We start from the raw sequence: 144,179 nt of genomic DNA, 5'->3' as shown, positions 1-144,179 counted from the left end.
GCACATTCTAGCCTTTGTTTGTTTGTTTGTTTCTACCGACAGCAGTAGTTTTCATGCAAGCACATCTGCAAAGTTTGGTCATTAGATTTTTAGGCCTATATGAAAAGCTAAACTTGCCTATGGAATAGATAATAGTGTTGAAATTTAAAGAAAAAAAATAAGTACATGTGATCAACATTGCGTAAATGCCAATTCTTATCATTTCTGGGTGTCAAAAATCACTCTGATATTGGAGACACCAGACTGAGAGCTGAACCCTTTCCTTTTCTAAACACACTTGTGCAGAAAGACATCATTACCTTCCTGGTGTGCATTGTTATCTCTGGACACCTGGCTAAATCCAGGATTTGATTTTCACTTGCTCTGTGGTGCTGGCATTCACTCCAATTTGCAGTTTTATCTTTCAGAATCATTGCTTTTAAATTGCATTTTCCTGCAGTTTAGATCTCTGCCTTCTAGATTAACAAAAAGAAGCACCTATAAAACAATAATGAATAACATGTATAATTTGTGTTATAGTTTACTGAGCCTCTCAGAATATACCTGGCTTCATCTGGGTCTTTCTTACAGGAAGGCTGAGAGATAGGAATAGTTATAACAACCGAGGCACAGAGAGGTTAAGCGATCTGCCCGATGTCACACAGCTAGTAAGTGACAGATCTCAAACACAGTTCTTTTCACTTCAGAGCCTATGCATCCCTACATGCTCATTAACGGTGTCTTAATGCTGAGAGTCACTCAAGTGTTAGATTGTAAATCACTAGAGGACAGAAATCGAATTCTATGGTTCCCTGGGAATGGTGTCTCAGTATCTTTGCTATGTGCTCTCCAGGATAGAGAGAATTCCAGCTGTACTCATCCACCACAAGACATAATAATTCCTACGAATTTTCTAGGAATGGAGATAAAAAATCTCTTCAATTTCAGCACTGTTTCTTTGGTATTTATGCAGTGCCTGCCAAAAACAAGTAATCAGAAACCAGTAGGCCTGAGAATCCTGAGAATCTAAAAAAGCTGTTTTTCTCTTTGTGTTGGGAGGAGGAAAGGGTGTGTTACTGAGATAGTCCTGTTTGGGCAGGTTTATGGTCTCCATGGGCTAGAATGTCACACCAGGCTTTTCCATGTGAGTCTGTAAGTGATCTTGGGCTAGTCATTCCCATCTCTGTGTTTAATAATGCTAGTGGGCAGCAAGAAAGCCTGCCCAATCAGCTAGTGACAAATGGGGCTCATTTAATTTTCTCATTGTTAATAATTTACCAACATTAATTGAATATTAAGCATTGTGCTCAGTAGAAATAAAGCAGAATAAAACATTGTCCCTAGCATTAAAGAGTTTATAGTCTAGAATATTTGCCAGCATATGAACTTCTAAATCCTACCACTGATGGCTCTGAGAATTTAAAAAAGAGAAGCTGAAACCCTGGGAAGTCATTAAAACCTGGCTGTTTCAAATCAGCCAGCCAGCGACAAGCTAGGGAATAGATCTAATGCGTCCACCAGGCCGATCTCCGCCACTTGACTACCTTGTAAAAAAATGATTGCATCATTTCAGGATGAAGAGTAATGCCGATTATTGGCTAATTTTGGTTCTCAGTGCTTCATTATCAAATGCACTTCCTGAGAGCCCTGTATTTCCTGGTGTAAGTGTGGCGCATGACGTACTTGTAACCAAGGAACTCGGCTCAGCCCAAGCGCTTCTCCCTAATAGGGAGCATGCCAAGTAAACAAGCACTTTGCTGTGCTGTGTGTAAGAAAAGGAATGCAAGGATTAATTCACTTGCCCTAATATCTTTAATCCAATAATTCACCAACAAACAACGTCATTTGGATTTCAGTAGCCGTAATGGTATAACCGTTGTTGACTTTTATTAGTATGTAATTAACTCTGTAGTGTGTCAAGATGACAGTTGTGATTTTCTGTTCATTCAGAGATGCTCACAGACCTCAGTCTTGTGGCTAGTTTGTAATAACCTTTTAACACTTTGATGTTGGTCAATGCTAACATTTGTGATCCTGTTGAGGGCGAGCAGTGATGGGTGTATTTATTACACTGCACAAAGTATGTGTGTGTGTATGTGTGTATGTATGTGTCTTCAACTGGTTTCCGGTTCTGAGGCAAAGCTGAGTGTGGGATTTGGGGATGGCTGTCGCGGGGCATGGGGAGTGGAGCTGGGTAGTCCATCAAGTCAGTACTCTCAGATTCAGGACCCTTTCAACTGGCCTCTACTTCAGCCGGCTGACGTTCCAAAGATGATCTGAATCAATCTACCACGCTCCTTAGCCCAGGCCTGTCCCAAATGACCCGGTCACCTCTGTCCATGACAGTTTTTTGCTATTCCAGGGCCGTCGATTCCTGAGCTCATCAGAGCATTGTTGCTGCTATAACTTTTCGACATTGTCGTGGAACGGCCACGTCCCTATGGACACCAGTTCCAGGCCACTCCCTGAACATAGAATTCTGTCTTTGCAGGGCTTATGGCTGTGCATGCCTCCAGCACACAGGGACCTCTCCTCTGGGTCTTCTTCCTCTTCTGGCCTCTGAGCTTTCACAGGTTGAGGGGCCCCACAAGGTACCCTGGGTATCTTGTTCCCTGTTGTATCTCTTCAGTGCAGGGCACAGACCGAGTCTGTGGTACATTTTAATGCCATGCTTAAAGCCCAAGGCCAGTGAAGTGCGGCATAGACCACAGGTCCTGGCTAGGCTGCAAGGAGACACATCTTTTCTCTCTCTCTCTTTGAAAAGCCTCTCCTTTCTGTTGTAGTGGCTTCTTAACGTTCCTTATTACCCGTGTAAGATGAGTTGCCTCTTTTTTGGGTTTCATGCAAAAACAGGGTTAATTGCCAGTCTCTCTGCACCCTGGGCCACACATACTGTTCGTAGGAGGCTAGAGATTTGCTTTTATAAATGGTGGTCTCAGTGTTCACCAATGTGTAATATGCAGTTAGTAGTCCTAGAATAGATTGAAAGTTATTAGCCTTGAGGGCCTTAACTGAACTTGAGACTTTAACCTCATTAGCTTTATGCTCGGAGCACGAGGCAATGGCCTCATATATCAACCTAAAGTTTGTCAAATCCTTGAAAACTTTGGGATCATTTGGTAAAAATGAGCAGAGATAGATGTTTAGATTGTTTTCTGGGTAATAGATCTTGTTTCAAAGCTGTTTTTCCCCCCTAGTGCAGCTTGAGAACCACCTGACAGTAATTAAATTATTCTAACATCTCACTCCCACCTCCCACACACATTTTCCCCTTTTGTTTTGTTACTTGGTGGTGTGTGCAATTATCTTCTTTTAAGAAACAAGCACAGCCACCCACGGCTACACGTGTTAGCTGTAAATTTGAACATGGGGCCGTGAGAAGGAGGCATTCTTTTCCCTTTTTCTCACAGGTTGTAAACTGGTTATTCACATTTTCTTTGATGAGAATTTTAAGCACTGAGTACCATCTTCATGAGCACATGCAGCAGATGGTTAGGAATATCGTGTGATAAGGAATGCTGGCCAATTTCTTTAGCTATTTTCACCTCCTGAACACACTCCAAAGAAATGTAATGGCATATTTTAGGGTTTGTCTTTACAAGACCTCTTTCCTTAAACATGAATATAATTTGCTGATGTGTTCACTTTAAGATAGATTCATTTGGGGGATGTCTCTGCCGTAAGTGATCTTGTAGCATTTTCATATAAAATTAGACTTCTGTTGAAAGCTCTCCTGGGTGTTGCTGCCTAAGAATTAACCCAGCTGTTCCTTCTCTTCACTCAGTCAGACTGTGAGACAGGAGGAAATGAAGCAAGATATTTGGATGACCCCTAATGACCTTCATGCACATTATCTGTGTGATGAGATAATCTGCGTAGAAGAGAAAAGCAATTTCCAGGTCACTCAACACGCCCTGTGAACTAACTCCACCATTTATTAGCCTGCGGGCTCCAGGCCTGTTGCTTAGACTCTGTATCTTTCTGTAAAATGGGGATAACCAGTACTATACTTCCTTGGGTTGTTGTGAGGATCACAAGACATTAGGTAGGTAGAGTTCTTTTTTTTTTGTTTTCATAAAAATGCTCAATAAAAAGTAGTGAAGCTGGTGGACAAATGATAAAGAAATATGAACACATGTCTGGCTGCTATGCCCCGGGCTTTATTCTTCCAGATATATCCCAAAGTTTCCTCCTTTAGGGAAAGTCCTCTGCTAGCCAGCAACTCAGCAACTGAAAACACTCTCTGGACTTTTTCCTTCCTGATATGCTCACTTATTTCCAACTATTGCTTCCAGAGAGCAGGCAGATTCATAAATTGACTCCAAAGTTGTAGTTTCGGGGAGATTAGAGTCACAGAGTTTGGGGTCAAAAGAGAGCTCCTAGTGAAAGTGGTAGAGGTAGCTACAGTAACAGGAAATTTCCAGGGAAACAATGGGATAGACAAGTGACCAGATGACATCACTCATCATTTTGGATTGTTTGAACTACTGGCAAATTCACCAACCAATGGGTAAAGATAGTATGCTATTTTACTATCATCACCATTTTCAGTAACACAACCAGCTTCAGTGTGTGTTTGTGTGTATGCATGTGTGTAAGATATCTGGGCCTCCTCATGTCATGATTTTTATTTATTTTTATATCATTCAGCATAAAGGACTTTCAGAATTCTTTGTTTTGATTTATCCCTTACATATATATACACACAAATGTACATATACATATATATGTGTGTATATATATACATTATATAATGTATATGTATATATGTAAATATATATAAATCTTAAAGGGACAGAGAATAACTTTTTGGAGTGTGACTTAAATTCTTTATATAGATTTGTCCTTGGATTTGTTCTGAATATACAAATAAGGTTTCAGATGACCTCTAGTAAATCACTTTTAATTATTTCATTGGTATAGACATTTCATCTCTCCAGTCCAATGGTTGTACATATAGATTTTTATATTTAAAATGTTTGGATCAATATTCTTTAACTTTGGAAAAGGTAATAATTCATCCATTAAAACATCAATACTAGAAAGAGAGGGTCAGTTGCTTACAAAAAGGCAAGAGTGATTTAGAAGAGTAATAAACCAAATACTTTTTCTGGTGTGGATAGTGATCAATAAGCTGATGCAAATACAAATTCAGAGAGGAAGGAAGTCATGGAGGAAGTTAAAAGTTTTTATTTCCAAATGACAATTCTAGCCTCGCATGTATTTGGAAATAGTTCACTTTTTTTGGTTTGTTTCATGTAAGGTTGCTGTTCCCTACATCCCTGAAGAGCTGAAGGTCTTTAAGAGGCCATTGTTAAAATGCAGATGGCCTTTGCATTGTAAAGCCCAAGTTAATGCCTTGGGTGACTTCAGGCAGGTAGAGAAAGACCTTCGTGGTCCCAGACTAGAAATTCTGAAGAGTGTGAAGCATGAGGCTGGTCTATAATTCCAGGCCTGCAGTATCCGATACAGTAACCACTGGCTAGATGTAACTATTCAAATTTAAATTAATTAAAATTAAATTAAATTTAAAATTCAGTTGTATTAGCTACATTTTCAGTGCTCAGTAGACCTATTTGGCTAGTAGATATCATATTGGACCATGCAGAGATGGCCACAGCTATCACTTTAGGCAGTTCTGTTGGACAGCACTGCTCTAGGGACTGAAATAAGGAGTCATAGAGCATAGATTACTGTGAATCAGGAGACCCTTTAAAAATGTAAGGACAGGTGAGATACAGTATTATTGGCTAATCTAACTAAGGCCAAAGTTTTGGATATTTATCCAAGCAGAAGCAGAGTAAGAAGTCTTCCAGGTGGTCCAGGTGGACAGGTAGCTATCCTAACAAACAACCTGTGAGTATTGCAACCTGTTCATTAGGGTTCTGAGGCATGCTAGGTCCAGCTATCAGAATACCTGAAAGCTAACATAGCATGGTGACCTCATTGTCATTCCCAACCTTGTAATTCTGAAGCCACATTAGCCTGAGGTAGGACTGTACATCCAGAGGCCAAAGCTGGGGTGGACATGTGGCAGATCATTGCTGGAAGAATTCAATGACAAAGCTATGAGCAAAACTGAGGAACTGGATGCTGGGGAAACTTCTAGAGGATGGACTGGTTATCAGACTGGAATGCATAAATATGTGACTCAGATTGGCTCCTGACTTTGCTTACTCCCTAATTTGTGTCTTGGTTCAGGGTAAGACTGAAAAAAAGATTAGATTACTTCTTGAGACCACTAAAGAATGTTTTGGATTAGACTAAATTCTTTGGAACTTTTGGAGACATTTTGCTCTCCCCATATGCTGTCATTCATTCGCTCACTCCTTTACTCATTTAGCAAATATACATTGAGTGCCTATTATATGCCAGGGATAACATATGCAGAAAACAGGCAAAATTCTTGCCTCCTAGTGGAGGGAAACAGACAATAAACTGGAAAAAGAATTGATAGACTGCACAGTGTATCAAAGGGTAGTAAAGCAATATGGAGAAAAAGAAAGCAGGACAGGGGGCCGGGAAAGTTGTGATTTTAAGCAGTTATAGAAGGCACACTGGTCCTTAAAGACCTCAGTGAAGTGAAATTGTGCAGAGCCCTAACACCAGCAAAGAGTCTGTGTAGATACATGAGGGAAATGAGCTCTTACCTGAGGAAAGAGCTGGGTGGGAGTTCACTTCACTTATTCCAGGAACAGCAAGCAGCTGTACAGCTGTGGCAGGTGTGAGGAGGGGTGATGGCAGAACATCAGTAAAGATCACGTCTAATGTTAGTAGGCCAATGAGAACTTCACCTTTTTCCTTAAATGATTTTGAAAGGAAGCCTTTGGAGGATTTTGATCAGAGGAGTGACATGACCTGATTTACATTTAAAAAGAATCCGGATGTGGTTTGGGAATATTATGCAAAGAAACAAGATGGGAGCAGGGAGATCTGTGAGAGGTTAGTACAAAAATTCAGAGAGTGATGATAATGGCTTGGAACAGAGTAGAACAGCAAAGCAGTATTTCTCAAACATTTTGGTTTTAGAGCCTGTTTATACTCACTCCTAAGAATTATTGAAGACCTCAAAAAGTTTTTGTTGATGTGGATTATATCTATCAATACTTACCACATTAGAAACTAAAAGTGAGGCATTTAAAAATGCAGTTATTCATGGGGCACCTGGGTGGCTCAGTTGGGTAAGTGCCGACTCTTGATTTTGGCTCAGGTCATGATCTCAGGGTCCTGAGATCAAGCCCCATGTCGGGCTCTGCACTGAGTGTGGAGCCTGCTTGAGATTCTCTCTCTCTCTCTCCCTCTGTCCTTTCCCCCCACCTCCAGCTCATGTGCTCGCTCTCTCTCGCTCAAAAAATAAATAAAAAATACATTTATTGATTCATGTAAAAAATGACAGTAATAAATCTATAACATACTAACATTATTATGAAAAATAAATGTACTTTCCAAAAGAAAAAGAAATTTGTGGTATTATTGGCATGGCCTTAGAGTTTTGCAAGTCTCTTTAATGTTTGGCTTCATAGAAGACAGCTGGATTCTCATACTTGCTACTGCATTCAATCTATTATGATACATTGTTCTGGTTGAAGTCTGTGAAGAAAATCTATTTTTACAGAGATATGTACTTGGAAAGCAGAAGAGTTTTCAGTTAATAGTGGATATTCTAACAAAATTTGTAAGAGTTCTTCAAGTTTAGCTGTAATATACAATTTAGTTTCACTGAAACGAAATCAATGAAGTTTTTGTAGTCAGTTACCTTAAAACCCATTGGTCTATTTCAGACTGTGAATAAATCTTTACGCATGCCTAATTGGATAACATGAACTGGTCATTTAGAAAATACTGAATATGGAGTTATGCAGATTTTCCAAGTGTTGATGCACTTTTTACTGTACAATATAAAAATCACATTCACTGATAACATCACCAATCTCATCAAAAACATTTTTAAGTATTGGGAAGATTTTAAGACCACAGTGATAGATATGTTTTCAAAAAATGTAATTTCCCTATGAAATCTTCAATTTTACCATTAGTCCCAATTTATGTGGTTTCTTTCCCTTGAAATGACAGGTCTACTTTGTTCATTTTTCAAGAAAATATCTGCAAATAGTCAATGTGAATGATAGTTTGTCTGTCAGGTGATCTTTTAAGTCAAAGTGGTGTTCCGTGAAAAAGGTGGTTAGTTCAGCTTGCAACAAATAATTGCACAAGTGTATTTCAGCATGTAACAAAGTGCTTGGTGTGTATTTTCCATTTTGTCATCCAGCATGTATTTAGAGGTTGATACTTAATAAAATTAAAATTAAAAATTGGTATTGTTCCATTAAGGGCATTCTTAAACGAAACTGACTGCCTCTTCCTTACCTTCCTTTTTCCTGTGAGCGTGTGGCAATGAGGAATACGAAAGCACTAGTACCACTTGGTGCCACTGGTTTTGTTTTTTTTTTTACATATAATGTACTATTTGTTTCAGAGGTACAGATCTGTGATTCAATAGTCTTGCACAATTCACAGCGCTCACCATAGCACATACCCTCCCCAATGTCTATCACCCAGCCACCCCATCCCTCCCACCCCCCACCACTCCAGCAACCCTCAGTTTGTTTCCTGAGATTAAGAATTCCTCCTATCAGTGAGGTCATATGATACATGTCTTTCTCTGATTGTCTATGGCCATACCAGCCTGATGGCAGTGCATCTCATCTGGTCTCAGAAGCTAAGCAGGGTCGGTGCCACTGGTTTGATTTGTGCTAAGGCACCAACAGTTTTGTCCGCCATTGTTTTTGCACCATCACTGCAAGCATCAATGCAGTGAAAAGGCCAAATAATATTTGAGTGTTATGAAAAGTTTTCCCTTGAAATGATGGGCTCACTCTTTTGGACTGTCCCTTTAGTGGACACATTGTGGACACCCTATAAATGTCTTGAGGACTCCCAGGAATTCATGGACCATGGTTTGAGAACCAGTACAGCAGAAGATGAGATATTGTCTGCTGTTGAATACATCTTAAAGGATTTGAAGATGTGGAGTAGGAGAAAAATACAGGAGACAATGAAGATTCCAAGGTTGAAGGCCCAAATGACCGGTGTTATATTTGCTGAGATGGGGGAAGACTGGGAAGGGAGCAGGTGATGGGGTGGAGTCTAGAGAGCAGAGTGGGAGGGAAGTGTTGGGTAGAAAAGATTAAGAGTTAGGTATTGAATTCTCTGTGTTGGGAAACCTTGTGTTCCACTTTCATTTTTTATTTTTTTCATTTGGAAAGTTTAGAGTAGAAGAGGATTTAAGACTTACTCTGGCTTTTAAACAGCTGCAGGATTTCTGATAACTTTTTTGATTTCTGATAACTTAATAGCTATCTTTTATAAGTTTTGGAAGCCACCCAACTATTCTTCATAGTTAATGAGGCTTCTTACTTCTTTCTTTAAGAACCTTTCTTTCATTTGGAAAACTCTTTGCTTAGGACTCTGTAGAGCAGCGGTTTGTAATGTAAGTATTTGGGTCAAAGGGCCCTTTGAAAATTGGACAACAGATATGGATCCTTAGTGTATTGTAGTACAAGTCTGAGATTAACCATCCAGAGTTAGTGTCAGACTCCACAGGGTTAAGGACACCATCCCTACAAAGCTTCCTCACTTCAGATGCCCACTGCAAGTTCAGGGTCCCCAGGCCACCCATACTTCTGACCAACTGCTACAAATCCAGGGATTTTGAGAATTCACTAGACCAGAACAACTCATAGAATTCAGGAAAGTGTTGTAATTACAAGCACAGTTGTATCACAGAGGATACAATGAAAAGCCCAATGAAAAGACTCCTAGGGCAAGATCTGAGAGGATTTCAAACGCAGTTTCCATTGTCTTCTCCCTACAGAGTCAGAGTGAATCACCTCCTCCACATCAATATATCAATGTGTTCAACAACCTGGAAACTCACCTACGTCTTGGTATCCAGGGTTTTTATTGGTGTTTCATTACATGGGCATGATTGATTGAATCATTGGCCATAGGGCTGAACTCAGTCTGTAGCCCTCCTCCTACTCCCAAATGTTGTGCTGGGTCAAGGCCCATAGCCTTCAATCACACGGCTGTTTTCCAGAAGGTAGCAGTCTCCATCCTGAGTGATCTCATTAGTAGAAACTCAGGTGCGATCTAAAGGGCTCATGAATAATAAAGACACTCTTATCACTCAAGAAATTCTGAGTTTTAAAAGCTACATGTTAGGAACCCAAGGCAAAGCGAGACAAATCCTTTATCATCCTTTACTCCAAATTTTGTTTAAAATGTCAGGGGTTAATGGATATCTAGAAAACCCCAGGAGAAAAGCTCCTGGTTATGTAGTCAAAGACAAGCTTTTCAAATACAGAATTAAGACCAGTATCCCAATTCGTTCCTAAACATATAAGTACATGGAAAAAATTCCAAGCTCATGGTCCAAAGACAGCATTCAGAGAGTCATAGGAATGCTTTCATTAATCCAACCAAGGAAAATTTTGTAACATTACTAGTTTTTATGCTGCAATATGTAGGTTAATAAGAAGCAGTAATTTGTAGGACAAAGTTGTTAGAGGGAGCAGAGGTTTTTAGAAATTCTGATTGATCCAAATATTAAGGGTTACAGAGTTTCTGAACACAGAGCTTAAAGTTAGGGTTTTTAAGCAGGATGTGATGCTGAGTTTGACAACCCCCATGTGAGCAGACCCTCCAGCAGTAGATCAGGCTTCCTTCACACAAGGCACTTAGTACATTTTCGCTGATTTATTGCAGAAGGAATTTTTGGCAAATGAGGTGGAAACTATTCTTTCCACTAGCCTGTAGCTGGTGACCGGTCATGTGCATTAGGGAAGGGGTTGCCCCTGACTTGAGAGGACCTTTTCTTGGGGCGATTTGTATTTGAGGTCATGAGTAGCTATTGTACTCCTTAATCTTAGGGGTCTCACGGCACATTTTTGAAAAAGCTCTGGTGTTAATTTAGCTGGACTAACCAAATTCCAGGCAAGCTAATTACATTCCTCCTAACTTAAATTCCATTAATTTTCAAAAACTCCTATGAGGTAGGTATTTTTAATACTTTATAATTTTTAAAATTTTACATCTTGAAAAACAGACACACTACATGTGTGAAGTGAAGCAGAGAATGAAGATTATCTTGGTCAGATAATTGATGTAAAGTTGTTTTAATTTTGCTTCAGTTACAAAGATAATAAGCTTACTTCTTTATTTTACTCTCACTCAAGAAATGGATTCTTTCTCTCTGGAAGTGTAAGATAGATTCTTTAAAAATGTGAGGAAAAATCTCACAGATACTACTCTATTGAGGTAAGAATGGCAGGGTTCAATTAAAGAGAAGGTACTTGTATGATTGTTTCATGGAGTAAGTGTTTTGTTGGGCTAATGTCAGTTCATTAGAAAGTCATATGGAAGCCAGCGTAGCTCTCCATATCTGCTCTATCAATCAGGATTTTAATGATTCTACATAACTTAAATAGAGTAGACCTTTGGGGGGGGATTTATCATCTTCAAAGAAAAAAGGTCATGTATGGCCACAGAATATGTGATTATTTTTCTCTCAATTTCCTGATTTTCAGAAAGATAGTGTGTGTGTGTGTGTGTGTGTGTGTGTGTGTGTGTGTGTGTGTGTGTGTAAGACAAGGCACCTTTGGTAATGGTAACTTCCATCTCTCTTGCCTCACTTCTTTCTCATCTGGTTGTGTCCCTGCCCTTTTAGCCCAAGACTCTATATGCTACTGATGTGGAACGCATAGTTGGGGATCATAAACCTTAGTTGCTGCAGGATCTTTGCTTTTTTTTTTTGTTCCTTCTTTACATTTTTTTTTTCATTTTTAAAGAAACTTATTTTTTTAATGTCATTTTATTAGCATTAGCTGGATATTGGGGATGAATAAAAGACATGATCCTTTACTTACAAGAGCATACATCCTCATGGGGTACAATAGGTTTTTTTATTGTTATGTTAATCACCATACATTACATCATTAGTTTTTGACGTAGTGTTCCATGATTCATTGTTTGTGCATAACATCCAGTGCTCCACGCAGAACGTGCCCTCTTTAATACCCATCACCAGGCTAACCCATCACCCCACGGCCCTCCCCTTTGGAACCCTCAGTTTGTATTTCAGAGTACATCGTCTCTCATGGTTTGTCTCCCCCTCCGATTTACTCCCCTTCATTCTTCCCCTCCTGCTATCTTCTTCTTCTTCATTTTTTTTCTTAACATATATTGCATTATTTGGTTCAGAGGTACAGATCTGTGATTCAACAGTCTTGCACAATTCACAGTGCTCACCATAGCACATACCCTCCCCACTGTCTATCACCCAGCCACCCCAACCTTCCCACCCCCCACCACTCCAGCAACCTTCAGTTTGTTTCCTGATTAAGAATTCCTCATATCAGTGAGGTCATGATACATGTCTTTCTCTGATTGACTTATTTCGCTCAGCATAACACCCTCCAGTTCCATCCACGTCGTTGCAAATGGTAAGATCTCATTCCTTTTGATGGCTGCATAATATTCCATTGTGTATATATACCACTTCTTCTTTATCCATTCATCTGTCAATGGACAACTTGGCTCTTTCCACAGTTTAGCTATTGTGGACATTGCTGCTATAAACATTGGGGTGCACATACCCTTCGGATCCCTACATTTGTATCTTTGTGGTAAATACCCAGTAGTGCAATTGCTAGATTGTATGGTGGCTCTATTTTCAACTTTTTGAGGAACCTCCATACTGTTTCCAGAGTGGTTGCACCAGCTTGCATTCCCACCAACAGTGTAGGAGGGTTCCCCTTTCTCCGCATCCCCGCCAACATCTGTCGTTTCCAGACTTGTTAATTTTAGCCATTCTGACTGGTGTGAGGTGGTATCTCATTGAGGTTTTGATTTGGATTTCCCTGATGCCGAGTGACGTTGAGCACTTTTTCATGTGTCTGTTGGCCATTTGGATGTCTTCTTTGGAAAAATGTCTGTTCATGTCTTCTGCCCATTTCTTGATTGGATTATTTGTTCTTTGGGTGTTGAGTTTGATAAGTTCTTTAAAGATTTTGGATACTAGCCCTTTATCTGATATGTCATTTGCAAATATTTTCTCCCATTCTGTCGGTTGTCTTTTGGTTTTGTGGACTGTTTCTTTTGCTGTGCAAAAGCTTTTTATCTTGATGAAATCCCAATAGTTCATTTTTGCCCTTGCTTCCCTTGCCTTTGGCGATGTTTCTAGGAAGAAGTTGCTGTGGCTGAGGTCAAAGAGGTTGCTGCCTCTGTTCTCCTTTAGGATTTTGATGGACTCCTGTCTCACATTTAGGTCTTTCAACCATTTGGAGTCTATTTTTGTGTGTGGTGTAAGGAAATGGTCCAGTTTCATTCTTCTGCATGTGGCTGTCCAATTTTCCCAACACCATTTGTTGAAGAGACTGTCTTTTTTCCATTGGACATTCTTTCCTGCTTTGTCGAAGATTAATTGACCATAGAGTTGAGGGTCTATTTCTGGACTCTCTATTCTGTTCCATTGATCTATGTGTCTGTTTTTGTGTCAGTACCATACTGTCTTGATGATGACAGCTTCGTAATAGACCTGGAAGTCCAGAATTGTGATGGCGCCAGCTTTGCTTTTCTTTTTCAACATTCCTCTGGCTATTCGGAGTCTCTTCAGGTTCCATACAAATTTTAGGATTATTTGTTCCATTTCTTTGAAAAAAGTGGATGGTATTTTGATAGGGATTGCATTGAATGTGTACATTGCTCTAGGTAGCATTGACATCTTCACAATGATCGTTCTTCCAATCCATGAGCATGGAACGTTTTTCCATTTCTTTGTGTCTTCCTCAATTTCTTTCATGAGTATTTTATAGTTTTCTGAGTACAGATCCTTTGCCTCTTTGGTTAGATTTATTCCTAGGTATCTTATGGTTTTGGGGTGCAATTGTAAATGGCATCAACTTCTTAATTTCTCTCTCTTCTGTCTTGTTGTTAGTGTATAGGAATGCCACTGATTTCCACGCAATGATTTTATATCCTGCCACTTTACTGAATTCCTGTATGAGTTCTAGCAGTTTTGGGGTGGAGTCTTTTGGGTTTTCCACATAAAGTATCATATCATCTACAAAGAGTGAGAGTTTGACTTCCTCTTTGCCAATTTAGATGCCTTTGATTTCTTTTTGTTGTCTGATTGCTGTGGCTAGGACTTCTAACACTATGTTGAATAGCAGTGGTGATAGTGGATATCTCTGCCCCGTTCCTGACCTTAGGGGGAAAGCTCTCAGCTTTTCCCCATTGAGAATGATATTCGCTGTTGGTTTTTCATAGATGGCTTTTATGATATTGAGGTATGTACCCTCTATCCCTATACTCTGAAGAGTTTTGATCAAGAAAGGATGCTGTACTTTGTCAAATGCTTTTTCTTCATCTATTGAGAGGATCATATGGTTCTTGTTCTTTCTTTTCTTAATATATTGTATCACGTTGATTGATTTGAGGATGTTGAACCAACCTTGCAGCCCAGGGATAAATCCCACTTGGTCGTGGTGAATAATCCTTTTAATGTACTGTTGGATCCTACTGGCTAGTATTTTGGTGAGAATTTTTGCATTCCTTTTCATCAGGGATATTGGTCTGTAATTCTCCTTTTTCATGGGGTCTTTGGTTTTGAGATCAAGGTAATGGTGGCCTCATAAAATGAGTTTGGAAATTTTCCTTCCATTTCTATTTTTTGGAACAGTTTCAGGAGAATAGGTATTAATTCTTCTTGAAATGTTTGGTAGAATTCCCTTGGAAGCCATCTGGCCCTGGGCTTTTGTTTGTTGGGAGATCTTTTTTTTAATAAAGATTTTTATTTATTTATTGAGAGAGAGAGAGAATGGTAAAGAGAGAGCATGAGAGGGAAGAAGGTCAGAGGGAGAGGCCGCCTCCCTGCTGAGCAGGGAGCCCGATGCAGGACTCGATCCTGGGACTCCAGGTTCATGACCTGAGCCGAAGGCAGTTGCTTAACCAACTGAGCCACCCAGGCTCCCTGGGAGATTTTTGATGACTGCTTCAATTTCCTTAGGGGTTATAGGTCTGTTCAGGTTTTCTATTTCTTCCTGGTTCAATTTTGTAGTTGATACATCTCTAGGAATGCATGCATTTCTTCCAGGTTATCTAATTTGCTGGCATAGAGTTGCTCATAATATGTTCTTATAATTGTTTGTATTTCTTTGGTGTTGGTTGTGATCTCTCCTCTTTCATTCATGATTTTGTTGATTTGGGTCATTTCTCTTTTCTTTTTGATAAGTCTGGCCAGGGGTTTATCAATCTTGTTAATTCTTTCAAACAAGCAGCTCCTAGTTTCGTTGATCTGTTCTACTGTCTTTTGGTTTCTATTTCATTGATTTCTGCTCTGATCTTTATTATTTCTCTTCTCCTGCTGGGTTTAGGCTTTATTTGCTGTTCTTTCTCCAGCTCCTTTAGGTGTAGAGTTAGGTTGTGTATTTGAGTCCTTTCTTGTTTCTTGAGAAAGGCTTGTATTGCTATATACTTTCCTCTTAGGACTGCCTTTGCTGTATCCCAAAGATTTTGAACAGTTGTGTTTTCATTTTCATTGGTTTCCATGAATTTTTTTAATTCTTCTTTAATTTCCTGGTTGACCCATTCATTCTTTAGTAGGATGCTCTTTAGCTTCCATGTATTTGAGTTCTTTCTGACTTTCCTCTTGTGATTGAGTTCTAGTTTCAAAGCATTCTGGTCTGTAAATATGCAGGGAATAATCCCAGTCTTTTGGTACCAGTTGAGACCTGATTTGTGACCTAGGATGTGATCTATGTTGGGGAATGTTCCATGGGCACTAGAGAAAGAATGTGTATTCCGTTGTTTTGGGATGGAATGTTCTGAATATGTCTGTGAAGTCCATTTGGTCCAGTGTGTCATTTAAAGTCTTTATTTCCTTGTTGATCTTTTGCTTAGATGATCTGTCCATTTCAGTCAGGGGGTTGTTAAAGTCCCCCACTATTACTGTATTGTTGTCAATGTGTTTCTTTGCTTTTGTTATTAATTGCCTTATATAATTGGCTGCTCCCATGTTCGGGGCATAGATATTTACAATTGTTAGATCTTCTTGTTGGATAGACCCTTTAAGTAGCATATAGTGTCCTTCCTCATCTCTTATTACAATCTTTGTTTTAAATTCTCATTTGTCTGATATAAGGATTGCCACCCCAGCTTTCTTTTTGGTGTCCATTAGCATGGTAAATGGTTTTCCACCCCCTCACTTTCAATGTGGGGATGTCTTTGGTTCTAAAATGAGCCTCTTGCAGACAGCATATCGATGGGTCTTGTTTGTTAATCCAGTCTCATAGCCTGTGTCTTTTGATTGGGGCATTTAGCCCATTTACATTCAGGGTAACTGTTGAAAGATATGAATTTAGTGCCATTGTATTGCCTGTAAGGTGACTGTTACTGTATATTGTCTGTGTTCCTTTCTGGTCTAGGTTGCCTTTAGGCTCTCTCTTTGCTTAGAGGACCCCTTTCAATATTTTTTGTAGGGCTGGTTTTGTGTTTGCAAATTCCTTTAGTTTTTGTTTGTCCTGGAAGCTTTTTATCTCTCCTTCTATTTTCAATGACAGCCTAGCTGGATATAGTATTCTTGGCTGCATATTTTTCTCGTTTAGTGCTCTGAAGATACCATGCCAGTCCTTTCTGGCCTGCCAGGTCTCTGTGGATAGGTCTGTTGCCAATCTAATGTTTCTACCATTATAGGTTACATATCTCTTCTCCTGAGCTGCTTTCAAGATTTTCTCTTTGTCTCTGAGACTCATAAGTTTTATATTAGATGTTGGGGTGTTGACCTATTTTTATTGATTTTGAGAGGGGTTCTCTGTGCCTCCTGGATTTTGATGCCCGTTTCCTTCCCCACATTAGGAAAGTTCTCTGCTATAATTTTCTCCAATATACCCTCTGCTTCTCTCTTTCTTCTTCTTCTGGGATCCCAATTATTCTAATGTTGTTTCATCTTATCGTATCTGCTCGAATTCTGCTCTCGTGATCCAGTAGTTGTTTATCTCTCTTTTTCTCAGTTTCTTTATTTTCCATCATTTGGTCTTCTATATCACTAATTCTGTCTTCTGCCTCATTTATCCTAGCAGTTAGTGCCCCCATTTTTGATTGCACCTCATTAATAGCCTTTTTGATTTTGACTTGGTTAGATTTTACTTCTTTTATTTCTCCAGGAAGGGTTTTCTAATAACTTCCATGCTTTTTTCAAGCCCAGCTAGTATCTTTAAAATCATGATTCTGAACTCTAGGTCCGGCATTGTACTAATGTCTGTATTGGGTAGGTCACAGACAGACAGTACTACCTCTTGTTCTTTTTGTTGAGGTGATTTTTTTGTCTTGTCATTTTGTCCAGAGGAGAATAGATGAATGAGAGAACAAAATGCTAACACGTTAACAACGTCCCCAGGAAATATACTCTAAACAAATCAGAAAAGACCTGAAGCCAGGGGAAAAGAAAGGGAAAGAAAGAAGAAAGAGGAAAAAAAAAGTTAAAGATAAAAACAAAGAAAAACAGAACAAAGCAAAACAAAATATGATCAAATATGATCAGGCTAGTACATAGATCAGTGACACACACTAGATTTTTGGGTGTATTTTTGTCTGTTAGAAGAAAGTGCCTCCTAATATTTTAAAGAAAGAAAGACATATCGGTACAAAATAAGGGTTCATACAATGAAGGGATGAAATGTGACTGTAAACATGAAAATTATAAAAAATTTTAAAAGAGGAATTGATAAGGTGCTTGAAAAAAGAAAGAAGAGGATTAAAAAAAACAGAAAGAAAGAAAAAAAAAGGGGGGGAGAGAATGTGATCAGGCAGGGACTAGAACAAAGCCATACACTATACATTTAGGGTATATTTTGATATGTTAGAAGAAACTGTATCTCCAAATTTTAAAGAGAGAACAACTTATATATATACATGCCAAAAATAAGGGCAACTACTATGAAGGGATAGAATATGACTCTCAAAATGAAAAATAGAAATTTTTTTTTAAAAGGGATTGATAAGATGTTGGTTGAAAAAGGGAATAAGAAATATTTAAAAAAAAAACAGTAAAAAAATTAACTTTGAAAGACTAACGAATCATGGTATAAAAGCCATGAATTGAATGTGCAATATTCCCCTAGCGCTGGAGTTCTGCCGTTCTCATTGATCGGTAAACTTGGTCTTGGCTGGCTGTTCTTGTTGATGTTATGGGGGAGGGGCCTGTTACCATGGTTCCCAAATGTGTTTGCTGGAGGCAGAATTGCCTGCCCTTGCCAGGTCCAGGCTAAGTAATCTGCTCGGGTTTGCTCTTGGGAGCTTTTGTTCCCTGCAAGCTTTCTGTACAGCTTTGGATGACCAGAGTGAAAATGGCGGCCTCCCAATCTCTGCCCCAGAGGAGCCAAGAACTCGGGGCCCCACTCCTCAGTGCGCCCCCATGGAAAAGCAGTCAGTCACTCCCGTCTCCCCGTCTCCGGCCACACTCCATGCTCACCTGGCCTGTGACCAAGCGTTTCTATCTCTGGCACCTGACCCCATATGGATTCTCCAAACCCAGCAGATCCCTGCAGTGCGCTCCCTCGCCGCTCCTCCCGGGGGAGGAAGGGGAGTCTCCCTGGCTCTGCCACTTGTTGGGTCCCTGCTGGAGGAGCAGTGGCCCGACTCTCACCGATCACAGTTTATGGCAACTCCGAGCTAAGAGCCCGTGCCTCGGCTCTGTCTCTGCAGCCAGCTTCCCCGCTCCACTACCTGGGAGCTCTGCTACACTCAGGCACCCCTGGTCTTTCTGTGACCCCGAAGGTCCTGAGACCATACTGTCCCACGAGGGTTCCATTCCCCGCTTAGCCACTTGAGTGCTGTCCCTCAGCGAAGCCGACTTCTAAAAGTTCCAGTTTTGTGCCCCACGGCTCTATCACTTGCCAGAAGCGGTGGACAGAGGCCCCCTCCCCCGCCATCTGTCCTCCCGAATATCGCCTCCGATTCACTTCTCCGCACGTCCTACCTTCCTGAAAGTGGTCGCTTTTCTGTTCAGAGAGTTGTTGCTATTCTTTTCTTTGATCTCCTGTTGAGTTCGTAGGTGTTCAGAATGGTTTGATCCCTAGTCAGCTGAATTCCTGAGACCAGATGAAATCCAGGTTCCTACTCCTCCACCATCTTGCTGCGCCCCACTGCAGGATCTTTTCTTGTAGCAACTATACACCAGCTGTATTGTTTATAGGGTGTTGACACACATCCACATGATGTATCTGTCATGACTAGCTCATTTGATCAGAACAGTAAGTTTACACGCCAATGCATGGGTGGCCTCACATTTATCCAGTACAAAATGAGATGTGTATCATTTGTTTTTTTCATGGACAAGCCTTGATTTAGACACTTTTTTCCACTTGTTTATCCTAGTGATGTTGCTGACTCTCTTGGCATTCTGTGTTACTAACAATTGTAATAAAAGAACAATCATAATTTAGCTGATGTGAGCTCATGAGCCTGGTGGTGACAGGTAGCCTGCTGCTCCTGCCAGAAGAGTCAATGAAATGGGAATATTATTTAAGAAAATGTCTTTTCTCTTTTCATGATCCAAATAAGAGTAGAGATATGGAAAAGTTATTTTAAAATCATTGAAGATATATATTTAGTAAAATTTTAGCCATTTATTTTCTTAGGCAAAAAGGGACTGCTTTGCTGAAGATCATTTAGGGGCTCCCCCTCCTTCTTGGGGTTACTTATTTTATTGCAACTAAACTCTAAGCTTTTGAGGGGAGGGATGATAACATATTTTTAATTCTTTCTCTTTAAGATTTTATTTATTTATTTGAGACACACACACACACACAGAGAGAGAGAGAGAGAGAGAGAGAACGCACAAGCAGAGGGGAGGGGCAGAGGGAGAGGGAGAAGCAGACTCCCTGCAGAGCAGGGAGCCCAATATAGGGCTGTTATCTAAAGGCAGATGTTCAACTGACTGAGCCACCAAGGTGCCCCAACATATTTTTACTTCTTATAATGCTTTCAATTTAGCTATAATTTGATGCTTAGGGATTCTTAGCTGATGAAATTGATGACTCTTAAATCAGAGCTTTTGGACTAAATGAGATGAATGATAGTGAATGTTTAGTTATCATAAGAGAAAAAAACTTATCAAGTGATTCTACTCCATACTTTTAAATCACACTGTCAGCTCTGATCACCCTTGAATTAAATACTTGCTCTAAAATCTTGGGCATGCAAGGAAATCTAATGTTCGGATTTTTCCAATCCCTTGAAGACTCACATTATCAAAGACAATAATGGCATCTGATGCAAATTCAATCTTTTTAAAAAAAAGCAAGCAGAGAAGTTATTATTTAAATCTTGTCCTTTTCAAAATGGAATTTGAGGGGTGCCAGACCAGGTTTGAGGGGCATGAAGATAGATTCTTCCTCCTCTGATGGGAGGTTGTACTAAATGTGTAAAATACTTAAAGGCCAATAATTAGGGTCTTCAGCACTAAATAAAGTAAAATACATAGCAGATCCAATAATGTTGATGTTATGTAGAAAAACAAGACAGAGAATGAGGTAGGGAGAGAAGGTGGGTGACATTTGGGAAATCTCTGAAGAAGAAAAGGAGGCAAGCTATAAAATGTTCAGACAAAGCAAGTCAAAGGATCTGAAGTAGAAATGTGGTGGACTTGTCTGAGTAGGAGAAACACCAACATGACTGGAGTATGATAATGCCCTGAAGGCCATTGTAAGAATTCTCACTTCTATGAGGATGCCATTGGCTAGACTTGAACAAAGGAATGCCGTAAGGTGCTTGGGGGCTGCATTAAGAATAGGCTAGAGGAAGGGCCAGGGAAGGAAGGAGAACAGGTGGGAAAGTATTATAATAATCCAGAGGACAGATGATGGTGTTTGACTAGACTGGGAACAATGGAGGTGGTGAGAAACAGTGAGATTCTGAATATATTTGGATGATAGAACTCGTGGCTTAGTCACTCAGTCACTCTTGTATTTATGTTTAGAAATAGAACATAATATGTATAAAAATAAGCCAGTTGATTATTTTTTTCCAAATATAAAGATCCCAAATATTCTAAAAAAACATTTTTTAGGTATATTTTGAGCTGTAAATATACCTAAATCTACATTTTAAGATTTCATTTGTCTCCAAAACATGACATATTATTTTAAATTTGTTAATAAGCATGTTCATCTCATGTAGCAAATTCAAAGTAACTTAAAGTGTGTCACCTGTTTGAAAAACAAAATGAAAAGATTGCTTTTTTTAAAATTAACATATAATGTATTATTTGTTTCAGAGGCGCAGGTCTGTGATTCATCAGTCTTACACAATTCACAGCACTCACCATAGCACATACCCTCCCCAGTGTCCATCACCCAGCCACCCCATCCCTCCCACCCCCTCCCCTCCAGCAACCCTCAGTTTGTTTCCTGAGATTAAGAGTCTCTTATAGTTTGTCTCCCTCTCTGGTTTCGAAAGATTGCTTTTATCTATATGATAAATAGTGATGATTTAAAATACTGTTAAAATCCTACTCTTAATAACCTGTTGATTTATTAAAATTAGCTCTAATTTTTACAGCTTTTTGGAAGTATGGTTAACAATAAACTGCACATATTTAAATTGGGCAATTTGATCAGTTTTGACATATATTTATATCTATCTGTGAAGCTATAACCACAATCAAGATAAAATCATGTCCATCATCCTCAAAAGTTTCCTTGCACTTTTTCGTAATTCCTCCCTCCTCCTCTTCCTTGTCTTCCCTCAATCAACCACTACTGTGTTTCACATGACTAGAAATAAGTTAGATTTTTCTAGGATTTTGTATAAGTGGAATCACGTGATATGTACTCCCTTTTGTCTGACTTCTTTTACCCGGCATAATTATTTTGAGATTCATTTGTGTTGTCTCAGTATATGCAGCTCATTTCTTTTTTTTCCTGAGCAGGAAGTATATCGTTGTATCAAAATTTGCTTATTCTTTCACGTGTTGGTAGACATAGACATTTGGGTTGTTTCTAGTTTGGGGCTGTTGCAAAGAAAACTTTTGTGAATACTTGTATGCAATGTTTGTGTGGATTTATGCTTCCATTTTTCTTTTGTAAATACCTATGTATTGAATGGTTGGATCATGTGTTAGGTATATGTATAACTATTTAAGAAACTACGAAACTGTTTTCCAAAAGTGATTTTAGCATTTTACATCCTACAAGCAGTGTACAAAAGTTCTAGTTTCTCAACATTCTTTCTGATACTTGTATCATCTACTTTTCAATTTTCGAGTAGTTTTATTGCAGTTTTAATTTGCATATCCCTAAAGACTAACGGTGTTGAACATCTTTTTTTTTTAAATTGTTTGGATTTTATTATTAAAGTTTTTTTTTAAAACATCTTTCATGTATTTATTTGCCATCCATACGTCTCCTTTGGAGAAGTGTACAAATTTTTTGCCCATTTTAAATTAGGTTTTGTTTACTTACTGAGTTTGAGAGTTTTAAATATGTATTCCAGATCTGTATTCTGGATACAAGTCCTTTTTCAAGTCTATGAATTTTCAAATACTTTTTTCTAAGACAGTAGTTTGTCTTTATTCTCTTAGCAGTGTCCTTGGAGGAACATACATTATAAATTTTGATAAAATCCAATATATCATCTTTTTCTTTCATAAATAATGGTTATGGTGTCAAATCTAAGACATCCTTGCCAAATCTCAGGTAAGCAAAGATTTTCTCCTGTGTTCTTTTCTAGAAGTTTATAGTTTTACTTCTATGTCTATGATCCATTTTGAGTTAATTTTTGTATATGGTGCTAAGTTTGGATTAATGTTTGAATTTTTGCATGTGGATTTTCAATTGTCCCAGCACCATTTCTTCAAAACTATCTTTCTCCACTGAATTGCCTTTGTTCCTTTGTAAAAAAGTTGTCCATTTCTATGCATATGTCTACTTGTGAATTCTATATTTTTTCATTAACCTGTTGTATATCTTTATCCTGAACCATGCTGTCTCAATAACTTTAGCTTTATGATAAGTATTAAAATCAGGTAGTCTTCCAACTTGTTTCTTCTTTTTCCAAGTTGTTATGGCTGTGTTAGGTTCTAGGCATTTCCATAGAATTTTAGATGATCTCATCAATTTCAGCATAAAATTCTGCTTTGACTTTGATTAGGATTATAGTATATCTTCAGATCATTGTGGGAAGAATTAACCTTTAATAATATTGACACTTTTGACTTATACAGGTGTATCTCTCCATTTATTTAAATCTTCTTTAAATTCCCTCAGCAACATTTTATGGTTTTCAGTGTACAGCTTTACATCTTTTATCAGATTTATCCCTAAGTATATTGTAACTTTTGCTAATATAAATGATACTATTATTTTTGAATTGTAATTTCTGATTGTTGGTAGAATTTAGAAATACAATAATTTTTGTGTATTGATTTTGTATCTTGCAGTGTTTGCTAAACTTGCTGGTTTTAGCAGGATTTTTGGAAATTCCATCTTTTTACATAGATGACCATGATGTCTGTACATAAAGATAATTTTACTTCCACTTTTCAAGTCTTATCTCATTGCACTGGTTTGAACATCTATATATTGTTGAAAAGAAGTTGTGACAACGGATATTGTCTTACTCCTGATTTTAGGGGGAAAGTATTCAGTTTTTACAATTAAGTGTAATGTTATCTAGGTTTTGTATAGTCGTCTTTTACCAAGTTGAAGGAATTCTCTTCTATTCCTTGTTGAGTCTTTTTGTTATGATAGATGTTGGGTTGGACAAATGAATCTATAAATTATATGGTTTTATTTTTTAATGTTGTTATTATGGTGAATTACATGATTGATATTCAAAAGTTAACTACTTGGTTGTGATTGTTAACACATTGTTAGATTCAATTTCTAACTTTTTTTCAATTTTTGCAAATTCAAGAGAAATATTGGTCTGTAGTTTATTTTTCTTTTAACATTTTTGTCCAATTTTGGTGTTAGAATAATATTAGTCTCCTAGATTGATTGGGAGTTATTCTCTCTTCTCTAATTTGTGGAAGAGATTATGTATATTTTGTATTATTTCTTCTTTAAATGTTTGGTAGAATTCACACAGAAGCCATCTAGGCCTGGCTTTGTGAGAAGGTTTTTACCTACAAATTCAATTTGTTTAAAAGACATAGGCAACCTTAGAACTTAAGGAACTAGAAAAAGAAGAATAACTAAACCCAAATCTAGCAGAGTAGAGGAAATAATAAAAAGTAAACAGTGAATAACAAAATAGAGACTAGAAAAACAATAGAGAAACAATGAAAACTTAAGTTGGTTCTTTGAAAAAGTCAACAAAATTTACAAACATTTAGCTAGATGGACTATGAAAAGGAGAGAAGGCTCAAATTACTAAAATCAAAAATGAAAGTGGGGGCATTACTACTGATTCTACAAAAATAAAAAAGAATTGTAAGAAAATACTATGAGATAAATTGGATAACCTAGATATAATAGACAAATTCCTAGAAACACAAAACCTACCAATAGTAAGTCATGTAGAAATAGAAACTCTGAATAGACCAATAAGTAGTAATGAGATCGGATCAATAATCAAAAATCTCCCAACAAAGAGGAGGCTTTAAATTAATGGCTCATTAATGAATTCTATGAAATATTTAAAGAACTAATACCAACTTTTTTCAAACTTTTTCAAAAACATGAAAAGAAACACTTCTTAACTCATTCTGTAAGGCCGGCATTACCTTGATGCCAAAGTTATACAAAGACACTATAAGAAAACTACAGACCAATATACATTATGAACCCTGATGAAAAACCTTTCAATGAAATGCTAATGAACTAAATTCAACAGCACATTAAAAGGCTCATACACCATAACCAAGTGGGATTTGTTTCTAAAATACAATGGTTCAACACATAAAAATCAAATGTAATACACCATGTTAATTGAATAAAGGAAAAAAGCCCACAGGATCATCTCTATTGATGTAGAAAGAGCATTTGACAAAATTCAACTCTCTTTTATAATAAAAGCCCTCAGCAAACTAGGAATAGAAGGAAACTACCTCAACATAATAAAAGCCATATATGTGACTAACTTACAGTAAACATCATATGCAATGGTTAAAGACTGAAAGATTTTCCCCTGAGATCAGGAAAAACACAAGGATACTCACTTTCACCAATCCTGTTTAACGTAGTACAAGAAGTTCCAGCCAGAGCAATTAGGCACAAAAAAGAAATAAAAGTAATCCAAATTGAAAAAGAAGTAAAATGATCTCTATTTATAGATAATATAATCTTATACATAGAAAACCTTAAAAATTACACAAAAACTAGAACTAATAAATGAATTCAGCCAAGTAGCAGGATAGAAAGTCAACACACAAAAATTAGTTGCATTTCTATATACTGACAATAAGCAATCTGAAAAGAAATAACAAAAACAATTTCATTTATAATAGTATTAAAAAGAATAGAATATTAGGAATTAACCAAGGAGATGAAAGACATACAAAGAAAAGTAAAAAAAATTCTGAGAGAAATTAAAGAAGACATATATAAATGGAAACATATTCCATGCTCATGGGTAGAAAGACTTAATAGTGTTAAGATGTTAATACTAACCCAAACCAATGTACAGATTCAATGAAATTCCTATCAAAATTTTAATGACTTTTTTTTTTACAGACATAGAAAAAAATCCATCCTAAAATTCATATAAAATCTCAAGGGGACTCTGAGTAGCCAAAGCAATTTAGACAAAAAAAAAAAAGAACAAAGTTGGAGGACTCACATTTCCTGATCTAAAAATTTACTACAAAGCTACAATAATCAAAACAGTGTAGTGCTGGGGCGCCTGGGTGGCTCAGTTAGTTAAGCGACTGCCTTCGGCTCAGGTCATGATCCTGGAGTCCCGGGATCGAGTCCCGCATCGGGCTCCCTGCTCGGCGGGGAGTCTGCTTCTCCCTCTGGCTCTCTTCCTTCTCGTGCTCTCTATCTCTCATTCTCTCTCTCTCAAATAAATAAATAAAATCTTAAAAAAAAAAAAAAAACAGTGTAGTGCTGGCATAAAGACAGACAAATTAAATCAGTGGACTATAATAAAGTCCAGAAATAAGCCCTTGCATAATAGTCAAATGATTTTTGACAAGTGTGTCAAGACCATTCAAAGGGGAAAGGAGAGTCTTTTCAACAAATGGTTCTGGAAAAACTGGTTATCCATATGCAAAAAAATCAGGTAGGGCTCTTACTTAATACCACATAAAAATGAATTTAAAATGCATCAAAAACTCAAATTTAAGCCCTAAAACTTTAAAACTCTTACAAGAAAATAGAGGCAAGAATTTTATGGATTTCAAGATTCAAGCCTTTGGCAATGGTTTTTTTTGGATGTGACACTAAACGCACAGGCAACAAAAGAAAAAATACACAAATTGGACTTTATGAAAACTAAAAAAAAAAAACTGTCCATCAAAATCAACAGAATAAAAAGGTAATCTACATAAAAGGGGAAAATGTTGGCAAATCATATGGCTGATGCAGGATTAATATCTAGAATGTATACAGAACTCCTAAACTTACTAACAAAAAAGCAAACAACTTAATTCAAAAACAAGGAAAGCACTTGGATAGACATTTCTCCAAAGAAGACATACAAATGGCCAATAAGCACATAAAAAGATAGTCAATGTTACTAATAATTGGGGAAATGCAAGTTAAAACTTCAATGAAATACTACCTCTCACACATTAGTATGACTAACTATCAAAAAACCACAGAAAATGACAAGTGTTGACAAAGATGTACAGAAAGAATATTTATGCACTATTGATGAGAATTAGAGAAAGTACAGCCACTTGAAAACAGTACTGTGTTTCTTCAGAATGTTAAAAATAGAATTAACATATGATCCAGTAATTTCACTTCTGGGTATATACCCAAAATAATCAAAATCAGGGTCTCAAGGAAATATTCATATATCCATATTTGTAGAAGCATTATTCACAATAGGTAAAATGTGGAAGCAACCCAAGAGTCTATTAATGGATGAATGGATAAACAAAATCTGGTATATACATAAATAGAATATTATTTAGCCTGAAAAATGAAGGAAATGCTAATGTATGCTACAACATGGATGAAACTTAAGGACATTATTGTAAGAAAAATAAGCCAATCACAAAAAGACAAATATTGGATGATTCCATCTATGTGAAGTACTTAGAATAGTCAAAATTATGAAGATGGAAAATAGAATGGTGGTTGTCAGGAGCTAGGGAGAAAGGTGAAATGGATATTTGTTATTTAATTAGTACAAAGATTTGGTTTTGCAAGATGTAAAGTGTTCTTGAGATACATGGTAATGATTATTGCACACTATTATGAGTATATTAATACCACTCAACTGTACACTTAAAAATGGTTAATATGGTAAATTTTATGTTACAAGTATTTTACTATAATAAAAAATTGAAAAAAGAAGACAGGACTATTTAGACTATCTATTCTTAAGTGAGCTTTGATATTCTGTGTCTTTCAAAGGCTTTGTCCATTTAATTCAAATTGTTGTTATAATATTTCCTTATTTTAACATCTGTGAAATCAGTAGTGATGTCAATTGTCATATTCTTGACAATGGTAATTTGTGTCTTCTATTCAGTCTGGCTAGAGATTTATTAATTTTATTGGTCTCAAAAACAGAAGTTTTTTCTGTGTTTTATTTCATTGATTACCACTCTGACTTTTATTATTGCCATTCCTCTGCTTACTTTGGGCATCTTTGATTCCTCTAATTTCTTAAGGTAGAAGTTGAAATCATTGACTTGAGATCTTTCTACATTTCTAATATAGAGTTTTCATGCTATTCATTTTTCTTTTTGTGGCAACCCACAAATTCTGATATGTTGTGTTTTCCTTTCCAATCAGTTCAAAATACTCTCAATTTTCCCTTTTGATTTCTTCTTTGACCAATTGGTTATTTAGAAGTGTGTAATTTTCTTTCCAAATATTTGGAATATTCTAGATATATTTCTATTATTGATTTCTAATTTTATTTCATTTTAGCCAGGGGATATACTTTGCATGACTTGGATACTTATGAGTCTACAGATATACTTTGCATGACTTGGATACTTATGAGTCTACAGAGAATTATTTGTTTTAATACTCAGAATATGGTCTATTTTGGCAAAATTTCCATGTGCTGTTGAATGTGTATCCTATTGTTTTTGAATGGTGTGTTCTAAACATGTCAATTATGTCATTTGGTTGAAGATACAATTTTCTATCTCCTTGTTCTCAGTTATTGACAGGGGTATTGAAATACTTGACTATTATTGTGAATTTCTCCATTCCTCCTTGCATTTCTATTAGTTACTCTACTCTGTCCACCCAGGCTATCATTCAGAATAGAAGGAGAGATAAAAATTTCCCAGACAAGTAGAAGTTTAAGGAATTTATCACTACTAAACCAGTCTTATAAGAAATGTTAAAAGGAATTCTTTGAGTGGAAAAAAAAGGCCATAATCAGTAGAAAGAAAATTAGGAAAGGAAAAATTTCCACAGGTTTACACAAACATAATAAAATAGTAGATTAATCACTTATAAAATGAGTATGGAGGTTAAAGCACAGAAGCAGTGAAATCAGTTATATCTATAAAAATCAGTCAAGGGATTCACAAAATATAAAGATGTAAGGTATGACATCATATACATAAAATGTGGAAGGCAATAGTAAAAATTTAGTATTTTTAGAATGGATTCAAACTTAAGCAACCATCATCTTAATATAGATTGCTATATGCATAGCATGTTATATAGAAACCTAATGGTAGCCACAAATCAAAAACCTGTAATAGATGTGCCAAAATAAAGTGAAAGGAATCCAAGCATATCACTAAACGAAGCCATCAAACCACAAGGGAAGAGAGCAAAAGAAGGAAAGAACAGAGAGTAACCAGAAATTCAACTGTCAAGCAAGTAACAAAATGGCAAAAAGTACATGCCTATCAATAATTACTTTGCATGTAAATGGGCTAAATACTTCAATCAAAAGACATAGGGTGACTGGATAAAAAAGCAAGACTCATTTATATGCTGCCTACAAGAGACTCATTTCAGACTTAAGGACACATGTAGATTGAGAGGGAAAGGATGGAAAAAACATTTATCATGCAAACCGAGCAAAAAGAAGTTGGGGTAGTAATACTTATATCAGACAAAATAGACTTTAAAACAGACTCTGATAAGAGACAAAGAATAACACTACATATTCATAAAGGGAACCATTCAACAAGATCTAACAGTTGTAAATATTTATGCAGCCAACACGGGAGCACCCAAATACATAAAGCAACTATTAACAGATATAAAGGAAGACATTGATAGTAATGTATTAATAGTAGGAAACTTTAACACCTCACTTATGATGGATAGATCATCCAGGCAGAAAATTAACAAGGAAACAGTGGCTTTGAATGACACATTGCACCAGATGGATCTAAGAGATATACTCAGAACATTCCATCCTAAAACAGCAGAAAACATTCTTTTCAAGTGCACATGGAACATTCTCCAGAATAAACCATGTTAAGTCACAAAACAAGTCTCAACAAATTCAGAATCATATCATGCATTTTTTTTCTGACTACAATGGTATGAAACTAGAAAGCACAAGAAAAAAAGTCTAGAAAGGACACAAATACATGCAGTTTAAATATCATGCTATTAAACAATGAGTGGGTCAACCAAGAAATCAAATAGGAAATAAAAAAATACATGGAGACAAATGAAAATGAAAATATGACAGTCCAACATTTTGGGATGCAGCAAGAGCTGTTCAAAAAAAGGGAAGATTATAATAATACAGGCCTACCTCAAGAAGCAGGAAAAATCTCAAACAACCTAACTTTACAACTAAAGGAGCTAGACAAAGAAGAACAAATAAAGCACAAAGGTAATAGAAGAAAGGAAATAATGAAGATTAGAGCAGAATAAATGAAATAGAGACTGAAAAACCAACAGATCAATGAAACCAGGTGCTGCTTCTTTGAAAAGATCAAGAAAATTGATAAACTTTCAGCCAGACTCATAAAAATCAGGAATGGAAGAGGAGAGGGGCACCTGGGTGGCTCAGTTGGTTAAGTGTCTGCTTTCAGCTCAGGTCATGGTCCCAGGGTCCTGGGGTAGAGTCCTGCATCAGGCTCCTTGCTCAGCGGGGAGTCTGCTTCTCCCTCTTCCTCTCCCTCCTGGCTTGTGCTCTCTCTCTAGTTCATGCTCTCTCAAATAAATAAATAAATAAATAAAATCTAAAAAAAAGAAAGAAACTGAAGAGGGGAAATAATCAACACCACAGAAATACAAAGGGTTATAAGAGAATATTTTGAAAAATTATATGCCAACAAACTAGAAGAAATTGATACATTCCTAGAAACATATAACCTCCCAGAACTGAATGAGGAGGGAATAGAAAGTTTGAACAGACCAATTACTCACAAGGAAATTGAATCAGTAATCAAAAAACTCTCAACAAGTAAAAGACCAGGGCCAGACTGTTTCACAGGTAAATTCTACCAAACATTTAAAGAGTCAATGCTTCTTCTCAGACTATTCCAAAAAATAGAAGAGGAAAGAAAGCTTCCAAATGTATTCTCTGAAGCCAGCATTGCTCTGATACCAAAACTATATAAAGACACTACAAAAAAGAGAACTATAGGCCAATATCTCTGATGAACATAGATGCAAAAATCCTCAACAAAATATTAGCAAATCAAATTCAAGAATACATTAAAAAAATCATTCACCACAACCAAATGGGATTTATTCCAGGGATGCAAGTGTGGTTCTGTATTTGCAAATCAATGTGATACAACAAATTAACAAGAGATGATAAAAAAAAAACTATATGAGCATCTCATCTCAATAGATGCTGAAAAAGCATTTGACAAAGTACAACATCCACTCATGATAAAAACCCTCAACAAAGTAGGTTTAGAGTGTATATACCTCAACATAATAAAGAAAATATATGAAAAACCCACAGCTAACATTATATTCAATGGTGAAAAACTGAGAGCTTTTTCTCTAAGATTAGGAATAAAATGAGGTTGTCCACTTTCACCACTTTTATTCAACATAGTACTGGAAGTCCTAGCCATAGCAATCAGACAAGAAAAAGAAATAAAGGCATCCAAATTGGTAAAGAAGAAGTAAAACTTTCATTATTTGCAGATGACACAATACTATATGTAGAAAACCCTAAAGACTCCACCAAAAACTGCTATAATTGATAAATGAATTCAGTAAAGTCACAGGACAGAAAACTAATATAAAGAATTCTGTTGCATTTTTATACATTAATAATGAAGTAGCAGAAAGAAAAATTAAGAAAATAATCTCATTTACAATTGCCTAAAAAGAATAAAATAACCTAGGAATAAGCTTAACCAAGGAGGTGAAAAACCTGTACTCTGAAAATTATAGAACATTGATTAAAGAAATTGAAGATGCTACAAACAAATGGCAAGATATTCCATGCTCATGAACTGTTATTGTTAAAATGTCCATACTACCCAAAGCAATATATAGGTTTAATACAATCCCCATAAAAATACCAACAGCATTTTTCACAGAACTAGAACAAATAATCCTAAAATTTGTATGGAACCACAAAAGACTCCAAATAGCCAAAGCAATCTTGAAAAAAAAGAACAAAACTGGAGGTATCACAATTGCAGATTTGAAGATATACTATAAAGCTGTAGTAATCATAACAGTACTGGCACAAAAACAGACACATAGATCAATGGAACAGAATAGAGAGTCCAGAAATAAACCTATGCTTATATGGTCCATTAATCTATGACAAAGGAGGCAAAAGTACACAATGGGAAAAAGACAGTCTCTTCAACAAATGGTGTTAGTGTTGGGAAAACTGGACAGCTACACACAAAAGAATGAAACTGGACCACTTTCTTATACCATATGCAAAAATAAACTCAAAATGTGTTACAGACCTAAATGTGAGACCTGAAACCATAGAAAATATCATCAGTGATTTCTTTGAAATTAACCATAGAAACATTTCTAGATGTGTCTCCTTTGTCAAGGGAAACAAAAGCAAAATTCAACTATTGGGCCTACACCAAAATATAAAGGTTTTGCACAGTGAAGGAAACCATCGACAAAACAAAAAAAGACAACCTACTAAATGGGAGATGAAAGTACACAGGATATATCTGATAAAGGGTTAATATCCAAAATATATAAAGAATTTATACAATCAACATCAAAAAAAAACCCTTAAAAGATCCAATTAAAAATGGGCAGAGGACTTGAATAGACATTTTTCCAAAGAAGATGACCAACAGACACATGAAACGATGCTCAACATCACTTACCATCAGGGAAATACAAGTCCAAACCATGCTGAGATAACACTTGTCAGAAAGGCTAAAATAAAAATCACAAGAAGTAACAAGTGTTGTTGAGGATGTAGAGAAAAAGGAATCCTTGTGCTCCTGTGTTAGAAGTGTAAATTGGTACAGCCACTGTGGAAAACAGTATAGTTTCCTCAAAAAAATTAAAAGTAGAATTGCCACGAAATATCCAGTAATTCCACTACTGGATATTTACCAAAGAAAATGAAAACACTAGTTCAAAAACATATATGCACCCCTGTGTTTATTGCAGCATTACTTTCAATAGGCAAGATATGGAAGCAACCCAAGTGTCCATCCATAGATGAATGGATAAAGAAGATGTGGTGTGTTGTGTACACACACACACACACACACACACACACACACACACACACAGGAATATTACTCAGCCATAAATCTTGCCATTTGCAGCATGGCTGGATATAAAGGGTATAATGCTAAGTGAAATAAGTCAGTCAGAGAAAGACAAATACAGTATGATTTTACTCATTTGTGGAATTAAAGAAACAAAACCAATGAACAAAGAAAAAAGAGGAAAACAAAAAAATAAAACAAATTCTTAAATGTAAGAATGAATTGGTGGTTGCCAGAGGGGAGGTGAGTGGAGGGATGGGTGAAATAGGTGAAGGGGCCTTAAGAGTACACTTATCATTATGAGCCCTGAGTAACGTATACAATTGTTAAATCATCATATTATAAACCTGAAACTAATATAATACGGTAAGTTAATTATACTTGACTAAAAAAAAAAGAAAGAAGAAAAAAGAAAATGGCTATTCAGAGCCCTACTCCTGACACCAATATATAGGAGGTAATTGGAAGATAGTGGGGGAAAGTGGGTAGCCCTGAAATGAGTCAAATGTCAGAAGAATCAGCTCTTAATGAAAAACTTGCTAAAGATAATGTACAAAGTAGATAGTTACAGTCTGAGCACGGAACAGGCAAAACACATATAAAAACCCAACAAACATATATATATATATATATATATAAAGATAAGTAGATAGAATTTCAGTGCTGACTCATATTCATTAGGTGATTCACAATCGTCCCAAGAGCTCTTTTCAGTGGAGTTAAATCAACCAGTTATTCCTGTCATATTTTGCTTCTTTCCACACCCTTCCCACCTCAGTATAAAAAGATACACTGTTCTATGCTTTATTGGATGTTTGGTAACTTCTAGTCGTAAAGTTACACTTAATCAGAAATGCTGGATTCACACTGAAGTAATTGACTGGCTAATTATTCTTCTGGGAATGTGGCCTCATATTAATCATTATAAATAATGGGAAACCAGATAAACTCATTCTTATTTCATAGCTTGCATCCAAAACAAGGAAGAGGAAATAGTATTATTTTTATGGTTTTAGCTTTCCTCACTTTCTAGATGCTGCAGCTGTGTCCTCATTGTATTTTATAGCCAGAAAAAAAAATCACCCCTCAGCAGTTCCTATAATTTCAAATTTATAACTATGTCCAGGGTAATTCACCCGTAAGCCAGCTAGAAATAAAAATAGAGGAGATAAGCCCATCTGTTGGAGTGATTTCTTAACTGCAGAAAACATTTTCCTTTCTTTAAAAGCAAAGCTGTAAAATCTGTATAAATTCCAATTCGTAAACCATGAAACTCTAATTTTTCCACTTCTCTAGTCACTTTGAGTAAATCATTTTGCATATGTGGGATGTCAAAAATCAACAAAATGGTCCAAGGGAGTGTGAGAAATTGATTTTGACTACATGAAAGTCTTTTAAGTGATGGCAAAAGATTCTTCAGGTAAATTAGGGCCAAAAAGAATTCTATGTTGCTTGGTACTGAAAGATCCATATCTTCAGTTAGCACTTTTTTCTGCTATGTAAGTATATTTCAACATTTTATGTCATGGTTTTTAGTTAACTAGTTATCTCTTCAGCAATTTTAATAGTAACCCTCTTTTCCTTAAATCTTTTATATTTATTACAGTAAGGTCTCACTTAATAGTGCTGATCGGGCTATTTAAATAGGCCTGGTAAAGCCATTATTTAAGGGGAGAAACTTCTTATCCTGAATAATTCGGACAAGTGATTGTTTTGTTTGAATATTCTGGCTCTGATTCTATCAAACTCCCTCTTATTCTTCCTGTGTAGAATTAACTCTAGCCGGCAAAAACGGTTCTGTATTTTATGAAGAGTGTGACCTTTATTTCCTCTGGGGTAAATCAGAGGTTAAGGCACATGGAGTAGTTAACCACCTGTGGGTCTGGAAAGTCCTCAGATTGAAACCCACACATGTGTATCTTGTGAAATTAGAGGTTTTACCACAGAGCACCACATAATAGCTATCTTTTCACTTTCCACAAGCCAGTACAAGCAAACACAATGAAGCACCAGGGCTTTCCAAGTAATGTCTTACATCACCACGGAATCATTCCCCATCAGTCTCAAACCTTCTCAGTGTGATGAGCAAGAAGCCTGAAACCCCCAGCAGCTGTGCTATGGGTGCACTCGCTGCCACTGGAAGAGTTAGATTGGAAAGTGCTACTTTTTTTTTATTATGTTATGTCAATCACCATACATCAGTTTTTGATGTAGTGTTCCATGATTCATTGCTTGCGTATAACACCCAGTGCTTCATTCAGTACGTGCCCTCTTTAATACCCATCACCAGGCTAACCCACCCCCACCCCCCCTCCCCTCTAGAACCCTCAGTTTGTTTCTCAGAGTCCATAGTCTCTCATGGTTTGTCTCCCCCTCCGATTCCCCCTCCTTCATTTAATGCAACTGTCATCACTCTTCCTAGGCATTCCGGACTTCATGGTATATCTTACCAAGTGAAGGGTCTGACACAAAGGACCTATAGTTATATTTAAAGCCTGTAGCTGTTGAGCAGTCACGTATGGAGAATGATTTTACTGTAATCAGATTGTTTACTTACCAGGTTGCTTCCACTCATTTTTATGCCCTTTTGATTCTTTGTTCTTTCACTTATTCATTTGTTCATTCTTCGTAGCTTGGAGGACCCAGGCAGTGTCAGTGAAATTCAAGACCATCTGAGGAGGCTTAGTTTCTTTTTTTCCCCAGTTTATCAAAAAGGTAATTGGGTTGAGTTTACATCATGGATTGAATGTTAGAAACTTCACTAAACAATTAACTAATTAATTTTTAAGATATTTATTTATTTATTTAGAGAGCTCGAGCAGGGGGAGGGGCACAGGGAAAGAGAGAATCTCAAGCAGACTCCACACTGAGCACAGAGCCCAATGCGGGGTGCCATCTTATGACCTTGAGATCATGACCTGAGCTGAAATCCAGTGGGATGCTTAACCAACTGAGCTACCCAGGTGCCTCAACACTTAATTTAAACATACGTATATATACAGCAAATTACAGTTGTTGTAAAGATTTGATTATGCATGTAATTTGGATGCTAGTTGCAATCTTCTCTCCCTGGGGCTCAAGTAACTGACAGAGCATGGGGTTTAAGATTGAAAACGTTTGGGAGTAATTCTGCTAACCTCCCAATCAGTGGGAATGCAGGCAAGATTGCAAATAAGGAGAAATTTGTCCTTGGCATATCTGAGATTGCTTGCATCCTTTCCTCCTTTCATGATGGATTCCTCCAAGTTCTTAGAGTCAGCTGTGCAACAGAGCAAATTTTCTCAGGAAAGAGTTGATATCAGTTAATACTAGATATTTTTTACTTTTGTGTGAATTTAGATCTGACATTACCTCTTCCAGAACTATTTGCATTTTAACAGGAGTTTAGAAATGAAAACCCTCTTTTATTGAAGGAAAATCAAGAATAAATAACTGTATGAGGAAGCCATTATGGGGATGAGGATCCATAACCAACACTAGAAATTGACTTCTCTATATAGGCTTAAGATTAGTCCTACCCACAGCAGTCATAAATGGCTAACTGGTATAATGGGATTAATTTCATTTCTATTTGAAGTGAAGCCAACCCTTGGGATCACACAACTATTTGTGTCTTCTTTAAAATAGTATTTGATGAGAGCTACTCAGTGAAAGACATTTCTGAATTAGTACAGAATATATGATTTGTCATAGATCTAAAAATAATGGCAGAGATGTGTTACATGAATGACTTCAAGGAGAAAATGATTGATTGTAATTAGAAAACAAACCACATACCAAGCACTCAGTCATCAGAAATCTTATAGAAAAGGAAACCTCTACTAGGACATAATTACACACCACACTTAGGCACCTGGCATTCCATTTATAGAATCCTTTTTCTTCGAAAGAATGACTGGAGAGATACAGAAAAAAAATATGTATATTCACACAGGAGACAATGGGAAATAGTAGCTCTTTAGCTCGTCCTGACTTCCCACCCTAGGAAGACTACATCTTTCCTACATCAACAAAATTAGGGCCATTGAGACATAGCCTATCAAGACCTGATGTGACAAATGGATGCTATAGTTAATTTCTAAGTTCCCTTTCATCTCGCTAATAGAGTTTCCTGACCTCTTTTGGTTTGGATTCTTTATCTTCTCTCTCTCTTTTTGTTTATATTAGTTCATTGTAAACTTTTGTTTTGAAAATTTAAGTTTTCCAAATGTAAATCACTTTGTATTTAATCAAATCTCTTCATTCTTTGCTTTCAAGTAACATTTGATAACTCATTGTATGAATGTGATTTTTACTTATCTCAGTGGTAGGACTACCAAAGTGTTAAGTGAATAATAATAACTGAAACACTGTGCCAAATACTTGTGTCAAGGTGAAATGCGGCACTGAATATTTTAACAAAGAGCTGATGGTTTCTAAAAAATATATCCATCCTTTGGTCGCACAATCTTCCTTAGCCTTGGAAAGCCTCAGCTCTTAAATCGATTATTTGAGGCCTGGAATTTTAGATTGCTGTGAAATGAAGCTTGGAGAGGTGTTTACCTTTCTGTAAAGGTAAATTTCTGAGCAATGATTTATTATATGTTTAGGGTCAACATTCTACATCAGCTGCTACGCTCAGCTTCCTCTATTTTAAGAGAATGAACTTGCAAGTGTTATCTTTTGCTGTTTTGCTGGAGATTATTTCTGTATTAGTCAGACACTCAACAGGTATTTATTTATTAACCATCTACTCTTCTATCTCTCACATGTATTTTCATTTGGTGTGGTGGGAAAGCTACATAAGGGCCTGCCAGGCTTTCCGTTACTCACAATCTTGCCATCTTTTGAGCTAAGACCTATATGGTGACATAATCAGGGAACAATTAATGTAAAATTATGTGGTACTTATTGCACACTTGGAATTCAGGGGAGAAAATGATGACACTTGAAGTAAACATATGCTTTGTGTGAGCATGGATTTAAGCTAAGAACTGGAAGAGTTTTGATAAGCAGAAGGAAGGAAAATAGGCATTATATATGGGGAGATCAACAGTGGGAATATGACTGGCAATGAGCAGAAGGCATAGGGTGAAGAATGTACTACCTGGGGGAAAGTTGCCTGTCGGGAGCCATGGAAAAATATTTCAATTGGCAAAGTTGTGATCTGATTATGGAGCCTTAGAATCCAAACTGAAGAACTCAGGATTGATGGGGCAGCAAAAAGGGGACACCACAGGCTATAAGTAGAGAGGTAGCATGATGGAAACCGTGTCAAAGGGAGACCAAAGTGGCAGATGCAATGGTGGCTAGAAATCAAGTACAAAGCTCTATTAACAACCAAGGTACTGTGTGTAATAAATAACCAAATACACCATGCTGTGCACCAACTATGTCCTTTGATTTCACAATGATTTATTTATTATACGACCATCCTCATTTATCTAAAGCAGAACACTACAATTTCATATACCATCTGTGAGCTCCAAATGGTCATAATTAATAATCGCAAATGTTCTAAAAAGGTGATATGCTAAAAATAGCCTTATCGTGCTTGTCAGCAGGCTGCTTCTGTGAGCACTATAACATTCGATGAAAGAGTGACTACATTTTGTTACACCTTCACCAGATTATATTTCTCACACAGATTATGAAACTATGAAAGTATGCCTCTCTAATTAAACATATTGAGGTTTAATATTTTGACTAATGGTGAGTTAGGGTGAAAAAAGCAAGACCATACCAAAAGTTAAGTTTGCTTCAGATGAGAGCTGGCTAGTGTCATATCTAGAGTATAGTATAAAATGCTTATTGAATGCTGGAAAAACATCAATTATTTTGGTGTGTTTGTGGCAAATGTAAAGGGCTATTTCATTATTTTGTCACCAAATATTCCCATTTTTTAAGGAGAACCCTATAAGGAGACCATGGTTTGGTGCTGAAGGAGATCAGTCGCCCTGCGGAGTGTGTATACACAATTCCTGAAGAAGCCAGATGGTCTCAGCAAAGTTAGGATTTAGAGTTTGGAGTTTACTTTTCACCACCGAAAATGGCCATACTTAGTATACGTACTTGAGGTTTTCTAACTTGCTACAACTAACCAGAAAAACAAGGAGCCAAAAAGTGCATTATATTTCATTGAATTGAAGATGCCACTGATTCAAAGAAAGATAAAACATCTTAGGTTAAACCATGGCACAATGCTTCTGATTTTTAAAAATTTATTTTATACCTAAAGGTATTGAAACTTCTAGACTTACTTAACATAGTTTTTAAAAAAAATCATGTATCACTCTTTGCTTTATGAAGGAAAAGAAAATGAAATGGATTGGTTAAAGTATTCCTACAACTCTTCCCATTCAGGGTCTGACTCCTCCAAACAACTTTTGACTCAGAACTCTTTACAATGTCATTCTCTATGCCCTCAAGAGCCTTGACGATGCATCGTTTCTTAAAGAATTCTCCTCCATTCTCTCTGGGATTTTCTTCCAATCTACCAACAAATTTGATGCTATCATTCTGTCCTTGCTATAATTGTTTACACACATGTCAAAAACATCTAGAACTAACACACTTGATGGGTTACATAGTGCTTCTGGTCCTGCCTGATGGAGTTTAGTCTCCTGTCCTCCATCTGCTCAGCTGTTGTGCATCTTTTTTGAAAGGAATTAATTTTGGGGGGGGGATATTTCTTATTCTTTGATTTTTGTGGTTTATAATTAAATATGGAGTCAAATTGTTGGCCATTGGTAATCTTGTACAGTGTTACAGTGATAAGCTACCTTTTGTTCCTCAAATTCACTATTTTGATTGCTTGATTTCATGGCATTGATAATGTAATTTCAAAGCACGCTGGGTTTCATTAGAGTTTTCTATTTGATTAAGTTCCATTTCACGTTTTTCTCAATTAAATCACTTGTATTGGAAGTTAAGTAGTTCCCATTCAAAGTCAGAAGGAAGTGTCTGACAAAATAGTATTTGATGCTTTAACGCTAATCCCGCCGGATGTATGAATCATACAGTGGCTTCTCATTGCTTTAAAATTTTCTTCATCCATTCTAATGGTTTTGGCCATTTTTCCTGACTTCACATGCATTGCTTGGGTATGACTGTCAGTTCTTTTCCACATATATCAGTAACAAAGTTTAAGGTAGATTCATTTATTTGCGGATGTCTTTCTTTCTGAGTTCCTACAAAGCACTTTGTTATTGTTTTTGCAAGATAATATGAATTTCAGTCATTCGCCAAATACAAATTTTTGCTTTACAAAGATCAAATTTATGTCCCATTGTTTTTTATGTTCCTTTCTTTGGACACAATAGCATTCCATATCAAAACCGAATCATAGTGTAATCTTCCTGAAGATGTTCTAAATGGCAATTCAACTCAATATGCTTATATAGCAGTGCACACCATTTAACCAAAGTGACAAAATATGAACAGCTCTGACCCAGATTCTAAGGCATAGCTACATCATAATTGACCAAGAGCTACTATAAGACACAATCAGTGTAGGACTTAGATTGGGGCTGAGTAGCTTCCTGGAGAAAAATAAAATTTGAACCACATCCATTTTAGACAGATTGGGTGGGCCCAAGGGAGCTGGGGGATGAGCATGGGAGCTGACCAGCAGTAGAAGTCACATTGCAGGAAGGAATGATGAAATCCCTGTGGGAGAGCTCCCCCATAATATCCGGCCAATATAACCAGACTCAGGCTCAGTAACAAGGCATCTGGGTCAATGGAGATAGCCCAGCAACCTTGCTATATGGACCCCTCCACCTTACATAAGTATAACATAGAGGAAAAGAGGCTTCTCTTCATTTTGTATTGGCTGGTGTGGTAATAAAGATGGGCCACAGCTATGGCTTTGACAGGTAGGTGCTTGCAGAGAAAAACGCTAGTGAGAGCATCTTACTCAGGACAAAAGAGGTTACTGGCTGACTGGACTAATTCAAGGATGTAAGACACCTCATGGGGGCTGTCCAAACAAGTATTTATTGAGTGATTCTTGTATGCCAGGTGTTTTGCTTTTTAAAGTACTGAAATTCTTGCTAAATTCCTTCATGGATCTAACAAGGGTATAAATGTAATGTGGCCTCCTTTATAGCCACGAAATGGTGATGCTTGAAAAGAATTGGATTACCCCTTTCAGTATTAATTTACAAAGAGACAGCACAGGAATGGATTTTTCTCTTCCTTCATTTTCTCCTCATAAGTAGATTTTGCAATTAAATTCTGAATTTGAATGCTGCCCTTATATATAGAGGACTTATCCATGAATGTATAGAGAAAGGACAAGAAAGCTTCAGACTCCAACGTATCTCTCTACTGTTGTGTTGTTAATATTTAAAATTTCTCCATCAGAGATTCCTTCCCACCCCTTTTTCTGATGTTTCTATTAATAAAAAAATGATTCTGAGAGAGATTAACACAATACATGCTAGCCATTGGAATTCAGTCATTAACGCCATAGTGTGAATTATTTTTATGGATGACTATCTTCTAGGATGAAGGGATGGGCAGATATAAGGGCACAGTTTGCTTTAATTAAGGTAAGAGGAATAGAAGGGCATATGAAAGCAGGGTTGATGACAACTGAGATAAAGCTTAATTTTAAACTGGCTGTAACCAAGAGACCCTCAAAATACAGTGGTTCAAGAAATAGGTTTGTTTCTCTTTCACATAAGATTTCAAGGTGAATGTCCAGGTTTATGGGGCATTTGGTTCCATGGAGATTTTTTTTTTTAAGATTTTATTTATTTATTTGTCAGAGAGAGAGAGAGCACAAGCAGGGGGAGTGTGAGAGGGAGAAACAGGCTCCCCGCCAAGCAGACCACGATGCAGGGCTCAATCCCAGGACCCTGGGATCATGACCTGAGCCGAAGACAGATGCTTAAAGGACTGAGCCACCCAGGCGTCCCGGTTCCATGGAGATTTATTCAGGAACAAGGTTCCTTTCATCATGTAACAGCTTTTGTCACCATATATAATGATCTATCCTTTTCAAAACCCTGTCCAAGTCATATGTACCAGAAAACTAGAGCAATGTTGCTCAGTAGAACTTCCTGTAATGATGGCAGTGTTCTCTATCTGCACTGCCCAAAAAGTAGCCACTAGCCACATTTGGCTATTTAGCACTTCAGCTATGATTAGTGTGACTGACAAACTGAATTTTAAATTTTGTTTAAATTTCAGTAACTCCATTTGGCTGATCTACCATATTGGATGCAGAGCTGGGTAATAGGCAAATATATTAAACTGTAAGCTCAGGAGGGTGGGGTTTACAGGTATCCTCCTGTATTCTAGTGTCTTTCACAGTGCCTGGGCCTTGAGAGAGGATTCGTTCACAATTTAGTCTTTCTCATTTTTTTTAAAGATTTTATTTATTTATTTGACAGAGAGAGACACAGAGAGAAAGAGAACACAAGCAGGGGGAGCTTCAGAGGCAGAAGGAGAACAGGCTTCCCGCTGAGCAGGGAGCCTGATGTGGGGCTCGATCCCAGGACCCTGGGATCATGACCTGAGCTGAAGGCAGATGCTTAATGACTGAGCCACCCAGGTGCCCTAATCTTTCTTTTGGATACAAACTCAGACATGGTCACAAGGCCTTGATTTGCTGGGGGGCAAGGATTTTTGGTAGAGTGTGTTGGATAGTACTTGAAATTCTTCCAACTTAGCTACCCTGTCAGCAGGTGTGAGTTCTAATGTGGAAGATGGCTAGATCTAGCCATGTTTTTTTTTTTTTTTTCTGATTTCCAATCTTCATCCCTTGCAGTGTCTCTGAAAATAACCTTTAAGATGACTTTATTAAATCATTGTTTTCTTCATACTAGTCTTATTGACATGGCAAATTGAAGCTCTGCCTTGTGTTTTAGTCTGTTAGAATCACTTGTGTTTTATTTTAAAGTAGTTTTTACCAGAAGAAAAATTTTTAACGTGTTTTATTTTCAGAAAACCTGCACAGTCCCTGAAAGAATTAATTCACACTAGTTTGGTGACATCATAGTGACATATAAATTGATAGTTGAAATTCACCTCCTATGACAAATATGGTTTACCACATGATAGAATACACAGGTTTTATTTTTCTTTTATTACCAAAAACAGTTACAGTTTTGTGTCAGGGTTACAAATTAACAGTTCTTGGAACTATTAAAGCAAACTCATGTATTAGGAAAATTCTTTTCTCTTGTGAGCAAACAGGCTGACACAGAAATTCATCTTTATAATAACAAGTTAAATAATATGCATACGTTTATTTTAAATTTTAGGATAACAAGTGTGTAAAATTTCACTAACATTTTCCTTGTTGAATAAGACATAATGGCTAGCTAAGCATTTTCCTTCTCAAAGAACCAATTTGAACCATATTTCATTGTTTCAAGATTTTGTTAAAACTCTGAAGTTTCGGGCTTCAGTTATACATTTTAAATCAATGCTATATAATATCTGGGAGAAGCACCAAGGTAACTAGGGAAGGGTACAAATAAAGTGAGAGGCCAAGTACCCTCAACAAGTGCAAACAAAATAAGAGCGGGAATGACAATACACATTTCTAGAAAGTAGAATTCAAATTTCAAAGAATGAAATGAGATATAGAAAGTGATAATATCATGATAAAGAATATAATCTACAAAGGCAAGATGTTACCACTATTTTAAGCTTTTATGTAATAAACAATATAGCAAAACACACATAAACAATATAGCAAAAAACACAAGAACTTAATAAAGCAAACAGAGTGAGTATACAAACGTATATATCAAATTAAGAAGACAGGAAAATACAAAGACATACAATATTTAAAATTTTAATTTTTAATTTCAAATAAAATATAATATGTTTACTGTACAATAAGTTTAAATGATATTGAAGTGTAAAGCAAGAAAAGAGAACTCCTCCATCACCCTTTCCCAATTCTACAACTTGCCCAGAATGACTTCTGTGTTCTATATATCCTTCCACAACTTTTTTCTTAGCATTCATAGATCTTATCAATTCCTAAAGATAAACTTCCTTGATCCGTAAGTAGGAGTTTACCAAATTTTTAAAATTATTCCCCTGGTGATAGATTTTAAATTATTCTAAAAGTTTGTTATTATAAGCAATATGCTCCAATGAACATCTTTGTACAGATATCTATGTGCTTATGTGACAAAGAACAAGGGAGTGGAATATTGGAGCCAAACATATGATGTGGGGCAAAGCCAAATTTTACAAGAAATTGTCATGAGATGAAATCAATAAACTTATGTTCTTGTAAAATACTGAGATTTGGGGTCTTTTCTGTTACTTCAGCACAACCCGGGGTACACAGCATTTATTTTATTCTTGAAATTAGTAACAACCCTTCTAATGTTTCACTCTGTTGTTTGTTGAAGTCTTCTGCTTGTCATCTACTATCAAATTACCTTTTGTGATTAAGGAAAGTCAAATTCATTTAAAAGTATTATTGAATTCATTTATGGTGTCTTATCCTGTATTTGCTCAATCAATTAGTATTAAAATATATTTCCTCCATCATGAAAGTGAGGTGAAATGTATTAAATGATTTTTTATTATCTTTCAAAATCACCTATGAGTTTTTTCCTTTAATCTGTTCATGTAGATTTTTTTAATAAAACATCCTTGGGATGCCTGGGTGGCTCAGTCATTTAAACGTCTGCCTTCAGTTTGTGTCATAATCCCAGGGTCCTGGGATCAAGTCCCTCATCAAGCTCTTTGCTCGGTGAGGAGCCTGCTTCTCCCTCTGCCTGACACTCCCCCTGCTTGTGCGCTCTCTCTCTTTCTGGCAAATAAATAAATAAAATAGAAAAATAAATAAAACATCCTAGAATGTGCCCTATTTAGCCATTATATTATTATTTAATGGAAGGGTGAAATTAATTTATTATTGTTTAAAGTGCTGTGTATTTGCACTGTTTTTGTAAATCATATTAGCCCATGATTTTCTTAAATATTTTTTGTTCTTGTCCCAGTTTGTGTATTTACGTTATGCTAATCTTGAAAAATTACTTGGCAAATTGTATTTTTCAATTCTCTGGAACAGTTTAAATTTGATAGGAATTATCTGTTTTTTGAAGGGAGAGCTCTGTTGGAATGTGGCTGTTTATCATCTTTTTCAGTACTGTTTATGTTTAAAGAACATTCAGTTTTTCTATTTCTTTTAAAATCAATTTTGATAACTTTCTGTTTTCTATTTCACTTAAAATCAAGAGTCTCTTCCAGGAATTACAGACTATCAAAATTGATTTTAAGTTTAGAAGTTTTAATATGTAACTTCCTTGCTCATTTTTATAAAATGTTTATTTGATTTTTTTCTTTAATAGAAATAATACTCAGGAGAATATTTTCAGTTTTCCATGGTGTACCTGGGCTGCTCCATTCTCCCTGCCTCCCTCCTCCTTTTGTTTAATGCACTGTGGTCAAGGAATGGAGCCTCCAACACTTACTGACACAGCAGTTCCTAACTTTTTAAGTATGAGAATCTCATTTTCACAATTAAAAAGATTGTACACTTCTAAATATGGAAGAATTCTTTTAATACTTATTAATTGAGAAAATAGATGATACTATGAATGAACTTAATAATACTTTTAAATAAATGGGAATTTACTTAATTACAATAGAAGCAGTACATTTGGAATCAGTAGTCTTACTGATGTGTAGAAGTACTATTTGGTCTATCTGCCAGGAGCCTGCTACTCAGCTAGATGTACAAACCTCTTACAGTAGTGCTGTAGTTGCTGGTCCCTGGCTCGCAGGCCTTGGATGGCTATTCTGATCTTTTACTCTTCTGTGAAGACTGATTACTGTCCCCTGCTGTTTATGTCACCCTCGCCCCTCCCCCCCTGAGGAATATTTCTAGGCTCAGTAGTAAAGAAACATGATTGACACATAACACTGTTAACTTGAAGGTGTCCCAGGTGTTAATTCAATACACATATATTGCAAGATGATCACCACAGTAGCATTACTTAACACCTTTATGTCACAAAATTACCATTTCTTTTTTGTGGTGAGAACTTTTAAGGTTTACTCTCTTAGCAACTTTCAAGTATCTAAAAGAGTACTATTGATTATAATCACTGTGCTGTACATTAGATCCCTGAAACTTATTCATCTTATAACTGGAGGTTTGTACCTTTTGACAAATATCTCCCAATATCTCCTACCTCTCAGCCCCCATTTATCACCATTATAGTCTCTGTTTCTATGATTTTGGCTTTTGTGGATTCTACATATAAGTGAGACTATACAATATTTGTCATTCTTTTGTCTGCCTTATTGTATTTAACCCCAAGTCCCATCCATGTTGTCACAAAGGTCAGGATTTCCTTCTTTCTCATGGCTGAATAATATTCCATTGTGTGTGTATCATACATCATATATATGTATATGTACATGTATATATATATATGTATATATAATGGATATGTCATATCTTTATCCATTTGTCCATTATCAAAACCACAATGAGATATCACCTCACCTCAGATAGACCGTCTATAGTCAAAAAAACCAAGAGATAACAGATGTTGGCAAAGATAGGGAGAAAGGGGGACTCTTGTGCCCTGTTGGTGGGAACGTAAATTGGTGTAGCCTCTATGGAAAACAGTATAGAGGTTTCTCAAAAAATTAAAACAGAGCCACCATCTGATCCAGCAATCCTAGTGATGGGTATATATACAACGGAAGTGAAATCAAGATCTTGAAGAGCTATCCACTCTCTCTCTCTCTCTAGTAAATAAATAAATCTTAAAAGAAATATATTTACTCTCAGACCCTTTACAGAAAATATTTGTCATTCTTCTTTCATCATAGCACAAAGGTTTGTGGGTTTTGTTTTTGTTTTTGTTTTTGTTTTACAGACACTGCATAACTTGCTTACCATACTGTTTGTTGAAATAAAAAAACTTTTTTTGAAGATGGTCTTCTTAGCAGAGTCTAATTGAGACCAAGAAAATTTAGGGTCACTTCCACTTTTTTGAGGGCTCTTATATATTTAAAAAATTGGCAGATATATGACACTATACACTTGTCAAAACCCATAACACAAAGCGAGAACCCTAATGCAAACTTGGACTTTAGTTAGTAATAGTGTATCAATATTGATTCATCAGTTGTAACAAATGAACCACGGTAATGTTTATAATAAGGGAAATTGAGTGCACGTGCAGGTGTGCACACACACGTGTGTGTGTGTGTGTGTTGGGGGAAAGCGTATATTGGACCTTTGTACTTTCTGTTCAATTTTTCTGTAAACCTAACACTGCTCGAAAAATTAAAGCCTATTATAAAAAGTGAATAAGTACTAAGTTGGATTATTTATATAACATTTTTCTTACTAGTAGAATGATAATTCTGTTGGCATGGCACTATACTTAGTTTAAAAAAATGACATTGCCTAGATTCTGTTGTAGACCAGGTGTACTAGAGGGAGAGGACTGCTCAATGAGATATGCGTGAAAATCATCTGGAAGAAATTTGGGCACAGTTCTTAAAGGGAGAGCAAACCCAGTTGGCATCTGCCCTTTGACCCTTCTCTCATTCCCATTCTTCTTGCCTAATAGGTTGCATGAAGGTCTTAGCAAGCTCATGAGGGAAGGCTAGGCATCCCTGGAGCCCTCATCCCGAAGTCCTTTGAGCTGGTACCCTGGCCAGCCTTAAGGGATGCCAACCTTACAGTATTTTAATTTCATGAGAAAAAAATTAATTCCTATATTATTTAAGCTACTGTTATTTAAGTTTTCTGTGAAGGAAGCTCAAATCATCAAAAAATTTTCAAAGTTTGACCTCATCAGTGCATCTCTGTGACCCCGTGCAGAACTTGTTTTAGGGGAGGAATTGGAGCTCCTTTGTGAACGAGAGGCCAAAGCCAGAGGAACACTCTTCCTGCCCCACCTGGGAGTGGCCTGCCCGCACTGAGTCCTAAAACGTCCTGGAAGCACCAAGGTCAGTGGATTTCTAGGTGTGCTGTATGGCTGGTATGAAGGATTTACATTTCTTTTTATTGAACTCCTGGGTTAGTTCCATTGTATTGTGGAGACAAAGTCTTTCTAGGACTTTTTATTTTTTTGGTGGAACACATCTTGGAGTATTTTTGTACAGCAGGTAAGCTTTTTTATTGCATACATGTGTATGTACACACACACACACATATACACATATATATGCATTTTATTTTATCTTCTCACTTGAGTGATATAGAATTTTAATTTCAAAATTTTTTTCCTCAAATAATGTTGAAGATCTTGTTTACCTACTAGGCAGTGGTATTTACTTGTACCATTGGTACTCAAATTCAGTATTTCTTTTTTTTTAAATTTTTTTATTATGTTATGTTAATCACCATACATTACATCATTAGTTTTTGATGTAGTGTTCCATGATTCATTGTTTACATATAACACCCAGTGCTCCATGCAGTACATGCCCTCTTTAATACCCATCACCAGGCTAACCCATCCCCCTACCCCTGACCTCTAGAACCCTCAGTTTGTTTCTCAGAGTCCATAGTATTTCTGATGAGAATTATGATGCCAATCTGATTATTATTCCTTTGAAGAAATTTGTTTTTCCTTTATAGAAGCTTTGAAGTTATTGTCTTATCCTTGGCATTCTGAAATTTCATGAGGATAAGTCTCTTTCCCCATATACAAATACATACATACATTACATTATATATATTATATTTTCATATATGTATGTGTGTGTGTGTATATATATATATATATTCCCCCTTTTCATCCTGCCCACACCCTCCATCTGAAGATGCCTGGGTTTTCTTCTAGCTCTAAGCATAGATCTTGCCTATTGGCTTCAGGACCAGGCAGTACCTTCAGTTTGAGAAAAAGTGGGCTGACATGTATTGCCAAAGGGAGAAGTTGCTAGAGATTTACATTTGCTTTGTGATCAAGAGAGAGTTTTTAGAGGGTATGAACGAGAGCTACCAGAGAGAAGTTGGGAACTCTTTTTAGAGTTTGACAGCACTGAGATTTAGGGGATGTCTGCTGGAGAGCCATTAAAATTGAGTTCTGGGCCTATTCCTACTTAATAGTCTGCAGAAGATTTCACTTTGTGTCTACAAGATGGGGAAGTGGAACCATGATGGTGCTGAAGGTCCTTGCCAGGGATCTAAAGTTTTACTCAGTGGTTCTTCACAGGGGGATGCCACTGCCATTAGGGAGTGTTTGGAAACATAGGAGGTATTTTTGGGTTGTCATAATGACTGGAGGCCAATTTTGGTATTTAGTATGCAAGCACCAGAAATGACCAATATTTTAGAATAAATGGTAAAGTCTTACCAAAGAAACAATTGTCCAGAAAAAAAAAAAAGTCAGTAGCGTCCTACTGAGAAACACCATGAGACCCAGGACCACCACCTATGAGGTGATATCTCCTACTTCCTGGAGTCTCCTATCCTGGCCCTTCCTGGGGAGAGAGGGGACATGACAGGATTCCCCTAGCCAGTTGACAGAGAGTCTAACCTTGTTGCTTCCTGGTCTCACAGATGGCTTGAATGGAGCCATTCCATCTCTCTGACTCCAAGCTCAGCCAGCTGTCTTTGTGTAACCATCAAAAACTATGCTGCATTACAAGACTGCATGTTTTGGGGTCCTTTTTCTTTCTATCTAGATAAGTTTATTCCAATATTCTCACTTTCCTCAAACCAGACTATCAAGCCCGGATGTCATTCCCCACGAATGAAGTAGAGGAGACATGGTGGAAGAGGCAGGCTCTTTCTACTCAGAGCCCAGGGAATATCAACAGAGGTTTAGATTAAGGAGGTCTCTAAGCAGGACAAGGTCTTTGGTTATAAGGATTTTACATGTGCTCAGCATACTTGAGGGAAAGAACTTTAGATCCATGAGGTAAAGTGCAGAAGATTAAGAGCTACTACTTGGGTCTCATCTTTGCTGCGCTTTCATTAGCTTTGCAGGTTGTATTGACTTAAAAGGAATTTGAAGATTCACCATTTCATCTTAAATATGTGTTTTGTATGTCGAAGGCGCCTCCTGGCTTGGTTCAAATCCTCCTTAGAGACCCATTTTAACAGAAACAGGCCATTCCAACAGAAATCTAATTATTCAGGAATAAACTCACACAATTCTGTAGATAGCACAAACTGAAGACTGGGGAGGGGCGGGAAAGCTGCCACTCACACATGCACTACCTCTGTGTGTCCTCTGGCTTGGGCCTCGCCCACAAGGCCTCAGGCGTCTGGGCCCATCTACCAGTAGATTTACTTCCTTTAAACCCTTTCCCCTCTGCTCCCTTCTAGTTCAGCTACACTGAACCACCGCATTTTCACAAATGAATTTCATGTTTCAAAAGTTTGGTCAATTCTGTTTTTCCATGGGAATGGTTCTCTCTCCCTTCCCACTCTTCCTCCTTAGGAAATCCAGTGGGTCCTTTAATCCCCAGTGTAGGAATCACCTTCCAAGGATGTCCTCCTTTCTGTTCCTGGACTTAGCCCCATTAAAACCCCTCTCTAGGTGTGGCCTGAATTACCCCAGGAAGACTGGGTCAAAGTACAGATTCCTGGTTTATAACTCAGACTTACTGAATCTGAGCTCTGGGGTGGGCCCCAGAAATCCACGTTTTTCATAAGCTACTCAGAACATGGGAGAGGGGTTTTGAGTGTAGGTCTCTGTTTCTTATACTAAATCATAAACATTTTTAAAAAGCATTTTCTTTATTTGAGAGAGAGAGCGAGCGAGCAGGGGTGGGGGAGGGCAGAGGGAGACAGAGAATCTCAAGCAGACTCCATGCTCAGTGCAGAGCCCAATGTGGGGCTCGATCTCATAACCCTGAGATCATGACCTGAGCCAAAATCAAGAGTTCAGCCACTTAACTGACTGAGCCACCCAAGCACCCTGAAACTGTAAACATTTTGATAGAGTCATGTTATAACATTTAGATTTATCTCCAGAGTACCTAAATACTCTGACACACAGTTGGTATTGAACATCTTTTTGTTGAAATAATGGTCAAACTATACCAAAAGTATGATTTAAGACCTGAGTTTGTGTCCTGGCTCTACCACTTGCTAGATATATGCTTGGGACAAGTTATCAGAACTTTTTCTCAGTTTAATTTATAAATGAGAGATGATAATACCACCTGCCAGTGCTTTGTGATAAAAATGAGACATATATCATTATTAGCCTGATAGATTTTTAGGTGGTTTTAAATCTCCAATACTAAAAAGCTAAGAGGAAACTCTTAGCTTTTTCCTGAATGGAGGAATTTCCTTTTTTTCTTTTCAAAGATTTTATTTATTTTATTTATTTTTTGAGAGAGAGAGAGAGCACAGGCAGAGGGATAGGGAGAAGCAGGCTCCCCGTGGAGCCGGGGGCCCGATGCAGGGCTCCATCCTGGGACTCTCGATCATGACCTGAGCCTAAGGCAGACGCTTAACTGACTGAGCCACCCAGGCGCCCCTGAATGGAGGAATTTCTATGGCATGACTTTTCAAAACACTGTAAGAATTCAAAATTTTAGCAAATTAGACCCAAAGCTAGAAAGACTGAACTGCTGGATGATTCCAAATCTCTTGTGGTGGTCTGCTGGGCTGGTGTTTTTCTAGGTATCTTCTAGTTCAACATTTCTGGTATTCATAGTCTTTCCAGACAGATAAATGATGGTGAACAGGTTGAATAGAAGGCTTGTGTCTATATCAACTGAGCTATTTGCCAGTGGACACCGACTTTTCTTTTATTTCAACAATGCATTCATGTGTCCATCCAATCAGCATCAACTGAGCACCTACATGCATAAAGTAGCAGTAATTACCATTTTTTTGAGCACTGATTATGTGCCAGCCCCTGTGCCAAGAACTTTATGTGCTCTCTCTCAATTTCCACAACACACTTATGAGATAGTGTTGTTAGGTATCCCCATTCTACAGAAGAGGATCTTGAATGTACAGTTTTCTGAAATCTTATAGAAAGAAATGGTAGAACCAGCATTTAAACTTAAACCATCTTACTCTAGAGATCGCTCTGCTTCCACTGGTGTAGACCTCATCATATGCATTGAGGAGGAAATACACAGTGCAGGAAGGAACATGACAGGAAGAAATAAAACAGTGACCAAAACAAAAAGCAAAATCATTCTTTCTTGATTTTAAAAATCCCCTTTCTCACTCATTTTCCAGGGATTAACAAAGTCAGCTTCTTGTTCAATTTGTGCTGCTGATCTTCACACCATTGCACAACTTTCTTCCAGCATGGCACACTCTTGTTTTTGGTGAAGGGTTGAAAATGGTGATTGTTCATAAGGGACATGCACTGTCTAGAAGAGACATGGATATTTTGGAAGGCATAGCTGATCTTGATGTTTATAAGGTCAGCAGTAGCTACAGGAAGCTCTCAGGAGGTCCAGTTTTAGTATGTGTCAGAAAGGGCCTCTTCTGAGATTGGAAATAGGCTTATACTTATTTTGACTTTAAGAGTATTTCAGACTGTTTCATCACAACCTCAGAGAATGGTAGAGATCATTATGTTGGCTTTTCTTTTTTGTTTTTAATTTAATTTAATTTATTTTAAGATTTTATTTATTTATTTGACAGAGAGAGACACAGAGAGAGAGGGAACACAAGCAGGGGGAGTGGGAGAGGTTGAAGCAAGCTCCCTGCTGAGCAGGGAGCCTGATGCGGGGCTTGATCCCAGGACCCTGGTATCATGACCTGAGCTGAAGGCAGATGCTTAACAACTGAGCCACCCAGGCACCCCTATGTTGGCTTTTCAATTTTAAACTCTACAGCCTTTTAGTGCTCTGGCTCTGTTCATCAAAGTACTCCTGAATGGGATGCCTCTGAAATATTGTGCCAATTTCAATTTGCTCACCAAGCCCAGTTATTTCCCCACTGCTGTGGTCAAAAAAAGTTCCCTAAAGTTTCACCAGAAGTGGTCTGTCTAGTCTCGGTAAGCCTGGGTGCATGGTGATTTTTCCTTACGTGCCTTGTCCAGTTGGCCAAGTAGAAAATGTTGTAACTTATTGCGGATTTCTGAAATGTCATAGGGATGATTAACATCTTGTTTTCTGAAATCTGTATATCGAAAATGTCTTTAAAATTTGGAACAATTACTCAGGTGTCTAATGTTGCGTTTCCCTAATAGATTATTTTAAGCATTTTTACTCCCATGACAGAATGGGAAGGGTGAGGTTATCTTATAAATCTTTAGTACAGATTGAAGTAATAAATTAAAACACCGTAGTGAGAAGCTTCCATACTCATTTAAAAAATAATTAAATGGTTGTAGGCAGAATGAACTGTTCCACAGGTCAACATGTCGGCTTCGGAACAACGGGGACATTCAATTCTAAAGCTTATTTTCAAAAGAAGAGAAAACAGTTGGTTTTCCACAAAAGTGTTTTTTAAGTATATGAAGCTGTGAGGAATTAAATAAACTTGTTTATAATCTTTTTTTCAAGTGAGTAATAAAGAATAAATGAAAACTATTAGGTGCTAATATATACTGAGGAGGAGAAAAGCTATTATCAATGAGTATTTATTGAATACTAATGAATTCTTAGCTCTGTGATGTAATAGGGCATTAATTACTTATCATCACATCTCCAAACTTGTAGATTGGAGGGGAAGTGCTTAATCCTCAAAGTTTCCAAATAAAAAATGGTCACATTAGAAATTGTTCTAATAAGGCTATAATAAAATTTGATTTTTACTTTTGTGTTGTTTTCATGTTAGAGAACATTCCACTGAGATGTATTTGATATTTATAAAGGCACAATCCGTACCATAGGATGATCTATTAATATTAATGATAGCAAAATTAATGAGATTTTAGGATTTATTTTATTCTTATAAAAAATAGTCCAGTGGCACTGGCTATGAATATTCTTGATTTTTACTGTAGATTTCTTAGCATGCAAACAAATACTTTTCTAGAATAAATAAGACTATGCTCTTCATCCTTAGAAGAACAAGTCAGAAAGAATGAATTCTGACATGGCCTATCTGAAGGCTTTCCATCAAAGTCAGTGCCATAAATAGGATGAGGGTACTAACTAGCAGGGCAGATACTGCCATGGATGATGCTATAAAGAGATCTTTATGGTTTCAAAAGAAATCAACTCCAGTTCATAAATCAGAAAACATGTTATGACATGGAGGGTGTGGGAAAAGGTAAACAAAGAGATTTATTAAGAGTTAGTTGTGATGAGCATGCAATTTGCAGAAAGAAATTGATTTTTCACATAAATCAGTGTGTTAAAAATGGTAGTCTAATAAGATATTCTGTCTGGTATTTCCACACCATACATTAAAACTGTGTATGTGTGTGTGGGGGGGATCTTTCATATTTGAATAAAGGTCTGCTTTCCCAAGGATTGGCAGTGAATTTCTGTTATGCAATTAGCTTTGTTGCTAGGCAGCCCCAATACCAGTTTTGATGTGTAATTTGCTTGAAACTATTAAAAGGATTTTGCTGAAGTTTTGAAACCATCTGAATTAGCCTCAGAGAGCATTAGGTGTTGCTATTTTAATGAACTGAAGCTTTGCATTTGGGATTAAGTTTAGTGAAACCAAAACAATATAGCACTTTGGGAAAACAAAAAAAAGTGTTGAACAGGGTTGAAGAAAATGCGATATTCACTCTGTCTGTTTGGGCTTCCTGAACTTTATCCAGTAGTGCTCACCCCATACCTTAATTTGGGGACATTTTCTCTTAAAGTGCATGCTGTGAAGCTTCTGCCTAGAGGGCCTTCCTCTGTTTAAATCTGCTCTGTCTTTGCTTCCTTTCTTCCACAAAGTGAAATTATAGGCACTAAGAAGAGTCAAGTCAGGGAGTTTCAGTTTTTCCTCCAACACACCTTCCCTGCTCCTGTCTCGGTGCTTGTAGGGCCATCCAATGGTCCTGTACAGTTTTCACCTCTATGCCTAAGCCTTTGGTCAGACGCTTGATTTAGACTCAAAATTCTGACTTTCCTAGGAAGTTGTTTTTGATCTCCTTTATGTTCCTGTTTTGAGGACTCTGACTCACCCACTCACCCTTGGGCTCAGCTCCCAGAATCCCAGCACAGGTATGACTGGGCTTTGCATATTCCAGGGGTAAAATTGGACAGCCTTCTTTCACTTCAGTCTAGAAGGGGATTTCCGGATAACCCCTGGCCTTGGGTGACCTATAAGAACTCTGCTAGTATAACTTCTGATCTGAGAGGTACTTGGAGAACTCTGCTTTCTAAGTCAAAAGATGTTTTTTACTCCATTAGTTTCTTCTTGAGTGTATTTATTACATTTTTTCTTAGCAGCATTGCTTGAATTACAGACTATCTGCTTGCTGCTCATCTGGGGTTTTGCTGTTTAAAGGATGAAATCTTACCACACACAAAGGTTATACTTAGTTGAGGCATATAAATATATACTTAGTTAAGGATGTGAATATATTAAGGTATTTCTTTAAAGGTTGCCTTATCAGAGCCCTGAGTTTTCTTGTGAAAACGAAAAACAGAAAACATAAATATGGTTCAGGACGTTAAAAAAATATAACTAATTTCCCCATGATTGCCATAATTTCTGATTGTAGTAGTTTCACATAAAGTAATCATTTTGTTTCTGTTATTGTGAATTCTATATCACAAATGTTTAGGTTAAAAACTGTAAATGATTTTCTTCTGAATGCACGTGGCTTGGACCAGTGTATCATCTGGATAGAGTTGATGAATGCCTCAGTATTTTGCTGTACACAAATCAGGGCAGAATATTTAGATTTAAAGATAAAACTCATATACTGCTTGCTAATCTATAATTAGTAATTCATCATAGTGCATTAGGGCTTTTATTTCTAAGTGACCTGTCAGTATGCAAATCCTCTAGTATGATGATGTCTTAGACAGCCAGCCATTAATATTTTAGGGTTTCACCTACCAGATTGTTTTCCAGTATAAGCGTTGGTTGAGACGGACTAGTACACACAAGCGGAAAGCTTTGAAAGAGCTTAAAAGGTTGACCAGTAGCCTCACGTTTTATACTTACCCTTTTATTTAAAAAATGTACTGAAAATAGCTCTTTATTCATATTTGGAGTTTCCTACAATATGCCTTTTCTTCTGTAAAAGATTGAAAATCCTTTAATGCTAACAGCCAGAAATGGACATAAATCAGGCTTTTGGTTTTATGCAGCCAGATTTTTGAACTTCTCAGTTTCAGCAGGGTTCAACTTCGTTTTTAGGAATTTAACACTTTGTTATAATTATGTATTTACTTATCTGTCTGCTTACTATACTGTGAGCTTCTGTGAGCCCCTGGTTGGTAGGGAATCTGCAACATCTAACATAGCACATAGCCTACAGCAGATGTTTAGTAGAAAGGTGTGTATGAGGACACACTCTCTGTCACCGGGTGCCTGAGCAGAGGCGCATTTGCCGTGATATCTATTTCTGCTTGTGTGAATAGAGAGCATCAGATGCAGGTGCTGTTGTATGGGGTAAGTAGTTGAGGTTATGATGCCCATCAGTTAAAATATTCTTTTTGGGCTGGGAAATCCTATCCTTGACTCACTGCTATAGTGAATAATGATGTCCTTGACAAGTATTCTCTTAAACCAAATGATCAAATCTTGACTGAAGACAAACACTAGGAACTGTTTGATGAACTTTTAAAAATATTCAGTTGAATATGGTGCTGGTGGCTCTACCCAGAATTCAATTAAAGTGGCTCAGATTATTGAAGAAGCAAATACTGGGCAGCAAATATCAGTCTGGTAGAGCTATTCTAATGGAATGACTGTTAGATGCTGTGACCTGTAGATCTACAATAGGATAGGATCTATGATAGCAATTCAGTCATCATTCAAGTATTCATAGTCCACTTAATTCTATAGATTTTTCATTGCTATGTACCTTGAGTGATATGTTTTCTGTATCTCTGCTTTATTTAATATGTATTTAAAAATATTCAATTCTTCTGAAAAGAAGAACAGGATGGATAAAATTTGTAAATAGACAAAATGGTAGCTAATAAGATAGAGGCAAAATTCATAGGATATTTTAAATATAGATAGTAAACAAGAAAGTAGGTTGGGAAACAGGCAAACTTGCAAAGATGCACTAAATATAAATATTAAGTTTGTAACCTGTTAGACAGCAAAGGATAGGAAAACAAGTAACGTGTGTGTGTGTGTGTGTGTGTGTGTGTGTGTGTGTGTGTGTGTGTGTAAACAAACAGGACTTAATTCCCCTGATAAACATCTTAGTATGTCTGGGCCTTTCTTTTTTTTTTTTTAATTTAATTTAATTTAATTTTTTAAGATTTTATTTATTTATTCATGAGAGACAGAGAGAGACAGAGAGAGAGGCAGAGGGAGAAGCAGGCTCCCAAGGAGCAGGGACCCCGATGCAGGACTCGATCCCAGGACCCTGGGATCATGACCTGAGCCGAAGACAGATGCTTAACCATCTGAGCCACCCAGGCGCCCTGTCTGGGCCTTTCTGACCAGGAACTGAGCCGGGAGTAGGGTCTGGTTTCTGTTTCTCTTGCCACGGGCTCTGTACCTGGGTATAGTGGGAGAAAGACCCAAGACCAGCAGGGACTCTTCCTGAGTAGATACCAACGCCTTGGACAGGTGGGTTTCACTGGAGCTTAAACTTATGCACAAGAGGTGGAGGGACCATTCCTTTTTCCTGTTCTTCTGGCAATAGCCACACCACCTGCCACTTTCCATTCTGGAGATCTGGCCCAGAAAACCCAGCCATGAGAGCCGGAAGAGACAGGGAGGCTCTGAGAAAGGGAACCTCGGGCTTTGCAAGCAGAAAGAAAGGTGAGCTGACCTCTGGTCTTTGACTTTGACTTGAGAGGTATTTGGAACCACCTCCAAAAGAAAGGGGGAAAGACCCTGAGAAAAAAATGATACGCTGGTGGCAGCCAGCCTGTCCGTCTTCCCCATTCCTGAGTAAGGCTGAGCCTGGCCCATGGTAGAGTCCAGGGGAAGATGCTGGCCTAAAAGAATGTATGAAAAAGTTAAACAACATTGAGTGTACCCCAATGTTTATAGCAGCAATGTCCAAAATAGCCAAAATATGGAAAGAGCCCAGATGTCCATCGACAGATGAATGCGTAAAGAAGATGTGATGTGTGTATATATATATATATATATATATATACATACACAATGGAATATATTACTCAGCCATCAAAAAGAATAAAATCTGGGTGCCCGGGTGGCTCAGATGGTTAAGCATCTGTCTTCGGCTCAGGTCATGATCCCAGGGTCCTGGGATCGAGTCCCACATCGGGGTCCCTGCTCCTTGGGAGCCTGCTTCTCCCTCTGCCTCTCTCTCTCTCTCTCTCTCTCTCTCTGTCTCTCATGAATAAATAAATAAAATCTTTAAAAAAAAGAATAAAATCTTGCCATTGGCAATGATGTAGATGGGACCAGAGGGTGTTATGCTAAGTGAAATAAGTCAGAGAAAGACAAACACCATATGATTTCACTCATATGTGGAATTTAAGAAACAAAACAGATGAACAAAGAGGAAGGGAAAGAAAAATAAAATAAGACGAAAACAGAGAGGGAGGCAAATTGTAAGACTCTTAACTATAGGAAACAAACTGAATGTTGCTGGAGGGAAAGTGGGTAGGGAGAAGGGGTAACTGGGTGATGGGCATTAAGGCGGGCACTTGAAGTAATAATGAGCACTGGGTGTTGCATGTAACTGATGAATCACTGAACTCTACCTCTGAAACTAATAATACAGTATATGTTAATTAAATTGAATTTAAATTAAATTTTTTTTTAAAAAGTTAAGTAACATTGAGTCCAAGTAATCATACTATTGAGTTTCTTTTCCACTGAAAATGTCCTCAGTGGCAAACAAATACATTAGCTTCTAAAATCTTATTCCAAATCTCTACCCAGAACAAGACAGCCTCATCTTTAAGTTGGTAGCTTAGACATTCTTCAAGAAAACAGCTTTATGATATCATATAAATACAGGCAGAACTTGGTTGTCCAGCCTTTCAAAATGTGATAGATTGCCTCTTCCCTTAAGAGGTGAATAAATCATCACAACCTCATAAATCTTAGTAATCAGTTTTCCTCCTAGTTTTAAGAATTTCCATGAATAGCTCACAGGGGATCCATTAAACAAAAATGGGAGAAGAGAAATAGGGAAAAATAAAAAGTGAGAGCCAGAGTTAAAGTAAAAAATGAGCAAAGTATGGGTGAGTCTTTGTGTGTACATGGTCTCTGAGCTATCTTTATCAAGTGGAATTTGGAAACAGGCCCCAGAGGGAAGGAACTTAACTGGTGTTAGGTAGAATGCTGGTTACCAGAAAAGTGTTTGGCTCTGTTTATTGCAGAACTCTGGCTAAGTGACTTTAGGCTAGTTTCCACCTTCATCCTGGGAGGAAAACTGTAGGAAGATTGGGGCCTAAAATCCACCTGATGGATGAATCACCCAAATCCCAAAGCATATTTCTACGTTAATACTCAACTTTGTTGTCCCGTAGACTTGGGTAAAGAAAAGTATTGCCACGTGGTGTCATGTAATTGATATTCAAAGAAATATTTTTTTTTTTTGGACATCCTTTTTATCTGTGTGATTTCTGCTGCAAGGCTTATCTCTCAGAAGGAGGAAAGAATGGGAGATCTAAAGTGCATTTTCTCTAACTGTATTCCTCATACTTTTTTTTTTCTTTTTGCTTTGATGTAGCACCCAAGTCCACATGACACCAAAGATGTCTGAATTTTTGTTATAAGGGAACACTTAGGTGTTTTCAGTGGTCATTGGCTTATTTAACAATAACAGAATTTAACTAAAGAAAAGCATTTTTAATTGAAGATATGAGATTTTATTATATGCCGTTAGATGCTATAGTGATATGCTTTTGTCACTCAACAATATTCATTGAACAAATACTTATGAAGAGCCTATCATGTGTCAAACCTAGTGCTAGGCTTTGGAGATTGAGGTGCAAAAAGGAAAGGTTGTATTTCTGCCATCTTGGAACTTCAAGTCCTGTGGAAAGTCACAAACAAGTAGTAGGCAGTCCAAACAATTGAATCAGTTTTGTTTAGTGCTTTCCTCCCATCCTTTCGATAGAGACTGATGTATGTTTGGTGTTCCGGAGATGTTTAAACGAAGACTAGCAATGAAGTGAGTGCTATGGCGAGGGAAGTAAAGGTGCCATGGGAAATCCAGAAAGTCTTTTCCCCCTCAGCTTTAGTGAGGGATAATTGACAAATAACATTGTAATATACTTAAAGTATACAACGTGATGATTTAGCTCATAAATTTTCGTGTTACTAATTAGCGTCCTTTCTTTTCTGCTTGAAGAACCCCTTTCAGCATTTCTTATAGGGAAGATCTAGTGGTGATTAATTCCCTCAGCTTGCATTTGTTCTGGAAAGTCTTTAATCTCTCCTTCGTTTCTGAAGGACAGCTTTTCTGGATGAAGTATTCTTGACGGCGGTTTTTTTCTTTCAACACGTTGAATATGTCATTCCACTCTTTCCTGGCCTGGCCACTCTCTCCTGGCTCTGCTGAGAAACCCATTAATAGTTTTATTAGGGTTCCTTTGTATGTGATGATTTTTTTTTTACTCTTGCTGCTTTAAACATCTCACTTTATCTTTGATTTTAGACAGTTTTATTATAGTGTATTTTGTAGAAGATGGTTTGAGGTTGAAATTTTGGAGGGACTTAAGAGCTTTATGGACTTGGCTGTCCAAATCTCTCCTCAGATTTGGGAAATTCATACCCATTATTTCTTTAAATAAGCTCTCTGTTCCTTTCACCCTCATTTCTTCTGGGACTCCAGTGATGGGTAGATTGTTTTCTTATTGGAATCCTGTAGTTCTTGTAGGCTTTCCTTACTCAATTTCAGTCTTTTTTTTTTTTTCTTCCTCTGACTGGATAATTTCAATTGACCTGTCTTCTGCTTCACAGATTATTTCCTTTGCTTGATCCAGTCTGATGATGCTGCTGTTTGGTGCATTTTTCATTTTATTCACTGTATTCTTGAGCTCCAGAATTTAGATTTGGTTCTTTTTTATGACTTTGATCTCTCTGATAAACTTTTCATTTTGTTCATATATTGTTTTCCTGATTTTGTTGAACTGTTTTCCCATGCTTTCTTGTGGTTCACTGAGCTTCCTTAAAACAACTGTTTTGAATTCTTTATTTCTGTGGGGTTGGTTACTGGAAAATTACTGTGTTCCTCTGGTGGTGTCACATTTTCCTGATTTTTCATGATCCTTGAAGCCTTGCATTGCTGTCTTAGCATTTATAAAAGTAATCACCTCCTTCAGTCTTTACTGACTGGCTTCGGGAATCTTCCATGTTAGGGATTCTGATGCTTTCTCAGACCTTTTCAATGGCAACCAGCTTCACACTTCTTAACTCCACTTGGAGGGGAATTCTTAAGATTATTTGCCTTCTCTCAATCATGCAAAGCCAGGCTGGGCCCTGAAGCCTCTTATGTGATTTCCCCAGGGTGATGCTGAATGCTCAAGTTTGTGCTTTCTACCAACTCTGCAGATTTGGGCCAACTCTCTGCACATGCTCACTAGTTGTCTCCAAAGGCTCTCTCTTATTACCCTTGCCATCAGGAACATGCATAGAGAGCTGGTTAAAGGGTGGGGGGCGTGAAGGTGAGGTACTCAGAGCATTGGGGTGCCCATAAGCCAGTTGGGGGGGTCAGCAGGTGAGGCATGGCTAGTGGCTTCTGGGTAGGCTTCCTGAGGGAGTCTGTAAGGTGGTAAGTATGATATGTGTCCTTTTGATATGTTCCATGCTGAGCCCTGGCTGCTATCTTCCCAGCTGCTCCCTGCCCCCAACTCATACAGTTTGCCACTCAGTATTCTGGGTGGGGTGGGAAAGAAATGGGCCTCTTTGGCAGTGTCTTGCACAGCTGGGAAAGCCAGAGGCTCATGCACACCCCTTCATTTCCCCCTGAGGTAGAAAGCATGGGCCAGAAGCTCTCTCTTGCATTGAGCTCTGTTGCCTTGGAGGAGGGATTAAAACAGGTACAGTGAGAGTGTTGCTCTTACATTCTTCGGTGTGCCCGATCTTAGATTTCAGTTAGCTCCAGTGATGTTCTGGAAATTCTCCACTGGACTCCCAGACTTCCACAAAGGCATCCTTGTCTGTGAGTGATGGTCAAAATCCATGTTCTTTGGGGGGAAGATGGTGGAAAATTACAACACTGTCACTGTAATGATGTTACTCTGGGAAGAGATTTTCTTCATGTGATTTTAAATATGATGTGGGAGCCATGTAGGGGAGTAGGTAAGGGTTTCTGCAGGAAAGCTACCTGACATTTATCCCTAAGTGCCCTTTTTAGCTGGGTGACCTTACCTACACTTACTGGGACTTCGTTTCCATGTCTGCTAAATGAAGATGCTAATAGCACACCAAAGGGTTTTTAAGAACTTTAACTGAGCTAATAAATGCAAAGCACTTAGAACAATGCTTCTTGCACAGGAAATAATAAATGTTGGCTAATAGATTTACATAGCAGATGACTAAAAGCTTAGGGACAAATTGAATATATCTAAACTGCTATTCTAATGTAATCCCGATTCTTACTCCTAATTCGTGTATGTTTTATTCAGGCTCTCAAGTCTTTAAATAAAACCTTAGGTCCAGATATTCTCATAAATTGCCTCACTTTAGTTCAGGTCAGGTTTTTCCCATCCAACTAGTTATTGGTAGAACCTTTGGTTTCCACAGCATTTGGGAACCTGGAATTGCAGATAAAAACTGGAGACATGTGTTTTGTGTTTGTCATGGGTTTACTGTTATCCTGTGTGTATTCAAACACAAGAACATGATATGTATAGGCCATAATACCAGAAAGAAAGTACAATCTTTTTCCTCTTAAATAACCCCAAGGGTAATATCATGGTTACGGTAGAGATATTGGTGATCAGCGAATATCCATGTTTCCCTGGATTTCTCAGACTCCTTTGCATTTGGTTTCGGCCAATGGACTGTGAGCAGAAAAGATGAAAATCACTTCCTGATAAGGCAGTTAAGAAACGTGTGCTTCTCCATCACTCTCTTCTCTTTAGTTCTAATAATAGAGATAAAATCGTGTCTAGATTTTCTTCCTCATTGAGAAACATATAAAGGTGCAAGTTGGTTGGATCGGGGTAAACACCCATCACCCCTCTCACCTCCAGCTCCCGCTTTCGGCTTCTGGATTCTATTAGTAGGTTCCTTGCCCACATCCTTGGAGGCAAGGTCAACTGACCAACTCTCTTTCTCTGTTTCTATTACAAGGACAAATTATACAGCCCTTACTCCTCCTATAATGTCCTTGTATGCTACATAGTGACAGGAGGTGAAAGTACATATATCCTCACATAAAGATATAAACAAATTCCACGAGTTTAAGAAAGAACATGGCTTTTTTTTTGTGGACAAAGTACATGTAAGGCAGTGAACGGCAATGGGCGAACCTTCAAAACATTAAACTCTGTGAAATAAGCCAGATACAAAAAAGACATCTATTATGTAATTCCACTTAGATGAAGTACCTGGAAGAGTCAAATTCATATAGACAGGGAGTAGGGTTGTGGTCACCAGGGTTTGGGGAGAGGGGCAAGGGGGAGTTATTGTTTAATAGGCATGGAGTTTCACTTTGAGATGGTGAAAAAGTTCTGGAACTGGATGGTGGTTATGGCTGCACAACAGCATGAATGCACTTAATGCCACTGAACTGTATACTTCAAAATGGTTAAAATGGTTAATTTAATATTATGTGTATTTCATCCCCACACAAAAACAGTGAAAAGCAGAACTAATCAGATTTAAAATATGGTGAATACCCTGGAGTTGGAACAAGTCACTTCCCCTAAGGCACCGAGGTCTATGCTATGAGACTGCAGGTGGGTGTTACATCACATCTCCTGTGGCATCTGGTGCTGAGTATAGAAGGGCCCCATGTACCCTAAAAAGGGAGGGATCAATGGAGAGGCTTCTGAGCACTCATCTCACCATTAAACATCTGTTTCAAAGAGGAAAAAATTTCAACATAAGTATACCATTTTCCTTTATTTTGTATCTAAATAAATTAGGGGGCTAAATGAAATAAGAAATATTTCACTGATAAAGTATTAATCATTAGCTAAAAGATAGCATAAAAACAGTTCATTGACATTCATTAATGTTTTCTTAATCCCATTTTTGGCAAGATTTTTTTATTTGAAAAATAATGGTCTCTTTTAGCATCTGGTAATATATTGCTGTGCTGCAAAAAAAGCACAGGGAGCATTAATTACAGTGAGTATAGTTTTCCTTGTTTAGTGTTACAGGTACTCTCGCTGTTGGTGCTTATGAGCTCAGAGGTATCTTCCACACTTCTGTCTGTAATGTGATGTTCCATGAGATTCAGTGGATCACAGTTTCCAGTGTCGAAGAGTTACCAATCAGATGCCTAGGAAGGAAAACTCAGTATTATCTTCTCTTGAAAAATTTATTTGGCCCCAAAAGTGGAAGGCTGTCAGAGGAAAACTTAGGTGGTCTTCCTAGCTTCTCTAGCATGTCTTGTAGATCATTGTCTCCCCTCCTTGGTCCGACTACTTCCCTTACCTGGAATGTTTTCCCAGCTTTTGCTTTCCTGTTTAAATTCTAACCACACCTCAAGGCTCGGTGGAGGCTCATCATCATTAAGACTCCTTCCTGATTAGCCCAGTCCTCCTGCAATGTTCTCACATAGCTTTTATTTTTTGAATCACTCACTCACTCACTCACTCACTCACCCATTCATTTATTCATTCAATCACTCATGAAAACTTAAAATTTTCCGCAAGTGGCAACTATTCTAAACAGTGCTCTCTGAGGAAAGTGACACTACTAATTTTATTTCAGTCTGAGTGAAACCAATGGAAGAAAATAATTTGATCATGGACCTAAAACTTAGCAGAAGCTGAGGCAAGACCTTGATTTAGAATAGAATCCATTAAGTCAGTGTTTCTAAAATCATTTCATTCCATGAGTTCCCTAGAAGTCCCATGATGGCCTCTTCTGCTGCCGAGTCCTCGGCTCTTTTGCAGGCTCTGCTCTCCCTAACCTGCCCTGTAGAATTCTAGCAACCGAGTCGACCCCAGCAATGTCACACAACAGACTGAAAAATGCTTGACTCTGACCCATTGCATCCATCATTTCAGTTTCTGGTGTTGGCCCTGTAGTTTCAGATAAAGATAACATATCAAGCCTGTTATAAAAGGAGGAAGGAAAGGAAACATACCAGCATCTAGAAATGTTACAAACTAAAAACTGAAGAGTACTCTCTCTGCCTATTTATCTTCAATCGCTGTGCACCAAGGTGCTTTGGCAAAAGTGATATTTTGGGACAGACAGTAACTGATATGAGGAACACGTGGTGATTTGCTGCATCTATGAGATATAACTAATAACAGATGGATGTTATTTATAAACGCTTACATGTTTATCCTAGTTCTTTTGAACTCTTTCTATTCTGGGTCTATCAGCTGTTGCCGTTTGGATAATTAATTACACAACCAAACTTAGTTTTAAATTTTGAAATGTACATTCTCTATATGATCTGCACGCTGAATTCTGTTGTTCATGCTGTCCAATGTTTTATATGCCACTGAGTGCCTGACGCACACACACACACGCAGGCATGCATAATGCGCTGATGAGTTTTTAAAACTTCGTGTGAAGTTTTTGTTCTATAGTCTTTTTTTTTTTTTAACTTCCCCACACTCCCTGGCCATATCTTTATCAACCTAAAACAGAAGCAGTAATAAACGTGGCTTGAATTATCATACACTGTTTTTAAATGTATTTGTTTCTTAAAAATCATTATTAAATAAATTTTGATAATATGGCTTATAATAAGAAAACTGTTGAATCAATTAGGCTCGGCTGAATCCAAGATAGCATTCTACTTTTAGTTTCTCTCTCCAAATAGGAATAGAACATTTTTATAACCAGAAAGCAAATTGATCACTAGAACACAATACTGAACTGCTCAGATGATCAAAGGAGAGAAGGAGGAAGGGCTAGAAGGATGGTGAGAGAGAGAGAGAGAGAGAGACAAAGAGAGAAAGGCAGAGAGAGACACACAGAGAGAGACACAGAGAGAGACAAAGAGAGAGAGGAGAGGGAGAAAGAGGGAGGGGGGGAGGAGAGAGGGAGAGGGAGAAGGAGAGGGGGGAGAGGGAGAGGGGGGAGGAGAAAGGGGGAGGAGAGAGGTAGGGGGGAGGAGAAAGGGGGAGGAGATAGGGAGAGGGGGGAGGAGAGAGGGAGAGGGAGAGAGTTCTTGTTTTTACAACTACATGTACATAGTAATACAATCGGTACAATGAAGCACAAACTCTGAAGTGAAGTCTCTATCCGGTTAGGACAAAGTGAGTGAGGTTGGGAGAAGAGTATTCAAATGTCGTAGAAGGTCAGGAAGGGTTTAACCAGGTCTGACTGGCACTTTTTTTTTTAGTTGAAAAGCGCTCAGATTCCAAATTTCTTCCTTTATGAAATTATCAAAGAATATCAAAGGAATTACTTCTAAGTTCATCTTTCTATCCAACTGTCTGTGAAAGAACTTAAGTGAAAACATTACCAATGGAAATGAAGTTTTATTCAGCAAGAGTTCAGAGCCCTACATCATTAGGTTTGGCGAATGGGTAAATAAATAGCCATATAGAGGAAAACAAAGTGTAATATATTAATTATATCTTTAAGAATAGGGGCGCCTGGGTTGCTCAGTTGGTTAAGTGTCCAACTCTTGGTTTTGGTTGGGGTCATGATCTCATGGGTCCCGAGGTCGGACTCCATGCTCAGTGGGGAGTCTGCTTCAAGATTCTCTCCCTATGCCCCTCCCCCAACTCACTTGCACGCTCCCTCTCTCTCTCTCTCTAAAATATATAAATCTTAAAAGAGAGAATAATTTCAGTTGTAATCTTAAAAAAAATCTGTATTTGTAAAATTCATTGCTGAAGAAGCAGTTCCTAGTTTTGTCTCAATAGCATTATCTTTTTTTTTTCTTAATAAAAAGTTAAGCAGCTTTATAACTGGTCAGAATTAAGAGTACACAGGAGATGAATGGATGTTGAAAAATTGGCCAATTGCCTCACCTCTAGTTTTGAGACAGGTAGTGCAGAAATTATTCCTATTGAGCCCCAATCCTTGCTTTGTAATGTGGAAGTAGCCTGAAGCTCAACATAGGTTCAAATATTCTCTCTGTTCATAGTCCACTTGCCTTTCTGCTTACATTGTAACCACATTTCTTTATAATTCTAAGATTCTGGGATTCTCTCAGGCTATAATTACTTTTTGTTCTTTAATACCTTCATAAAATTAATCTATATTTGTTCTATTAAGTTTGTTTCTTACAACATATCGTTACTTAATGTATCTACTCCTTAATATTTATGGCTACAATATTTATATACATTTGTGTTATGAAGATGATCTTATTGTATGTGATTAGCCTTGGCTTGTACTCTGCAGCCAGGAAACAGGGCCTTTCTGTGAGGTGTTTCCTTAGGAGGCTTCCAGAGAGACGGTATTTAAGAGGGTGAGAGCACAGCTTTGAGAATGAGCAATGCTGAGAGAAGTAATTGAAGGGAGGGGCAAAGAACCGGGATTCTGGAGTCAGACCGTCTGGGTTCAACCAAATTCAATCTCCACCAGTATGTGTGATCTTGTGTATTTCACTCAATCTATTTGTGCCTCAGTTTCCTTAAATAAAATTGGGAAATTAGAGTATCTACCTTACAAAATTGCCGTGAGAAAGAAATGACCCACATAGGTATTTAGAGCGATGTCTTGATCCACTTACAATAGTAATCAATTGCTGTTTATTATTGTAATTATGGTTATTAAAAAGTTCAAATTCCAGCTTTATTACATGTATCAGGACGATCTTGCACAGTGTCTTAACCCTTCTGTTTGTCCATCTCTAAAAGGAAGATTAGAAGACCTGCCTCACAGGGTTGTGGGGGGCAGTAATGGCATATTGTGAAAAGTATCCAACATGGAGTATGTAAGTGTTCAGGAAGGGTATAAACTCCCTTTCTGTAACTTCTTCAGTGGCTCCTACCAGTGAACATGTGGCTTAACCTACTTCTTGGAGTCCAGTGAGGTTTGAGAATAAGATCGAATTTGAGTTTTATAAGGGGCAGTGTTCTGATGCATCAACATCGAGAAACTAGGAGGCAGTTTTACCAGAGTTGAGGACACTCAGGGGAACACCCCTGCCCCCCAGCCAACCCACCCCGACCTGGCACAGAAGTCAGAATGCTAGTGAGAAAGATGGCTGGTGAGTGGACCACCGAGAAAGTAAATTTCTTTCTCGTCTTCCCGAAATTTCACAAGGGAAGTCAACACGTTCTGGGACAGTTGTTTAATTGTCAGCTGTGCTTCTTATCCTTGAGACCCTTTTAGGGGTCTGTGAGGTCAAAACTATTTTTATAGTAATATTAAGAGCTGATTTTCCTTTTTCACTCTCAATCATGAGTACACAGTGGAATTTTCCAGAGTCCCCATGATGTGTAACGATGTCATCTGTCTGACAGCTAGTAGAATGTATGTTTATGTATTTTGCATTTTAAAATGTTCTCATTTTTAATTCCTACTGTGATAAATACCTGCAGATATAGCTCATATAAAGAAAAATCTTGCTGGGATCCTCAATAATTTTTAAAGGTTTTTAAAGGTTTAAAGTTTCCATCCATTTATTTGAGAGAGAGCACAAGTGGGGGGGAGGGGGACGGGCAGAAGGAGAGGGACAAGCAGACTCTCCGATGAGCAGGGAGCCCGATGTGGGGTTAGATCCCAGGACCCTGAGATCATGACCTGAGCTGAACCCAGACCATTAACTGACTGAGCCACCCAGGTGCTGCAATAATTTTTAAAGGTTTAAAGGGGTCCTGCAACCAAAATGTTTGAGGATCACTAATCCAGGACAAAGGGTCCATTTTATTTCTGGAAGGGACCATCCTCTAGCTTCTGACTGAAGCTATTTTATGCTACAAACTGCCTAGAATCCTCACCTGATTCCCTGAATATTTGCTCCCCCTTTTCCAGACTCTTGTGAAGACCATCCCAGCTCCTTGACACATTTTCCTCCTACAAATTACAGTACAATTGATTAGATGCAGTTTCCTTTGGCCACAATCATCTTCAGGCCTTAATCTACCTACCCTAATCAGTCTGATTGGATTGCAGCCACATTCTGGTATTTCTGTTTGGATTTTGGATACAACCTATTTTTCGAATCATCACATTCATAGTCCACCTCTCAGGGTGGGCCATTTGGTTCCTATTTCCCAAACTTAGTCCCAGAGAGCATCCTGGGCTTTCAAATTTTAGGCCTTTTTAATGGAACCTCCATCACTGCATTTATTGTCCCAAATGCATAAATAATAAGATCTTAAGAGGAAAAGTGAGTGTGGAATTTGTTAAAAGTGTTTCAAGTTAAATTTGGTGTTTGTTCTTCGCTATTCTGAACTGATGTAATCATAAAAGTCTGGTAGAATTATTCAGACCCATGAAATGACATCTGGAAAACAAAGCTGTGTTACTATTCATTTGAAGTGCTCATGGAAAGCTGTTAAAGTGAATAATTTGAGGAGCTTGGAAATATATTAATACTATATGAGGCAATCATGCAAATTAATAGGAACCCATTGGTCCTGGATCAAATTGGATAAGGCCCAAAAGAAATTTGATTTTGAACAAGTGAGAATTTTAATTAATTTAAAAAAATATTATCTATATTTATTGGCCATAGAAGCTTAGTTTGTTACCTATTTCTTTGCTTCTCACTGTAAATTAGAAAAACTAGTAAAATATAAAATTTTTATGAATTTTTATTTTCTATACTATGAAAATTAACAATTATACATGATCGCATCTTATATTAACTTTTATTTTTAGTCTTTTTTGAGTGTACTGGGCTAAGGTTCGAAGGCTTTCTAATTTCAGCTCTCGTTAATAGCTGTACAAAAATCAGTATTTTAAATTTATAAAATAGAAATAATAATTCATTTTCCTTCACCAGATTGTTGTGGGAATCAAATTATTCATAAATAATAAAGTGTCCTAAAATTTAAAGATCCCGTTACAACCTCCCTGGGAGAGTATAGGCTTGGTTTTGGGCTCAGACACCCGGGATTTGAGTTTTACCTCTCACTGGCATATTGGTTGTGTGATTTTAGTTATGCTATTTAAACTCTCTGAGCCTCAGTTACTTCACTGGTGAAATGAAAATAAAAATACCCCTGGTAACACATAAATTCTTTCTTGAATTTCCCCCCAATAGTTCTAGGGGCGATTGCAAAGTTGCCAAGGGTACCCCATGCAATTTTACTCTTACCTACCTAAGGGCTCCCCATTTCCCTCCAGTATTCCTCCGCCTCAATGTGGCAATGTCTCCTACGGCTGGAGCAGCCACTGCTATGTTATTATCTGTTGCTGAACCAAAATTTACCTCAATATTTTGTGGATTAAACAATAAACCTCTGTTATCTGACAGAGCCTATGGGTCAGGAATTCAGAGGTGACTCAGCTGGGTGCTTCTGGCTCAGGGTCTTTTATGCTGTTAGCTGGGGCTATGGTAATCAGAAGACTTGACTGGGGCTGGAGGGACTCCTTCCATGATGTTCACTTACAGGGCTGTTGACAGGAGGTTCCAGTTCAATGGGGGGTACTAAAGCTGCTTCAGATCTGCTTTTAAGAGCTAATTGTTAAATTTTAGGAATTTTGCAAGCCAATGATTAAATACAACCATTATTAGAAATTAAATTATGTAAATGTAAATAAATTACATTAAATCTAAGGGTAATAAATACTCAAAACTCATGACTTCCTAATTGTTTTACTACACTTTTCCTTTATTTGATGCTCTTGTGGTTATTTATGTCTTTTGTATCTGTATGGCAGAAATATTATGTGGTCGTGTCCTATTGCACATCTTAATCTCATCCTATCTCTGCATTCAGTGATATTATTTTGGTGGCTTGAAATCAGTCAGGTGGGAGTATTTATACTTGGATAGCAGCAAACACTACAAATCAGAACTTGATTTATTGTTTTATTGATTGTTTAGACTTTAGAAAATGTAAATTGTGTTCTACACATCCTTTATAATGGTAAAATTACACACGCACACACACACACACACACACACACACACGATTGTTTTTGGAACGCCAGATGTTTATCAGCACATGAGCACACTACTGCCTTTCTCATCCACATGTCCTCCCTGTAAGGCTACTTGAATGTCCTCATAGTATGGAAGCTGACTTCCTCTAAGGCAGTGCTCCAAGAGAAAGGGTAAGAGTAGAAACTTCAAGGTCTTTATGTTCCAGCTCTGGAAGTCACACACTGTCATTTCTGCAATATCTTAGTGGCTACATAGGTAAGCCCTATTCAGTATGAGGGGGGCAGATTTCATAGGATGCAAATTCCAGGAGTCAGGGAATATTGGGGACCATTTTGGAGAGAGATTTCTATAGTCTACCTCCTGGGCCCCAGTGTTTCATGACTCTCTCACATGCAAAATATATTCATGCTGCACTCCCCCCAGCAAAGTCTCATTCTATTACCACCTCAGCTTGAAATCCAGAATCCCATCATATAAATCATGCTCAGACACAGATGCAGCTTCTCAGGTACAGTTTCTTAAATACAGCTACTTGAATGAACAGTTGCTCTTGATCTGAACACCTGTGAACCTAAAGATGCAAGTTATTTCCCCATAATACCCCTAAGAGACAGTGGTGGGATAAGTGTAAGGTAACTGCGCTAGCCATTTCTGTTTACAAATGTAGAAAACAGGAAGTGCACGAGTGTGGGTGGTCTCAAATCGAACTGGGTATATTCTGGAAGTGGCTTGATTAGGATGCAGTCCTACTTCTCTGTGGTTCTTTGATCTGCCCTCTGGTTCTTGGTTCTGCTCTCTGAGTCACTCATCCTTTCCCAAGAAAGCCAGGTTTGTAGCTGGGTAATGTTCAAGTCTGCTTGCTGAAAGTTGAATTTTGGGAGTCTGAAGTCCTTGTTTTCATTTTGTGCTGTTTGTATTCCTTTCAGTCCAAGCTAGTGGTGTTTCTGCCAATATAGTTGTCTTAAAAACTCTGCGGTTCCCTTCTTAGACAAAAGCCACGTCTACAAATCTTTTTGAGCTAAGTCCTCTAACTTGGGCTTCTGCTAAGATTGTTGAAGAAATTCATCCTTAAGTTTCTTAGAAACCCTATTGTTTGAGCAGTTCTCTGAGGCACCATGTTAGATCTAGATGAGGTTTTAACAAAGGTATTTATGGCCACACCCTTGACTTATCACAAGACCATATTTTTCTAGTAATGTCTTGCACTCCATTTTTGCCTGGAAGCTATTCTGAATGTTAGCATTGTTAGTCATCTTGAGAGGCTGAGAATCTTTAAAACCAGAGAGTCCTTGGGGTTTTTTTTGTTGTTGTTGTTTAAAAGTCATTCTTTTAAGCTTATGTCTCTCTGCTTGCATTTTGCTATAAGAAGCAAGATGCACCCAAGCAGCACCTTCAACACTGCTTTGGAATCTCCTTCGTTAGGTCATCCCTTTCACGTGGTATGCTTTCTCCTTCCCACATAATTGCAAAAAATCATGTCACTAAACTTCCTAACATTATATAACAAGCATCTATCTCCTTTAATTCCCTACTCATCCCCTCCTCAAAGGCAGTCTGGCTTCACCAGCAGGCTGTTCACCACACTTGAGGCTGTCACTGGTACTCTCCCTAGAGTCTTTGCAGCTTCTGCCCACTGCCTTTTCCAAAGCCACGTCCATATTTTTAGTTGCTTCTTACCTCATTTTCAAGTATGAAAGTACCAAAATCGATATTGGTTATCTATTGCTGTGTAACGAGTTGTTCCAAAACTTAGTAGCTTAAATTAATAAACGTTTATTATTTCACTTTTTTTGTTGGTCAGGAATCCAGAGTAGCTAGGCTGGATGGCTTTGGCTTGAGATCACTAATGAGGCTGAAGTTAAATTTTTGGCTTGGGATGAAGTCAACTGAAGCCTCGACTGGGGCTGGAAGATCTGCTTCCCAGATGGCTCACTTAAAAGGTGGTTGGCAGGAAGCCTCAATTTGTCACTGGCTTTTTGGCAGGAGCTCTCTGTTCCTCACTATGTATCCTATCTATAGGGCTGTTTGAGTGTTCATGACAGCTGACTTTTCACTGAACAAGTGATCCAAGAGAGGGGAAAAATGTATAGCTGCGATGTCTTTTATGACCTATCCTGAGAAGTCAAACACTGACATTACCATAATATTCTACTGGTTTCACGGGTCAGTCCTATTCAACATGGAAGTGGATTATACGAGGTCATAAATACCAGGAAGGAGAGATCACTGGGGGCTCTCTTGGAGGCTGGATAGTACAGATACCAAATTCAGCATCTAAGCATAGATTTTCACCTGAAGGTGCCTTGCTACTGGGGCTTTTCATATATGACCAGAGCCATGTGTAGATGCTGTGCTTGGTGCCTGCGCTAAAGCTGAGAATTCTTGAAGTTGAGATTGCTGATATCTCTTAGATAAACACAGTGCACATAAAGCATTAGCTCACCGCCTAAAGCCACATAAGTGCAGGAGAAATAATATTTTTTCTCATCATTCTTATTTTACAGAAGATTTTTGATCAATTTCTGGCCCAGAAATGCAAGTGGCAGCTTCTGCCCTCTTCATGCCAATTTAAACTGTAGAAAAAAAAATCTGGACCCTTGGTTTTCATTAGTTCTCTGTCATAGTCCTTTGGCTGAGCCCCTGGAAAATTGAGCTTGTGGACTATCACACTGTGCTTCCCTCCAGTCCAATGACTGGCCTCTTGCCTTGGAATTAAGTTTCTGCCCCTCCCAACTTGTCTCCATTTCCCCCAAATATTAATTTTGTTGCTCCTTATCTCCAGGTCTCTGCAAACCTTCATGCAAGTAATCCCTGACGGCACCTCTCTAACCCCAGACTTGCTGGTGCATGTCTGAATCATATTTATACTTGAGCTGGGACTTTCTCTGCTACCAATAAGACAAGCAACTAAAAACACGAGGGTCAAAGTGAAAGCTAAGGTTCAGATCTAAAACTCCTAACTGACTGAACAAGCCATGTTTGTTGTCAGCCTAGGAGGCTGGTTCTTTCTTTTCTCAATGGCTCACCTCTATGGAATCATCATCAACTCCAAAACATAAATGATACATTTGTTGGATATTATTTTCTGATCATATCTGTATGAGGCAACAGATATTGCCTTGAAATAGACTCTCCTGTTTGATTTCTGGGTGAAAATTAGAACCAGAATCAAGGAAATGTAGAATTGTTTGAAGAATTTGATGCTTGACATTTAAAAAACTTTTTCTCAAAGCACACTTGTTCAATCAAAGGGAAGAATGCTGCTCAATGCATTTCTTACAAGACAGTTCAGGTGCAGCTTTTTGAAATTGTCTTGTCATATGTCTGTCTCTGCCACTGAATGCTCCGTGATTCTATTTTCTGAACACTCTGTGGAACCCCCCCCCCCACAGGCTCACCCACAGGATAGGTCTCCTGTGGGGCCATGCTATAGGAAAAGATGGACAACAGCATTCTTAAAAGTGGAGATAAAATAGCAACCACAGAGACTATGGATTTTATAAAGATAAATGCTACTGTTATTTTTAAATACTCAAATAATAAATTATTTCATACAAGCAACCTAAAATAGTTTAAAATGGGGTAATATGAGAGGCTCGTTAGGAATAAATTTGTTAGGAATAAAATGGACACTGACAGGGACTGTGATTTATGACTTGACTTATTTTAGGTTAATTTGAATCACGTAAACCAAGGGTTTACCGACTCTTCAGACAGTCCCTTTGGAGGTGTTATGTGAGGTGGACTGGGGCAGGTTCAGGGGAAGGAGCCACAGGCATTGGAGAAGTAGGGGGAGGAGGGTGTGGAAGAATTTCAGGAAAAGTCGGGGAGAAACCACAGGCCTGAAACACAAGAGGTCCTGGGGTTTTACTGTGAAGACACAGAGGAAAAGAAAATCTGGCCTGAAGCGGGTGTAGAGAAGCTAAACCCCAGGCATGTAGAAATGGTAAGTGGTGGGTGATTGCGCTGCTTGGCTCATTGACTTAAGTCGATTCATTTGTTCGTTCATTCTTAACAAACTTTTTTGGACAGCTACTCTCTGCAGAGGCTGTGCCAACTCTGCAGAACCAATCCCACTATGTTAGGCTCTAGGTTTTAGCTCCACCCTGACATCTGTCAAGTGTAGTTCAAGGCGTTGCCCATTCTTACAATCAATGCCTTAAGTACCAAACACAATGCCCACAGCCATCCCCCAACAGCCAAGTGTGTCTGCCTTTAAATTTCAAGTCACAGTAGAAAGAGAAAGAACTTCAGATCCATTCCTTCAAAACAAGGCTTCAGGAAGTCCAGTGTATTCCATATCTCAAAGGCAAGAAGTATGTATGAAGTCAAATAAAAAGAGGTTAGAGCTCTGAAAACATTACTTGGGGGGTTACGTTAAACCAGCTGTAGCAGAAGAAGCGATGCTGATCTTTGCTCTTGAGAGGTCAAAGCTGATTTGCAGCCTGTGCCTCCGAAATGATTTGCACTGCTGACAAGGTTGCAAGTTCTCTGTCAAAGGCAGATGGCTCCCTGGCATATATTTCATTTTCTACATCTCTGGCTCGCTAGCATTAGCAATCCTGTGGGTGTGCCTCCTACTCTTGTTTTTCTCACCCTAGAGGTGTACAGTAACAGGTGCTCCACAACACAGGCTGCTTGCTTTCCTTGGCTTGGGGTTTGCAATATATGACTTTATTAAAGAGCATATGAAAAAGCAATAGGGAGGCAGAACCAAAGTCCTAATTTTGCATAGCCATTAAGCTAAAGCCGTCATTAATCCTGCTGACGTATTTTCCAAAAATAAAAGGAAATAAGAGTACAAGGCAAGCCGTCCAGGTCCCGAGTCTCTTTAGGAGGGGAGCTGCAGCCTGAGAACAGAGGAAGCCTGCAAGCAGAAGCATCCCTGAGGTCCCACACCGACGACGACGACGACGACGACGCTCTGTGAGAATGTGTGTTGCAGTCCTTGGAGGTGATCACTGTTACAAAATGACAGCATGGAAATAAAAAAAAAAAAAATTAAATGCGTTGCAGCTAATATTCGTTGGGTTTGTGCTTTTGTGCTTTCGTATTACTCTATGGTTGAAGTGTATAAATTTTCCCTACTTTGAGTGTGAGTTTTGCTATGAAGCTAATTTTCCATTACTGACACCTTAATTATATTCGACAAGCCTTAAAGGACTGTCCAGGTTGGGCAAAGGATAGCTTGTAACTACTCTGCACTTCTGATTATCTACCCACCCACACAGTATAACCCTAGTCTTTGTTTAATCATACTTTTCAATTTCGGAAAGCTGCTTAATTTGAACTCAAGCAGCTAAAACAGTTTCATTATTTTAGACAAAGCTTGCTTTATTGCCTTTTGTTTTTAACTACCTTGTTGAACATTATGCAAGTCAGTGTATCAGAAATGATATCAGTCTGTATGTATTTAAGAAAAAGTGATTATCTCTAAACTTGAAAGAATCGAGCAATTAATTGAGAGTCATTGCTGTGCATTTAATTATATTTCATATTAATGAGTAAAATAAACTGTGGACGTTTCTATAAAAATCTCACATTAATTATTCAATAAGGTCAGAGGAAAGCTTGACCCATCTGAGAATTTGAATCAAATGTCTGCCCCGAGTGATTATACTAAAACGCAGGGGGAACAAAAATCCCAACATTTTGGCACATAAGTTTCGGAGGACTTCAAGGTTGCTTAATTTTGCTCTTTTTCGCAGATAGAAATGTACCTTAGGCAAAGACAATTTGTTTTTGGTAATTTTTCTGCATTGGTTTTCTATGATTAAGTGTTATTCTCCGGCTATTTCAACTAATTATCATTGTCTCCCCAAAGGCTGATGAAACAAGGAGTCTGGACAGAATTAGGCTAATTTTGCTCCATGGCTTATTAGGCATCCACATGCATGTGCTACTGTGCTAAGTACTGTATCAGCAAGTTAAACTGCTATTATCCCTGCCTTCCACACAGGTACTCCCCAAAATGCACCACAACAACCTGCATAAACATGGAAGAGGGTCAGCAGCTACATGACCCACCTCCATGCAGCCCAGGGAGGAAAAATGAAGGTAAGAAGAGAAAGTAGCTCACAGAGAATGAGGAGATACAAGGGGGGCCTGGGTGGCTCAGTTGGTAAAACGTCTGCCTTTGGCTCAGATCATGATCCCAGGGTCCTGAGATCGAGCCCCACCCTGGGCTCCAGGGAACCTGCTTCTCCCACTCCACCCTGCTTGTGCTCTCCCTTGCTATCACTGTCTCTCTCTGTCTCAAATAAATAAATAAAATCTTAAAAAAAAAAAAAGAATGAGGAGACATGGGCTTTATTCCTCCCTCTGAATAAGCTCTTTTTTTGAGTCATCTCAGTTCTTTGTGTGGAAGCGTGAGTTGGCACATGGGATGTTTGGAAGGTCAGATGGGGGAAGTGGACCAGGAGAATTGTCGGGTTTTTTTTTGTCATTTTACTTGCAATAGGACTCCACATTTCAGCCTGTCGTGTCCACCTTTCTGAGCTCTGATGTTTATTTTTGGTCGCATGCCTTCTCCATTCTCTGCACACGCTGTCTTTTCTGTGTATTCAGAAATGATGAAAATCCTGGTTGGAGGAAATAACTAACTTTGCTTTCTTTCTTTCTTTCTTTCTTTTTTTTCTAAGATTTTATTTACTTATTTGACAGAGAGAGACACAGCGAGAGAGGGAACACAAGCAGGGGGAGTGGGAGAGGGAGAAGCAGGCTTCCCACTGAGCAGGGAGCCCGATGCGGGGCTCGATCCCAGAATCCTGGGATCATGACCTGAGCTGAAGGCAGACGCTTAAAGACTGAGCCACCCAGGCGCCCCTCTAACTTTGCTTTCTTAATTGTGCTTGGCGCCCTGTTGCAGTGTTGTGGGTGGTTAAGCCATCTAAAATGCTTTCCTCAGAGCAGAGTTTAGAATATGGAGAAATGAATAGAAAGCCTATATTTTGATTAATCACTTTTCGAAGTGTCTACATCAGTACATTTAATTATCTTCCCAGCCAAAAATAGAGTAATTATGGAGATCAACTTCCTGAAGAGAAAGAGCTCAACAAAGACCCAGGGAAAAATGGAAAAAGTGACCCATGGCTCTTCCAGTAGATCAGTGGGTCCTTCCCTCAGAGATCAGGTTTAACCGGCTTGGGGTGGGGTCCAGACATCATTAGATTTTGGTGACTCTAACACACAGCCAGGTTGAGAACTCCTGTCAGTAGACTAACTAGGTCAGACTTTCAGTATATGGAGGAGACTCAGGACCGGTGAATACCTTTTCTGTTAACACTGATTAGCAGGAGAAGCCTGAGAAAGATTTGACAAACTAATTTGACTGAAAAAATGACGATTAAATTACTATATAACAAACTCGTGACTATACGGATTGATGTAAATGTGATTTAATTTTATTACACCAAAAATATTGTAGCAACACGAACAGAATTCCAGATTAAAATTAGTTTTGTAATTACATCACCTAAAGAAGTCAAATACTTGTCCTTTACTGCTGGTCCCCTTACATAGTTGCCATAGAGGAACTACACATATGCATTCACTTTGCTGCTTAAATCAAAAGATAAACATTTTATTTTTTCCTCTCGGTGCATTTACTGCATTGCATTGTAATTGTTTATTTTTTTTATTTTTTGTCATTGTTTCTTTAGTTATCCATATTTTCAGACAGGCTTTTCAAAGCTCCATGAGACTAAAGATAACATATTCTTGATCACTCTTATATTCCCAGTGCCTAGCATAGTCGTGGTGTGTAGCAGATAATATTTGTTAAATGAACTATTGTTCATACATATTATCCATATTAAATAAGTTAACTAAAGTGCTCAAATAGGGCCTACCACACCAAAAGTACACAATAAATGTTAGCTATTATTTATATTAATGGATTATAACATCTGCATAATATTCTATAAAGTATCATTTCTTGAACATTTTTTTGTTTTTATATATTTGGGCTCTTTCCAACTTTTCCAACATTGTAAATCAGATTAGATGAATATTTTCATGCATGTAGCTTATTTCCTTTTTTGACTTTTCTAGAATAAGTTTTTCAGAAGAGGAATTATAAACTCAATGAATAGATGCTTTTTATAATTTCTGAAAATGATTTTGAAAATACTTATCATGGAAATTTTCAAACATACATAATGTAAACAGAATAGTATAATGAACCCCCATCTCTCGTATTATCCAGCTTCAACAATACGCAGCCACACAACGCCAGTGGTGTTTCATCTCTGCTCCACTCCCTTCCCCCATTGTGTGGCTGCACACCAATGTGTTCATCCAGCTCCCTACTTCTGGACATTTGAAATATTTCCAGTTTGGCTGCTGTACTTTTTCATATAAAAATGTTTTTTTTTAATGATAGGTGTTCATTTTTCTGGGATAAAAACCTACTTGTGCACTTTTTGAGTTGTATGGTTAAGTGTAGGTTTAGGTTTGTAAGAAACTATCAAATCTTGTCCCAAAATGCTTGGGCTATTTTATATTATCACCAGCAATGCCTGAGAATTCCAGTTGCTCCATATCTTCATCAGCACTTGGAAATGTTAGGCATTCTCTCTCTCTCTCTTTTTTTTAAAGATTTATTTATTTACTTTAGAGAGAGTGTGTGCGAGCAAGTGGAGGAAGGGGCAGAGGGAGAGAGAGAGAATCCTGAAGTAGGCTCCCCACATATTGGGACTCTATCCCAGGACCCTAAGATCACGACCAGAGCCAAGACCAAGAGTCAGCCACTTACCTGACTACGCCACCGAGGGGCCCCTAGGCACTTTCAATATCAGTCATTCTAGCCGTTATATTGGTATTTCGTGGTCTAATTTGCATTTCTCTGATGACAATGATGTTGAATATCTTTTCATGTTCTTATTGGACATTCAAGTATCTTTCTTTTTGTGAAGTATTTGTTCAAGTCATTTGCCTATGATTTTATTTGGCCTTCATATCATGAAGTTTGTTATATATTCTGGATACTTGTCCTCTGTTAGAAATATGTACTGAGAATATTTTTTCCTGGTCTTGGGCTTCCTTGTCATTTTGTTAACAGTGTCTTTTGAAGAGCAGAAGGTTTTTATTTTGGTAAGATTCAATTTATCAAAATTTTTTATGGTTCATGTTTTTGTGTTCTAAGAAATTTTGTGATGCAGAAGTTGCATAAATTTTCTCCTGTATTTTATTCTAGAAGTTTTATAGTGTGAGGATTTATATTTAGGTCTGAGAACCATTTAGAAATAATTCTTGTAGGATGTCAGTAAGGGTTGTTGTTTATTTTTTTATATGGGTATCTATTTTTTCCATTACTACTTATTGAAAACCTTATTCACTCCCCTTGGCACCTTTGTAGAAAATCAATTCACCATATATGGATTTATACATATGCATGTACATGTATAAGCCGAATAGTATTATGAGCCAGAACCACCCATCACCCAGCTCAGTAACTATCAACATTCTTGCCAGTCTTCATCTATGCTTCCTTCCTTCCCCTCACTGATTATTATCTTAATAGGCTTTTTAGATAGTATTTTCATAAATTTTTTCTAAGTGTTTTATAGTTTTTAACTTAATGTTTGGGTCTATTATCCAACTCAAATTAATTTTTGTGTATGGTGTGAGATAACGTTTAAGGTCCACTTTTTCCCCATATGGCTATTCAGTTGTTCTAGTACATTTTTTGATAAGATTTTTCTTTCCCTACTGAATTGCTCTGATGCTGCTGTTAAAATTCAATTGGTTACAGGAGTGTGGATCTATTTCTAGTCCCCTGATTTGGTCCCATTGATCTATTTGTGCCATGTTACATTTTAGTGCCAGTTTTATTGTCATCAACAATGAAAATTTAAGAGTATGAGGTAGTTTCTTTGTAGGCTTCCTTAGAGGAGAGGTTTGAGATGAGGATTTTTATGTAAACGGAATTATCAAGGGTGTGCTCTCAGGAGTAACCTGGAAGAAACTGAGGGAAACAGGATAGAGCAGAAAAAGAAGCTAGGCAAAAACATGACTCCGGGAGGAGTCTAGCCTCAGCCTAATTCCACAGGGGGCTCTGGAGCATGAATTGTACCACAGACATAGGTTTGCTTCAGAAGCAAGGGTACTGGACTGTTATACCTCAGGTCAGTTGTGATGGGCTATGGACCACCTCTTCAGGGAGGATGTCATCTCCAAGAAATCTCCAGGTCAGTTGGCTTCCCTCCAGTGAAGGGCAGACTCTGGAGCAAAATGAGGTGTGAGCCATGAGTAGCCACCACCCACACAGCTGGGAAATGAGTGGAGCTCACCAAAGAAGCACATCTGGGTGGGCACCAATAGCATTTGTGAGAGAAGTATTTTTGAGGATAGCTTTAACAAAGATAGTCCCTGGGCTTTCTACAAAATTTCCACCACATTCCTGTCAGAACATCATTTGTGACTCTGGAGACTGGGCTGTCACTTTTCACCACTGATTTCTTTAAATCAGCAGTTTATCTTATGTGACACCTTTCTTGTGATTATAGGGAGAGTTGAAATTCTATAGCATTTAGTAGGTTAATATTTGCCTTTTTAGTGTAATACATAAGCAAATAAATGGTGATCTCTTTTATCATAAAAGTGTTTATTTAAGATACACTTTTTTGTATTTTTTAATTCTTTTTAATTCAAGTATAATTAACATACAGTGTTCTATTAGTTTCTGACGTACAATGTAATGATTCAACAATTCTATACATTACTCAGTGCTCATCGTGATAAGTGTACTCTTTAATCTTCTTTACTTATTTCACCCATCCCCCCACTCATTTCCCCTCTGGCAATTACCAGTTTATTTTCTATTTTAAGGGTCTGTTTTTTTTGTCTCTCTTTTTTTCTTTTTTTCTTTGTTTTGTTTTTTAATTTCCACATGAGTGAAATCACATGATATTTGTCTTTCTCTTACTGACATTTCACTTAGCATTATACCCTCTAGATCCATCCATATTGTTGCAAATGGCAAGATTTCATTCTTTTTAATGGCTGAGAAATAGTCTATTGTATGTATATATACTACATCTTTTTTATCCATTCATTTATGGATAGACACTTGGGGTGTCTCCAAATCTCAGCTACTATAAATAATGCTGCAACAAACATAAGGGTTCATCTTTTCAAATTACTGTGTTTTTGTTTTCTTTGGGTAAATACCCAGTAATGTAGTTACTGGATCATATGGTAATTCTATTTTAATTTTTTTTAGGAACCTCCACACTGTTATATTGTTTTCCTTCATACAATGGCTGCACCAGCTTGCATTCCCACCAACAGTGCATGAGGGATCCTTTTTCTTCACATAAGATAAGTTCCTCTCCATGAGTGGAGAGGTAAGTGATTCTAAGTGATGGTTTGCAATGGCTCTAGAAATCCAAAGTTGAATATAGAACTTCAAAATTTATAAGGATCTGCTGTACTTGAAGCTAACTAGATATTTATGGAATCATTAGCTTCTACTTGGTGTAGAGACTTGACCTAGCAGCTTTCATCATGAACTCAACTTTTCTAGTAGTAACAGGAAGCACTTCTGATTGCTCAAATCTCTATTTGCATTTCTGAGTTCACTTTGAATGAGACCAAAAATAGAATTCCGTGTTGCTTTGAATAAACAAGGCAATTGTAGCACTTCACTGTTCCGCAGCAATAACTGTTTATTAAGGAGACCGTCATGTTGAGCATTCAGCTAGAGTGGCTCCATATTTTTATCTTTTTAGACTCATTCAGATTTCTAAGGTGTGGAAACTGAAGTGGAAAACATTTCTTGATCTACTTACTTATATTTTAAAATTTTTGAAACACCTGAAATAACATCTAAAACACGTGAAGTTAGTTTGTAAATAGCAATGTCCTATACAAATTTTAATTGTTATTAATGTTACCACCTCAAATTAATCTATAGGCAGTGATTATAGCTGAAGATAAAATACACCTATTTCATTTCATAAATGAAACAATTTGACTTCAAGTTACTAGGAATGAAAGATTTGGTCAAAACATGATCCTAAATAAATCACTCCAAAATTGATACTTGAGATACATATATTTATCATATTAATGAATATAATTAAAGAGAGGAATTTTTAAATAGGCTTAACCAAAATATGATATCACTAGAGAAGGTATGAAAGGTTGTCCAGGAATAATACCTGTCTATTCATATGAGTTAGCTTAGTGAGTAAAGGAAGGGAGTAGTTTAAGAACCCAATTTAGAAGAATAATCTATACATTGTTTGAAATGACACAGAAATTAGTAATAGAAATGGTTCCAGGAGAACCGACCTCAGAAAGGGGGGGGTCTCTGAAATGGTTCTGGGTTATCTGAAATTGATTAGCTTTAAAGGCAATGATGGCCTTGTTTCCATTGGTCAAGAGAGGAAGCATTAAAAGCCCATGGCATGCACAGCAAAATAATGACTTAAATTCTCACCTGTTCCCTCTCGTAATCAAGTGCCTGTAGAAAGAAGGTAAATCTTTGAGTGACCACACGTTTGTTGCCATAGAATATTTTATTATGAATAAAGAGTATAATAGTTTGACTGGTTGCTTCTGAGTTCACTCACTGGTGAACTTGACTCTTTCTCTGGGAAAAACAAAAAAACAAAAACAAAAACAAAACTCAGACATTTAAATTCAAGTTGCAGACTAGTTACCAGAAATCTATGATTTCCTTAGAAGAAATCCTATGTCCCATAGGATTAGAAATTTTATGTGCCACAGATTTCTGAAAACCAGATCCAGAATCTAAAGTGGTGGATGACTGAATTACAATGTATCTCTAGGTGGTGAGGGGCAATGGCATGACGGGTGACCAGAGTGGAACGTTTTATATGTCATACAGGTCCCCACCAAAAGGAAACACTGATAATTCTCACTAGTGTAGCTAGTGGGACACTATTTGCAGGATTTGTATGTAGTTTTTAACCGTGATGTTTGACGATAAGATTTTGAGACCATTTTATCTGCAATAAACCTTGAAAATATTTGCATTCATAAATTACTGAAAAGATAAATCCTGAGGTCAAGGGAAAAGGATGTGCCATCAAAGGACCTTGGCAGGATGACAAACAGCTCAGTTTGCTGTGTTGAAGATATAACCAACCAACACAGGACAGCCTTGGACACAAAATGTGAAAACATAAGTGACAAACCAAGTGAATATAATAAATGGATTTTGATGATAAATTTCAATTTAAGGCCCATATTGAAGACATTTAATGGCTCTAAGTGGTATAAAAAATGAGCAAGATAAGGGGTGGTGTGCCATAATGGAAAAGAGATAGGAAGTGTTTGAGCCCGACTGACCTTGTTTTGGCTCTTTGTTCTAACATTTATTAGCTGTGTAATCTTTAACAAGGTACTTAGTTTATCCCCTATAAAAATGGTAATAAACTACCTTGCAGTGTTTTTATGAAGATTAAATGAGGTAAAGTCTAAAGTTGCACATGGTAGGTGCCATTAACTTTTTTTCCTCCCAAAACTTTATTTTCTTCCTAAGTATTATTTTGGGCATTTAGGGAAGAAATTTACACTTTTGGGCCAATAAACTATATCACTGCTACTTAAAGCTTAACATGCATTTGATTTACCTGGGATCTTGTTAAAGTGTGGATTGGGCTTCAGGGTGAGGTCTGAGATTCTGCTTTTTGAGCACACTCCCAGACAATGTCCACACTGCATTCCACAGACCTCCACTGAGTAACAAAGGTCCAGATCCTAGTAACTGCTTTTGTCACACTGTGGGAGTGTCATTGGGTAAGAACCCATGCTGCAGGAATGGGCTGATTTTCAAGTCAATTCACATCTTGGAGTGGTCTGCTTGATACAATATCCTGTGGTTGGTGTGAAATGATGAGTACTTAACTGAATGAATCAGGAATCCACCCAAAATATAAACAATTATTGATGTGTAAACATAATCTCAATTCTCCTTAAAAAATTGAAATAAAGAGGGCAGCTGGGTGACTCAGTCGGTTAAGCATCTGCCCTCTGCTCAAGTCATGATCTCAGGGTCCTAGGATCCAGCCCCACAACAGGCTCTCTGCTCAGCAGGGAGCCTGCTTCTCCCTCCCTTATGCACCTCCCCCCTGCTCATTCTCTCTCTTTCTCAAATAAATAAATAAAAGAATCTTTAAAAAAACTGAAACAAAGAGACTTAAGTTTATAATGTTCTCTGTCACTAAAATCCACTTTATCTGGCTTAGAAGTTTGCTTATTTTTATAAAATAATCATGTATGTGGGTGGAATTACTTTGTGTTTTGTTTTACATTTTGATAGTGTAACCGATGCAATCAAGGCCTTTAAAAAGTCCAAGAGCTCAGTTTTAGTTGAGACACTTTTCAGTAATTTTGAATTACAATCTTTTTATTTTTTTTTCCAGTCCTGAGTTGCAGAACATTGGTTATACCAACTAATTTCATGGTTCATGATTGAACATAAGGCTTTAATTCAATTGTGGACATTTAAAAGATACTTTAAACAGCAAGCACAGTGCAAATTCTTAATATTCAGCCCAAAATGAGGCATTATTTTTAATAGCAGCAGAAAGATTTGCAATCACATAGTCATTAGGTTTTTTAAAAAGTCCCTCACACTGGAGAAGACTTAATCCATTCAATGTAGGAAGAAAAAGATTACTGTGAATTGAATTTTAGAGGACAGAGATTACTGAGAGAAAACCACCACCCTTGCTGTGAAATAATCATTCAAAAATACTAGAGACACACGAATTGTATAAATACAAATGGATTGATGATTCCATGAATCTTTATGATTTTTATTTATAATCTTTTGAGCCTCCATCTTATAGCTAAATTCTAGCTACATTTTATTCTGGAAGGAAAAAATTTACAAAGTGAAAAATGAGATTGGGAAAGATGGCTAAGAATCACTTCCCAAATGTGTTCAGCAAAAGAGAAATATTTAACATTAAACCTTCTAGCTCTGGGCCTCCAGCTGTCTAACAAAACATACACATCTCCAACTGTGTGAACTATAGTCACATGGCTTTACCTCGGTCTACTTGATATCAAGCATCCAGGTGGAAGCAGAAACATTCCATCAATCAGCTTTTTCTAAATAATAGATATAAAGCTTCTTGCAGGCAATAAACTTTGGAAAGCCAAAATTTTTTCAGTTTTTTTTTTTGGAGGTCGTAATGCCAATTTAACTTTCAATTGCCTTAAAAAGCCCCAACTTTTTTTTTTTTAAGATTTATTTATTTATGTTAGAGAGATTGAGAAGGAGAGAGAGAGAGAGAGAGAGCAGGAGCAGGGGGAGGAGCAGAGGGAGAGGGAGAAGCAGATGCCCAGCTGAGCAGGGAGCCTGACGTGGGGCTTGATCCCACCACCCTGAGATCACAACCTGACTGGAAACCAAGAGTCAGTTGCTCAACTGACCGTGTCACCTAGGCACCCCAAAAAGTCCCAACTTTAAATAAGAAAGAATGTGAAAGCTTTGGGGGCTTCAAAGGAGGGCTTCAAATAGCCTACCACAAGAAAAGTGTTTAGTTTTTGTAATTAAAAAGTTAGGCTAACAAAAATGGAGCTTTAATCCTTTCATTAATAAAGATTATAGGTTTCATGATTTCAGTTTTGAATTCCTAATGCAGTTTTTCTTTCTATGTGCTGCTATACTATATAAGAACCAGGCAATATTTGGTTCTTTTAGTTCTTAGCCCTTCTGTCATGGACAGAGTGGATGCACATCTGAATATCTGATTCTAGTCCTAGCTTGACCACTTACTTGTTATATGACTCTGGATATGTCACTGTGTCTCTCAGGACCATAGCTTCCTTATACATGAAACAATAATGTTGATGATAACAAAAGCCATATAGCTAGTAAGTAGTAAAGTAAGAAGGAAGTAGTGAAACTAGGATTAAACAGTTCTCTTAGACTCCAAGTCTGGACTCTTCACCACTGTGTTGTCCTCACTCAGGTAGGTGGACTCGCTGATACTTGCAACTCTAAAATTCTGTGAGACCCTATGAGACCATCTCCCACATTTACCCAAACTATTGAGCAAGATGGTTTTTCAACTAATTTTTAAAATTTCTAGGGATAACATTAAAAAAAATGTATTAAGGAAGTCTTTGTAGAGTCACCATTATGGTAAAAAATATTTCTTTGTGTTGTTTAAGGATATTCTTCTGATACAATTCTAGCACATCTCTTCAAATATGCCTCCTTATAATTGTGATAATGTGTGACATATGTGAAAATAGGCTAGCTTATAGCCTGTCTTTCCTAGGATAGATATTCTGAACATTCTCCTCTCCTGTCTTCACAAATCCCCCATCTTTTCTCATACATGTGTTGCTTTCCCTGTTACTCCCCCCCACTTTCCCCTCATTCCTCTTAATCTGTTTGGTCAAAATGTATACATTCACTTATTCAACACACATTTAAGAGCAACTACATATCAGGCACTGTCTTAGATGCTGGGAATATCACAAGGAACAATTTCCCAAGAAATTTATAGTCTATTTATCAAGACAGACAAGTAACCGATTGTTATAATATTAAACATGATGATTTTCTGTGGGAAGTGCTAAACAAATATCAAAATGAAGTAGCTCATTCACTGGAGAGTAAAGGAAAGTTCACTAGAGGAGGGGATGCTTGTGATGAAAGGAAGAGGAAGAAGGGCACTCAAAATAGCAGGGGCATCATTTGTAGGCAAGGGAGGCTCGAAAGAGCAGTGTGATTGGGAAATCCAGAGTTGGGAATGACAGCCTTGAAGAGCATGGGTTAAGAATGGTAAGAAATGAAGCTCAAGAAGTCATAAAGGGCCTTCGTATTTAAGAAGGGAATTTAAAGTTGACTCCCTAAACTTTGGAGAACAAGTGAAAGATTTGAAGTAGGGGAGTGACATCATCGGATAACCAATGACTTTTCCAGTAATCTTGAGAAAGTGCTAGGAAATATCCAAGATGGTATACAGATGAGATTTCCTTTTTAAAAATATATTAATAACTATAGCCAAAGCCAATTCCTGACATCAGCAGGGAAATTTGATTCAGAGTATACTCTCTGAGTGAAAGTGATTATTTCTCAGAATTAATCACTTTTCCCCTAGCTTTACTGAGATATAATTGACAGACAACATTGTGTAGGATTAAGGTGAACAGTGTGATGATTTGATACACAATGATTGCCGTGATAAGGCTAGTTAACATCCATCACCTCACACAGTTCTCTTGTGTGTGTGGTCAGAAATTTAAAGGTTCGTTTCCACAGCAACTTTCAAGTATACAATAGTACAAAAATTTCTGTGTGCAAGTGGAGGGTTGGACCAAATTAGTGGAGAGACCATACAATTTATCAACTAAACTAAACTTTTGAAAGTGAAATGGGATGGAAAAATATTCCATGCTCGTGGATTGGAAGAATAAACATTGTTAAAATGTCTATGCTACCCAGAACAATCTATACCTTCAATACCATCCTGATCAAAATTCCAATGACATTTTTCAAAGTGCTGGAACAAACAATCCTAAAATTTGTATGGCATCAGAAATGACCCAGAATCACCAAGGAAATTTTGAAAAAGAAAAGCAAAGCTGGGGGGGGCATCACGTTGCCTGATTTCAAGCTATATTACAAAGCTGTGATCACCAAGACAGCATGGTACTGGCACAAAAACAGACATATAGGCCAATGGAACAGAATAGAGAACCCAGATATGGACCCTCAACTCTATGGTCAAATAAATCTCTGACAAAGCAGGAAAAAACATGCAATGGAAAAAAGACAATCTCTTCAGTAAATGGTGCTGGGAAAATTGGACAGCCACATGCAGAAGAATGAAACTCGACCATTCTCTAACACCATTCACAAAGATAAACTCAAAGTGGATGAAAGAACTCAATGTGAGACAGGATCCATCAAAATCCTAGAGGAGAACATAGGCAGTAGCCTCTTTGACATCAACCACAGCAACTTCTTTCAAGATACATCTCCAAAAGCTAGTGAAACAAAAACAAAAGTGAACTTCTGGGACTTCATCAAGATAAAAGGCTTCTGCACAGCAAAGGAAACAGTCAACAAAACAAAGAGGCAACCCACAGAATGGGAGAAGATATTTGCAAATGACACTACAGATAAAGGGCTGGTATCCAAGATCTATAAAGAACTTCTCAAACTCAACACCCAAAAAACAAATAATCAAGTCAAAAAGTGGGCAGAAGATATGAAAACACACTTCTCCAAAGAAGACATACAAGTGGCTAACAGACACATGAAAAAATGTTCATCATCATTAGCCATCAGGGAAATTCAAATCAAAACCGCATTGAGATACAACCTTACACCAGTTAGAATGGCAAAAACGGACAGGGCAAGAAACAACAAATGTTGGAGAGGTTGTGGAGAAAGGGGAACCCTCTTACACTGTTGGTAGGAATGCAAGTTGGTACAGCCACTTTGGAAAACAGTGTGGAGGTGCCTCAAAAATTTAAAAATAGAGCTACCCTATGACCCAGCAATTGCACTCCTGGGTATTTACCCCAAAGACACAGATGTAGTGAAAAGAAGGGCCATATGCACCCCACTGTTCATAGCAGCAATGTCCGCAATAGCCAACCTGTGGAAAGAGCCGAGATGCCCTTCAACAGACGAATGGATAAAGAAGATGTGGTCCATATATACAATGGAATATTACTCAGCCATCAGAAAGGATGAAGACCCAACTTTTACATCAACATGGATGGGACTGGAGGAGATTATGCTAAGTGAAAGAAGTCAAGCAGAGAAAGTCAATTATCATATGGTTTCACTTATTTGTGTAACATAAGGAATAGCATGGAGGACACTAGGAGAAGGAAGGGAAAAATGAGGGGCGGGGAATTGGAGGGAGAGATGAACCATGAGAGACTATGGACTCCGAGAGACAAACAGGGTTTTAGAGGGGAGGGGGGTGGGGGGATGGGTTACCCCAGTGATCGGTATTAAGGAGGGCACGTACTGCATGGAGCATTGGGTGTTATACGAAAACAATGGATCGTGGATCACCACATCAAAAACTAATGATGTATTGTATGGTGACTAACATAACATAATAAAATTAAAAAAGAAAAAAAAAAGAAAGTGAAATGGGACATTATTAATAATTATGCCAGGACATGGGCGTTAAGTGTGACTATCCCACACGAGCTGTGACATATGCCATGCTTGTCATAGTCCTCTACAAGAATGACAAGAGCCCCAGATTTTCTCTTTAGAGAAACGCACGCATGTAGCCTACATTTCACATATGATTTGAGTGGTCCATTAGCCCAGTTCCCAGTTACTCTATGGAAATTTGGGGATCGACTTTCTTAGATTAAGAAAGAAGTCCTGGACAAAATTACCCCAAGTTCCTTCTTCATTAAAATATTATAAATCCATCAGTCTGGTGTACTGATAATCATGAGTCATTAGCGCAATTCTGGGCAGTTCCCGCTCTAAGTGCTCAAGCCTGGGCTGCAGATCAGAACCTGGTGTCTCTTTACACTTAAGGGACTTTATTGCTTTACGTTCAGGGTGCAGGCTCCTTCCATAGCCACCCGTGAAAAAAAGAGAGATGTGACCAGCCACTGCAAGAAGCTTCCTTCCAGTCCCACAGCAGGTAAGAGCAGGGGCCAGTGCTGCCTGGAACTCTGCCTACTTACATAACGAAGCTGGCTGAGGACTCCATGGAAGCCTCGGACGAGCTGTGCCCCGACTCCACCATTCCCAATTGCCCTGCACCCCAGACCATAGTCCTCTTAGAATCCACCCACCAGACTAACTCACAGACAAGGTGGCTGGGAATGGTTGTGTGTGCGGGGGGAATATGGCGCTCAGTCCCAATACTTATTGAAATGCGAATGCAAATGTCTATTTTCCAATTGCATATAAAATCATGAGCTTGATTTTCCATTTGAATAGAATAGCTAATAAATACTGGCAGTTTGAGAGGTATTTAGGAAATGGAAATCAGGATGACAAAGGAAGGGGTAACTTTAAATTCATAAAGAGAAAAAAAATAGGAAGGAGAATATACCTGAATGAAATCCAATAAATAACGTGGAATTGGGATGGCTATGATTTGAAAAGGTTTGAGCCCACTTTTCTATTACCAAGGCAACCATCACATTATGCAATTGCAAAACAACAAAGAGAAAGCAACAAAAGTCAGAACACGGAAACTCCAAATGAGAAGGACAATTTGTGTACAGATGTGAATGTAATAAAGAAGAAGATGGAAAGCTGCTTTGTTCAAGCTCACTTTTGCTGGGACGCAAAAGAAAATGTATTTGGAAAAATTAACACTCTCTTCTGCATTTTCAGAAAATATCAGAGAAAATATAGACATGCCATTCAAACTATATATTAAATCGTGCTGAATTGATAGGCAGTTTTGTTGGCCCTTTCTCTCAAACATGTGGGTGTTTCATATACAGTGATATTTAATATTTATTTAAAACTCGCAGTGTGATGAGCATTGTATTAGGATACTTCTTTTCTCCAGAAGTTTGAATTTTAATTTACAGAAGCAGACAGATTGAACAATTTTACATATCTTTTTTTTTCTTTTTTGTATTTGTAGGAGGCACTTAATCAAAGAGGTTGGTGTTAGCATTCAAGATAAATTATGCATGAGAATGTTGACTGGGAAATTTCATAAGGAATATGGTAAGAAGCTAATGGGATGTTAAAGGTAATGGTCATCACCTGGTTTTTACCAAAAGCTAAATAGGAACCATGTATGTATATTCACGCAAAATTTACATCAGGCTATGTAGACAGCACAGACTTTTTTTCCAGTTATTTTCCAAAAAACTCTTGTTTTTCTTTTCTTTCTTTCTATCCATTCCAACCTTGACCCTCAACTTAAGTGTGTGTGTGTGCGTGTATATACAACACACATATGTCTACAATAGTGCCGGAAGAGGTGATAGAGGGTCAACTATTAACATGAAAGATTTTAGTGCCCTTGGGCCAATTTGAAGAAAGATTCTGTAATTTTGTATTATTGGATAAATATCAGGGACTGCCTGATGTCTTTTATCCTTTCAGTGGTAGCTTTAGGGATGTGTTAGGCCAAACATGTTGTCTTTGTCCATTTGGGATGCTGTAACAGAAATACCATAGACTGGGTGGCTTATAAGCAACAGAAATTTATTTTGCACAGTTCTGGAGGTGGAAGTCCAAGGTCAGGGCACAGTGTGGTCGAGCTCTGGTGAGACCCCTCTTCCACACTCACAGACTATTGACCCCTCCCCGTGTCCTCACGTGGCAGAGAATAGAGAGGAAGCAAGCTCTCATGACTTTTTAAGGTGAGCTCATCTAATCCTAATTACGTCCCAAAGCTCCACCTCTTAATACCATCCCACTGGGGATTAGGGTGTCAATGTAAGATTTTTTTTTTTTTTTTGGTGGGGGTACAAATGTGCGGTCCATAACCCATGTTTTGTGTAGCATCCTTACTCCCATGTCAAAGCCTTCTTAGCATCTGACCGCATTGAGGAAAACATAATGACAATAAAAATTTTTATTTAAAAAATTTTTAAAAAAATAAAAAAACAACAACAACATAATGACAAGGCCGTCTGCAGTTCTGATGACCAGGAGCCCATGATTGCAAGTGATGGGACTGTTGCAGTAGGAATATCTGGAAACCCAGGCAAGACACGGAAGATGGAGATACTCTCCTGAGGAGAGCAGCTGCCTCTATGGCTGGACTAGTAAAATCCAGCCGAGATGGCAGACAGTTGCTATAAAATAATTGTCAGTCCTGCCCAGCAACTGCTTCCACTAGTTCATATCTGTGCTACATGAGGACACCCTTGGTTTCTGACCCAGTTTCTCTCCGACACTGAGAAACTGCCCGTTCTGGCAGTCACCTCGTCACGAGGACCATTGCTGTCAAAGCATCCGCTTAACTCCCACGCTTGTTTCATAAAAAGTCAGCACAGAAACTCTTTGATCCTGACATTGGACAACCCTTTCTTTTTTGAAATATCCCTGGTTCCCTTACAGCCAACCAAAGACCATCACATGTGCCTGAAGACCAATTAGAAAATCTCCCCACTTCCAAAAATCCCACCTTAAAAGAACGCTTCCCAATCGGACATGCTCTCAGTATTTGATATTTTCACTTGATAAACTGACTCTCCTTCAGACGCCCTTGAACCCTTACTGAGACAAAAAAATGAGGACAGAGCTGGTTCCCCTGCAATAAACTTATGAATAAATGGCCTTTGTTCACTGGGTCTCAGACTTCATTAGGCTGTTGACAGCATCAATTCTGTGCTTGTCATTATGTCTGTTTTCATTTTAGGCCTGTGGAATGGCTCTCCTGTGCCTCACCTCGGGCTCATATGCTGTCGCTGTCCTGCTCCTCTGGGTATGAGAGCCACCCTGGCTTGGGATCACAACACTGAGCGCAGCCAAAAGGAATCAGGGCCCACATTAGCAGGCTGTATAAGGGGGATTGGGTGCGGAGGGCTGCTTCTCCAATACCCTCATTGCTATTTTCATGATGATTCATTCGTATGCAAGAAAGGGTCTCTATTTTCTATCTGTAGCTCTTCCAAGCTTGGTTTTCTGGTCTCCCCAGTCCTGTGGTGTGTTTTGATTAAATCTCCTTTCTCTCTACATTAGCCCGAGTTGGGTTGTTTCACTTGCCAAAAACCTCCTGATAGAGGTTTGAAATGAGAAGGAGCCCAACATCCACTTCTCTTGGCCTTACCAGGCCTGCTGCTTCCTGAAAGGGCTGACCTCATTCCCAGAGAAATAGATAAGCATTCATTCATATGATGGGATTTCAAGGAGGGTTGACACAGAGCACTGTGAAGGGTAGATCAGAGCACAGAAGGGGCATCCAAGGGCTTCAGAGACTTCCCTGAAGGCCTGTCTTGCTTCCAAGAAATGCAATCATGGGAGCAGATAGATGTGGAGGAGTCTGAAAGCTCAGAATTGCATTAAGTGACTTTCCCATATGTGAGTTATTTGTCTATTGGAAATAAATCTATCTGAATGTTGTATTGATCTTTTTGCCAGGCTGGCAAAAATCCCAGGGAGAGAATTTACCACTGAGGAAGGCTGTGGGTCATTGCCTTCATAATGATATCCAATTTTAGAATCTCCCTTGAAAGTTTGAAAATGTTCGGATAGGACTACTGTTTTCTGGATCTCCACAGCAGCGATATTCTATTTTGGCTTTGGGCATCAGAACTCTGGTTAATTAATGCCTTTCCTTCAGGCTGAGAACGCGAATATTATAATACCTGAGGCCATATTCAGCTCCAGATTAGCATATATTACACCCAGTGATAACTGAAAGTGCTCTGAAAATGTGTGGTGACAGATTCAAACCAAATCCTGTTTATGAGTGCTCTGCTATAGGTGAATTATTCAGAATGTAGAAAGAAAAGCAACCAAAGATAAATGACCCCAATTTTATTATTCTGCATTTAGTATCAGAATATCTTAATTACTTCTCTTGAAGTATGTGTTTTTGATAACAACTGATTAAATATTCAATTTTTCTTTTGGTTTGTTTTTGGAGAGGATCTTGATTTAAGGAGGGAAGAAGTTGGAGGAAATCATGCTGGAAAACTTAATGTTAATGAAATTATGTGTCTTGTCTCCAAAGATTCACTTGGAGGAATAGCAAGATGAGGAATTTCCATTCGATTTTTAGCTTGTTTGGGTTTTGTTATGAGCTTATTGGGAAGACATGTTCTCTAAATTGGCGCGTTTACTTTCTGATTATAAAATACCTGAGTTGTGATGTTACCTTTCTGATCAAATCTTGTAAAAACCACCGATTGAGAGATCTGGAAAACAGGAAGGGCCGGGCATTCTTGGGAAATGACAGTGGTATCCTTCAGCACTATTTATTTCCAATAAAGATTTCTGAATACTTTATCAGGGCAATGCTATGCATTAAGCAGCACAGGAATTAAGCAAATATATTGTCAATTTTACATGAAACCATAGATAACAAAGATTTTAAATTAATGTATTTATGGAGGGTGGGGTTATAGAATATTGATCACTGTATATCAGGCACCTCTCTGGGATATAGCATATGCTCTGACCTGTGTCGGCACCCAGCAAATACTTGAATAAATGAACAAGATAATGATGTTTGAGGATTTGTAGCATAGATTGGGTTTTTCACTCTGTCTTATAGCCTTTCTTTTCTTTCTGTTTCTTTTTAGTAGTTCATTCAGCAAAAGTGGCTTGAGGGAACACTTTGTATCAGGGACCTCATAGGTGGCACTGAATCAAGCAAGAGTCCTTGCCTTGTGCCATCTCACACTGCAGTGGCCACTTGGAAGGGGACATCTCTCTCAGTATTGTCAATTGTCTTTGAACAATCAGGTCTGTCATTGATCAGTTTCCACTGGAGATGTTGGAAGGTGTTGGAAAGATGATAGCTATGGCTGGTGGTGGGGGTGGGAGGCAGTGGGAAGGGTCTTGATTGCTTGGGTGTCAGCTAAACAGGGAGCTGATACACTTGAATGTGAACACCTTTTGAAACAAAAGTACCAAGATATGCAGCACCTGGGTGGCTCAGTCTGTTAAGCGTCTGCCTTCGGCTCAGGTCATGATCCCAGGGTCCTGGGATTGAGCCCCATGTCAGGCTCCCTGCTCAGTGGGGAGCCTGCTTTCCCTCTCCTGCTCCCCCTGCTTGTGCTCTCTTTCTTTGTCAAATAAATAAATAAAATCTTAAAAAAAATGCATACCAAGATAAAGAATACAATGAAATGAGAAGAGAAATGTGCTGTGAACCATTTTGGACTAATTAACCAGGAAAGAGAGATGCTAGGTGATCCCAAAGCCTTGATGAGCAGTCAGTCTTTCCTTTTGTGAAATCAGAGCATATTTCTTTGATTAAAATCTCTTGAAAAGAGTGGGCGTCCTCTTTTTATAAAGACTTTATTAATCAATAATGGGGCATGTTAGTAAGGACCTTTGTTAAATTCGTTTATTTTAATTAACTAATAGAGCTCAAGCAGAGCAGAGAGCAAAATCTGGTCTTTTTTCTTAAAAAAATGACATCTGTTATTACTGCTTATATTGAACAGAACTCTTCCATATACCTGTGACCATCTGAAAACTGCCTCTCAAGCATAACTTGTAGATTTGAAGTAGAATGCTTATTTGTTTACCTAATGAAATAACTTAATTGAGGATTGGCATATCCTTTTATTAATCCTTCTTGGGTTCTCTCTCTTGTTTGAAGGCATATTTTCTTTTGGTTCCTTCTGATTTGTTTTTCCTACTTTTTCTCTGTTTTCAGTCTGCTGAAGTTTACTAGTCTGAAACCCACACTCATTCTTTACCCTCCCTGTGCTCCATCCTCCAACCTTGCTATTTCCTTACTTCCTTAGTCCTTAAAAGATCTATAATCTTCCATCTATAATCTTCTAGGCTCAAAAGTCCTTTGGAAACCTTTTTTTTTTTTTTAATTCCTTATATCCAATCAGACTTCAAGAACTTCATATTATACATTCAGATTATTTTTGCCCCTGTTCTTTTCCATCTACATTCCCAACATCTTGCAACCTCATTTCCTCTTCTCTGAACTATTACAGGTTGCTGACCTGGTCTCTCGGTTTCTAGGAGCTTCCCTCTTAGTTTCATTTTGCATATTAAAATTGGATTAATCCTGATAAAGCAAAGATGTGATCATGTAGCTTCCTGCCCTCCAATTTTCCATGATACTTTACTCATATTGAAACAAATACAAATTCCATATATTAGCACACTGGTTTCCACATTCTGGTCTTAACCTCTGTTAGCTTTATTTCTTACTGTCTTCTGAAACATACCCTGTGTTCCACCAAATTGGATTTCTTGTGTCTATAGAACTGCACTGTCCAATGTAGTAGCCACTAGCCACTAGCAATGAGAGAGTAAATATACAGGTAATGGGTGGACCATTTATAAAAATAGAATCTAGCCCACAATGTGCAGCAAACAGTCTAGAAAGCCAAGCCATGATCTACAGTCACCAGTCCAAGAAGCCAGCCTGCTAACTATAAGTGAAACTTCTAGGAAGTCAGACCACTATCTCTGGCAACACTACAGGAAGTCAGACAATAAGGCCTGTAACAACCTCCCCAAATAGCCAGGACTTGACTCATGGCTGACAGCTTCTCTGAGTTTTGCCCCGACTTCTAACTCAGGGACCAATCAGAGAAAGCCAAATATTGGCTAACCAATCACAAAGGATGTCACACTTCTAATTAGCTTTCCTACAACTTTTCTGTGCTAATAGCCTCCAGTCAGGGCATACTTGGAGCCTTCCCTTTCTTTGACTGTAAATCTTCCCTACTCCTCTGCCTGCCTTTGAATCTCTGCTAAAGCAATTGATAGTGGTTGACTCCCTTGCTAGAGCAGACGCTAAGTAAATAGCCTTAGACTGTTTTCATTTGGTTGGTCTTCGCTTATTCCCACAGTGGCTATTTAAACTTCAGATAATTAAAATTATATAAAATTAAAAGTTCAGTCCTTCAGTTGCACTAGACAAATTTCAAGTGCTCCGTGGCCTCATGTAGCCAGTGGCTACCATACCAGACAGTGTGGATATGGAAAGTTTCCATTATCTCAGAAAGTTTTATTGGACAACTCTACACATGCCTTGGGTTTTCCCACTGCATGCTACCCCCTCTGCTCAAATCATCTTCCCCTTACATTTTCACCTGCCAGCTTCCTACCCAACCATCATGATCTTGCTTGCTACTTCCTTTAGGAGATCTTCACTGATTCCTCTATTTAGATATCATCCCTCATTTCTTAGATTATACTTTTCTTACGGTACTTCTCATAGTCTCTCTTCTAGTTCCATGATCTCTTCCATCCTGCTGTGTTGTAGACTCTTTGATCTTGTACTTCCTGCAAAATAGCCCCTAATTAACTTTTTTCTCCTTTCTTTCTTCCCTTCCTTCTTTCTTTCTTTCCTTCTTCCTTCCTTCCTTTCTCTCTCTCACTTTCTCTCTTTCTTTCTTTCTTTCTTTTCTTTCTTTTTCTTTCTTTCTTTTTTCTTTCAATTTAAATGTGGTTTGGAGAAAGAAAAAGGATCAGATTGAATTACTCACTTAAAGAAGCCATGGAATGACAGATGGAATTGGATTTTATGTTTTTCATCTGGGACATAGAATGCAGAAAGAGTGTTGCACATGGCTTTGTTCTTTTCTTCCTGACTCTGCATCTGTTATCCTCTAGATAGCTTTAACACTACGAAGGTGTTTACAAAGTTAGCTGCATATCATCTCGCATCTCCTATTGCTATTTCTCAAAAGTAGTGTAGGCCTTCAGAAGTCTTTTAATAGAGCAGTGACTGGGGGAGAAACAACAGGTCTAAGATTCACCCGAACACTTTAAAATGACTAACTTTTAATAGTATCTTTAACACACCAGGCAGATTCACTCCTCTGTGCCTTGCTCATATTTTCCCCTTGCCTGAAATAGGACCTCAAGTTTTTCTACCCTTACACCACCTCTGTTCCTGGTGACCTTTCTTCAAATGTCGTTAAATATCACATTGTCTATGAAGTCTTTCTTGATCTCACCAAATGGAGTCACTCTTTTCTTGGGCTGTTTATCAATATCTGATTGTATATCAGATTGTACATCTCTATTTTCACAGTGTGGTGGATGAAGAGAAGCACTAACTCTTAAAGTAATGTTAGTAGGAAAACTACACACTGCCAATAGAAGGAAATTAACCCACTGTATTTCTTTTTCTGAGCACTGTTGTTATCTCTTATATATGGATACTTTAGGATAAGGAAACTTTACGGTTTTTCTTCCTTCATCACCTACCTAAATCCAAAGGTCATGAGCTCATGATTTCCAAGAGTGAGTGGAGCTAGCAAACCATTTCTTCACTTGTATACCAGCAGAAATTATGTCTGGGAGAAAGCCTTTGCTATTTAGTGGGTGCCTAAGATTGTGATATCTGCCAGAAACAGAAATTGACCAGAGTCTTGGAACTTATTTATTTGTCAGAATGTATGGGATACCCTGGGGTAAGGGGTGAGACTGTAACTCTAGGTCATTAGTTAGGGATGCAACTTTAAGGGTGAAGACAGCAGGAAGAAACAGAGTTGCAAAAGAGAATGAACCAGCCATGCATGGCATCTTTGAATGGATTAGGCCAAGGAGCCACTTCCTTTTGGGAGTTCAAGAGAGTGAGGTGGCCAGTGGTGTAGTAATTGATCCCATCCATCACCATCACACCCCTACTCCGTCAGGTTTTGGAAACATTTCCTGAACCTTTTAACAAAGAACTACCTAAATCTTTACTATTGTTTAGTCCTTTTGGGGCAAGAAAGCATCTGGAATGGGTAGGGGTACCCTGCTCTGATATTCATCAAACATTGGCCCACACACTCACTATTGGCAATTGGGTGCCAAGATACAAACACCCAGCCAGAGAAATGCCAAGAATGTCTTCCTTTGCATTACCAACCTTAGAGGATGCTGATAAGAGGAGAGAATCTTCCTCTTAGGATAATTATTACAGAGTTACAATAATTATTCATTCATTTATTTAACAATATTTGGAATAGATTTTGGAAAAATTGTTGGCTTGAGCTAAACTGAGTAACTTGAGAACAGATGTATCTGATCTCTCTTTGCATCTTGAATGCACCCACGGTTTCTGATATGTGGTGGTGCTTTAAAAAAATTTACAGAGTAAATTACTGAATCTGTTGCTTTATGAGGCTCAATTATTGGGCTAGAGCTGAATGCACTAGCTATTCTGTTGGGGGATAATTTGAGAATTACCTTTTCAAATTCATGGACTTTCTTTTTCAGGATGGAGGAAGAGATGTGGATTTAACTTGAACAGCTATGGTCAGAATCCTCTTGTGAAGACAAATTATAGAATTATGAGATCTCAGAGCTGAGAGAATCTTAAAACCCACTTATTTTCTTTCTTTTACTCTGTGGATGAAGATACCAAGATTCAAATAGTTTCCACACAGCTTCTATAATGTGAAAATATTCTTTTATTCTTGCCAACTGCCAGGTTAATTTAAAGGTTTGGGCTTTGTAGTTCAAGTTCCCATTTAATTCCTCAAAGTTCATGAACCCTTCCCACTTGGATCCAGGTCTGGGGGCGGTGCTCATTGTTTCCCATCCTTTCATCCTGCTTCTTTCAACCCACTTACTGAGAACTCAGCTCACTCCCACCTTTGCCTCCTCCTCTCCTGCGGACTCTGGAAGAAACCTGCATTCAGCCCAAAGACTCCTTTTAGTTTTTACATCCACCCTTTACCATCCCCTAGCTCTGAACGTCCCCCAACACGCTGAGGACTTTGGGGGAGAAAGTGGCATTTATCATGAAAACATATTTCCCCACCCATATCGGAACATTTTCTTTCATAATAGGAACAGTTTGACAAAGGAGGGTTTTTTTTTTAAAGATTTTATTTATTTATTTGAGAGAGAGAGCATGAAAGGGGGAAAGAGCAGAGGGAGAGGGAAAAGCAGACTCCCCGCTGAGCAGGGATCCCAACACGGGGCTCGATCCCAGGTCCCCAGGATCATGACCTGAGCTGAAGGCAGCCAGGTGCCCCTAGATAAAGGAGTTTTTCTCAAACCATGGCAGTGTTTTAAAAAAAATCTCTTGTTCATTTTATCAGATCAATCCAGGGCTGCTATGGGTTGTTCGAGGAACAAGCGTGAGAAGCTAACCTGCATTAGTTCATGGAGTGAAATATGTAAGAGTTGAAACATAGATCAGAGCAGATGCAGCTGTGCTTTCTTGTGTAATTCTTTCTGGGTCCAAGTCAGAACTGTGACTTTTCCTGTTACATTGGTTGGAGATGGGTGCAGTTATCTTGTGTCCTGGCTCAAAAGAATGAGCAGGGTGAATTGATAGCTCTCCTTTCTGCTTTAAGTTGCTGAAAATCCAACTAATAGTGACTTAAACAAATTGGAGTTTTTCTCTTATAATAGGAAATCTCACTAGTGAGGGGTAGCAAGGTCAGTTCTGCGGCTTGGTTATGTTGGAGGTCTGTCATGAAAACTTTTCCTCTACCAACCAAGGTCCGAGTGGTGGTGGTCAGGGCCTGGGAATTAATGGACAATCTGAAATTTTAATCAAGTTTAATTTTACTAGACAGGAGAAAATTGTATTACACATACATGCAGCAGCCTTCCAGAAAGACTAGCTCTCCAAGCAGCCAGGGATAAAACTTTATATATCAACATAATGACCGGGTGTTGGTAGTTAGAGCTTCAGTGGGGAAGTATGGGAGGTTCTGATAAGACTCTGTACACATTTACACATTTTCTCACCCAGGTACTGGTGCTGAGGGTCATTCTCCTTCCTGGCTGGAAGCTCCCTGGAGGGGGATTTATGCCCGCAGATTCCTCACATTTTCTAGGTGCTAGGGATTAGGCTTCTTACTCCCTGGAGGATGAATTTTCAGAAAACTCTGTTGAAAAGAGGGAAGTTTAGAGATTTCTTTCTCAGCTGTTTGTGCAGATGTTTTCATTTTGAAGTAGTCTTTATGCCATTTTGGTGGGTTTTGTTGGTCCCTCTCACGTCTCTGTGTCTCATGGTGACAGGGACCCTGTGTGCATTCAGACTGGTAGGTAGGCAGTGTGGGGCAGAGCATTTCTCCCCCGGGTACTCTCCCAGGGTGGGGGAAATTCTGTCACTGAATGCGGGCATCAGAAGCCCTCCCCACTCCCAGGGAGCTTTATAATACTATAGATTCACAAAAGCTTGTCCTGGAAATCTGGTTCTGTGGGTCTCGGTGTGTTTGGGGATTTGGGAGAAAGGGTCTGTGAGCTGCACTTATAAAAATACCTGTAGGTCTGGGGCCACTCCAGGAGGGAAGAAGCACTGCCTCTTTGAACACTCTTTGCACACAGATGCCTGAATCTATTGGCACTGCCGTGGCTCCCTGAGGTTTTGGACATTAGGGGATTTGTCCACTCAGACTCAAAATTTATTAGGTCGTCCTGATGCTTCTCCAGTTTTCTCAAAGTTTGCATGTAATGTATGTACTTGCATCTGTATGTAAGCTCCTGGTTGGTTGGTCCCACAGTTAAAAGTAAGGTTGTAAAATCACTTCTATCTCCAACAAAGGCCATTATATTATCAAGATGATCATTTGGGAAGCAAAGGATACTTTGTGCTCAGTTTGCGGTGATATTTTAATATGACTGAGAAGGGCTCCTTGGGCAAACGTCTATTTTGTGGATTTTGAGAGGGAAAAACGATTGATCTAAGGTGCTAGCTATTGAGAATATTGAACAGAAAATGTATGGCTATGGTTGTGAGGATGCTCATCAGAAACAGACTCTTATCTGGGAGGCCAGAAAGTGGATGCACAGTTCTGAGTTCAGCAGGTCCTTGCTATGTCCCTATGGTCACCATGGCCACTGAGTGTCAACTTTCTCATCTCTAAAATGATAATCATACTCTTTACTTTAAATGAAATACTGTTGGGGCACCTGGGTGGCTCAGTTGGTTCAGCGTCTGCCTTCGGCTCAGGTCATGATCCCAAGGTCCTGGGGTCAAGTCCCATATCGTTCTCCCTGCTCGGAGGGAGCCTGCTTCTCCTTCTGCCTGCCGCTCCCTCTGCTTGTGCTCTCCTTCTCTCTCTGACAAATAAATAGATAAAATCTTTAAAAAAAAGTTAATGAAATAATGTGTGGTGTGCTTGGGTGGCTCAGTCATTTAAGCACCTGACTCTTGATTTTCGCTCAGGTCACGATCTCAGGGTAGGGAGATCGAGCCCTGTGTCAGGCTCTGCCCTGGGTGTCCACATCCAGTGGACTGCTTAAGATTCTCTCTCTTCCTCTCCCTCTGCCCCTCCCCACTGCACTCTCTTTCTCAAATAAATAAATAAATCTTTAAAAAAATAAAATAAAGGAAATAATGTGTGCAAATGTGCTGAATAAACTGTGAAAAGACATCCTTCATGATTTCCAAATACAGGGATGGGCAGAAGAGAGGTCAAGTAAGTTTGTTCAGTCCCTGCATGGAGGTCCTCACTGCTGTTCTGTCTGTCTTTCAAAAAATAAATGTAATTCCACCTGTGCCCTCATGGGCTCAACCTGCAGGACAGGGAGAATCGGTCCTCACCAGTGGGTAGCTTTCTATTATATTTGACACAGTCTCTCCTTGAACAAACTTCGGTCAGGTTCCTTTGGATCTGAATCTTCTTCCCAACTAGGCTCCTTTTGGGCTTCTGTGTTTGTCTTTAACAAGAATCTTGCTAAGTTGGTTTAGTTAGAATTCCCCATCCTTAAGATTGGATCACACTTAATATCTAATTGGGTTCCTCCCCCAAACGACCCCCCACATAATATCTGAGCACCCTGCCCTACCTTTAGCGAGTATCCTGTTAGGTCAGGTTAGCAAGATTTTTTTAAAAATTTTTTATTGTTATGTTAATCACCATATATTATATCATTAGTTTTTGATGTAGTGTTCCATGATTCATTGTTTGTGCATAACACCCAGTGCTCCATGCAGAATGTGCCCTCTTTAATACCCATCACCAGGCTAACCCATCCCCCCAACCCCCTCCCCTCTAGAACCCTCAGTTTGTTTTTCAGAGTCCATCATCTCTCATGGTTCATCTCCCTGTCCGACATACTCCCCTTCATTCTTCCCCTCCTGCTATCTTCTTCTTTTTCTTTTTTCTTAACATATGTTGCATTATTTGTTTCAGAAGTACAGATCTGTGATTCAACAGTCTTGCACAATTCACAGTGCTCACCATAGCACATACCCTACCCAATGTCTATCACCCAGCCACCCCATCCCTCCCACCCCCCACCACTCCAGCAACACTCGGTTTCTTTCCTGAGATTAAGAATTCCTCATATCAGTGAGGTCATATGATACATGTCTTTCTCTGATTGACTTATTTCGCTCAGCATAACACCCTCCAGTTCCATCCATGTCGTTGCAAATGGCAAGATCTCATTCCTTTTGATGGCTGCATAATATTCCATTGTGTATATATACCACTTGTTCTTTATCCATTCATCTGTCAATGGACATCTTGGCTCTTTCCACAGTTTGGCTATTGTGGACATTGCTGCTATAAACATTGGGGTGCACGTACCCCTTCGGATCCCTACATTTGTATCTTTGTGGTAAATACCCAGTAGTGCAATTGCTGGATCGTATGCTAGCTCTATTTTCAACTGTTTGAGGAACCTCCATACTGTTTTCCAGAGTGGCTGCACCAGCTTGCATTCCCACCAACAGTGTAGGAGGGTTCCCCTTTCTCCACATCCCCGCCAACATCTGTCGTTTCCTGACTTGTTAATTTTAGCCATTCTGACTGGTGTGAGGTGGTATCTCATTGAGGTTATGATTTGGATTTCCCTGATGCCGAGCAATGTTGAGCACTTTTTCGTGTGTCTGTTGGCCATTTGGATGTCTTCTTTGGAGAAATGTCTGTTCATGTCTTCTGCCCATTTCTTGATTGGATTATTTGTTCTCTGGGTGTTGAGTTTGATAAGTTCTTTAGAGATTTTGGATACTAGCCCTTTATCTGATATGTCATTTGCAAATATTTTCTCCCATTCTGTGGGTTGTCTTTTGGTTTTGTGGACTGTTTCTTTTGCTGTGCAAAAGCTTTTTATCTTGATGAAATCTCAATAGTTCATTTTTGCCCTTGCTTCCCTTGCCTTTGGCAATGTTTCTAGGAAGAAGTTGCTGCGGCTGAGGTCAAAGAGGTGGCTACCTGTGTTCTCCTTTAGGATTTTGATGGACTCCTGTCTCATGTTTAGGTCTTTCAACCATTTGGAGTCTATTTCTATGTGTGGTGTAAGGAAATGGTCCAGTTTCATTCTTCTGCATGTGGCTGTCCAATTTTCCCAACACCATTTGTTGAAGAGACTGTCTTTTTGCCATTGGACATTCTTTCCTGCTTTGTCAAAGATAAGTTGACCATAGCGTTGAGGGTCCATTTCTGGGCTCTCGATTCTGTTCCATTGATCTATGTGTCTATTTTTGTGCCAGTACCATACTGTCTTGATGATGACAGCTTTGTAATAGAGCTGGAAGTCCGGAATTGTGATGCCGCCAGCTTTGCTTTTCTTTTTCAATATTCCTCTGGCTATTCGGGGTCTCTTCTGGTTCCATACAAATGTTAGGATTATTTGTTCCATTTTTTTGAAAAAAGTGGATGGTATTTTGATGGGGATTGCAGTGAATGTGTAGATTGCTCTAGGTAGCATTGACATCATCACAATGTTTGTTCTTCCAATCCATGAGCATGGAACGTTTTTCCATTTCTTTGTGTCTTCTTCAATTTCTTTCATGAGTATTTTATAGTTTTCTGAGTACAGATCCTTTACCTCTTTGGTTAGATTTATTCCTAGGTATCTTATGGTTTTGGGTGCAATTGTAAATGGGATCGACTCCTTGATTTGTCTCTCCTCTGTCTTGTTGTTGGTGTATAGGAATGCCACTGATTTCTGTGCATTGATTTTCTATCCTGCCACTTTACTGAATTCCTGTATGAGTTCTAGCAGTTTTGGGGTGGAGTCTTTTGGGTTTTCCACATAAAGTATCATATCATCTGCAAACAGTGAGAGTTTGACTTCCTCTTTGCCGATTTGGATGCCTTTGATTTCTTTTTGTTGTCTGATTGCTGTGGCTAGGACTTCTAATACTATGTTGAATAGCAGTGGGGTGATAGTGGACATCCCTGCCACGTTCCTGACCTTAGGGGAAAAGCTCTCAGCTTTTCCCCATTGAGAATGATATTCGCTGTAGGTTTTTCATAGATGGCTTTTATGATATTGAGGTATGTACCCTCTATCCCTATACTCTGAAGAGTTTTGATCAAGAAAGGATGCTGTACTTTGTCAAATGCTTTTTCTGCATCTATTGAGAGGATCATAGGATTCTTGTTCTTTCTTTTGTTAATGTATTGTATCACATTGATTGATTTGTGGATGTTGAACCAACCTTGCAGCCCAGGGATAAATCCCACTTGGTCATGGTGAATAATCCTTTTAATGTACCATTGGATCCTATTGGCTAGTATTTTGGTGAGAATTTTTGCATCCCTGTTCATCAAGGATATTGGTCTGTAATTCTCCTTTTTGATGGGGTCTTTGTCTGGTGTTGGGATCAAGGCAATGCTGGCCTCATAAAATGAGTTTGGAAGTTTTCCTTCCATTTCTATTTTTTGGAACAGTTTCAGGAGAATAGGTATTAATTCTTCTTTGAATGTCTGGTAGAATTCCCCTGGGAAGCCATCTGGCCCTGGGCTTTTGTTTGTTGGGAGATTTTTGATGACTGCTTCAATTTCCTTAGTAGTTATCAGTCTGTTCAGGTTTTCTATTTCTTCCTGGTTCAATTTTGGTAGTTGATACATCTCTAGGAATGCACCCATTTCTTCCAGGTTATCTAATTTGCTGGCATAGAGTTGCTCATAATATGTTCTTATAATTGTTTGTATTTCTTTGGTGTTGGTTGTGATCTCTCCTGTTTCATTCATGATTTTGTTGATTTGGGTCATTTCTCTTTTCTTTTTGATCAGTCTGGCCAGGGGTTTATCAATCTTGTTAATTCTTTCAAAGAACCAGCTCCTAGTTTCGTTGATCTGTTCTACTGTTCTTTTGGTTTCTATATTTCATTGATTTCTGCTCTGATCTTTATTATTTCTCTTCTCCTGCTGGGTTTAGGCTTTATTTGCTGTTCTTTCTCCAGCTTCTTTAGGTGTAGGGTTAGGTTGTGTATTTGAGACCTTTCTTGTTTCTTGAGAAAGGCTTGTATTGCTATATACTTTCCTCTTAGGACTGCCTTTGCTGTATCCCAAAGATTTTGAACAGTTGTGTTTTCATTTTCATTGGTTTCCATGAATTTTTTAAATTCTTCTTTAATTTCCTGGTTGACCCATTCATTCTTTAGTAAGATGCTCTTTAGCCTCCATGTATTTGAGTTCTTTCTGATTTTCCTCTTGTGATTGAGTTCTAGTTTCAAAGCGTTGTGGTCTGAAAATATGCAGGGAATGATCCCAATCTTTTGGTACCGGTTGAGACCTGGTTTGTGACCTAGGATGTGATCAATTCTGGAGAATGTTCCATGGGCACTAGAGAAGAATGTGTATTCCGTTATTTTGGGAGGGAATGTTCTGAATATGTCTGTGAAGTCCATTTGGTCCAGTGTGTCATTTAAAGTTTTTATTTCCTTGTTGATCTTTTGCTTAGATGATCTGTCCATTTCAGTCAGGGGGGTGTTAAAGTCCCCCACTATTGTTGTATTGTTGTCAATGTGTTTCTTTGCTTTTGTTATTAATTGCCTTATTTAATTGGCTGCTCCCATGTTAGGGACATAGATATTTACAATTGTTAGATCTTCTTGTTGGATAGACCCTTAAGTAGGATATAGTGTCCTTCTTCATCTCTTATTATATTTTTTCTTTTACCATCTAATTTGGATGATATAAGGATTGCCACCCCAGCTTTCCTTTGTTGTCCATTAGCATGGTAAATGGTTTTCCACCCCCTCTCTTTCAATCTGGGGGTGTCTTTAGGTCTAAAATGAGTCTCTTGCAGAGAGCATATTGATGGGTCTTGTTTTTTAATCCAATCTGATAGCCTGTGTCTTTTGATTGGGGCATTTAGCCCATTTACATTCAGGGTAACTATTGAAAGGTATGAATTTAGTGCCATTGTATTGCCTGTAAGGTGACTGTTACTGCATATTGTCTGTGTTCCTTTCTGGTCTAGGTTGCTTTTAGGCTCTGTCTTTGCTTAGAGGACCCCTTTCAATATTTCTTGGAGGGTTGGTTTTGTGTTTGCAAATTCCTTTAGTTTTTGTTTGTCCTGGAAGCTTTTTATCTCTCCTTCTATTTTCAATGACAGCCTAGCTGGATATAGTATTCTTGGCTGCATATTTTTCTCGTTTAGTGCTCTGAAGATATCTTGCCAGTCCTTTCTGGCCTGCCAGGTCTCTGTGGATAGGTCTGTTCCCAATCTAATATTTCTACCATTGTAGGTTACATATGTCTTCTCCCGAGCTGCTTTCAGGATTTTCTCTTTGTCTCTGAGACTCATAAGTTTTACTATTAGATGTCGGGGTGTTGACCTATTATTATTGTTTTTGAGAGGGGTTCTCTGTGCCTCCTGGATTTTGATGCCTGTTTCCTTCCTCACATTAGGGATGTTCTCTGCTATTATTTGTTCCAATATACCTTCTGCCCCTCTCTCTCTTTCTTCTTCTTCTGGGATCCCAATTATTCTAATGTTGTTTCATCTTATCATATCACTTATCTCTTGAATTCTGCCCTCGTGATCCTGTAGTTGTTTCTCTCTCTTTTTCTCAGCCTCTTTATTTTCCATCATTTGGTCTTCTATATCACTGATTCTCTCTTCTGCCTCATTTATACTAGCAGTTAGTGCCCCCATTTTTGATTGCACCTCATTAATAGCCTTTTTGATTTTGACTTGGTTAAATTTTAGTTCTTTCATTTCTCCAGAAAGGCTTTCTCTAATAACTTCCATGCTTTTTTCAAGCCCAGCTAGTATCTTTAAAGTCATGATTCTGAACTCTAGGTCCGACATCGTACTAATGTCTGTATTGAGTAGGTCCCTGGCTGACAGTACTACCTCTTGTTCTTTTAGCTGAGGTGATTTTTTTCGTCTTGCCATTTTGTCCAGAGGAGAACAGATGAATGAGAGAACAAAATGCTAACAGGTTAACAACATCCCCAGCAAATATACTGTATACATATCAGAAAAGACCTGAAACCAGGGGAAAAGAAAGGGAAAGAAAGAAAAAAGAAAGAGAAAAAAAAAGTAAAAGAAAGGAAAAAACAAAAACAGAACAATACAAAAAAAGCAGAATATGATCAAATATGATCAGGCTAGTGCATAGATCAGTGCCACACACTAGATTTTGGGCATATTTTGGTCTGTTAGAAAAAAGTGCCTCCTAAAATTTTAAAGGAAGAAAGACATATATGTACAAAATAAGGGTTGATACAATGAAGGGATGGAAGATGACTGTAAAGATGAAAATTATAAAAGATTTTGTAAAAGGAATTGATAAGATAAGAAGTTGTTTGAAATAAGAAAGAAGAAGATTTAAAAAAAAAGAAAAAAAGGGAGAGAATGTGATCAGGCAGGAGACTAGAACAGAGCCATACACTAGTGATTTAGGGTATATTTTGATCTGTTAGAAGAAACTGTATCTCAAAATTTTAAAGAGAGAACAACTTATATATATATGCCAAAAATAAGGGTAACTAGTATGAAGGGATAAAATATGACTCTAAAAATGAAAAATAAAAAATGTTTTTTTTAAAAAGGGATTGATAAGATGTTGGTTGAAAAAGGGAAAAAGAAAAATTAAAAAAAAAACAGTTAAAAAAATTAACTTTGATGAACTAATGAATCATGGTAAAAAAAAGCCATGAATTCTATGTGCAGTATTCCCCTAGCGCTGGAGTTCTCCCATTCTCCTTGATCGGTAAACTTGGTCTTGGCTTGCTGGCTGTTCGTGCTGATCTTCTGGGGGAGGCGCCTGTTGCCGTGGTTCCCAAATGTCTTTGCTGGAGGCTGAATTGCCCTGCTCTTGTCGGTCCAGGCTAAGCAAGCTGCTCGGGTTTGCTCTCAGGAGCTTTTGTTCCCTGCAAGCTCTCGGTACAGCTTTGGAGGTCCAGGGCGAAAATGGTGGCCTCCATTTTCTCCACCCGGAGGAGCTGAGAACTTGGGGCCCCGCTCCTCAGTGCGCCCCCAGAGAAAAGCAGTCACTCCCGTCTCCCTGGTCTCCGGCCGCACTCCGTGCTCACCCGGCCTGTGACCGAGCGTTGCTATCTCTGGCACCTGACCCTGTGTGGAGTCTCCAAACCCAGCAGATCCCTGTGGTGCGCTCCCGTGCTGCTCCACCCTGGGGAGGAAGGGGAGTCTCCCCGGCTCTGCCGCTTGTTGGGTCCCTGCTGGAGGAGCAGTGGCCGGACTGGGCCGTGGATCACAGTTTATGGCAACCCCGAGCTGAGAGCCCGCACCTCGGCTCTGTCTCTGCAGCTGGCTTCCCCGCTCCGACACCTGGGAGCTCTGCCGCACTCAGGCACCCCCGGTCTTTCTGTGACCCCAAGGGTCCTGAGACCATACTGTCCCGGGAGGATTACACCCCCTGCTTAGCCACTGGAGGACGTCCCTCATCGGAGCTGACTTCTAAGAGGTCCGATTTTGTGCTCCGAGGCTCTATCACTTGCCAGAAGCGGCCGGCAGAGGTCCCCACCCCCGCCGTCTATCCTCCTGAATATCGCCTCGGGTTCACTTCTCCGCACGTCCTACCTCCCAGTAAGTGGTCGCTTCTCTGTTCAGAGAGTTGTTGCTACTCTCCTCTTCGATCTCCTGTTGAGTTCGTAGGTGTTCAGTATGGTTTGATCCCTATTCAGCTGAATTCCTGAGACCAGACGAAATCCAGGTCTCCTACTCCTCCGCCATCTTGCTCCGCCCCTCTCAGGTTAGCAAGATTTACCCTACCCTCTTAGTAATTTTTCATCCACTGACCCCCCCCCATCTAGCTCCTTGGCTATAAAATTTCTACTTTTCCTTGTTGTATTGTGACTTGATCCCAAGCACACTCTCTTACTACAAAATCCATTTCAGTGATCCCTGCACCTATTGCAAGGGTCTTGAGTAAAGTTTGTCTTAACATTCTTTAACAAGTGTCATGAATAATTTTTCCTTTAGCATATTCTATGCTTTTTTCAGAGACAGCAGTGTTGTATCTTATTTCATGGACCAGTTCGTTATATGTAATGTTTTCCTCCACTTCTTAAAAAAATGTATATATGTGTAGTGAAATAAACTTTTATAACTATTTCCAGAGAGGAAAATAATTCAGGCTATTTGTCCCTATATTTGATACAGCTGGTAAAGGAACTAGGTGATAGAAATACAAAATTAGGCTATTCTTGGGACACTAAAAGTCTGTAAGAAGGAACATAGAGATGTCTATTCAAGTCTGCCCGTGGGAAAACATAGATCAAGATAGAATGGTCGAACGTGAATTTGCTTCATCTAAAAATGATACAACCATTTTAGTATAATATGGGCTGGCATCTTTGTTTTTTAAGCCTGGGTTTAGGAATATTTACAACCCAGTGGTTCCAGAGTCTTGAGGGATTTTACTTCTCTTCTATTCCACAGTTGTTGGTTTTTCTAACATTGATTTCTGTAGCTATCCCCAGCTTTGCTCAGAACAGTGGTATGACCATCATTTCACAAGTGTTAGATGGAGAATATGTTTCTAGTTTTTATTTTATTTCTGTTACGACGAGCCACTTCCAACACATCTCAACCTAACGAAAGAGCTGATGTCCCTGAGATCTGCAGAGTACATTGATATCAGGAGAAGCAAGAGGGATTAACCACATTTTGTTTGTTTGTTTGTTTCTAAACCTCACCTTGCCCGGGAAGTACCAGGAGGACCTGAAAATCCTCAGTTCAGTGGAGAAAACAGAGGGGCATCATTGTCACTGGGCTGTGTGATGTTCACAAATCCTCACATTAAAAAACTCTCAAAGAAATAACTCTTTACATAAAATAGATGGAATTCCTCTAATGGCAGGTGGAAGTGAGTGAAGCCCACTAACTTTGTTTTTTAACTTGACCATGTAAGTCAATGTCCTTTCAAATTGCTGTGTTTGTTTATGGTTCCAAAGTTAATCATATGGGGGTTAAACCTATTCTACTTCCGTAGCTGCTATTGCTTCCCTCCAAGCTGGAAATCCTAAGTACTACAGGGAAGCTCTCCTAGTAAACATGAGGCTCGGGAAAAATCATGTTGAAAGAGGACCCCTTTCAATAATTTTTGGAACATGAAATTTGAAGGATGGAGCAAGCTTCTTTCTTTATGTACTTTGGTGTTTGCCTAACAGATATTAAATCAGAGAGCCTGCCTTCAAAACTATCACATCCTTCCACTAAAGTAACAGGGCTCTCAAGAATTTCTGTATGTCTGTGGATTACATAGGAGGCTAATCAGTGTCACACTTCCAGGTCCCCTAATTATAGGTTCGACAAGGAAAAGGGAATCTAATGGTGCAGTTATTTTTAGAGGCATATTTAGGTGACAGGGATTCTATTCTATTCAAGTGTGTCCATTATATTTAAAGGTAACCATAGGGAGGGCGTGTGTTTTAATTATTCTCTGCAGTAGAACTGGCCTCGCATGGGTGCAGTCAAGCTTTCTCACCTGGCTCCATTGTGATCAGCAGAACGCCAAGAGACAGAGTGATGCTCGGCAGGCTGTGACAGCAGATCCAATCCATGACCTTCACCTCATTAGTAGCCTCACCCAACCAATCAGAGAACAGCCTCTCTTTGATTCTGGTAGCATAGATGTGGCTGTGACAGGGACAGCAATGGCCTCTTTGGTGTGGCTCCAAGATGAAGCCATGGCTGTGTTCAAAATGCTTCGTCAATGCAGACACAGCAACTTAAGATGTCTTTCACTCTCTGTCTTTCTGCTTCTTTGTATCTTGTTTTCTCTTTAATTAAACTGACAATATGTTCAAGTCACCCACTGATCTAAAGTAAATGCAAGCAACTTTGTGATCTTTATTTCCTTTTTTTCAGAAATGCATTAAGTGCTCCCAAATAGGCATTGAAATCCAGTATCTAGATCTTTAGAATTTTTTATTTAAAAATTTTTAACTGTCTATTTGAAATACTTCCAGACTTACAAAGTAAGTAGCAAAATAGTACAAAAAAATCCAATATACCCTTCACCTGGCTTCCCCAAATGTTAACATCTCACGTAAGCTTAGTATAACGATCCAAACCAGGAAATTAACATAGGATACTATAACCCATCTATAGATCTTATTAAAATTTTTCCAATTTTCTCACTAATATCTATTTTTCTGATCTAGAATACAATCCAAAGTCTTGTATTGCATTTAGTTGTCCTGACTTCTTTGTCTCCTCTAATTTGGGCCAACTTCCCAGTTTTTCTGTATCTCTTATGACCTTAACACTTGTGAAGAATACCAGTCAGTTGTGTAAAATCTCCCTCAATTTGAGATTATCTGTTTTCTTCATATCAAATTCAGATTATACATTTTTGGCAAAAATATCACAATAGTGATATTGTGTCCTTTTCAGTGCATCATACTGGGAAGAACACAATATTGATACATCTCACTCTTGGTGATGTTAGTTTTGATCACTTGGTTAAGGTAGTGTCTGCCACTGTAAATAGACTGTTATTCCCTCTGAAATTAAAAAGCGTGTTGTGGAGAGATACTTCAAGATAAGATAAACATACTGGTTTTCATCATACCTACTTGTTATCTTTGAATTTTTTTCATAGTTGCTTAGTAGCAGTTTTACTTTAATATATTCAAAAATTCTATTTTGGTAAGAAATCCCCATTATGTCTTTATGAATTAAGAGTTAATAAATACAAAATGAAATGTCAAGAATTAGTGAAGGGGATCACAAGGTACAAACTTCCATTTATAAAATACGTAAGTCATAGGCATGTGATGCACAGCATGGTGACTATAGCCAATAGTACTGTATCTTGGGGCGCCTGGGTGGCTCATTTGGTTGAGTGCCTGCCTTCAGCTCAGGTCATGATTCCAGGGCCCTGGAATCGAGCCCCACATTGGGCTTCCTGCTCGGTGGGAAGTCTACTTCTCCCTCTCCCCCCGCTCATGCTCTCTCTCAGTATCTCTCTCTCTCAAATAAATAAATAAAATCTTTAGAAAAATAATACTGTATGGTATATTTGAAAGTTGCTAAAAGAGTAGTCTTAAAAGTTCTCATCACAAGAAAAAAATTAGAACTATGTATTCTTGACAGATGTTAACTAGAGCTATGGTGGAGATCATTTTACAATACACACAAATATCAAATCGTTATATTGTACACCTGAAAGCAATACAATGTTAAATGTCAATTATACTGCAATTAAAAAAATAGTAGTAACACTGTTTGTTGAGGATGCTTTTATTTCAAAAAGAAAAATATGACAATATCTTTGGATTTTTACAACTAAAAATATTAGTAGATGAATGAAATCAAAGAACTAAATAAATGGAGAGATATTCCATGTTCATGGATAGGAAGGTTCAATATTGTTAAGACATTAGTTCTTTCCAATTTGTTCTAGAGAATCACTGTAATCCCAGTCAAAATCCCAGCAACTTACTTTGTGAATATTGACAATCTGATAGAATGGCACAAGACCCAGAATAGCCAACACAATGTTGAAGGAGAAGAACAAAGTTGAGGGACTGATGCTACCCAACTTTAAGACCTACTATAAAGCTACAGGAATTTAGACAGTGTGCTATTGGAGAAAGAACTGACAAATAAATCAATGGAACAAAATGGAGAGCCTGGACATAGACCCACATAAATGTGGATAACTGACCTTTGACAAAGAAGCAAAGTAATCCAATGAAGCAAAGATAGACTTTTCAACAAATGCTGCTGGAGCAACTGGGCATCCACATGCAAAAAACTGAGTCTAGACATTGACATTACAACCTTCACAAAAATTAACTCAAAAGGGATCACAGAATTAAATGTAAAATGAAAAACTATAAAAATCTTAGAAGATAACATAGGAAAAAACCTAGATGACTTTGAGTATAGAGGTGACTTTTTAGATAAAACACCAAAGGCACAATTCATCAAAGAAATCATTGATAAACTGAACCTCATTAAAATTAAAAATTGCTCTACAAAGATAATGCCAAGAGAGTAATAAGACAAGCCACAAACTGAGAGAAAATATTTTCAAAAGACACAACTGATACATGTCCAAATATATAAAGAACTCTTAGAATTCAACAATAAGAAAACAAACAACTCTATTAAAAAAAATGGGCCAGAGATAGCAGACATCTCTGAAGATATACAGATGACAAATAAGGATATAAGCAGATGCTCCACACCATATGTCATCAGGGAAATGTAAATGAAATAACAATGAGATACCACTATCTACCTATGAGAATGGCCAAAATTCAGAAAACTGAAAACACCACATCCTGGCCGGAATGTAGAGCAACAGGGACTCTCATTCATTGCTGGTGGGAATGCAAAATGGTAGGGCCACTTTGAAAGAGAGTCTGGCAATTTCTTAGAAAACTAAACGTACTCTTACTATGTGATCCAGCAATCATGCTTCTTGGTATTTACCCAAGGAGTTGAAAAGTTATGTCCACTTAAACAGACAACTGCACCCAGGTGTTTATAGCAGCTTCATTCATAATTACTAAAACTTGGAAGCAGCCAAGATGTCCATCAGTCAGTGAATGGATAAGTAAACCATGGTGTATCCAGACAATGCTAAAAAGAAATGAACTATCAAGCCATGAGAAGACAGTAAGGAAACTTAAAAGTATATTACTCAGTGAAAGAAATCAATTTGAAAAGGCTGCATACTGTATGACTCCAACTATATACCATTCTGGAAAAGGCACAACTATGGAGACAGTAAAATAATCAGAGGTTTCTTGGTGTTAGAGGATGGAAAGGGATGAATAGTCTGAGCACAGACTTTTAGGGAGTGAAGCTATTTTGTATGATACCATAAGGATGAATACATGTCATTTCACATTTGTCTAAACCCACAGAACGCACAATGCCAAGAATGAACCCTAATGTACATTGTGGACTTTGGGTGATTGCGATGTGTGTACCACTCTACAGGAGGAGGGTGATAATAGGGGGGCTGTGCATGTGTGGGGTAGGAAGTGCATGGGTAATCTCTGTACGTTCCTCTCAATTTTGCTCTGAACTTACAACTTCTCTAAAAAAAAATCAATTCATGATGAAAAAAAGTAATATGTAATATTCTTTTAAAGATATGTCAAAAATTAAGAATATAAGGTTGAGAATAAAGAGCTTTGCGGTCTAGATCCCATTTTGTCATTGTTACTATTGGTCTTTGTTCTACTGACATCAGTGCTATAGTCTATGGTCTTTGGCACTTTCTTAGAATCTTTTCTTGGGTGAAAAAAGAATCCAACATATGATACATGAACAAGGATGCTATTTCAAAAATTCATTGAATGAAGCACATTTACTTATATATGGTTAGAGCCAGTCTCTTTTCTCCCTTCTTTCATAACACTTATTGAAGCTTACTGTATGCCAGGCACAGATATAAAAAAGTGAATAAAACATAGTCCTGATCTCAAGAGAGGCTATGTTAGGTATAACAGGATGGCATATATTTAGATCGGGTCCTGGGAGTGTTTGTTGGTTGGGTTTGGGCTAAGACCCCTTTATCCTGAAACCACCAGGTGAAAATCAAGGTGCAGTGTTGTGTTACAAAGGATTGAGGAGAAATCAGTATGAAGATTGAAATTTGACAGAAACAATGCTTAATGAAGGGGGCTCAGATTCATCTATCTTGCCTTTCTAGGTTTTGCTGCTGTGTGATTCAGAATAAGAGCTAATAGCTACCAGTTTTTACAAAGGAAAATTTCAGATGCACTGAACGTGAATGTGATGGAGTGGGTGACCTTTGAGAGACACTGAAAAATCCCCAGCATGGCTGCTTGCTGAGAACCAGTGCCAAGGCGAGAAGCCAGAAGATGACCCTCTTTTAAGTCTGACCATGATTGGAGGTTTGCTCTTCTCTACTTAATCCTGAATCATTTGGGAAAGGGCAAGCCTTCAACATACCTTATGCCTTTAAAAAGGCGCATGAGAGGGTCTCATAACCTGTAAACTTTATGACATTATTAAAGCATGCCAACTTTTAACCAATAAATGATGGATCTTTTTACCATTTGTGATTTAAATAATTCTCCAAATCCCTCATTTCCCAGAATTTCTAAAAAGAATTTTAGGCATCTCTTCACGCCTTTTTAGAGCATCATTAAAAAATTCTTTGTATTGTGGTAAAATATATAAGCGCATCACTTTTACAACAACTGAAGAGGTCAATTCATCCCATAAAATGATGAATAATGAAAAAGCTGAAATAATGCTTTCATTAGATAGATGTGCAGTAATATTTCTAACAGGGAACTCTTCATGGAGAAAAAGTTTATAGAAACAGGAAAAAAATAAGTAAGGATAGCTGTAAAAAATCGAATGGAATAATAAGTATTTGTTTTGAAAATGGAGATTCTATATTTCCTGGATTTCTTCTGACTACATAAGAGAATGGAAAAAGGAAATATACCACTCGTTTTACTCTACTGAGCTACACATCCGTTAGGTCATTTATGGGGATAATAATGCATATTCTTGGCCATTTCAGCTTCCTCTGCCTCTTTATTCTGATTCGATCATCCCCTTCAGCTGTTTTTATTAGAAGGTTGAATAGACCTGGATTGGAGATCAATAAAAATAATGATGGCCAGTTCAATGACTCACACGGATTTCACTGCCAAGTCTTCATGAAAAAAGCTCTGACTTCCTGTGAATCCCATTATCCCCAGCTCTCTGAGTCCCCTTTGAGAAGCACGTTCTTCTTCACAAGGCAGCTCGGGGCACCCCACTTGCTGTTGAGCAGGTTAGCAGTTGCTGGATGGGGAAGAGCTGCCCTTTCCCCCCACTGTTTCACCGTGCTATATGCTTAGTATCCCATGAAAAAGACAGCAAGTAGGCCAATCATCAGACATTGCGAATTTAGTTCCTTCCAAGTCTCTGGGTAGATAATCATACTGTTAGCTATTGGAAATCTGATACTCCTTATAAGCATTTATTAATAGCAGGGCGGTCTTGCTTGCTCAAAAACAGTAAAAAGCTCTTTATAACATGTTTCAATTTAATACAAACCAACACTTATAGGAAAGTTAGATGTAATTCAACTCCATTAGTAAAATGACATGCTATTTACAAGTAAAATACTCAAATCAACTGAGGTCTAATAATTCTCCCAATCCTTCCTCATCCATTCTCCTTGTAATGTCTTTTTTGAACACTATTCAAAAAATATGACTAATTGGTCTGATTCTAACAATGTTAAATCTTTCCATCTTGTTTCCTTAAGAAACATTTGGCTATACTTTAAAAATTTAATCTGAAGCCGCAAGAAAAATGATTATTGGTTACCAAGTAGGATTTTACAGGGTAAATGCTCACGTTTGCTACATGGTCAGTGGCAACACTAGAAAGAAATAGCCCAGGTAGAAATATGAATGTGTTCACCAGATCATTAACAACCATAAGAAGCCCCCAACTCCATCCTCCACATTTTGTCTGTGAGCCAAGGAAGTGGGTGTGGCTAAGCAGAGTTGATGCCCTTGAGTGAAGAAAGGAGCAAAGAAGTAGAGAGAAGATACTTTTTTTGGTGGTAGGAATGAGCCTTCTGTGGGGCACGTGAGAACAGTTTCTGTCCCCCTCGGGCTTACCACAGGTGCTTCCAAAGTTGCTTATAATAACTGGGGTGAGGAGGCTGGGTCTTGTGAGGGCAGTGGCCACTTCCTTAAGCTGCCACAGGAGGGGAGCTGTGGCAGGGTGGCTCTTCTCGCTACAGTAGACAATGACCTTGACTTCCTGCTAGTGTCCAGCGTCAGCTGCATCCACATTGTTTTAATACATACCTGTTCTAGAAGTGGATTTGAGTGCTCTTATTTTGGGAAGTTTATTTACCAGCCAGATATGGTGAAGGCTTCTAATTTAATCTAGAGATTGTGATGAATAAGAAGCCCAGAAAGACTACATGAAAGAAAGTATTCACAGCAGGAAAAAATGGTGAGTGAAGGAAAGGGTGTACTATTGTAAAGCATGGCCCTGTTGAAGGCCTTTTTGGGGTAGAGCTAGCCTGACATTCTGTTTTTGTTTTTGTTTTTTTTAAGATTTTGTTTATTTGAGAGAGAGAGAGAGAACAAGCAGGGAGTCCGATGCAGGGCTCGATCTCAGGACCCTGAGATCATGACCTGAGCCGAAGGCAGATGCTTAACTGACTGAGCCACCCAGGCGCCCCCTATTCTGACGTTCTTAAATAAAAGTGCAAAGTGAGAAAAGAATGCAGAAATTGCGCACACTGTAATCATGACTCCAGAAAATAAATTTGTGCATATTACTATGACTGGGAAGAAACACAATAGAATGTTAAAAATGTCATTTCTGCATGGTAGGGAATATGGATGAATTTGTCTTCCTTTCGCTTTTTCTTATTTCCAACACTTTCTATAATAAGCTTGAATATCTTTCCATAATGAAACATAATGAATAAACTAAGACACACACACACACACACACACACACACACACACATGCTGAAAATATATTTTAAAGAGGATTTTAAACCATCCTAACTGCTGAGTTTATGTGGAGCCTGCAATTCCCACTATAATCCCATTTTTGGTTGAAAGCAACCTTCAGGAGGTTCTCATTTTAAAATATGAAAGACTACACAGTAGAGGGTAACATTAATCCATTAATACCTCAGAATGAGAAATGCATCTGATTTTCTAGCCCTGAGGACGGCAGAGAGCATGAACTTACAGGCATGGAGGAACACAAGCGGGTCTTGATGAAGAAAAGTCCGGGTCTTGGAAATTCTGGTCCTGTGGAGGGCACAGATCCTGAGGTAAATGTCTGAGAGGAAGTGGCACTGAAGGCTTTTTGCAAGGAGGGAAAGCTGGTCTGGCCCATGGGGAGGGTTAAGGAGACTGAGGTGGGGGAAATGGCAACAACAAACTTGCTTTACGTTTTGCCCATGCCTCATGGTGCAACAAACACGCTTGTTCATTAATCTCTGTGCAGGTGTCTGTTTTCTTTGGGATAAATCCCTGGAAGTAAAAATACCGTTATCAAAGGGTAAGGATAATCTAAGACTTCTGATAGCCCGTTTTGAGTCCATTCTAGATGAAAAGCATTGTTGACCATGTGCCAGATTGGGAGCACCTGGTCCTGAAGAATTTCCAGGAGACCTCACACAAAAAGGAAAAGCCAGGCTCGCTGCCTAGGACCTCTTTGCTGACTTTTCTGAAAGGAAAAGCTAAATTCCTTTTTGGGTGAATGTTAGGACTTTCAGGGGGACTTAAACAGGTGGACAGGAAGCGATTTGGAAGGCACTTGTTCCGAGGAGCCGCTGAAGCCACCTCGACGTGACAGCGAGACACACCATGGCCAGGGCTCAAGCCATCAGCTCGGGCTCTCAGTGGCCGTGTCTGTTCTAGCAGACCTCTTTGTTTACAGCAGTCAAATAGACTGTCTACCAGGGATCAAATTAACTGAAAATAAGCTCTGGAAGGCTGACAGCTTTAATTGTCATTTAATAGACCCATTTCCTAAACTCCCTAATATCTTGTGTTGATTGTGATTGTCGAGGGTCCCGTGAGTAAATCTAATTTAAATTGATGCTTAATTTGGCCAGGATTGAAGAACGACTGGGTGGCAATTGTGGAACAAAACTGGGTAGAATTTCCTTTCATCTGTTGGTGGTTAAAGCATTTGAACTTTAATACTTAAAGTACAGCCCATCTGGAATCCTTAAATGAAAGTTTAATTCTCCAAGAAAGGATTTGAAGGTCTCTTTGTCTTGCACTGAAGGTTTTAAAAGGCAGTCCGTAATTAATAAATGAGATCATCGGCAAAATAAAATTCTTTTTAAACCGGACTTTAATAGGCTCTTATCTCAACCTTGGCTTAGTAGTGTTTAGGATGAAAGGATGCTGGTTGTTTGTATGACCTCTGGGAGACCTATGATGATTGGGCGGGAAAAGAAATTATAATCCTTCAGCCATTCATGCCTGGAAGATTACTTTCAATAGGCACATAAATTATCCATGTCATGCTTTCCTTTGGGGGAATGTTTGGAGGCTATTACAATAACCAGAAAGTATATAATGGATCAATATTTGCTGCACTAGTCTTTTGTGGTTGTTGTTCCTTTTTTCCCCTCATTCTCTATTAGGGTCATCCTTGTCAGTGAAAAAAAAAAAGTCTGGATATATGTTCTTCACATAAGGCATTTCTCTGCTTTTCCCTGAACCATCTTTTATAACAGATGCCAGACACACTTTATACCATGTGAGGTTCTCCTTAAACCTTCACATGAGATTGGGTCCTGCCACATAAATTAGTAGAGCTTCTCTGACACCTACTTAAGGATTATGTCCTGTTTATTGCCAGCAATCCAAAAGCAGGTTCATTGCAAATATGAGTCAGACAGGAGACACCACAGTATACTCCCACTGATAGCCTTCAGGTTATTTCTCCGAACTTTGAGAAAAGGAAGTACTTTGGCTATACCAGAAGGTGAGAAATATTGTCTCTTGGTCCCTAACACATATTTATACCTCCAAAATTCTTAGATATAATAGTTACATAGAAAAAGTCACTGTCAGTAGAAAATTTTTTTGAAGACTGATGAAGTGGTACAGTCTCCAAAACCTGGAGTTAATAAACTATCCTGTGTTATAAGACAAGGACGATATAGTAGGAAAAAGAAGTCAATAGGTGGTATCTGATATGAAAGATAAAATGAGTTTCTAGGTAATAGCTCAGATTTTGGGTAAATGCTTGCCTTTTTTTTTTTTTCTAATTCTGTCTGGACTTTACCATAAGCTCTTTCACAAAGTGGCAGTTGTGATTTAAATATAAAACCAACAGAATTTGCTGTAATGAAATTTCTCGCCCTCGTATTTGCTGATTGAATAAGAGGCTAATATATAAAAGAACATGTTTCATTTTTTCTTATGTAAATAGAGGATGTAGAAAATAATGTGAATCTGAAATAATTAAAACACATTTAGACTTCTGAAAAAAAAACAAACCCTTAATATAGACCTATAGTTGGGAAAGATATCCGAGTTTCTTTTTCCAAGATTCAAAAGCAAGGCCATGAGCTGGAGATATTTGCTCATTTGAAGTAAATTGCCTTGACAGGGCATAAGAGAGAGAAGAGCACTGAGATAATTGGGTTCAAAACAAGTGTTTGCAGAATGGAGACGGGAAGTTTTTGCACAGATTAAGGGATGTGTAAATGAATGATTGCGTTAAAGGTTGTACCCCAGAAAAGGGACAAGGAGGGATCATAATTCAATAGAACATAAAAGAGGAGAGAGCATTCGGATACCTATTCGCTGAACACAACTACCTACGGTGTGCATAGCTGAGCATTTGGGGTGATTCGGGGGCATGTTGCAGCGGGCACCATCGTGGGAGCCCCGTCTACAACCCCTCAGCTTCTCGGAAGGCCACCTGCAGCTTTGGGGGGCACTTCCCAACCACACCAAGGACTTTCTCCCTCAAGCATCTGGGTCTTTCTGCCAGAGGATGTTCTCTGGCTATCCTGCTTGTGTACCTTCCAGGCCAGAAGTTCTGGGGAGTTCAGAAAATCTCAGACATAAGCCTCAAACAGTGTGGGATAGGAGTTGGTGGATAACTGTTCCTTGGTGGGACAATTCGGGGATGGATGTGAAATGCAGTATTTCAGGAAGTCCCCAGCTGGAGTGAGGCACATTTGCCCACGATGGTAATGCGCTTGCTTAAAGTCCCTTCATGTGCCTTTTTCTTTTCCTCACCTCGCTTCCCCAGAGCTATACTCTGCTTCTTTGGATCACTTCCTGAATAAACTACTTGTACCCGGATTTTTCCTTAAGCTCTGCACTGGAGAGAATCCAAACTAAGATATATGCCAAATAGAGGTTTGGCAAAGAAAAATAGGGGGACAGTGTTATTTAAAAATACTGGGGTTTTTTTGAAAAGTATAGAATTATTGAATCATTATGTTGTACACCTGAAACTAATATAATACAATGTTAACTATACTGGAGAAAAAAATTGATTTTTTTAAAAATTTGCATTTTGAAGCACAGAGTCTAGTGGGAATTGAGGATATTTTGATGGAAGGAAGTGAGGGAAGGTTCCAAGGAGGAACATTTGAGGGAAGTAGCAAGATTTACTCCCAGACTAGTTATGATATGTCGTTGAGTGGGAGGTTGGGGTGGAATGTGGCTGTCAGCTTTGGGGATGGTCACAATGTTTGTTTCATCTGCAATGATTGACAAGGGAACTAGGAAGAAAAGATTTTGGGGAAAACCCCATAAGGAATAAATGTGTTTAGCATGTGAAGTCCTTAGGATTCCAGGTGTTTGCCCTCAGCTTGTCATTCTTCCATACAGGAGTGGGAAACACAGTCATGTTCATCCACAGCTACATTTTTTTCTTTCTCTTTAGAAAAAGACAAAGGTGGGGAAATGAAGGCAAAGAGATGCTAATGTACTCAGGGCTAAATGACCCCAGAGTGTGCCGTGTGTGTGTGTGTGTGTGTGTGTGTGTGTGTGTGTGTGTGTGTTGTCTGCTTGCTTCAAACATCTCAAGAAACAAACAAAAAAATGCCTTAATACAGAATAACACCTGCTCTATAGCTCAAGTTGACAAGGATACATTAGAGCTGTTTATTCTTATAAGCATCTTAATGTAGTTGGATCCTCTTGGCATCCAATGATATCCATTAACCTAGGCTGTTTTTGAAACTGATGATACAGTCCTGTTTCATATTTTAAAACTCATATCATATTTTAAAACTCTTTCCCCCCTCAAGATTTTGATAAATTTATATAGTTCTAGTTTGGATTAATAGGAAGTTTACCTTTCTGGAGTTTGTAACCCACAGAGCTGAGGTCTGCTCTCAAGGTTATGAGTTGAGTTATGAGATGACAGAATGACAACAGTAAAATGGAAGTGATTTTCCCAACCAGCCTCTCTCACCATCTGATGTGTGGAATTTTTTCCAGCTTTCGCAGCTGAGGCATTGCTAATTGTTGAATTTGCATTAAGATTGTAAGCTCTGGCAAGCCTGAAATTCATTTTGGCTCATTTCCTCAGCCTCATTCCACGAATAGTATCTCCAGCCCCAAAAGCTAAGGCCAAGGGAGAAAGATCCTGAGTAGTGTAAGGCGTAACTCTGGTCTTTTTCTTATTGTAGAAAGATGCTTTTGATAGCAGTGAGAAAGAATTCTAAAAATTAGAACATGTTCCCTTAGCAATACCTTTTATGTGTCATTGTAGACCAAAGTCCTTCATATTCTGTGGAGGAGGGACTGCGTTTTTCCATAGCAGGGCATTTTGGGTGGAGGGAGGATTAGTTCTTTTGGGGGAATTTTGATCATTTCTTTCTAGCTTCTTTCCGTTCTAGCAACACCTCAGAGATGGTGGCTATGTGGGAGGTCGATCTATGTTTAAATCAACACTGATTCAACAATATATTTAAGACTTTCTTCAGAATTCATCATGTGGTGACAGCAGAAACAATTTCAAGGATAAATGAACATTTTTTGAGGATGGGGATTTTTTTTGATGCTAAAAATACTACATTAAATTATTGTGCTTCTCTTGAGTTATAAAGAGCTAATGTAGACAGGTTTAAATGGCATGATGTTTTCCTTCCCATGAGTTCAGTTGATTTTACTAAAAGTGGGGTCAGGATGTCATAGGGAGGAGTAACACTGCAAACCCACTCCCAGTTCTTCTTACTAAACATTACAGTCATTTTCTTAACAGCAATTAGGATAAGTAACAATTTTTCCATCTTAAAGTTAGCTTTTACGAGCATTTATCTCTATTCAGAGATTTGATAAACACATCCAAGCTCAACTACCGTCATCGATCATAATATAAAATTTGATCTTTTCTCCTTTGCATTTTTCCTAGACTGATGAACCATTATTATTTTATTTTCTTAGTGAATGAAGTGTCTTTAGCTATCAAATTGGCAAATAATCCTATTTAATAGCCAAGATAAGAACAAAGGAAAAGATAAAAACAAGACAAACCATGCGCTCTTCCAAATGAGAAACTCAATAAAATATGGTTGGTTAAATGGATTCTGGGAGAAGAGAAATTTGAGACAAATAAACCACTGATTTATTACGTGTTTTGAATTTCGAATTGCTTTGGGATAATATGGATGCAAATATAAACAACTGGGACAGCTCAGTGCTTATAATATTTGTATATAAACAGGAAGAGAAATGGCCATACTAGGGTTATTTATTTCTGGATGAAGAGAGCAGAAAATGACACTAAGACCTTGTGATCAGCTTGTGCGGATGCTTCAGTTTTTAGTATATTTATATTGAAGGAAAAAGATTGAATGTGTAGACGGAGCTTGAAGAATTCAGATTGGAAGCAGAACTGAAGAGTGGAGGTAGAAAATAATAAAAGATGATGTTACAGATTATTCATTGTTTTGAGAGGAATCACCCCACAACATAGTGACTTCAACAACAATTGTTTTATGTATCATCTCTCATAACTTGTGTGGGTTGGAAATTCAGGAAGGACTCGGCTGGGTGCTGCTGGCTTGGGATCTCTCATGTGATTACAGCCAACAGTGGTTGGAGCTGAAACAATGATGGAAACAGGGCTGGAGTAGCTTGAGCCATGGCTGGACATCTCTCATGATGCAGTTGCAGTTCTTCTCCATAGGATCTGTTGCCATGGGCTGGTTTGGGCTGGTGTACCCCTCGAAGTTTCAAAGCAGTTAAGCAGCTTATGTGGTGGCTTAGGGGTTCTAAGGCCAGTGCCCTAGTGAGCAAGCAAAAAATGTCAATGTTTATGACTTAGTCTCAGAGATCTCTGTCAGTTCTCCCACATTCTACTAGTTACCAGTAAGTCCCAAACTTGCCCACACTTCAAGGAAGAAGAAATAGAATCCATCTCTTGATGGAGTGTCAAACTTCTAGGAGAACACTGGAACAGGAGATACTCTTCTATCTACCTTTGGGAAGTAAAGTCTGGCACAAATGGCCAGGTAAAGGCAAAAAAAAAAAAAAAATTGTGGCATGCTCTTTGTGTGTCACATCCCTTCCACTCAGCCTCCATTCTTTTTTTTTTATTTATTTATTTTTTATATCAGCCTCCATTCTTGACCTCTTCTGCCCCTATCCCTTTTGATCCCAACCTGCTTTGAGTTGTTTGCATTTTCCCAGTTATGAAGTTGTGGATCCAAATCTGGAAGCTGTGGCTCCTGGCTCTTCCTGGATTTGTGTCCTTCCTAAGTTGGGTATCAGCTCCCTGTATGGGGTCCGCTTCTGCCACCTTTTGTCTGCGTGTTTTGTGTGAGCACTTGCTGTCTTAGCCCCTGTTGCCAATGGATCTCATCCGTTTTCCCACACTGCTGGGTCAGTCCCTGTGCCTCAGTGAACACCATGGGAAATTCACAAGAATGGGAGGACAGTATTGACTTAGGACTGGAGAAAGACATTGTAGTTTTTGCATCTTGTACCAGCTACATCTTTAAGGAGTTAGTGAAGACAAAGCTAAAAAAACAGCCAAAGTTGTTGGGGCTATAAGTACCTTAAAGATCATATCTTCCAGCCTACATTTTACAAGCGAGGGAATTGAAGTCCAGCGAGATCTACTGATTTTCTCACGAACACTACTAAGCACTTGAATTAAGGTCTCCTGACTTCTGTGTAGGGACCCATAGAAAAAGTTTTACGTGCACCAAACACAGTCATTAGCACACACATTTAATTTTGCTTTTTACTGTTGTTGTTTTTGAAAGTAACTGTCAATAAGCATTCAAATACCTTTGTTTACATTTTTTAACCTTCCAAAGAAATAATACTCTTGGTATTTAAAATACAAGAACCACGTAGGTACTTTGGAATGATGGAAGCAGATGCTTTCATCTTGGCCTGACTCTGCAAGGGACCCAAGAGCACCTGCTCACCTTGTAGTCCCTCATCCTTAGACTCCTCTGTCTGCTCTCAAATTTACCTGGTACCTGGGGCTTGACAGAGATCAATTGTGATCAACACTGGTGATGAATTCTCATCCTGCTCCCTCAGACAAACTTACTTCTGAGCCACAGCCAAAATTTGGGACATTTTGGAGAATTAAACTTTGGTCAAATGATTCTTTACTGCATCTCCAGTGTCCAGATCTCTAGTGGGGAAAGGCTGTGGGGAAAGAGTAAGCTGCTAGAGAATTCTAGAAGAACCTTCTCTCCTACTCCTTGGGCTTTTCAAAGTAGAGACGTATAAAAGATGGCCAAGTGGTTCCTTGGGTAATATATAATTCACTGTCCTCAGAAGAGTCAATGAGATGCTGGTAATATATTTAAATGTCAGACAGTTAAAAGTCAGTTACTGATTGGAGCGACAGCAGATTGTAATAGAGCACGGCATTTTGGAATCAGAGCCCCAGGGACCCAATATTAGCTATACCACCTAATAGTTGGAAGAGCTTGGCAACATGGTTTTCTTTTTTGTTTTAGGTTTCTAGCCTACACAGCAAAACCATGCCTGTTATGGACTGAATTGTATCTCCTCCTCCCTTAACTCATATGTTGAAGTCCTAATCCCCAGTACTTCAGAATGTGACTGTATATGAAGATAAGTTCTTTAAAAAGGTAATCAAGGTAAGGGGTGCCTGGGTGGCTCAGTAGGTTAAGGTCTGACTCCTGGTTTCCGCTCAGGGTTGTGAGATGGAACCCCTTGTGGGGTTCCGTGCTCATCGGGGAGTGTGCTTGGGGATTCTCTCTCTCCCTCTGCCCCTCTCCTCCCCCCAGCTTGCGCAAGCACAAGCATGCTCTCTCTCTCTAGAATAAATGAATAAATCTTTAAAAAAAAAAAAGGCAATCAAGTTGACGTGAGGTCATATGGGTGGCTGTAATCCAATATGACTATCGTCCTTATAAGGAGAGGAGATCAGGACAGAAATACACATAAAGGGAAGACCTTGTGAAGACACCTGGGAAGATAACAATCTACAAGCCAAGGAGAGAAACCTTAGAAGAAACCAACTATGCTAGCACCTTGTTCTTAGATGTCTAGCATTCAAAACTGTGAGAAAATTAATATCCTTCATTTAAGCCACCGGGTCTGTGAAACTTTGTTACGGCAACCCTAGCAAATTGATACAATGCCTTTTGAAAGATTTTAAAATTTTAAATAAATATACAATTATTACTCAAATAATATTAATAGCTACTGTCCTCCAACACTTTGAGTCTGAAGAAATTTGAGACCTGGGGAATTAGGCAGATCCAAAAACTACCCAAAAAGCTATGGAGATTTCTCTAAGACTCCAATAATCAGTTTGTCAAAAGGGCATTTCTTACCCTGGGCTCATTTAATAACAAGATGTGATGGAAACTGAGGCATTTTCTAGGTCTGGTCATGTTCTAGACTGTGTCAAGAAACTCAGAAGGAAGGAAAAAAGGAAGCTTTGTTCCATGCTCATACTAATGGCTACCTTCCAGTCCAGAAAGAGAATCCCCTTCCGGCCACTCAGAATCCCCAAATGTAGCTGAATTGGTGGTCAATTTCTAAGAAAGAATCTGAGTCATGGGAGGAAAATGTGGTTTTATTTAGAAAAAAGGAATCACCTTGGGCTTCATAAGGTGCAGAAAAAAAAAATGCACTGAATTCTGGATGCTTATTTTTATTTGCATTGGATAGAAGTAATTTTTCTAGTCTATACTTTTCAACTCAATGTTTATTTAGTCAAGCTCCTGGAGAACTAGTCACTGTGCTGGGAGCATTATGGGGTAGACTGAATACACAGAAAGTCATGAGCCCTTCTTTTTGCAGGTGATATAATTTATGTGAGACAGGCTGACAGCTGCCCAGCAAGCATGGAGCAAATGAGTTTGCAAGGAAAAAAAAAAAAACATGTAAGGTAAAGTTGGGAGAAAATTTTTGTACTTTTGTCTTTTAGTTTGAGAAGGCATCTTCTTAGGGTCTGTATAGGGGACTCAGTCATTTCTACTAAAAAGATTCAGAATTCCTGTATAAGGCTTCCACACAGATTTTAATTTAGTAACCTCTTCTTCCTTCCTTCTCCCCACTAAACCATGGTATATTTTCTTTGTACAAGTTTCTATGAGCTGTGGCCCCAGCAAGAGAATTGTAATTAGAACCTTGGAAAATTAGATTATGAACTTGCAAGCTGAGTGGAAAAAGAAAAAATTCTTAAGTAACTTTTGTGCGACACCTCGATTTGTAATTCAGTTTAAAAAAAAAAACACAACACAAAACTATAAGGATTAAAGCTCTTGGTTTGATAGTAATGAGCAACATAAAAATTATAGTGAATCAGAACAAGTTATCATCAGTGGAGTACTTTGATCAACCTAAGATGAAAGGCAATTTGTAACTATAAATGGTTCCTTTTTAATCATATTAATTGTGTTGCTCTCTTGTGGGGGTGAAAGCTGAAGCATCTGAATTTCAGGCTAGGTAATGATAGTAAACATTACCGAAGGAACAATTATCCTGCAGGGCTTGTCAGAGCGTTTCATTTCTATCACTTACAGAAGCAATCATTTCTTTAGGAATTTTATCCCTAATTTCATTTTCTATAGAAAAAGATGAGTTAAAAGTGTTTTCAGAGAAGGCGGCAGAGATCCAAAAACTGAGTGCGCAAGTTAGAATTCAGTGAAGTCAGGGTGAAGGCGAAATATGCAGAGAAATCGGGCCGGGGAGCGTAACCGTGGCCATGGCGCAGGCGCGGGAGACAATCAGACGGGACTCCCAGGGGCTGGACATGGCGCTTCTCTTATTGGTGGCTGCGCCTGAGGCGATTACCCCTTCTGCCGAGGAAATGCTGTTATCAACTTCTCTTCCTTTGTCCCATATCTCTCCCCACACAATGAGGAAGAACAGTCTGGTAATTGATGTTTGTGGCTTCAGAAGACCCTCTGTTCTCTTAGTCCATGTACCAAATGCCTGGATACAGATCTTCTGGGAGTTCCTAGGGTCTAAGGGTGCCGACCCACCTTGAAATGGCTTAGGAAGAGTGGGCCCTGGCCTAGATCAAACACACCTACTGAGCAATGACACACCAGTGGGAATAGCTAAGAGGTCCAATGGACCAGTGCTGGTGTTTATATTTCTTTTGGATTTCTATTAGCAGGGAAGCCCCTTTGAGTTCTGGTAGTTGTGTGCACAAAGGCTATTAGGGTTGACTTAGCCCAGATTGGTATTGGTATCAATAAACCAATGCTTCACTGAAGACTAGTTTGTACCTAGCCTGATATACTGCCCCCTAGCACATCTGCTGGAGAGCAGGATGGTAGAAGAGTAGACAGTGTAAATCATGTTATAAGTACCTTGGACAAGCACGTGAATATAACTTTCCCAGGGAGATGGGGCGGGGAGGGGGGGTTCTTCCTGAAAATGGGGCTACACTGATGAGTTTGAATTCGTTAGCCAGCTTTCTGGGGCACATGCCGTGAGATTGTTAACCCATTTTTTGGTATTGTTGCTTTACTCTTATGACAACAGAAGTATATGTCATTTTATTAAAACATTGAGGAAATAAAGATAAACAAAAATAAAATGACAAAAGTGGACTGAAAATCTAAAGATAATGACAATTAACATGTGATTGCCCATTCTTCTCATCTCTTTTCTTTGCAGGTACATTTATAAATACACACAGAGTAAACACACATTTACCAAAATGTGATAATTTTATTATAAATATTGTCATCATTAAAGGTTGCATAGTAGCCCTTTCTAAGATGGTACCATAATTTTTTAAAACAAGACCCAATGTTGTACATTTCGACTCTTTCCGACTTTCTCCTAGCATAAACCACACTGTCCTGAACCTTCTGTAACAATTGCATGCATACATCCATTATGAATTCCTCGGGATAAATCTCTTAAGGACTTTAAGAACTTCTGGTACATGTAGCCAAACTGCTATCGTAAAAAGTTGTGTTCATTCATCATACATTCAACACACATTTACTAAATGGGCATTCAGTCTATGGCCAAGATCGTGCTATGAAATGGACATGTAAGCAGTGAATAAGATGACACAAATCATGTTCTCATAGAGATGACCATTACAAATATAGCCAGCAGTGTTGAAAGTCACACAAGGGGAAGCCCAGGGGCGACTGAAACTTCTAGGAGGAGAATCACACCAGCATCCCTGAGCAGTGTTTGGGTGTGCCTGTATCCCTGAGTCCTTGCTCATATACCCTAACATTTTGCTTGCATTTTATATTAAAGTAAACAAAAACTAGAATCATGGGTAGAACTGTGCTGTGTGTTTGTATGCCTGTATAGTCCAAACATAAGGCATGATAAAATCTTTTATGATCCCTTCCAGCTTATGAAGAAATATTTAAATGTAATACATTGTATCAGCAACCTGGGGAAGGAATAGCTCTGTAACCTTACAGAGCTGAGCCATTTTCTCTCAATACTGTGAAGGCGATCTCACTTCTTTCTGACAGAATTAATCACCTGCCTGTTGGTGGGTGGCTTTTGAGCACCCTTCTCTTAGGGATCATAATGAATTCATTGTATTTTTCTTTTCCTTTTTTTACAAGTATCTGTTTCTTTTTCTAGATCATGAGTAACTCAGTGGTGGGAGATAAGTCATAGTCAAGAGTTCCTAGATTGTTGACTAATTGACTGAGTGACTGAATGAATGTCACTAGACTGTTTTACTACCACCTGATGGCATTAGTTAGGATGCTGGGTTTATGTTATAAAACTCAAATTGCTTAAAGAGGCTATTTTTTAAAATAGTAAGCTTATTTTATTTATGTTTTAAAGATTTATGTATTTATCTTAGAGAGAGAGAGAGTAAGTGAGTGCGTGTAGGGGAAGGAACAGAGGGAGAGAATCATCAAGCAGACTCCCTGCTGAGTGCGGAGCCTGAGGCTGGGCTCAATCTCACAACCCATGAGATCACAACCCAGGATGAAACCAAGAATTAGACACCTAACCGACTGATACATCGGGTGCCCTTAAACCTGTAAGCTTATTTTAAATGTTCCTCTCAAGTCCTTGTTCCCCTTAAAGCCTTCCTTTATCATCCTAGGATTAGAGGAAGGTGATTTGTCACCATTGTGGTGGCATAATAAGCTTGAAAGTCAGGCTTGGGGAAGAGATCTTGGAATTTTATGTAAGGGAAGCCTCAAGTGGAAGAGAGATGGAGAAACCAATCCTTCCTGCTTCAGGTCCACACTGGGAAGGAGAGGAGAGAGAGGCTGGGCTTATGCCTATGAGGTGAGTGGAAGAAAGTGCTAAGGACAAAGGTTTTCTGTTTGATACTCCAGGAGGCTGCAGGGGCTATGGAAAGATCCCGTGATCCTGAGGTCTCAGGGGAATGCAGCAGAGGCTCAGTATTTTCTATAGCCAATAAGGGCTGGAGGCAGACCTCGTCACTGGCTGGCAAAGTGGGGGCATTGCTGGAGTGCCAGCAGAGAGGTTAAATCATGAGTTTCACATTCCAGGAACCACCACTGTGAATGTTGTCAGGGTAGCATCAGATGGATAAGAGGCACCTGACCAGTGGCCAGAGGAGTCATAGAGCTCTAAGAAACTCTGTGTTCCAGAGCCACAAGACCATGTGAGCTCTTTCCTTTATTCAACCTAATACCACTAGAAGAGAGGCTTGCAGATGGAGACATTGAGCAGATTAGACAAAGTCAAGTACATTTTCTCCCCACTGAGACCAGGCAAAATTTAGACTTTCTCTGCATCTGAGTTATAGTGTGAACAATTGTGCAAATCTGTTAGATTCATGTATGCCTAAAGGAGAATTTCTTGGTTTGTAGAACCTGAAGGGTGGTAAGGGACATAAGCTAAGCTGCAAGAAGAGTAGAGGCTCACCCAGAGGCAGGAGCCCAGCTTTCTGTCTTCTTCACTAATCTCTGCTTTGCTCTCTACTGACCTTTCTCACCAGCTCCTTCACATGAAGAAGTTTTATGTTCTATACCTCAAGCATTTGAAGAAGAGAGATCTCCCTCACATTTATTCTGATCTTGAGTTCAAAATCCTAGGGAAGGATTGTATGGATCTAGTTTGAGTCAGTTGTCCCACTTGGACCAATTAGCGGTAACCTTGGGGATGATATTTTCAATGCCCCTCTACCTCTTGGATCAGTTGCCTACTCCTAAACCAACAAACCATGATTAGGGAGTCAAGGATATGTAAATCCAGGATGGTTTCCATGGTAACCATGTGTTGGAAGGACAGTTCCCCAGAGAAAGTAGGAATGAGGGTAATGTTGAAAGAAAATACCACTTGGACAGCAACATGGCATGAACCATCTCTTAGCATGTGCACTCCCCAAGACATTCTGGGTTCTTGGGAACAATGGAATGTTCAGTGGCTCATGCAGGGAAATCCAGAGTAATCGTACCAGCCTCCAAGACGGACCCAATGATTCCTCCCACATGAGGTGTACCACGTATTGACTCTAGGCTGGCCTGTGTGATAAATAAAACCCAGTGGAGATGATGGTGTGTGGCTTTGGAAGTTGGGTCATAAATGCTCTTGTGGATTACTTGCTCTACTTCTGGAGACACTCAAGCAGCCCTGGGAGAAGTTCATGTGGACAGAACCAGAGGCCTCCAACCAACAGCCAGAACCAATTGCTGGTCATGCGAGCAGGCCATCTTGGAAGCTGATCCTCTTGTCTTTAGATAATTGCAGGTATGGTGGATATCTCACTGCGATTTCATGAATGACCCCTCCAAGACAAACTGCCCAGCTAAGTTGCTCTCAAATTCCTGACCTAGCAAGCTACCAAAGACAACACGTGCTTATTGTTCTTTTAGGCTTCTACATTTTGGGGTGGTTTATTGTGTATGGTTAATTTCTCAAACCAGTTAAATCAGGGTAAACTTCCCAGGCCTGAAGTAGCCAAAAAGCCCATCTAATATGACTCAGAGAGGAAAATGGCCAGAGAACTCTATATTGTTTTCCTTGGGTTCTACAGATATTCTATCAAAAAGAAAAAGAAAAAAGAATTCAGAAAACAAAGAATCTCTGACATGTATTTTACCTAGTTTACCAATATCACCGGTACATCAAGTGCACCTCAAGAAAAAAAAACAACACTGGAAAAGTATTGGGAATATCTGCGTTTTCCTCCCAGCTGTTGGTCGCCATTAAGCCATTTCTGCCCCAACCTCTCTAGGTGGCCCGAGGATCGCATGAGGTAACAAAGGTGGAAGTGCTCTAAACATTTTCCACACCCTACAAATACCACATGTCACTGTTATAATCATGAGAACAAAGAGTGCGGATGTGGGTTAGAACTGGAAACTGGGAAAGAGAAGGGAGAGAGAGAGAGAGAGAGAGAGAGGAGAAGTAGGTAAAAAATGACTTCTTTTCCCCCTAATAAAATGGCATCCTAACAAGAGGAAAATATTTTTTGGTTTTGAATGTTATCAAAGTATTCTTTGAATGTTATCTTAATATTGTTTGCAGATGTCTTTGTATGTAGAGAAAATATGAAATCAGATCTCCAGAAGGCCCGTGAGGTACAGAGTTGGTAATAAGTGGATTCCTAATAATTCTGTTTCCTGGCACGCTCCTGACATCCTGCAGCATAACACAAATGCAGCTGGCTACCAGGGTCACAGCTCCGGCTACCCCATCACGCTCACTGATGTATGACTTCACCCCTCTAAATGTGTTCTCTGTATCAGTCTTCCCACGGGGACCCCATACCTCGGCAGGTATACTTCATGAGTGGAGGTGTGACTGATGAATCTTCTAATTTTATAGTCGGAAACGGGATGATAAAACGCTAGATTTATAGATAGTGTTTCATTGTGCACAACACTCACGTTCCTTATTCCCATCTGGTGTGAAGAAAAGAAATTTGTTCTCCCTTTAACGTGTCATGCTGTTAAATGTATGTTACTTAAGATCTTGAGGAGTTGAAACATAACTATCCACCAGCATAAAAGATACGGTGCTGTGGGCAATACTCTCTTGCAAGCAGAGCTTAACCAAAAGCATTTTATTGACATTGCAGTTATTTTTTATTTTGGAGGGGGAAGATAAACCTTTATGTCCTGGTTTGTTAACAAAACCTGTCCTCAAATTAGGATGGGCTTTCTTAGGTACACATGTGGCTGCCAATTCCTCCCCAAATTTCATGCCATGAAGTGTGCACACTGTTCCATTGTCCTAGTGTATCAGAAATTCTGTCCAAGGAGTGCATTTTCACCTGCAGCCTTATCAAGCCGCCTTGCTATGGCCATGCAGAATGGCTTCTGATAGATATCAAGGGGGTGAAAATGCCAGTTTCTCTCTCCTGAAACCAGAATCAGAATTCCTCCCCTGTACCTAACAAGGACAGCCCTCCTGACTCCCCAAATTCCACAGAAAGAACACTTGTACCCGCATACTTTTATATTTAGCATACTCTCATTAACATCTCATTTCTCTTATGGGAGAACAATTAGGTATTCATCTCATTATAATAGAGGAGATACACAAAAATATGAGAGTCACAAAAGAGATGAGAGAGGAAAAATACAGGAAAAGGCACGTGTGTTGTTCAAAATCACTACATTTGAGTAATCCTGGTCTTTATATAACTAAGACCTCAAAAAGGGAAGAAGCAATGCAAAATGAATCTGTGAAGGAGTGATACGTATCACAAAGCAAATCTTCTTTTTTTTTGCATAATGTCAAGTAGTAACATTTCCTACTTTATTAACATCAGTGTGTGTGTGTGTGTGTGTGTGTGTGTGTGTGTTGATAGCAGTTGATACTGCTTTATGATTGTTTTAACTTCTCATTTTTTGACTTCTTAGCCCTTTCTGTTTTGTGTTCCGGACCAACATCTTTCAGGAGCCTACTTAATTTTATCTTTTTATATTGAAATGACAAGACCTTTTCTGTATGAAAATACATGATTTGAAAACATTTTTAAAGTGAGTATATTTAAAAATACTGTGGAATAAGCAAATTGAGGGCATGTAAATAAAGCACAATTAAGATAGAAGAGCTAATTTTCCCCAACATGTCAGAGATTTCTTTTTTTAATCAAGATTATCACGGTAAGATTTTCTTCTTGACAGCACAGGAGCCCACACTGCCTCACCCCTTCCCAGAAACTGTTAGTTGATGGGCTTGAGTATTGCCACACAGCTCAGATTCCCATCCGTAATGTAATACTTTGTAACAGTGTAATACTTCAAAGGGAAGCTAAGATAACCCGCTCTAAGGCTATTGTGAAGCAGGGAGAAGGGAGGAATGTATGAAAAGATTTCTACTTTTAGTAATTACTTTGAAAAATTCAGATTCCCAAACGTTTTCAAATGCTATTTCACTTTCTTGTCCTCTGAGAAGCTAGCTGTTGTCATGATGCTGAACCAGCCTGGGGACTCTTGGGCTACCTCATTAGGTGTTTAAATTACGAGATGGGGGCACCTGGGGGGTGCCGTCGGTTAAGTCTCCGTCGGGCTCACTCTCTTTCTCTCTAAAATAAATAAATAAATCTTAAAAAAATGGGGTGGACCCTGTATATTTGGTCTATTTTTTTTTTGGCATGAATTTTATGTGTGTGGGAGGGCATATGTGTGTTTATAAATGTGTGTGTGTGCATTCCTCTTTAGTATTGGGGGGATTTTAAAACTCATATATTTAGACTTGCATTAAGTAGCAGATTTTGGGCTGCATGTTGTTCCATGCGCATTTGCTTCAGAAACCATGTTACGTTCGCTAGTAAAGCACCGGTGACCCATAAGAATGATATATTAAGTTTGGGGATGGGCATGTATTTTTCAAACCTTCAGAATATCTGATTGAGTTTTTTTCTTTATCAAAAGATAATATGTTAAAGATTAATTTCAAAGCACTAGTTAGTGTTACCCAAGTCCTCTTGTAGGGATTGGCGAACTTATAAATCTTTAAATATGGGAAAACCCTGTTACTCATCTTATCTTTAAGAAACTACTAATATATTTATTATATGGATATATGCATATGTATGATAAATAATATGTTCATCATAGAAAGGGATTTTTTAATAGCCCATTTCCTTGTCACATTAAGAAACAATCTGGTTTTCTCTAAATATTGGTATCTATTTCATTATTTTCAACCCCAGGTGTTATCTAGTATTTCCAGAGGACTTTTGGGAGATCTCAGTGATGTTAGGAAGAGAAAAACAAATACTCAGCATAGAGTTATTAGGAAGGAAGAATAAGAATAATTACAGTTGGCAATTATTCGGCACTTATTTTGCACCAGGCATATTTATATATTTATTTATTTATTTATTTTTTAAAGATTTTATTTATTTATTCATGAGAGACAGAGAGAGAGAGAGAGGCAGAGGGAGAAGCAGGCTCCCAAGGAGCAGGGAGCCCGATGTGGGACTCGATCCCAGGACTCTGGGATCGTGACCTGAGCCGAAGGCAGACGCTTAACCATCTGAGCCACCCAGGCGCCCCATATTTATATATTTAAGTACTATCGCATTTAATACACATTAGCTCATTTAAATGTCACCACAATGCCCACAAGGTTGCTATTTGATAGTAGGTATAGAGATGCTTAAGACGCTTGATGAATAGTAAGGATATAAACTCTGTGAAATGATGGTGACGTGGGAGGTAGGGTCCAAGAAGTCTTGTCAGGGAGGCAGCATTTGGAGAGAGTGGCTGAGGGGAGGAGGAATCAGATGGCATTGATCTGGTTGTGCCGATGAGACCAACCTTTCCTCACAATGGTGGGCATCATTCCAGGTCAATAGACATGACCAGGCATTGTTTTACTGGCTGTGTAGTATTCTACCATATAGTTGTGCCGTGACTTCTCTCTTAGTTTTGAACATTTAATTCCATTTTTTCCTGCTATGAACAGTGCTACCTTGAATGTTCTATCTCCTGAGCCCTCCTGATTATTTGCCTTAGTTAAATTCCCAGAAGTAGGATTCTGTATCAACATGTCTAGGCATTTAACATTTTACCCACAATTCTACACAACCCTGTGTGGCTTGTAGGTGCCGGCCGCAGGACATAGGCCCGAGGCCATCTAACCTAAACAAGGTTCCAACCACTAAGAGACTCTTCTATAGTCCCCTTGGGAGTCCCTCCACATTTTTTTTTAATCTTTAATTATTTGACAACCTGGTAATTAGGAATTTTGCAAATTCTTATAATTCTTCTCTCCCTCTCAACATGCCCCATAATGAAACCATTATCTTCCTCACTAACCAAAAAGAAAAGAAAAATCCCATTTCCTGTCCTGTGTTCTCATTTTGTTTATCGTCATTGCCATCCATTTGGTCACTGAGACTGAAAGTCTTTTTTTCTTAAAGACTTTATTTATTTGAGAGACACAGAGAGAGCGCACACGAGAAGGGGGAGGGGCAGAGGGAGAGGGAGAAGCAGGCTTCCTGCCAAGCAGGGAGCCCGATGCGGGGCTCGATCCCAGGACCCTGGGATCATGATCTGAGCCGAAGGCAGACGCATAACTGACTGAGCCACCCAGGCGCCCCTGAGACTGGAAATCTTGCTGGTCTCTTCCCTCCTGTTCACCAGCCACATCCCGTCAGCCACTAAACCTTGCCCATTCTACCTCCTCTCTCCATATCTGTCTCATTTTTCCAGCTCCACTACCATGGACTTCCTGCAAGATCTTCTCATTTTTCATATAATCGATATTCCCTGTGTTCTGTATTCAGTATATCTTGGTGTCTAGTATTACAAACCTCCACAGTGCCTCTGGTGGCCTAAGAGGAAGAGTATGGGAAAGGATCACGTAACACCCCAGCTTGAATACTTGCAGTGTTCCTCATTGCCACAATCCCTACAACGTCAAGCGCAAACACTGTCATTGGGTGTGTTGGTCTTTCATAGTTGGCCCTGGCTGCCCCTTCATCACATCTTTATCACTCCCTCAGCTCCAGCCCCTGCAATATTTCCAGTCTTTACAGGAACCATGCTTCTCTGGCTTTTTGTGATTTGGCTCTGCTTGGTCACTCTTCACTCAAACTTTAAGGCCTGGTCCATGTTTTGTGGGACACGTTCACTGGCCTCTAGAGTCGTTGTTGGGTGTCCTGTCCTTCAGGCATCCATATACCTTGTGTACACCACCAGCAGAGCAATATAAAAAGGATTTCCATTCCAGGTGGCAAACAACAAACCTTGGACCGGACAGTAGACAGAAGAAATACAGTGGAATTCTTCTAGTGAATTTATTGTGTGGGGATAATAAAAGTACCCGTATCATGAGGAGGTTGTGAGGTAATGCATGTAAAGCCCTTGGATGTATGCCTGATTCACTTAGTATATGTTAATTATAGTTATTGTTATTCATTCAACATGTACCTCTGATCTGATGAACATTGTAATAAGAGAAAAAAACAAATTCACAGTGAGTTAATAAATGAATCCAAAAAGCTGTAAAATATAGGAGACCTATTTCTTTCCTGAATGATATCAAACAATACTTCTGTGTTCTAGTATGGAAATTACCGTTAGGTGTCTGACATCATAAAATAATATTAATTTTTATTGTGATAGCAACAACAATAAAACCAATAAAAATAATAGGTCTAATAGATATGCAGTACTTACTCTGCATATTTATCCTACCAGGCTAAATATTTTCTGTGAGTTATCTCATTTAGTTTCCACAGAAACCTCTCAAAGCCAGATTTTTTGTCCTCTTTAGACAGATGAGAAGTCCTGAAACTTGGGAATTTCCTTGTGCAAGCTTCCATAACTGGAAAGAGTAGAATGAGGGTTTCAAGGAGGCATAATTCATTGTGATTTCACCAAGCCCTTGATGCATTTGGGCCTGACCTCTGCTTCAAGCCTCTGTTGGAACCTTACTCTGGGGCTCTATGTGCAAAGGTCCTTCTCCCTGGGGGCAGATGGAAGACAACTTGCAACATCTCCTGCTTAAGGAGAATCAGGAATCATTTTCTGGGTCATCATCCGTGTGTATTTTGGAACATGCTTTTGAGAATTGCAGGGGATATATGATGACTTTGTCTGAATTCCAAGTTCAGTCGCTGTGAGCTTTAGAATTCCCTGTGATTAGGGACCTTTTCTATGCTTCCGAGTAGATTTGTGTAGCTACAAAGGGAGGAGGTATGGATGCCACTCTCTCTGTAGGCTCTGCATCCAGTAGGTGCTGAGCAAAAGTCAAGTGGGGAGAGAAGCTTGTATTTGAGAAATGTTATTCAGTTGGATTTTAAAAATAGGACACTTAGAATATCATGTCAATGCTTAATAATATGTCTATATATTAAACCTTATTTCCAAAAAGACTATAGGGTGTGCTATAGTCTAGATAGAATAAAAAGAGAAAAAAACTGTTTCTTTACATATTACAATGTGAATTTTCTTTTTTTTCTATATTCATTAACTCCTGTCTATTAATAAAGGGAGTAATTGACAATGCATCTTCTACAATATTATAGAAATGCTTGGTGAATATATCTGCTATCTACTGGATATTATCACTGGAAAGCCACATTTCTCAGATAAACTGTTCATAGATACACATCTATTCCTTAGAGATGTAGAACCCCTACCTCTCAGCCTCACCAGAAGGTTCCCACAGCTAGATTACCCTAGAGCCTGATAGCTGGTCAGTGAGAATATGGGTGTCTAACGAGGCTTTTAATTTTGACCTTTCATTTAGACAACTTAGATCTCTTCTGAGGAATCCATCCTAGATTTCTTTGTGCAGTATAGCATCTCCCCTTGGCTGGCAATCACTGTCTCATGGCTGTGGGGATGGAGTGGGGTGGAAAAAGATGCAGAAACAACAGTCTGCTATAGCAGAGCAAATGAGGTGTGGGACATTTGGACTTTTCTATTTTTTGGCTATTACAAGTCATGCTGCTATAATCATTCCTTACTTGTCTCCTGGTATGTATTTCTGTTGAGTTTATATCTAGAAGTAGAATTTCTGGGTGAGGGAATGTGTATGTGTTGAGCTTTAGAAGATCCTGCCAGTTTTCCAAATTCACTGCACCCATTTAAATGCACTGATGATTCCAGTTGTTCCTGATCCTTGTAACGTCTGTTATTTTTGCTCTTTTTCATTTTTTGCCATTCTAGTGCTTATATCTCATTATTGTTTTAATTGCAATTTCCCTGATAGCTAGTGATATTGAGTACCTTTTCAAATGTTTACTAATAACTTGGATATCTTTTCTGAAATACTTAATTAAGTCTTCTGACTGTTACTTAAAAACTGGGCTCTTGGATTTTTTTCCTCACTGTTTTGTAGGAGTTCTTTGTGGGTTGTAGAAATGAATCCTGTGTCACACATATGGATTGCGAATAGCTTCTTCTTGTCTGGGGCTCGTCTTTTCACTCTCTTACTGGTGTTTTTTGATGAGCAAATTTCCCAATTTTATGAAGTCTAATTTTATGAAACTAATTTTTCAGTCTTTTCCTTTATAGTTAGTAACTTGTGTCCTGTGTAAGAAAATATCCCCACCCTGATGTCATGAAGTAGTCTCACAAATTCATTTTTAGAAGTTAATTTCCTTCCTGCCTGCCTTTCCTTCCTTCCTTCCTTCCTTTTTTTTTAAAATTTTCATTTAGATTTGCAATCCACTTAGAATTGATTTTTATGTGTTTTATTTTTTTAATTTATTTTTTTATTTTTTAAAGATTTTTATTTATTTATTCATGAGAGACAGAGAGAGAGGCAGAGGGAGAAGCAGGCTCCCAAGGAGCAGGGAGCCCGATGCGGGACTTGATCCCAGGACTCTGGGATTATGACCTGAGGTGAAGGAAGACACTTAACCATCTGAGCCACCCAGGCGCCCTGTGTTTTATTTTTTTAAATTTCATTTTGGAAGTCTATTTTCTGTAGCTATAGGATTCTAGGTTGGCAGCCTTTCTTTCAGCACTTTAAAAATGTCATTTTATTGTCTTCTGAACAATGCGTAGTTACCGTCGAAAAGTCAGCCATTAGTCTTATTATTGCTCTTTGAAGGTAATGAGCCTTGTCTAGCCTACTTAAGTCTCAGCAGTTTTCCTATGATGTTTTACCTGGTGTGGTTCTCTTTGCATTTATACTCTTTGACATTGGTAGAGCCTCAAAAATCTGTATGCCACTATTGTTTTATGTCATTTGTCAGTTTTGCAAAATTCACAGCCAGTCTGCCTTCACATATTGCTTCTGACCCATTATTTCTCCCCTCTCCTTCTGACACTAATACTTGTCAGGTTGGTGGGGTTTTTGTTTGTTTGTTTGTTGTTTTATAGTGTCTCATATGTTTCTTGCAGTTTTTCCTCTTCTTGCCATTCCTTATTTCTCTTTGTGATTTCAGTGCAGATATGTTCTACTGATCCACTTCCAGTTTAGTAATTCTTCCTTGCACCCTGTTTAATACATTGTTTAACCCATTTGTCAAAATTTTAATTTAGCTTATTTATATCTTTCATTTCTGTAATTACCACTTGTTTCTTCCTATAGATTGTGTTATCTGGTGAAACTTACTATCTTGCCACCTATTTACTTAAGTAATAATCACTGATATTCTAAAACTCATGTCTGATAACTCTGATTTCTATTCACCTAAGAGTTTCAGGGTTTTTATTTCTTTTTTTAACTTCTCTTATTTTTTGGTCATTTGATCTTCTTGCATATTTGGATCTTCTTCTGTTTTTTTCTTTCCCTTGGTTCTTGATTATTTGATTTTCTTGCATGCCTGTGTTGTTCTGTTTTTTAAAGTAAAATTATTGGCCATCAAAAACATATGCATTTGATCCACCATAAATGGAAATTTAAGTGTGTAATTACAATCCTCACTCTATTCCCCTTAGCCTTCTTTCCTTTATATTTTTGCGTTGTGAGTCAGATGCAAGTTTACTTTATTCCACAAACTCTAAGTCACATATCAAGTTCCATGAGTTCTCTCCTTTCTCTTTGTCTTTGAAGTGAGGTAGGTGGAACCTGTCTCTATTTCCTTTTGTGGGTAAAGAAAGAAAATGTCACAACACTTCAATAATATTTTCCAATATGATTTTCTTTTCAATCTCTGATCTCCTTCCTAGCCTTAATAAACACATTTGTAAATAGTTTAGCACCTCATTTCAGAATAAAAGCGTACTGGCTATTGTGTTGTGGCCTCAGGTGAAACAGACAAAAAAAATTTCTTTTTAATAACCTATTACAAATTCGAGACAATGTCATCCTTCTTCCTGATATAAAAAATATTGCTGGGGTGCCTGAGTGGCACAGTCAGTTAAGCGACCGACTCTTGGTTTTGGCTCCAGTTTGTGATCTCAGGGTTTTGGGATTGAGCTCCACATTGGGCTCTATGCTCAGCGCAGAATCTGCTTGAATTTCTCTCTCTCCCTCTCCCTCTTCCCCTCCCCCCCGCTCTCTCTCTCTCTCTTTCAAATAAATAAATAAATCTTTAAAACATATTAATATGTATTTTAAATGTTTTATTTTTAATTGTCTAAAATAGTGATGAATCCTTAAAAAATGTAAAAATTATAGGTCTGTGTATGCCAATGAACTAGTTAGCTCGTGGGTACTAGAAGTTTGAGAAACAGCGTTCTGGATTTTGTGGATAATCACATAATCTATCCACTAAGAAAAAACTACCAATCTTTGATTCACTGCAGTCATGTGATTTTGAATGCATTGAATTTGAGGTATCTGCAGAATGACAATATCCAATCCGAACAGGCAATTAGAATTGAGTCTAGACCTCAGATTTTAAGATATCATCAATATATAGAAGCCATAGAAATGGCTGAGACACTATGGCAAAGGATGTAAATGAAAAGACAATAGAAGCCAGAACATGCAAAGCTCAGGGGAAAATGAACTGATGCTCTTACGACTTCATATATGATGGAGAAGAGAGTCCCTTTACTCTTGTGTACCTATACAAATTATTTTACCCTTGTATACCCTTGTATATTTTTTTGTAATCCCTAATTGCATGGCCAAGACTAAATATACATATTTCTAGTAATTGTTGACCCTTGAACAATGTGAGTGAGGGACACCAACCTCCTGAGCCATTGCAAACCCACATATAATTTTTGTCTCCCCTGAAACTTAACTACTAATAGCCTACTGTTGACTAGAAGCCTTACTAATCAATAACATAGTCAATCAACACAAATTTTGTTTGTTATATATATTATATATTGTATTCTTATAATAAAGTTAGTTGGAGAAAAGAAAATGTTATTAAGAAAATCATAAGGAAAATACATTTACAGTAATGTACTGTATTTATTGGGGAAAAAAAACCTACATGTAGGTGGACCCACTCAGTTCAAACTCGTGTTGTTCAAGGGTCGTTTGTACTTCTAAATCCACCTACTCAAAACCAAATAGGAACTGGGCAGAGCAGAGTCTGAGATTGTTTAAATCCATGTGTGTGTGTGTGTACATGCCTATGTGTGTGAGAAGTAGCCCTGACCCTGTGAATCCTGATAATGAGTACTTAGGGATAAAATGATGATGATGATGATGATGATGATGATGATGATGATGATTATGGAATAAAATGCCATTTTAGCTAAACCCAAGCCTTTATCTTTTCCTACAGAGACAACATTCCACATTCCCTTTTGCCATCAACCTTGTTGATATCT

The sequence above is a fragment of the Eumetopias jubatus genome, unplaced genomic scaffold (genome assembly GCF_037043125.1).
Source record: "Eumetopias jubatus isolate StellerSeaLion01/CBP00866 unplaced genomic scaffold, mEumJub1_p1.0 scaffold_3, whole genome shotgun sequence".
NCBI classification, from domain to species: domain Eukaryota; kingdom Metazoa; phylum Chordata; class Mammalia; order Carnivora; family Otariidae; genus Eumetopias; species Eumetopias jubatus.
Note: the sequence above shows the minus strand (reverse complement) of the source record.